We start from the raw sequence: 121,896 nt of genomic DNA on the forward strand, positions 1-121,896 counted from the left end.
ATTATATAAAACTTGGACAAATGACTCTTTGAAGTCCCATCTGGGATGGATTTACCAGACCAGGAAAATTGTTCAATTCCCAAGTATTTCAAATAAAAAGTACTCTTTAAATTTTGACAAAGTAATTTAAACAAAATGATTTTCTAGGAAAAAAGAAATAATGGAATAAACAAAAGGACAGAATTTCCTTTGCTTCCCTCAAAAATTAATGAAACAATGAGAATGAAAACAATGCATTTCTTTATAATCCACTTTTTGGCTATATACACCATTAATGGCTTGTCCTCCTTTCACATACTAAAATTGTGCTTAAAAATAATATGCATCAAATGGAATTTTTTTTCAAGTATGTGCAACACAGCCATAAAGAATAATATTATGGCATTTGCAAATAAATAGATGGAATTGGAGAATATCATGCTAAGTGAAATAAGCCAATCCCAAAAAAACCAAAGGCCAAATGTTTTCCCTGATAAGTGGAAAATGATATATAATGCAGGTGAGGGGTGGGGAGGGTGAGAGAACAATGAGAGGGGGAAGGGGCAGGAGTATGAAAGATGGTGGAATGAGACAGACATCATTACCCTATGTACATGTACGATTACACAAATGGTATGAATCTACATTGTGCACAACCATAGAAACGAAATGATGTACCCCATTTGTGTATAATGAATCAAAATGCAGTCTGTAAAAAAATAAAATAAATAAATAAGTTTTTTTAAAAAGTATGTGCAATATTCTGTACTGGAACATATGAGACCTCAAGAGCTCAGACTGCCTTTGTGGCAAAGAAAAAATAGCAACAGTAATTTAGTAGCCTTACTTCTCTTTCCCCCTTCACTTTCTTCCTTTTCCTCTTTGCCTTCTTCCTGTTTTTCAAACAATCTACCTAAACAAGGGATAAGCAGATAGTCAGAAACAAGGAGGATGATGAAGGAGGAGGGCCAGGTGTGTGCAAGCTTGGATTTTCTCATTACAATAAGGAAAATAATCAATTAGTTGAGATTGTTCATCAAATTAGGCTCTTAAAGAAAGGTGATGCACATAGAAAACATTACCCAATCAACAATATTGGAGTTAGGGATGGAGTATTTCTCATCTCAGGAGCCTGTGCTATTTAATGCTATTAGGCAAAAATGAACTAAATACAAAGTGACTACAGAAGCAGAGATGAAATATTACTTCTGCCCAAAATATGACACTAAGTAGTTCCTGCCATAGTGGGACCTTTTGTAATCTGTTTTTCTAGTGTAATGAAGTGAGAAAATTGAGTCTGCCAAAATTCCCTTCAGGGAAAGTACTGTATTTGTGCAGAAGAAATGCCTTGTCAAACTGCATGTGTTGGAAGCTGAGCAATTGAGAATGTCTGCATGTGGACAGAATGCCTGATATAGAGAAAAGATGAATTTCCTAGTAGCTGCTAAAGAGAGAAGAAGAAAAGAAAGGAGGATAACAAAAGCATACATTGTAATGTCTCACTGAGAACAATTTTTTAGAAAGACCCAAGGGGAAAAAAATCACAAAAGGCTTAAGGTTAGTGAGGAGAAAACAATGAACACAAAAATTCCATCTCCAAGATATCATGGGGTTGAGCGGAGACTGTATGAAAGGAAGGAGAATGATAAATGCCAGAAAAAGGTGTGGCAAATTTGGAGGACACTTGGCCCCCACAGACCATGGTATTAAGGTTTTGAGCCAAGTTTAGCAAATCTCTGAGGGACTGTCACCAGATAGAGTTCTAGGTGTTCCCCTAGAATGGAAAATGAGACCTCAGCACTGGCAGGTTCTTGGCTTACAGACAGAAAGGAATTTCAGGGTGCATCAGAAGAGGACAAATAAAGACTTACTCAGGAAAGCAGGGAGATTTATTTAAAAAAAAATAGAGCAGGAAGCACACACAAGGAATGCGGGGGAGTGTGTTTAGTTGGACATTAATTACTGGTGGAGAGTTCTTTTATAGGAAACTTCTAAATGGTAGCATGAAAGGCATGTGGGTGGCTTCAATTTAATGGCCTCAATTGTTTTGATTGTGGAGCATGGAACAGGTAGGTTACCGTGACCTGGTTCTTCTCAGAATCTCTTTAGGTTGACATTATCTAGTTAACAAATAATGCTTGGATTGTGCCTATATCATGGGTGTTTACCATTATCTTTCTCTCTAGGTTTTTAATCAGTCTAAAAATACACCATGTAAACTAATAGGGCATACAGGCATTAATTAACTGAACTTACAGTACTCTATGATTTATTGAGCCTTTTAAGAAAATAAATCTGGAGGTAAAGAAGAAGGTATTCAGTTATTAGATTTAAAACCATAGTCCTTCTTTCCTGCCCTGTTTGTCTCCTTTCTACCTGTCCTTATTTTTTTCTATCCTACCTCTGGACCTGTTGCCCAAATGATAGAGGTAACACGTTTTTTTGTTTTCATGTATAATTTTGTTTTTAAACTTCTCCAGTCTTGGGCTGGGGTTGTAGATCAGTGAAAGAGCACTTGCCTAGCATGTGTGAGGCACTGGGTTCCATCCTCAGCACCACCTATAAATAAATTAAATAAAGATCCATCGATGACTTAAAAAAATTTAAAAAAAAAAACTTATTCAGTTTTCTTTGAATTCAGGTGGCAAAGTTTGATCTCAGATGAAATCATTCTAAACCAGGTCACCCCCTCACTTGACTACCAAACTACTAGACCCCTGGTAAGGGAAGGGGAAGCCAACTCTAACATAGCTGATGTGTGAGTAGGCCCTTTGGGATTCAATGTCAATGTCATAGGAAAACTACAGACACTACAGTGACTACAGAAAGCAGGGTGGGGAGCAAGAGTCAAAAAAGGAATGATTTAAGAGAGAATATGGGCGCGGAGCAGGACCAGGCTCTGTTCAACGGGGACATGGAGTCGGAGGCTGGTGCTGCGACCTCTTCCACTGCGGATCTGGCCATCCCCGAGGAGGACTCCAACAACACAGGCAAAGAAAAATATAGACAAATGGGATCACATCAAACGAAGACTCTTGTGCACAGCAAAGGAAACAAGGAAAAGTAATGAGATGATCAGTAAAATGGGAGGAAATATTTACAAAATATTTATTCTATGAAAATTCACATCCAGAATATACATGGAACTCAATAAACTCAACAGAAAGAAATTCAGTGAAATGAACAAATGATCTGACTAGGCACTCCTTAAAAGAAGATAAAGTAATGGCCATGAAGTTTATGAAAAATCACTCGACATCACCACTCATCAAGGAATTGCAAATAAAAATCACAATGAGACAACATCTGACCCCAGTTGGAATGGGTATAATCAAAAAGACAAACCAAGCCCCCCAAAAAATGCTATCAAGGATGTGGAGAAAGTGGAAATTTTACATATTGTTTGTGGGAATGTAAATCAGTACAGTCATTATGGAAAACTGGAAGTTCCTCAAAAAACTAAAAACTAACATGCAATTCAGCTATTCTACTACTGAGTAGCCAATGGAAATGAAATCAATATATTAAAGAGATACCTACATGTTCACCTTTATTGCAGCACTATTCTCAGAAGCTAAGATTTGAGGTCAATTTAATTATTTTTTTGTTGGTGGTTGAATGGAAAAAGAAAATGTGGTATATACATATATATATATATTAATAAGATTATTCAGCCATTAAAAATAATAAAAACCTGTCATATGCAGCAACATGAACAGAAAGGAGGACAATATGTTAAGTGAAATACATCAGACACAGGAAGACAAATGTCACATGATTTTTGCTACATGGAAACTAAAAACATGAATTCAATAGATGTAAAGAATAGAATCACAGTCACTAGAGGTCAGAAAGAATTTGAAGGAGGTTTGGTATAGGGGGTTAGTCCTAATGTTCTACAGCACAGTAGGGGACTGACTGTACTTTCCAACAAGTTATCACATATTTATAAAGAGATTTTTAAAGGAAGAGTTGAAGTTTCCTAATACAAGTAATTGCTAAATATATAAGGAGATGAAAATGCTAAATTATCCTAGTTTGATCATTAGGTATTGTTTATAGGTGTTGAATTGCCACAATGTGTCTTATAAATGTATACAACTAATAATGTCAAAAAGAAATTTTCTTGAAAAAATCAATATAATCTCTTGAGACATTTTCTATGTAATATTTTAAATTAAAATATTCAGAATCATGAAAATGATAATTAATATTTACTTGTAGATATTCCTAAGTTCAAAACCTTTAATCATCCTAGAGTTGTTTTTGTTGTTGTTGTTTCCTCCTCTGAGGTGCCGGGGACTCGAACCATAGCCCCTGCACATGCTAGGTGAGCACTGTCCAATATGAGCTATTTCTTCAGCTCCCCTTCAATCATTTTAAATGCCCCACCTCATACCAGATTTAAAATTATACCAAGGAAATTCTGGAAGCTCCTTTGCAGTGACAAATAACATATTCCCTTTCATTATTTTATCTTTTTCTCTGTATATAAAGCATGAGGGTTTTTATCTTGTCTTTCATAGTAACAGGTACTTCATTGACTGGAATTATGAAAGTTTTTTTTTTTTCTAGAATGCTTTCCTTTCCATGAAATTCTAAAGAAATTCCTTATTTTATCTCATCTTATTTGACTGAAATTACTTACACTGTACAAGTGCTGACAGACTACTTCTCCTGAGAGAACACTGCAACCTCTCCTTTTATTTATTATTTTTCTTTTTTGGGAAAGTACTTAAGGAAAACATGGTTTCACTCTTGAAAAATTAATTGTTCTGAAATAACTAAACAAAGATTTAGCAAATAACTTTTGGAACAGTCATAAAATGTATACATGAATCCAGATTACTAGAAATATTTCATGCAGACACAGTTTGTAAGACAATTTTAATGCATTCTGTAAATAAATTCTGTAATGAAAAAATGTTGTGTGTTTTATCTGTGAAAAAGTAAGTACAGCCGCTATGTTAATAAACTTGTGCTATTTGAAGAACTTTCCAAACTTTGAGGTAAAGTCTAATTTCTTTTAATTCCAAAAAAAAAAAAAGAATGTTTCAGACAGCAAGCCAGGCATACCTAGTGCCATATGAATCTCCTAGAAGGCCAAAGTCCAAGAAACTCCTGATGAACTCACAGGATAGATGTTGATATATACCCAGACCTTTTCCTGCCATCTAAAAATGGCTTCTTTTTAATGAACTTGTTGGCCAAGCAGATATGAAGATCCCTGCTACAGAGATCACCAGTAATTAACGTCCAACTAAACTAAGTTTGTTCTGAAGCTGTTTTCATACTTTGAGTTCCTGTGCAACAAACTTGCACCTAACTTAAAATATAAACAAACTGTCATCTAGCAGAAAGTATCCTCATAACAAATATCAGAGTTTCACCCAATCACAAGTTGCCAATTGATCAGACCATGTCCATATAAAGCAAATGCCAGAGCTGTAACCAGTCAAAGAAGTATTTCTGTATGTCACCTCTCTTTCCTGTCTATAAATCCTGCCTGCCCAATATGCTAGGTCGAGCTACCTGAATTTCTCCCAGTTCAGGGGGCTACCCAATTCATGAATTGATATTTATCCAAATAAACTCTGCTAAATTAATGTATCTGTTTTTCTTTTGACACTGGTGACACATTAGAAGAGGGGGAAATAAAGAAGATTTGGAGTTGTAAGCAGAATGCACCATGGACCTAAAGAAAGAATGGTAGTTAATATAAAATGCACAGGGTCCAGTACTGGAAATTGTTACCGCCTCAAAGACACCAATGCAACTATTTTGGTATAAAAATTTTTCAAAAGGAAATTGCCTCAATTCATATGCCAATGTTTTGGTTATGCAAAAATTAGAGTTTGAAAGGGCTTCTGCCTGTGTGTTAAGATTCAAAGAACTTTTGCTATGATAGATGCAACACAAGGTGGGTAATACATTTTAGAAAACAGGACCAATTGAAGGACATTGCTCTAATAATAATTTGAGAAAAAAAAAACATAAAAAAATAGAGTTCAAAAGTCTCCCTCTACCATCCTGTCCCTCTATCCCAGAGTGAAAAACTTTTTATCACTTCAGATCTGAAAGAGATTGCAGAAATAACCTACTCCCTCCTCCTCTCCCTATCCACTTTGACCCTAATGGCTGATACCCACCTTTGTATCAAGGCTTTCCTAGTCCATAAATGTCTGAAATTCTACATGACATTCTGACATACAGATCATTTACCTAAGAAATTCCACAGCTTCCCAAATTTGATTCTTGTCCCTTGTGTTAGTTTTTCATCACTGGGACCAAAACACCTGACAAGAACAACTTACAAGAGGAAAAGATTATTTGAACTCAGTTTCAGAGATCAAGTCTATGGTTGACTGTCTCCATGGCCCTGGGCCCAAGATGAGGCAGAACATCATGGCAGAAAGGTGAGGAAAAGGAGCATTACTCCACTCATGGTGACCAGGAAGAAGGAGAGAAGGAAGAGACAGAGAGACGAGATATAATCTCCAAGGGCGGGGGCGATCCAAGATGGCGGCCTAGAGGGAGACTGCACCCCCAGTCGCTCCAGAACCCAGGAGTTAAGAAGGGGAGGCATTGAGAGACTCGGACTGAAGTGGAGCCACGGGTGAGTCTGCCCACTGGGTAAAGCTCGGCCCGGGTGGCAGGCCCAGATAGAGGTGGCTTATCGGAGCCGGGCAGGGCAGCTAGAGTCATCCACAGGCAGTCCTGCGCACTCCGGCGGTGGGCCCCGCCCACACAGCCAGCTTCTCCAGGTTCTCGGAACGGAAGTGGCCCGCTAGTGAGAGCCTTTCTGAACAGAGCAGGCTCCGAGTCCCGGAGCCGCTGCAGTGCAGTGTACTCCTGCAAAGAACCAGCGGAGAGCCTCGATCTGCAATTAGCCTCAGGGATAAGGGCAGGGCAGCCGGAGACCTCTTCAGGCGGCTCTGCCCACTCCGGCTGCGGGCTCTCTTCACGGGGCGATCCAAGATGGCGGCCTAGAGGGAGACTGCACCCCCGGTCGCTCCAGAACCCAGGAGCTAAGAGGGGGAGGCACAGAGAGACTCGGACTGAAATAGAGCCACGGGTGAGTCTGCCCACTGGGTAAAGCTCAGCCCGGGTGGCAGGCCCAGATAGAGGTGGCTTAGCAGAGCCGGGCAGGGCAGCTTGAGTCTTCCCAAGGTAGTCTTACACACTCCGGCAGTGGGCTCTTCCCACACGGCCAGCTGCACGGTGCAGGCCCACAGTGAGAGCATTTCCGCACAGAGCCAGTTCCAAAACGTGGAACCAGTAGGGGGCTAGGGGCAGTATTCTTCGAATGAGCTGCTTTATCAGATTCCTCCAAGACATCAGGCTACTGAAGGCTGGGAGGTGATACACTGGAAATCTACTGGGACACTATAAGCCAATAGTGGAAAACTGCAATATCTCAGGGTCCCACTGACAACTGACCATTATGAGAAAACAAGGGAAGAAAATGTCCCAAACAAACCTAGATACTACATCAATAAAACCCAATGACAGCACAGCAGAAGAAATGTCAGAAAGGGAGTTCAGAATGTACGTAATTAAAACGATCAGGGAAGCTAATGAGGAGATGAAAGAGCAAATGCAGGCACTGAAGGAGGAGATGAAAGAGCAAATGCAGGCATTAAATGATCACACCAATAAACAGTTAAAAGACCAAATACGGGAAGCAAGAGATCATTTCAATAAAGAGTTAGAGATACTGAAAAAAAACCAAACTGAAATCCTTGAAATGAAGGAAACAATAAACCAAGTTAAAAACTCCATAGAAAGCATAACCAATAGGGTAGAACACCTGGAAGACAGAACCTCAGACATTGAAGACAAAATATTTAACCTTGAAAACAAAGTTGAACAAACAGAGAAGATGGTAAGAAATCATGAACAGAATCTCCAAGAACTATGGGATATCATGAAAAGGCCAAATTTGAGAATTATTGGGATTGAGGAAGGCTTAGAGAAACAAACCAAAGGAATGAACAATCTATTCAATGAAATAATAACAGAAAATTTCCCAAATCTGAAGAATGAAATGGAAAACCAAGTACAAGAGGCTTATAGAACTCCAAACATACAAAATTACAACAGACCCACACCAAGGCACATTATTATGAAAATACCTAACATACAAAATAAAGACAGAATTTTAAAGGCCGCGAGAGAAAAGAATCAAATTACATTCAGGGGGAAACCAATAAGAATATCAGCAGATTTTTCAATCCAGACCCTAAAAGCTAGAAGGGCCTGGAACAACATATACCAAGCCCTGAAAGAAAATGGATGCCAACCAAGAATCTTATACCCAGCAAAACTTACCTTCAAATTTGACGATGAAATAAGATCCTTCCATGATAAACAAAAGCTAAAGGAATTTACAAAAAGAAAGCCAGCATTACAGAACATTCTCAGCAAAATATTCCATGAGGAAGAGATGAAAAACAACGATGCAAATCAGCAACAGGAGGCGCTAGCCTAAAGGAATAGCCAAATAAAGGAGAAACCAAATCATGTCAAAAACAAATATGAGTCAATTGACTGGGAATACAAATCATATCACAATAATAACCCTGAATGTTAATGGCCTGAATTCATCAATCAAAAGACACAGACTGGCAGATTGGATTAAAAAGAAAAATCCAACAATATGCTGCCTGCAAAAGACTCATCTCATAGAAAGAGACACCCATAGACTAAAGGTGAAAGGATGGGGAAAAACATACCATGCACATGGACACAGCAAAAAAGCTGGAGTATCCATCCTCATCTCAGATAATGTGGACTTCAAACCAAAACTAGTCAGAAGGGATAAAGAAGGACATTACATGCTGCTTAAGGGAAGCATAAATCAGCAAGACATAACAATCATAAATATCTATGCCCCGAACATTGGCTCATCCACGTACGTCAAACAAATCCTTCTCAATTCCAGAAATCAAATAGACCACAACACAATAATACTAGGCGATTTTAACACACCTCTCTCACCACTGGATAGATCGTCCAAACAAAAATTGAATAAAGAAACTATAGATCTCAACAACACAATCAGCAATTTAGACTTAACGGACATATATAGAATATACCATCCAACAAAGAATGAATACACTTTCTTCTCAGCAGCACATGGATCCTTCTCTAAAATAGACCATATTTTATGCCACAAAGCTACTGTTAGCAAATACAAGAAGATAGAGATACTACCTTGTACTCTATCAGATCATAATGGATGAAATTAGAAATAAATGACAGAATAAAAAACAGAAACTTCTCCAATACCTGGAGACTAAATAATACACTATTATATGATGAATGGATAACAGAAGACATCAGGAGGGAAATAAAAAAATTCTTAGAAGTAAACGAGAACAAAGACACATCATATCAAATCTCTGGACACTATGAAAGCAGTACTTAGAGGAAGATTTATTTCATGGGGTGCATTCAAAAAAAGAAGTAGAAATCAACAAATAAACGACTTAACACTACAGCTCAAAGCACTAGAAAAAGAAGAGCAGACCAATACCAAAAGTAGTAGAAGACAGGAAATAGTTAAAATCAGAGCCGAAATCAACGAAATCGAAACAAAAGAAACAATCGGAAAAATTAATAAAATAAATAGTTGGTTCTTTGAAAAAATAAATAAAATTGATAAACCCTTAGCCACACTAACAAAGAGAAAGAGGGAGAAAACTCAAATTACTAAAATTCGGAATGAACAAGGAAACATCACAACAGACACGAGTGAAATACAAAACATAATAAGAAGCTATTTCGAAAATCTATACTCCAACAAAACAGAAAACCTTGAAGACATCAACAAATTTCTAGAGACATATGAACTACCTAAACTGAACGAGGAGGACATACACAACTTAAATAAACCAATTTCAAGCAATGAAATAGAAGAGGTCATCAAAAGCCTACCAACAAAGAAAAGTCCAGGACCAGATGGGTTCTCAGCCGAGTTCTACAAAACCTTTAAAGAAGAGCTCATTCCAATACTCCTCAAACTATTCCATGAAATAGAAGAGGAGGGAACCCTACCAAACTCGTTCTATGAAGCCAATATCACCCTGATACCTAAACCAGACAGAGACACATCAAGGAAAGAAAATTTCAGACCAATATCCTTAATGAACATCGATGCAAAAATTCTCAACAAAATTTTAGCAAATCGCATACAAATATATATTAAAAAGATAGTGCACCACGATCAAGTGGGTTTTATCCCAGGGATGCAAGGTTGGTTCAACATTCGGAAATCAATAAATGTCATTCACCATATCAACAGACTTAAAGTTAAGAATCACATGATTATTTCAATAGATGCAGAAAAAGCATTTGATAAAATACAGCATCCCTTCATGCTCAAAACACTAGAAAAATTGGGGTAATGGGAACATTCCTAAACATTATAAAGGCCATCTACGCTAAGCCCATGGCTAATATCATTCTAAATGGTGAAAAACTGAAAGTGTTCCCCCTAAAAACTGGAACAAGGCAGGGATGCCCTCTTTCACCGCTTCTATTCAACATCGTCCTTGAGACTCTAGCCAGAGCAATCAGACAAACCAAGAAATTAAAGGGATACGAATAGGAAAAGAAGAACTCAAACTATCCCTGTTCGCTGATGACATGATTATATATTTAGAGGAACCTGGAAATTCCACCAGAAAACTTTTAGAACTCATAAGTGAATTCAGTAAAGTAGCAGGTTACAAGATCAATGCTCATAAATCCAATGCATTTTTATACATAAGTGATGAATCTTCAGAAAGAGAAATTAGGAAAACTACCCCATTCACAATAGCATCGAAAAAAATAAAATACTTGGGAATCAATCTCACAAAAGAGGTGAAAGACCTCTACAATGAGAACTACAGAACACTAAAGAAAGAAATTCAAGAAAACCTTAGAAGATGGAAAGATCTCCCATGTTCCTGGATAGGCAGAATTAATATCGTCAAAATGGCTATACTACCTAAAGTTCTATACAGATTCAATGCAATTCCAATTAAAATCCCAATGATGTACCTCGCAGAAATAGAGCAAGCAATTATGAAATTCATCTGGAAGAATAAAAAACCTAGAGTAGCTAAAGCAATCCTCAGTAGCAAGAGCGAAGCAGGGGGTATTGCAATACCAGATCTTCAACTCTACTACAAAGCAATAGTAACAAAAACGGCTGGTATTGGTACCAAAATAGACAGGTAGATCAATGGTACAGAATAGAGGACATGGACACAAACCCAAATAAATACAATTTTCTCATACTAGACAAAGGTTCCAACAATATGCAATGGAGAAAAGATAGCCTCTTCAACAAATGGTGCTGGGAAAACTGGAAAACTATATGCAATAGAATGAAACTAAACCCCTATCTCTCACCCTACACAAAACTCAACTCAAAATGGATCAAGGACCTCGGAATCAGACCAGAGACCCTGCATCTTATAGAAGAAAAAGTAGGTCCAAATCTTCAACTTGTTGGCTCAGGATCAGATTTCCTTAACAGGACTCCCATAGCACAAGAAATAAAAGCAAGAATAAACAACTGGGATAGATTCAAACTAAAAAGCTTTCTCTCAGCAAAGGAAACTATCAGAAATGTGAAGAGAGAGCCTACAGAGTGGGAGAATATCTTTGCCAACCATACCTCAGATAGAGCGCTAATTTCCAGAATCTATAAAGAACTCAAAAAACTCTACACGAAGAATACAAATAATCCAATCAACAAATGGGCTAAGGAAATGAACAGACACTTCACAGAAGAAGATGTACAAGTAATCACCAGATATATGAAAAAATGTTCAACATCCCTAGTAATAAGGGAAATGCAAATCAAAACTACCCTAAGATTTCATCTCACCCCAATTAGAATGGCGATTATCAAGAATACAAGCAACAATAGGTGTTGGCGAGGATGTGGTGAAAAAGGAACACTCATACATTGCTGGTGGGGTTGCAAATTAGTGCAACCACTCTGGAAAGCAGTGTGGAGATTCCTCAGAAAGCTTGGGATGGAAACACCATTTGACCCAGCTATCCCACTCCTTGGCCTATACCCAAAGGACTTAAAATCAGCATACTACAGAGATACAGCCACATCAATGTTCATTGCTGCTCAATTCACCATAGCCAGATTGTGGAACCAACCTAGATGCCCTTCAGTTGATGAATGGATAAAGAAACTGTGGCATATTTATACAATGGAATATTACTCCGCAATGAAGAATGATAAAATTATGGCATTTGTAGGCAAATGGTCGAAATTGGAGAATATCATGCTAAGTGAGATAAGCCAATCTCAAAAAACTAAAGGACGAATGATCTCGCTGATAAGCGGATGAGGACATATAATGGGGGGTGGGACGGGCTAGCATTAGGTTTAGGGTTAGGTTTAGAGTTAGGCTAAGGAGAGCAGTAAGAATGAAGGAAAGAAGGACTGTGTAGAGGGAAAAGAGGGGTGGGAGGGGTGGGAGGGGTGGGAGGGGTGGGGGGGAGGGGAAAAATATAATAAACATCATTACCCTATGTAAATGTAAAAAAAAAAAAAAAAAAAAAAAAAAAAAATCTCCAAGGGCACACTCCCATGACTCACCTGCCTACAGTTACCACCCAATTAGTTCGTCCAAACTAAGATGAACTGATTAGGTTATAGCTTTCACAATCCAATAATTTCACCTCTGAATATTCCTTCATTAACATAGGATTGGGGGCACCTTATATTCAATCCATAATATCTCTCTATATATATTCCACAAACTTTGCCCTACTTCTGGTCTTTGCTCTGGCCACTTTTGACCCCCAGGACATTGCATACTTTGCACAGCTCTCTGAAAGAAGCACTTTTATTGCCTTAGGTGAGAACTCTGCACCCTTGCTCCCAGATCCAAGATGTAAAAAGGAGAGCACCTAGATATTCACCCAGATGTTTTATGCTGTCAGAGACCTAAATGGAAACATTTAAATAAACACAAGCAATATGCAAGGTATACTGGGTCTTTCTGCAATATTCCAACACCTGAAAGGATAAAAATGAAGAGGTATACCTAAAGCAAGAATATTACATATAAAGATTCTAGAGTAGTCCCAATTTGTGTGTGACCAATTTATTTACTTGAATTCTAATCTCTTCTAATTTTTTTTTTCCATAAAGCAATTTAAGGATCATTTCCAAAGGATCCTCTTTACTGCAGGCCATTTGGAGGGGGAAAAGTGGAAGCTACCTTCATAAGTAGATTACAAAATTGTATACTCAAATCTACTATAAGCAGTGCTCTGAAAATTTCCTGATCGGTCTGGCAGTTTCATTATGTAGAGGAAGTGAGTAGGGGAATTGCCACTCTGTGGCAAATCCTGACCAGTAGAGAGGAATTTGTTGGTGAAGTGGAAATGGCAATTATGTTACAAGTATCTTGGGAAATTCCTGCCAGTTAGAACTGGATAAGCACAAGGCACGTACTTTGTGACCACAAAGTGTGAAGAAACAGAACTGGTGAAGTATGCAATTGCTGTCTCCAAGTACTTGAAGAGCATCCATGTGGAAGAAAGTTTTGATTATTTTACTTATTCCTAAAAAAGTAAAATCAGGTCTGATGAATTAGAATTTCGGGGTAATAGATTTCAGTCATTGAAAGAAATAACTTCCAAAACTATTCAATACAATTCAAGAATTTGGCAACTATAAGGCAAATTTGGGGGTATAAATGAAAAGTAGTTGTACAAGGAAGTTGAAGATGTCCCAGGGAAAGTTACAGTAGCAAAAGGCTTTAAGTTGAAGGAACTCTAAGAGATATTTCACAACACTGAAAGCATAAAGGATACGTGTTCTCATCTAATCCAAACTTGGAAAAGAGAATGAGAATCAGACAAGACATAGAAAAGAGGCCATCTCCATACCCTGAATAAGACGATGAGAAATAGGCAAGCACTGTTCAAACTACTGAAGATAGGTTTATTTTAAAAATAAAGCACTTGAATTATCAATGAGTTCAATATTTCAAATTATACTATACTAAGTAATTATTAATTTCACTACTTTTCATAACTAAAATAATTGTTAATGTTTTGACAAAGAGTGCAGAATAATTGCAATATTTTTCTTTGATTACTAAGATTGTTTTACATGGTTTTAAAATTGCCCATTTCCGTGGTCACAGAGCAAGAACTGCCTCCATGAGAAAAGTCCTTATCAGTCAATAAGATTTTTTTTTTTACTACTACTGGATTTGAAATCATTTTAAGTGCAGTAAGTTTATTAATAAACAAAGAAAAGAATTAAGTGTTAGGGGAAAATGGGTTTAATATGTATGAGTACTTATTTAGAGATAATCCCATGGTTTTAAAAAAACAAAAAAGGATACAACTGCTTCAGAATCTAGAAAACTGTTCCCAGAAGGAAGGGAAAGGAAACTTTTCCTTAGATGTTACATCAGAGCCAATAATAAGGATGCATATTAAGCAACAAGCAGATCTTAATCAAGAATAAAAGTCATCTGCTTCAAAGTAAAATCTGTCACAGCCTCATCATCTAAAATGAAGTTTCCAAATTTAAGAATACACCAATGCACACAGAGATGTGACTCATTTTCACTCTCAAAACCAGCAACATTCTGTTTGTATTGCTCCCTGAGGTCACTGCCAATTTTTCCACTGCTGTTCTGTGTCTTTATATTCTAGCCCACAAATGCTGCTGAAGGCATTAGGGCTGAACACCAAATTATGTGTCCAACAAACCAAGTCCACATGCCAAAAAAAGTTTATAAAAATAAATGACTGCAAAAAAAAAAAAAAAAAAATGACTGCTCTTTCTTGACTCCATCTTCATGGTAGAGGCAGCTCGGGCCGCGGCTCAGTCCACGCCCAAGAGCTACACACCCTCAAAGTAACCGGCCAGGAGAGGGTCGCCCAAGATTAAGGTTTTTGTAGCCCCACTGGAGGGTTTCGCCCCAGAAGATCAAGTCGTGCTCTTGGTAGGCACACCGCTGGAGGATGAGGCTACTCTAGGCCAGTGTGGTGTGGAGGCCGTGACCACTTTGGCAGTAGCCGGCCGCATGCTTGGAGGTAAAGTCCATGGTTCTTTGGCTCGTGCTGGAAAAGTGAGAGGTCAAACTCCCAAGGTAGCCTAACAGGAGAAGGAGAAGAAGACAGGCCGGGCCAAGAGGTGGATATAGTACAACCAGCGCTTTGTCAATGTGTGCCCACCCTTGGCAAGAAGAAAGGCCCCAATGCCAACTCTTAAGTCCTATGTAATCTTTGTTTTCTCTAATAAAGCCACTTCATCCAGACAAAAAATAAAATAAAAATAAAAAAATATAAATGACTACATCATAGCTTCCCCCAACCACCACCTGAACTTAAATGGATCAAAATAAATACTTCTTTTGAGCAAAAGAACAAGGAAACAGGAAAAACAATGAGAATGTTAAATTAGGCTTCATGTATATCACAGAATATTTCTTCTGAAACTTGTTTCATATTGTTACCCTAAAAAAATCTGAATATGGACTAGTTTTAAGGTAATTAGAAAACTCTTATATTTAGGTATTGAAACCATACTTATATATGGTTCTTGCTATATGCCCATTACTATTCTAAGTACTTTATGAATATTAACTCAGGGAACCATATCATCAAGTCTTTCAGGTATTCTTATTTATTCCATTTTATAGATGAGTAAACTAAGGCCCAGAACAGTTAAGTAACTTGCCCCAGATCTTACAGTTAGTAATAGTAAAGCTGAAATTTGAACACAGGCAGACTGGCTACTGAGTGTGCTCTGTTGTCTATGCCATGACATGTTGTCCATTTTTCCCCTCAGCAGTGTAATTTGCCATTCTTTTACTTTTCTTTTCAGATCCCTCCCACTGATTTCTGTGTTCTGCTGACACTTGGAAAGCACTATCCTCTTTACCCACTTGCGAGAACTTGTTCCTGAGTCCTTGTGTATGATTTTCATTTGATTTAATGGTCTGTGAATTGCCAGTGAGATCACATTCTGTATAGAGCAGAGATGTGCCCAAGTTTCTGGAAGAGATAGAGTGCTATTTCTATAGAGTGACAACCTTTCATGGAATAATTATGCTCACCCACTTCTGGGTTCCTATATACCAAGTACTGAACTAAGCACTCTTGCATGCCGTTTCTCCTATCCACCGCACAATCTTAAGATGTACAAGTAATTCCTATTTTTAAAAAAACTAAGAGATTTAGTAACTCATTCAAACTGGCACAGCCAGTAGACTATGGAGCCTGGACTCAAAGCCAGGTTTATCTGACTTCAAAGATCATTCTCTTGTCCACAGTTCAATGCCATTCTGTATCATTTCCCAAGATGATTTATTTCCTTACAAGAATGTTAAAAGGCAAGAGTCTGGGAAACTGCAGAAGCAATGTGCAGCCTCTGAAAAATGGTTAATCACATGAATACCCAGTGCCTTAACTTTTATATGAGCAGGTCATTAAAAGGTAGCCAGCTAGAATATATACTATGTTATAAACAGATTATAATGCAAACATCCCCTGTGAGATATAAGTTGTTATTGATATTTCTTGGCTACTACAGACCATTTCTCAGGGAAAGAAACATATTTAGACACTTTACAAACACGTCACATCATTCTCCCTCAAAATGCTTAGCCTATTACATTTTCCAAATTGTTACATTTTGGTGGGAATGTGAAGAAAAGAGAACTCTAATACACTGTTAGTGGGAATGTAAATTAGTACAGCCATTATGGAAAACAGTATGGAAGTTTCTCAAAAAATCAAAACTAGAACTACCATATGATCCAGCAATTCTACTACTGGGTATATATCCAAAGGAAATGAAATCAGTATGTCAGAGAGACATCTACACTCCCATGTTCATTGCAGCGCTATTCACAATAGCCAAGCTATGGAATCAACCCAAGTGTCCATCAGAAGATGACTGGATGAAGAAAACGTGGTATATACACACAATGGAATATGATTGGACCTTAAAAGAGAATGAAATCCTGCCATCCCTGACAGCTTGGATGAACACGAACACTGTTAAATGAAATCATCCAGGCACAAAAAGACAGATACCACATGATCTCACTCATATGTAGAATCTAAAAAAGTTGTTCTCATAAAAGTAGAGAACAGAATGGTAGTTACCAGAGGCTGGGATAGGTTGGAGAAGGGTGGGAGAAAGGATGGGGAAGGGAAGGTGGGGGAAATGTTGATCAAAGGAAAGATAATAGTGGTTTGATAGGAGAAGGAGATTGCAAAAGGTCTATTGCACAGCAAGCTAACAATAGTTAATGATAATATATTGTGCTCTTGAGCAATGTGAAGAGTATATGTGTTCTCACCACAAAAAAGATAAGTTGGGGAAAAGCTTTTGTTAATTAGCTAGACTCAACAACTCCATACTGTATATATACTTGAGAAAAAGAACAAGTACATGCTGTACCACTGAGCTACACCCTCTTCCAGGATAAAAAACACACAGTAGGGAAAGGGGTGTAGCTCAGAGGTACAGCATGAGCTTGGCATGCCCCCTGGGTTCAATTTCCAGCATACAATGATATTTGTCAATTTTTTCAAATTTAAAAATTTTTAAACTTTAAAACAATAATTACACTTTGCAGATCCCAGATAACTTTCAGAATGTTTAAGAGTTCCAGTCATGGTTTCCAACATGATGCATTTCTCAATACTCTCTTTTCCTCTATTTCTCATTACCCATGAATGAAGAGAACACTTCAAAAAATATGCCACATACCCTCTTGAACATCATTTCCTTAAAAAAAAGAAAGTTGAAAGAAAGCAAAAAGAAAACAGTATATATTAAATTTATTTTAGATTCAATACCTGATTTTTTTGACAGATTAACTCTGAAGACACGGAGGTCATTGTACATGCTTAGTTGTAACTTGGCTATTTTATAATAAGTGATTGAAATAGTGACTCTATTTTAATCTCTTTCTTTTTGAAAGGAAATAGACTCATAGATTTAATTTTTTTAATTCTTTCTTTCTTTCTTTCTTATTTATTTTTTAGGAGTCCAGTGGTTCTCAAGCAGCTAACAAAGTTTCCTGGTTGGGGAGGGGAATAGGGTTGCCCATTTCATTTTATTCCCTCCTCAGCAGTTACCAATGGGTACTAACAAGGAATATTAACTTTTGAAAAGTAAAAGCTCTATTCATATTAGAAAAGCCTTTCTGGGTATGCTCTTTCTGTATGAACTTTACCTGTTGTTATGGTTTGGACGGAGTGTCCCCCAAAGGCCCCCATGTTAGTTCATGGCACTATTGGGAGGTGGTGAACCTTTAAGAGTGGGCCTAATGGGAGGAAGTTAGGTCACTGGTTTGTGCCCTTGAAGGGTCCCAGTCCCTTTCACTCTTTGTCTTCTTGCCTCCCAGCTGCCATGAAATGAATAGGTTCCCCACCATGCTTCCCACCATGATATACCATGATATGGTTGCTTAGCCCAAGCAACCATAGACTAAGACCTCTGAAAATGTGAGTCAAAATAAACTTCTTTGTTTTATGTTGATTTTTTTCAAATGTGTTGGCACAGAGATGGAAAGCTGAACAATGTACCTATTCCATTGGGAATTTATCAAAATGTTTTTTTTCAATATGAAGGAAGAAAGAGAGAAAGAGAGACAGAGAGAGGAAGAGAAGGAAGGAAGGAAGGAAGGAAGGAAGGAAGGAAGGAAGGAAGGAAGGAAGGAAGGAAGAGAGGAAGGGGAAAAGAGGAAGGGAGGGAGAAAAGGAGAGAAAACCAGAAAGAAGCCTGCTTTAACATGGGACATCATACTACAAAATTAACCATACATCAAGTATCTATTAACTTATTCTTCGCTCTCAAAATTCACAAATTTTTCCCAGCAAGAACCCTCTGCATTTGCCAACCCTTCCTTATAGGTGCCATATTTTAAATTTTTTTTAATATGCCAAAAAATTATTTTTTAGTAGTGAACAATTTCCTTTATTTTGTAGGTGTTGGACACAGGGGTGCAAGAGCTGCCTACAGAGTTTTCCTTTCAAAACCCTGCTCTGAGGGTAGAGAAAGCCGTAAGATTTGTGCAGAATTTGAAAAAGAAGCATTAAACTGGACTGCACTAAGATGGTTATGGTCAGTATTGGATGAGGTAGCACCAGAGCATCTTTGTATGCAGAAGCACTGAGAAGACTAGTAGTTAATTCACAGACAATAAGAAAATCTCCCTCAACAATTATACAAAAAATTCCCTTCTCAATACATTTCCTCCAGTCTTCACCAACCCAAGGTGTCTAAATTAGGGTTTTTTTAGGGTCTAAAGCTTGAGGAAAAGATTGAAGAATTTTTCTTCGCATCACTAAAAACACCTGCAGTGCAGTATCTTCTCTCTCCACCAATTCCTACAGTTTGATGTCTATCTACATTCATAAAATAAAGAGAGCAGCCCAGTTTCAGACCAGTAGCAAAGAGAAAGTGCCTTTTGCCCTCCTCACCACAGCCACCAACTGTCTTCATACATCACTCCCTAAATATACAACTTTACTGGGAGTTACAGCTAATGCGAATGCAAGTGTTTAATGAGTGGAAGAATTAAACAGAAACAAAAACAAAAGAGCCATCTCAAACTGCAAATTAAGGGATCAGCAAAACCCCTGCTGGTTTAAAAATCCCATTCGACCTTGCCAAGACACTAATTAATATAATAAAAAACACAAAGATCTTTCTAAAATTAAATGAGCAGGCTGCCCACGGCTTGCTGCCCACTCTCTGAGCAAGCATCTGCTTAGAATGTAACCAATTGTCTTCTTGGGAGGTTAAAGGAAGGGAGGAAAAATTGCTTTGGCAGAGAGTCCAACAGTTAACTATGCCCCTTTTGAAAACAGAATTCTTATTCTGTTTTTAATGCCAAGCACATACCATGTCGAGTAAATTGGTCCCAGTACAAAACATGACAGAACTCCAGCAAATAGATGCAAGCGCTATTCTTAACACTAACAAAAACAGTACTATATATATATAGTACTGGCATATATATACATATATACATATACACAATTAATCTCATAGTGTTGAGCAGCTTTTGAACATTTTTTCCTTTTTAACTTGCACTAGCTTATTTCTATCTAGAACAGGATTTGTCACATACCAGGGACTCAATAACTCTAGTCAAAAATCACACACCTGCCAGGCATGGTGGTTCATGCTTGTAATCCCAGTGACTTAGGAGGCTGAGGTAAGAGGATGGCAAGTTCAAGATTAGCCTCAGCAATTTAGTGAGACCCTGTCTCAAAATAAAAAATTTAAAAAAATAGAAAGGACTGGGAACGTAGCTCAGCAGTAGAGTACCCCTAGGTTCAATCCCCAGTACCACTAAAAAACAAAATAAAATTTAAAAACCACACACCCATTGATGTTCCATAGGCACTGTTAATGTTCACAATTCAGTGTTAGAATTTGGTGCCTAAACTCAAAGGCCAAATATCTTGTTTTTCTTAATTCAGTCAATAATCGTTTTTTGCACCCATAACTGTTACGGGTACAAAAAACAATAATTTTTTAAAAAGCTTCCTTGAACTAAGAGAGGTGATTCATACCTGTAATCACAGCAGCTTAGGAGGCTGAGGTAGGAGAATCAAGAGTTCAAAGCCAGTCTCAGCAAAAACGAGGTGCTAAGCAACTCAGTGAGACTCTGTCTCTAAATAAAATATAAAATAGGGCTGAGGATATGGCTCAGTGGTAAAGTGCCCATGAGTTCAATTCTCAGTACCAAAAAAAAAAAAAAAAAAACTTCCTTGAGGTGCTTAAATTCTAATCTATAAGAAAAAATATGCAGACATGAAAAAATAACTAAATGTACAGAGAAATAAGAGCTAAATGACTGATTACAGTAAACTATGATTTTTATGGTGTTGTTATAGTCACCATATGTTGAAGCTATTTTTAGGTATAAAACATTTTTAACATTACTTTTAAGTAATTTTAGTTGATAAATAGTATTTGAACTTATTTATAGGATCCAATATTATAAGTTGATACTGTATGTGATGTATAATGATCAAATCAGAGAATTAGCATTTCCTTCTTAATATTAGCATTTCTAGGGGTTGGGAAAATTCAAATTCTTCTCCTCTACTTATTTTGACATATATATTCAATTGTTGTAGCCTATAGTTCCCCTTTTTCTATAGGCTATTAGAACTAATTTCCTGCCCAACCGTTTTTTGTTTGTTTGTTTGTTTGTTTGTTTGTTTGTTTGTTTTGCGGTACTGGTTTTGTGGTACTGGGGATAGAACTCAGGGCCTTGTGCTTGGAAGACAAGCACTCTACCAGCTGAGCTATCTCCCCAGCCCCCCCCCCCCCACAACTGTATTTTGATATTTGTTTGCTCTCTCTTTTTCCCACCTCCTTCCTGCTCCTTCTAGTTTGTGGTGTATTAAGAGGGTGGAAACTTAATCCCAGTATGGTGTTTAGAGGTGGTCCCTAATAAGAACAGCTTAGAGGAGGAAAAGTTCATTTTGGTTCATGGTTTCAGAGGTTTCAGTACATAGTCGGCTGACTCCATTATAGAAACATCATGGTGGAAGGGCATGGTGGAGAAAGACTGCTCATGGCAGCTGGGGAGGAGAAAGATGGGGCACCAGGGACATTGGACATGTCCCCAGTGGTCTACCTCCTCCATCCATGCCAATATGCCTAGAGTTACCACTCAAATTATTAATCTATCAAATGGATCAATCCACTGATAAGGTAACAGTCCTAATCATTGCCTAAAAGCTCCACCTCTGAACCTTGCTATATTGGAAATCATGCTTTCAACACATGAACTTTGGGGGCACATTCCAGATCCAACATAATATCCCACGATTGCATCCTAGTGACTTTATAAGAAGAGGGAGAGAGACCACACATAAACATGTACATTCCCTGTCTCTTGCCATGTGAATCTTCATATTTCCTCTGGGCTCTTGTAGCATGAAGGTCATTACCAGATAAGGCCTCTAAACTTTAACTTTCAGAGTCAAATTAAACCTCTTTTCTCTATAAAGTAGCCTGCATTGGGTATTTTATTATAGGAACAAAAAATGGAGTAATACAAAAATGTTTAGGAGATGTACCTTGGATACTAACATTCTGGAAATGCTAGATCATTTTGAGAATTTTATAAAAGGAAAATTGATTTAGAAGTTTGAAATCTGGATTATTAGGGAAACTTGCATTCTTTGTTGACTGAACATATATAGAAAATGAAAGACTACTCTAAGATAGGCAGAAAATTTTCACGAAAGGGAAGAGGTTTTAACTTTGCCTAGAGGAATCTAAAATTTCATGGTTCATTCCTTGCTCTCAAGAAGCTAATCATCTAACAAGGAGGAATAATTGACTCAATGGACATTTTATAGAGAATAAAGACACTTAGAATTTAATTTTTTTTCCTTTAAACTACTACAACTTGAATTTTCTCCACAGCTATAATTAGGTATATTTGTCTTCCAATAAGGTTCTTAATGATGGCTATGACTAAGTGAAATTGGAAATGAAGAACACAAGATTTAGGGTCAGGCCTAAGTACTAGAAGCAGCATCAACTCTGCTGGCTTTGACTCTTGCCTGACTACAATCCATTATCTACACAGTATTGAGAATGAGAATGAGGGTAGAAAAAATGAGAACATACTATTTTACTTTCCTAATGGTTTTCCATTGCACTTAAAACACAAATTACTTAAAACAGACTTAGAGAATTTGGTCCCTGGACACATATCTCAACACATCTCCAACTTCTCTCACAATCACTACATTCCAGCCAAATTGCCTTTTTCCTGTTTTTCAACACACCATTTCTTCACACCACCAGCCTTTAAGTGTACATTTCCTTCTGGCTCTAATATTTCCTCCAGGTGGTCATATGACAAAGTCTTTCATTAGTATATGGCAGAATATTTATAAGCATTTTCTAAATGAGTAAAAGAAGGTAGTAAATATTTAAGTTGGTCATATTAATCCAGCTGATACTTTTTGATCACACAATACATGCTAAGCACTGGTCACATAAAGGTGAACATAAGATAAGTTACAATCTTACTTCCCTGTCCTTCCAATAGAGAAAGGATTGTTGTCTTAGATGATTACAGAAATTTAGACAGTACTGGGGATAGAATCCGGGGGTGCTTTGCCCATGAGCTGCACCCCAGCTCTTTTTATTTCTTACTTTGAGACAGGATCTAAGTTGCTGAGGCTGACCTCCAACTTGCAATCCTCTTGCTTCATCCTCTCAAGTCGCTGGAATTACAGGTATGCACCAGTGTACCCTGCAGAGGCTTACAGAAATTTTAAAATACCCTACTTGAATGGAAACAGGATTGCTAAATCAAAAATTAAATTAATAAGGGAACAAATGAACAACAAAGCTTAAATTCAAAGATCCTTCCCCATTGTGAAAACTTAGTTCATCTTAGTTCAAGATGCAATTACTCAAGTGTTTGAGGGAATCTTTTCAAGGACACAAAGGGAAGTAGAGAGAATAGAATAATATAATAAACTCTTAGATATAAATAGTATTTTAACTTGCCATCCATCTTTAATAATTATCTCCTCCAAGGCAAACCAATTTTCTCCCTATGCCCCATAGATAATTTTGAAGAAAATCCCACCTGTATTTTAGTATATATTTCTTTAAACACACACACACACACACACATATACTACTATTATGCCTTAAAAACCCACAATACTATTATTATATGCTAAAAAAATTCTTAATATAGACATTCAATCCATGTTCAAATTATTCCAATTGCCTCATAGATTTTATATTTGCTTTGTTCAATTCAGAAGCCAGCCAGAATCTACACATTGCATTGGTTTATAGGTCTCTTGAATTTCTTTAAATCTATAGTTCTCTATTTTTGCTTTGCCGTCTGTTATTGAAGAAACTAGACATACAAAGACAGAATTAGATATGTAGCCAGGGATCAGATTTTGTAAGGCTTTAAAAGCCACTGTAAGGACTCTGAGCTTAAGTGCAGTGGAAAATCATTAGGAAAGTAAATCATTATGACCTCAATTTTTTTGAGCCTGTTCCCCTTCCGGCAGCTGTGTGGACACGCCAGTAAGAGTGGAAACAGGCTGAGTCATTACTGTCTCCAGCACGTAAGCACTGCCCTTAAGCTTGTGTCTCTCAGACATGACCTCAAGAGAAGATTTTTATTCTCAATATAATCAATAAACACATTGGAACCAGACACTGCCTGCTAAACAGCCCTCTTTGGGACAAGAAACGACCTTCTTCAGTATTCTAGATAATGAACATAAGTGAGCTTATAGCAGATTAATCTCAGCATGGCAGAGAGTGCTTGCTCTGAAGTGCTCCCCTCTGTGCAGAGACAAAGTGGAGCCTGGCCAGACTCGCCAGTATGAACTGAACCCCACTGTTGACAGCAGCTTGCAGCACAGGCCTCACTGAGTCTGCTTGACTTGGCAGCGTTAAAAGAAACAGTCCTTGTGAGGTATCAGAGCCAAGTTCCCCATCCTGATTTTTCCAGCTTCCACTTCAAAATAAAATGAATATTTCTAATTCTATTGAGCACTGCAAATAGTACCCAAAGATACTCTTTCAGAGAGAATTAATATCCAGGTTTGGGGGTTTGCATAAAAATGTAAGTGCTGGCAAAGGGTCTTTCTTTTTTCTTTTTTTTTTTTTTTTGATTTTTTTTTTATTATGAACAAATGGGATACAAGTTGTTTCTGTTTGTACATGGAGTCCAGGCATACCATTTGTGTAATCATAAATTTACATAGGGTAATGTTGTTTGATTCATTCTGTTATTTTTTTTCCTCCCCCCCCACCCCTCCCACCCCTCACCCCTCTTTTCCCTCTATACAGTCCTTCCTTCCTCCATTCTTGCCACCCTCTTTTCTTATTTTTTAAAAGTCTTTCTTAACTTGGGATAATTAATAATAAATTGTTTTACTCTCCTTTAAAAGATCGAACTTTCAAATATCCTTGTTATAGTTAGGTTTTTCATCGCTGTGACCAAAATACCCAACAAGAACAACTTAGAGAAGGAAAAGTTTATTTGGGACTCTTCATTTCAGGGGTCTCAGTCCACAGATGCCTGACACCATTGCTCTGGGTCCAAGGTGAGGCAGCACATCATAGGGGAAGGGCCCAGCAGAGGAAAGCAGCTCAACTCATGACAGGAAACTGAGGGGCAGAGAGAAGGGGCCACCAGGAAGATGTACTCTTCCAGAGTGTACCCCCAGTGACCCATCTCCTCCAACTATGTCTCCCTGTCACCTGTAGTTACCGCCCAGGCAGTCCTTCAAACTAGGATGGAGTGATTAGGTTACAGCTCTCATAACCCAATCATTTTACCTCTGAATATTCCTGCTTTGAGGAAACACCTTATAACAAAACCATAACAATTCTCTAGAGGCTAGAATAATTATGTCACCCTAAATTCTATTTTGAAAGTTAATTCCTGCCTACCTCTAGTCTTGGTCACAGAGTCATAATAGCAAACCAAATAAGGTACTGGTAGAATGGAATTTCGAGTCAGAGTATTTGGGTTTGAATCCAACTCTACCACTCTCTTACTTTGGTAAACTTAGACAAGTGGCTTAATCTTTCTGAGTTCAGTTTTCTTCCTCTAAAAAGTGGGAACAGTAATAGGACCTGATCCCAGGTTTAGAATGAGGACAAAATGAATGAAATCTGTAAAAGATTTTGAATACAACTTGGTACACAGTGCTACAAAACATTACATATTGTTACTAGCTACCTCCAAAGATTTAAAATGTTGGTAAAGCTAGAATCTCTTTATTTTTTGTTTTGTTTTGATGGAACACAAACTGTTTTTTGTTTGTTTGTTTGTTTGTTTGTTTGTTGTTTTGTTTTGTTTTGGTGCTGGGGATTGAACCCAGGGCCTTGTGCTTGCAAGGCAAGCACTCTACCAACTGAGCTATCTCCCCAGTCCCTGTTTTGATTTGATTCATTTGATTTTGAATATATTCATGAAATTGTGCAACCATCCCTGCTGTCTTAGTCCAGATTATATTCATCCACAAAAAGAACTTATTCACATCAGCACTCATGCCCTATTCTTCTCTCTCTTCAATCCTTCGCAACCACTAATCTACATCACAGTCTCTATGGATTTGCCTATTCTGGGCATTATAGTACATATAAATGGAATACGTAGCATTTGTATATGACTTATTTTACTAAGCATAATGTTTTCAAGGTCCATCTATATTGTAGCATGTAATGGTACTTCATTCATTTTCATCACTGAATATTAGAGATGTACTCAGTGCATAACAGGGTTGCTTCCCAATAAACCCATTATAAGTTGAAAATATCCTAAATTTGAAATTCATTCAATATACCTAGCCAACCAAACATCATAGTTTAGTATCACCATATACTCTATTTATTTATTTATTTATTTGTGTGTGTGTGTGTATGTGTGTGTGTGTGTATGTGTGTGTGTGTATGTGTGGTGCTGGGGATCGAACCCAGGGCCTTGTGCTTGCCAGGCAAGCAATCTACCAACTGAGCTATCTCCCCAGCCCCTCACCATATACTTTAAAGTGTCTGTTGCTTCCCCTCCTGATGGGTGACTCACTGGGAACTGCAAGTTGCTGCTGATAACCAGCATTGTGACAGAGTATCAGACTGCCTATGACTAGCTCAGGAAAAGATTAAAATTAAAACTACACTTCTACTAAATGTGTATCATTTTATATCTTTGCAATGTTCAAAAAGCAGAAGTTGAAATATCATAATTTCAGGACCATCTGTATTCCATTGTATAGACATACCACGTTTTGTTTATCCGTTCATTAGTTGATGAATATATGAGTTATTTCTGCTTTGGTACTATTATGAATAATGTTATTATGAATATTCACATACAAGTTTTATCTAGATATAGGTTTTTTTCATGACCCGCCTGATGCCTAGCAGTGAATCAGATTATAAATATTAAAGGTAGGAGAAACTTAAGAAATAAAGACAAAGACATGGAAATAAGTAAAAAGCAGGGCCCAGTGGAATGATCCAGCTCTGATGGAGACTGGATCTAAGAAAGAGAACAAAAACCCGCATGTTTATTTTATAGGCATGAGCATTAAAGGGTTTCAGTGAAGAAAACTTCTTGAGGTAAACAGGAGGAAGTTAAGAAAAAGAACATGATTGGGGCTTAGCAGGTTATATCCATCTCTTCTACCTTCTGGTAGCTAGGATTTGAGATCAGGGCTTTTGAACTAGGGAATTCCATGACAAGTACGGAACTTTCCTATCAACCAGAGTCATGCTGCAAAGGGTGTACCCCTGGTACCCTGGCACTGCAGGGTTCCCAAAAGCAGGTCTCCCGTCCAGGTTTCACACAGTTCAAAGCAATGATTTATTAACTGCTCATGACAGGTTTTCAACTCTCTTGGGCAAATATCTAGGGGTGAAATTGCAGGATCATGTGGTAAATTTAAGTATTTGAGGAACTGTCAAACTGTTTTCCAAAGTGACTGCACCATTTTATACTTCTACTAACAAGGTATAATGGTTTCAACTTCTCACATTCTTGTCAATACACATTATTGCTTGTCTTTTACATTATAACCATCCCAGTGGGCATAAAGTGATATTTCAATGAAGTTTGCATTAGCATTTTACTAATGAGTAATAATGTTAAGCATATTTTCATGTGCTTATTGGTCATTTATATATCTTCTTTGGAGAAATGTCAATTCAATTCCTTTGCCATTGCTTATCTTTTCATTGTGGGATGTAAATGTTCTGCATACATTCTGAATACAATTCCCGAATCAAATAAATGATTCACAATATTTTCTCCAATTCTTTTAAGTTATCTTTTCACTTTCTTGATGGTGTCCTTTTGAAGCACAAAAGTTTTTTTTTATTTTTGAGGAAGTATAATATTTCTATCTTGTCTTTTGTTGCTAGTAGTTTGGGTATCATATCTAGAAACCATTGCCTAATTCAAAGTCATAAAAATTTAGGCCCAGACTTTCTTCTAACAAGTGTTATAGCTTTGTCTTTGATCCATTTTGAGTCAATTGTTGTATATGATTTGAGGTATGGGTCAAAATATATTCTGTTGCATGTGAATAGCCAGTATGTCTATTCTTCTACCAGGACCATACTGCCTTGATTACTATAGTTTTATGGTAAGTTTCAAAATTGAAAATGCAAATTGTCTACTTGGTTCTTTTTAAGATTGTCTTAGCTATTCTGTGTGCCCTCCACAAAATGGAATTGCTTTCCTGATTTTATTTTTGTTTTTTTTTCATTGCTTTATACATTATAAGCCCATCAAAGCAGTTTAATAATTATCACTTTAAATCTCAAAGAATCTATCCTCAATCTGCTGATATTTTTCATCCTTTTCAAATTTGCTGCTGAGTTTAATAAAGTTTTTGTCTTAGTTATTATATTTTTCAACTTGAGATTGTCTCCTTTTTGCTGTAATTTATCTCTTTATTGATATTTTCTATTTGGTGAGACAATATATATAAAAGTATTTTTCTACTGCTGTTGCCATTTATTTGTTTATGAACTGTCCAGGACTGATTCTATAAAATCTGTATTGTTTGTCATATTTGGTTACTAAACTTTATGCTTGGTTATGTTGGTCAACAACTAATAATTGAAAACAGATTTTTTTTTGTAAATGCCTTGAATGAATAAGTCTCCTAGCCTTTGCCAGGGGACTTGGAGTGCATTGAGGCATGTCTTCAATGACCCAGCAGGCAGTTTAGAACTCTGACTTAGACTCCACTTTCTCCTTGTGCAGAGATTCAAGGTCAGCCAGAGGTGAGAGAACATAGCCTTCTCAGGTGTTTCCTGGTCTTTGTGCATACTTATGCCTCGCCTTCTGATTCCTGGGAATATGTGGGAGTTTTAGAAGCCCCCAGTAGACATCACACACTGCTGCTTCTCCTTGTAAGTTTTGGGGTCAGCTTCTTCTGTGTCCCAGCTGTTAGGATGGCCTCAGGCAGCTGTGGTACTCTCACTCTCTTGTTTTCCCAACTATTGCTCTAGGGAAAAGGCTGTTCTTAGTGAGGAAGCCCTGCATCACATCAAATAAAGACAGTCTTGCAATTCAATTCCTAGGAAACTGACAAACAGGTCAAATGATGATAATCCTCTTGGGATAGAGCTCTTGGGGAGCTCCAAATCTATTTTGCCCATCTCCAGAGATTGACCAACTGCTGGTTTTCAATGTCATCTATCACAAGATGTGGAGAGAAATCAGAATATGGCAAGTTCAAATGTCACAAAGTTTACTCTTATTAACAATATTCAGGCATTTTTTTCTTGAATAAATACTATTCAGATTGTTACAAGCCTTTGATTAATTTCTAGTTCTGGAAATACTGATTTTGATCATGTCTCATTGATCTCACTGTCTTTATGGATGAGCAGGCTTCTATGGAAGAAGTCTTCACCAATTGGAAATGACTTATGATCTTTTTGCAGGAGTAGTTATTGGGGTTTGAACCCAGGGACACTTTGCCACTGAGCTATAGCCCCAGATCTTTTTATTTTTTATTTTGAGATAGGGTCTCACTACATTGCTTAGGAACTCACTAATTTGCTGAGGCTGGCCTCAAACTTGTTATCCTCCTGCCTCAGGCTCCCCAGTCACCAGGATTACAGGCCTGTGCCACCATGACTAACTCATTTTTTCATCAGTAATTATTGAACATCTGTCAAGTACAAGAGAAAAAGTTGCACAAGTTTACAAACTTATTGCCAATATATACATTGGCTGTTGGCAAGGAAAAAGGAAAAAAAGATGTGAAGCTGTAATGAATATCTTTGTAAACTGCGATGTTTTGATTACTGGAATCTGAGAAATTTCTAGAAGCATTTTTAAAAAGATTAACCCTTTAAAAACAAGAAAGAGCTTTTCTTTTTTGTTAGTCATGGTTCATATCTGTGTGTTTTGCATATGACTTCCCGCTTATGGGCTATTTCAGACTATGAGAGGAAATAATGGGGAAAAACAATGGATATGATTTTTTTCCAATAAATCACCTTTTACTCAATTATATCAGAAAGACCTTAGAAAATTTTAAACAATTTAGCTTTAGAGCACCCTGGAAAGATAGAGGATGTTGTTGTCTAGGGTACAGAATGTACAGTATGTTTCACAGATGATTTTGTTTCAGCTTATTTATTGCCAGCAGAAAAGCAAGGAGTAAACAGAAAGCTAAATCATCCTGTAATGAGCACCTTATGAACTGGAATAACTGAAACTACTGAAGAGTCCAATAACTAGACAAATATAGATATCTGATTTTAAAGGGCAATAAATACAAAAGCGCTTCCCAAAGTACCAAGCAGTATTCAAAAGACAGAGCTGCCATTGTTTTTCTGGTGATTTCTTTTTGGATTCTGTCACTTTGATGAGAAACTGAAGTAAATAAGTTGGGGATATGACTGGGGATATTGCCCTGTGGCTAGGCATGTACTTAAGAGGCACGAGGCCCTGGGGTCAATCCCTAGCACCAAAAACAAACAAAAAACTGGCACAAATCTGTCTTGGTTTGATTATGTAACAATTCCTTAAACCAGCATTAATTGAAATAAAACTGTGAAGGAGAAGATGGAATCATTTTATTTTATTTAATTGTAGCACTGTGGACCAAGCCCAGTGCATACATAGCAGTAAACACTCCACCACTGAGCTGCATCCCTAGTTACTGGGACCTGCCTTTTGTTGTTGTTGTGATTTTTTGTTTGTTTGTTTGTTTGTTTTCTCCTATGGAATTAGAAGACAGGTTCCTGGGTACAGTTCTTAGAGGAAGATATACCTTTTCCTTCTTCAAGTTAATTGGAGAAGGTTTTCTCAAAATGCTGTTGGGTAGAGCAAATGACTATGATTCACTTATATGAAATATCACATAGAAAATTATTAGAACTTTCACAAAGCGTAAAAAATTCCATCTGAGGGGCTGGCAGTGTAACTCAATGGTAGAGCACTTGCCTCACATTCATGAGCCCTGCGTTTGATCCCCAGCACCACATCAATACATACAAATATACATACAAACATACATAGAAACATACATACATACATACATACATAGAAACAGGAAGGCAAAATGAATCTGAGGGCTGATGATTGAGTACTATCACTGGACCTGGTTGGACTTTCTTTCTTTCTCTTTCTTTTTTCTTTGCAAAAATTACTAAGAATAATAACAGTAATTTTTTAAGAAGATTTTTGTAAACAGTGTTTCTCAAATACATTTTACCTTGCAGAAGCCACATGGGCAATTCTAGTCCAAAGTTCTCACAAATTTATCATCGAGGTATATTATTAGTGTTGCTGAGACACCTGCTGCCTCTTGCTTGTGTCTTGGGTTATTTGAAGGAGAGTAAAAACAAGAGTCTTGCAGGGCACTGTGGTGCAGACCTATAATCCCAGTAGCTTGGGAGGCTGAGCATCCTGAGTTCAAAGTCAACCTCAGCAGCTCAGCAGGGCCCTAAGCAACTCAGCAACATCTTGTTTTTAAATAAAATACAAAAAAGGGCTGGGGATGTGACCCAGTGGTTAAGTGCCGGGGTTCAATTTCTGTTACCAAAAAAAAAAGAGTCTGGGTGAAGATACCCAAGGTTAAACCTTGAACATGTCCACCTCATCACCTTGTCTCTTACCTGTCATGAAGAAGAGAGGATGTAACAAACTTTTCATTTTGTTAGAAGTGAACATGTTCTTTGATTCTGGTGGTTTAATAGATACCTGAGTTTAGAAAGAGATAGTAGGAGGTAAGGAAACTTTACTCCTACCAAGTCTATTCTGCACCTATGATATTTTCTGTTCCCTACACAAGCAGCAGAGACTCTACTAAAGGTCTCCTTCCCAAGCTCCCCTCCATTTCCCACTGAATATCTTAAAAAGAGTCTAAACTATATTAATTAATCAATCAAATATCACTAAGAAACTACTTTCAGATTTTTAAAGATTATCCATAACCTCTTTTGGGGACTCTATCTATTTTAAGTGATGACACTTAAAATACATTTCATGTATTTAATTTAAAAAAAGAAAAACTTCTTATTGAGCACCTGCTATGAGCCAGTGTTTGCTCAACAATAATGATGGCAGTGAATGCAGCATCTCAAAGATCCCTGGCTAGGCGGCAGTGATCAAGAGAACCATGAGTAAAGGGTATGTGATTTCTACAGACCTAATAGAGGCCAAGCTCTTCTCAAAGAAAATGTGTGTTGCAAACAAAGTACAACTTGAATAGGGCTTTCTGTGCTCTAGTGAGACATACAGAGCCACAACCTTTGACAGTCGGGAAAAACTGAGTTCCAAACAAGCATCACACAGGTAAGCACTCTACCACTGAGCTACCTCCCCAGCCCTAGAACATTTTTAATACCATGATTTAATAGAGACGAGAATTTTTATATTAGAATATGTTGAAATTCAAATATTTTTCTTGAAACAATATTTACATGTCATCAATTATCTCGGCTAATCACAGTTCACCAGGATTTAGTGATAAAATATGGGCAAAGGGCATAATTATATGATTCCATTGAGCCAGTATGTATAGGGTCAGCCCAAAATTCTTTTAGACCTGAACACTGACAGCTTCATGATTCTTCTTATTATGTTCCTTTCCAGATCAAAATTATATTAAATATCACTGCAAGATATATAGAAGTCTAATACATTTCTGATTTTTCCAGTGATAGCTTTATTCTGTGTTGTCCATTTTGGTAGTTACTAGTCACATGTGACATCTAAATTAAAATTGAATAAAATTAACAGTTCAGTTTCCCAAAGTAGCACTAGTGTTAGTTCAAAAACTCAAAAATCATGCATGACCTTATTTAAAAGATCAGAAAAAGACAATTTTGGTCATCACATAAAGTCTTTAATACAGTGCTGACTTTAACTCTGTATAACAATATATAACATTTTCAAAAACCAGTCTCTTTCTTTTTTCCTGCTCTATGACATGCTGGTTGAACTATTCACAATTGCCAAGATATGGAAACAACCTAAATGTCCATCTACCAACAAATGAATAAAGAAAATGAGGTACATATACACCATGGAATGTTATTCACCTATTAAAAAAAAGAATGAAATCCTGTCATTTGGGACAACGTGGATGGAATAGGAGATCATGATGTTAAGTGAAATAAGACAGGCATAGAAGGACAAGCACTTCATGATTTCACTAACAAGGGGAATCTAAAATGGTCGATGGGTGTGGTACTATACCTGTAGTCCCAGCTCCCAGGGAGGCTGAAGTGGGAGAATCACTTGAACATAGGAGTTTAAGACCAACCTGGACAACACAGCAAGACCCTACAGAAGAAGTGCTGAAGGACGGAGGGGATAGATATGCTTAACCTGACTTAAACAATTACTCAGAGTATACATACATCAAAACATCACATGGCCCCGGGCAAAGTGGCACAGGCTTATCATCCAGTGATCAGTAGCTGAGGCAGAAAGATTTCAAGTTTGAAGCCAGCCTAGGCAACTTAGTGAGACCTTATAAGATAAAATATACTGGGGATGTGACTCGGAATATCCCTGGGTTCAATCCCTAGTACCCCACACACGCAAAAAGTAAACCACGTGGTACCCCATTATTATGTACAACAGTATTTACACTTTTATGTATAAATTTTTTAAAATGCCAAGGAATCCAGAGCTAAATACATAGAATATACGATGTAATACTTAGCATACAAGGACACATCTCACAGATGTGTTTTTCTGAAGGGGGAGAGAAAACAGAACTCATTATCATATCAGCATTAAATATGTATTATTATATTTAAGGTACCAACTATAAACTTTCAGGTCTAACATTATTTTCAAAAGTAAGATAATTACAAATATATAACTTATAATGTCACTCCATTAATATCTCCCTGTAAAACAATCAATATTTTCTATATACCCATGCTGATATACTAATCTTGGTCTAATGATTTGTTTATTTAACCATACGTTTAATGTATGTTGTTAGTTAGGTCTTCCAATGAAATGAAGTAAAACTAAGCTAACTTTCTGTTCTCTTAATTATATTTTTGAGAAACACACTTTCAGAAGATATTTTCTACTGATAAGAGTTTAAAAATAACTTTAATAAATGTGTACTAGTAAGTACCTCATCCTTCAGGACCCAGTTTAACTTTTCTTTGAATTCTTTCCTGATCATCCAGCAAATAACTCCTCGAAAACTTCCATACAAAATATTTTATAGAATTTTCATGTTTTTTGTTGTCATTTGTGCTTCTATAAGATCTTCCCAGTTAACTTTTTTTAAATATATTTTTTAGATGTTGATGGACCTTGATTTTTTTGCATTGATTTTTTAAAATAAATATTTATGCTATTATTTGCATGACCAGAAATAACTTATTAAACAAAGACAGTGTAAACATTATCATAAAAACATGGCACATTTTTAAAAAAAATTTTTTATTCATTGTTGATGAGCCTTTATTTATTTATTTATTTGTATGTGGTGCTGAGAATCAAACCCAGTGCCTCACACATGCTAGGCAAGCGCTCCACCACTGAGCCACAAACCCAGGACCCCCAGTGAACTTTTGACTGTGACTAGTGGCAGGAGGAAGAGCGTGTTTAATTCATCACTGTGTGACCAGGGTCTGACACAGGGTCTGGGACTCAAGACTGCTCATCTGGGAACATGGCTATCTGCTAGTTCTGGGATTTTAGTTACAAGAAGGATATGGTGGGCTGGGGACACAGCTCAGTTGGTAAAGTGCTTGCCTTGCAAACACAGGGCCCTGGGTTCGATCTGGATATAAAAATGTAGCACTTTGAAAGTTTATTTCACTTCTGTTGTCTTCTCATTGACATTCCCATTATGGAAGAGCTTGGGATTGTTACTGTCCTCTTTAACATTAGGTGCAGAAGATAAATTATTTTCCAAAAATGACACACAAAGAATAAAACTCTGGGGTTGTATTTAAGTTTTCAGTTATCAGTTTTTGGGGTTGGGGGAATTATGGGACTGAACTCAGGAGAGCTTTACCACTGAGATACATCCCCAGCCCTTTTATATTTTCATATTCATTTATTTCATTATATTTTATATTTTCATTTGAGATAGGTCTCCCTAAATTGCGGAAGTTCTCACTAATTTTCTAAGGCTGGCCTCTCCCTTGTGATCCTCCTGTCTCAGCCTCTCAAGTCACTGGGTAGGCTGAGATCTGTTATGAATCTTTTAAAATAATGTTCTGCCCTTCTCCCATGCTACCCTTCTTATGGTATTCATTAAGGATCAAATTCATGCTTTTTCCTAGTATAAGGCAAATGTTCCTAAAGTAAAAAGAAAAGTGACAAAACTTACATAAAACCCTAGAGTTTACATACTCTTACATAAACCCCTAAAACTATCGTTTTAAATTTTCCCTTTAACCTACTGTCAAAGCTCACCTTTAGAGAAAGCCGTTTACTTCTACTCCTACCACCTTGGAGGCATAGCACATCCTTCGGTATGTTCCAGTATGTTCCAGCAGAGGGAGCTCCAAGCGTCTTACTACTAATCCTATGGTGGTGCCTTCACTTCCGTCCCACCTATTCCAAAGACAAGGTTTTGGCCTAATTCTTCTGGTGCCAAGAATTAAATGGTCCTTCCTAAAGTACAAGAAGTAAAATCAAGAATCAATAAGTGGGATGGTATCAAACTAAAAAGCTTCTTCACAGCAAAGGAAACAATCAAGAACGTGAACAGAGAGCTTACAAAATGGGAGAAAATCTTTACCACCAGCACTTCAGATAGAGCATTAATCTCCAGGGTATACAAAGAACTCAAAAAATTTAACACCAAAAAAACCCAAATAACCCAATCAGTAAGTAGGCTAAGGAACTGAACAGGCACTGCACACAAGAAGAAATACAAATGGTAAACAAATACATCAAAAAATGATCAACATCTCTAGCAACTAAAGAAATGCAAATTAAAATTACACTGAGATTCCATCTCACCTCAGTCAGAGTGGCAATTACCAAGAATACAAGCAATAATAAATGTTGGTGAGGATGTGGGAAAAATGTTCACTTATACAATGCTGGTGGGACTGCAAATTGGTGCAACCACTCTGGAAAGCAGAGTGGAGATTCCTTAGAAAATTTGGAATGGAACCACCATTTGACCCAATTATTCCATTCCTCAGTTTAGACGCCAAAGACATAAAATCAGCATACTACAATGATGCAACCACTCGATGTTTATAGCAGCTCAATTCACTATAGCTAAGCTAAGAACCATCCTAGGTGCCCTTTAACAGATGAATGGATAAAGAAAATGTGGTATATATACACAATGGAATATTATTCGGCCAGAAAGAAGAATGAAATTGTGGCATTTGCTGGTAAATGGATGGAACTGGAGAATATCATGCTAAGTGAAATAAGCCAGTCCCCCAAAACCAAAGGCCGAATGTTCTCTCTGATATGTGGATGTAACCCACAACAAGGGAGGGGAAGATTAGAAGTTCATTGGACTAGACAAAGGGGAATGAAGGGAAAGGAAGAGCAATGGGAATAGGAAAGACAGTAGAATGAATTGGACATATCTTTCCTATCTGCATATATAAATACACAACCAATGTAACTCCACATCATATACAACCACAATAATGGGATCCTAAATGGAACAAGTTATACTTATTCTATGTATTTATAATATTTCAAAATATATTCTACTGTCATGTAAACATTTTTTAAAAAGCAAATATATTTTATAAATAATTAAATGGTTCCATTTTCTCCTGGAAGTACATTAGAAGCTGATGGACTTTAAACAACCTTGAGGCCAGAGTCTCTGCATTATGTCACCTCTCTCTCAGTGGTCAGTTTAAATAACCAATATGAAATATAGAGTATAATTCCTTTTTTTCCCCTTTTTTTATCCTGGAAATTGAACCCAGATCCTTTTTCACTCTACCAGTGAGTTACACTCCCAGTCCTAGAACTTAATTTTCAATGCTTGATTTGCTGAAGAGACCATGAAAGGTGAAGACTAAATGATAATGATATCCCCTATCCAAAATGTTTAGTTATCAGGTTCATCCCAAATGATAGCACAAAGATATTTTTATACTCCTTCATCCGGCTGTTTAAAATATCTCTGCAGTATACACCCCATATGCTAGTTTCTTTTTAGATATGTAAATCTTTCATTGCTAAAATTCCAATGCTGATTGTGGCAAATTGCTGACTTCTCTTGGTTTTTTAAAACAAGATCTAAACAAAGATAATATTTTGTGGAACACTTCTAAGAGATGTGATTATCTTGAAGTTAATATTTGTTAAAGTATTTACTTCAAATCAGGTGCAGGGGTACCTGCCTATAATCCCAGATATTTGGGAGGCTGAAGCAGGAGGATCACAAGTTGAAGGCCAACCTCAGCAACTTGTGAAACACCCAGCAACTTAGGGAGACCCTGTTGCAAAAAAACTAAAACTACTGGGGACATAGCTTAGTGGTAAAGTTCCTCCTGTTCCCTAATACTGAATTTTAAAAATATATTGACTTCAAATAATAAATCATAAAATGAAAAAAAAGGATGGGCTGGCACAGTGATAGGACACTTATGCAAAGCCCTGCATTCAAACCCTGGCACTGCAAAAAAAAAAAAAAACAAGAAACACAAAAAAAGGAGATCAAAAAATATTTATTGAATCTCTCCTATAGACTGGCTATTATGCAAGCATAAATGGTAACATTTTAGATAGACTGAAGATTTAGGTATAAAATATAAAACGAAAACATTTAGAAGAAAATGTCCCAGGAAGTGGGTGGTGCTTTGTTGTTATTGTTGTTGTTGTTGTTCGGTTGGTTTTTTGTTTTTTGAGACAGAGTCTTACTATTACATCGCCTAGGCTGGACTCAAACTTCTGGGCTTCATTGATCCTCCCAGCGTTGGGACTACAGGTTTGTGCCACCACATCTTCAGGATAAAGAAGGTATAAAAATCTCAACCCACAAAGTAAAGTTTGATCAGTTTGATTGTATTTTAATCAAAGATACTTTTAGAAAGTAAGATTATCAAAACGTATTGTTAAAAAATAAGAAGATAAGCCATAAACTAGAAGAAGCTATTTAATACTGACATAATAAGTAAAGGGTTACACTGAAATACAATTTAGAACACTAAGATTTTACCAAACTGCCCCCCAAAGAAAAATCAGGCCAATGTAGTGGTGCAGAACTATAATCTCAGCGACTGGGGAGGCTAAAGTCGAAGAATCACAAGGTTGAGGCCAGTCTGGGCAACTTAGCAAGAATGTCTCAAAATAAAAAATAAAAAGGGCTGGGCATGTAACTCAGTTGTAGATCCCTGGGTTCAATTCCCAGTACATCAAACAAAACAAAACAGCAAAAGTCCAATAGAATAATGAACCCTAAAATCGAAGATTTTGTAGAAAAGGAAATCTGAATTGGTAATAAATACATTAAGCATATCAAAGATCATTCATAACTTGATAAATGCAAATTAAAACCACTAGATACTATTTTATATCTATCAAATTGGCATAAATTAAGAAATGTGGCAAAACCAAATGTTGACCAGAATGTAGAACAACTGCAATCTTCATAGACTTTTCTTTAAAGTATGAATTGACATAACTATATTGGAAGATAATGTGGCATTATTCAGTAACATCAAAGACGTGCTGTGAAACCAGCACTTCTAGAGAATGTACTCTTATGCATGTTTACAATAATAAAAATCTGGAAATAACCCAAATATCTATAGACAGATAAATGAGTAAGTAATTTAGAAAATTATATATGTATATGTATATATATACATATATATACAAAAGGATACACAAAAAGGTCATTGCTGGGAAGTTGTTTTTGTTTGGTTTTGTGATGTCAGCTTACACAGACTGGCCTTGAACTCCCAGGTTCAAGGGATTCTCTTGCCTCAGCCTCCCTAGTAGCTGGGACAACAGTCACAAGCAGGCTGTGCCTGGCATGATAGTTGTTTTAGAATAGTGACATTATTTTTATTTGCTAATTTTTCAACAATAAGCACGTTACTTCTATAATGAGATAAAATATCACTAACATTTACTTTCAGGTCTTAATAATATGTGATTTTCCCCAGATGTATCCAAAGTATTAAAATGAACTCCCTTTGAAATCAAGGGAGTTTTTCTGCATCCTGTGTTTCCTCATACTGAGAGTAGAGGCTGAAGACCTGCCAACCCCTGCCCTGCCCCAGAGGCACCTGAGAAACTGAAACTCACATGTTTCTAAATAACACAGCACAGCTAAATCTACATATGTGTAAGTTCTGCCTTTTCTCCCACTCTGCCTTCTTTTCTCTTATAAAAGTTACCCAAGACACTGAGCCCCATGAAGATAGAAATTGGAGACAGAAAGATCTCTATCTTCCTCAAAACTGGTTTTGAACAAACCCATTTTTTCTGTCAATCTACCTCCAGAGTTTTTAGTGGAGTGAGTGAGAAAGTCAGTCCCTCTGGGCACTATGTTTAGGTAAAAGGCAAGCCAAGAAAGGGAAAAATATTGGGAGATGAGAGCTGTTATCCAGCATGGCATGTCCTTGTACATTCTTGCCACCAGGGGGTTGACTATAACTGGTGTTGTCACATTATTATTCATACCACCATTCCAGAAGTGGTAATTGGAGATAGAAGGCTTGTGCACAGCAAACACCTAGCTCAGGCTGGGTTACCCCAGAAGCAAACCCACAGGAAGGATCTAAGTAGGATATTTCATTTGGAAAGTGACCTTAAGAGGCACTGGTAGGGGAGAGGAGAAGTGGAGAGAGACAATAATGAGTACGTGCACATACGGGTGACTCTGAGGGCACTGGGCTCAATCCCCTGGGGAACTCAGGAAATAAGGTAGACTCCCCTCCCCAAGTAGGTAAGGTTGCTGCAATTTTTTTTTTTCTTTTGGTCTTCAACTCCCTTTAGTCCCTGATTGAAAGTTGCTTTGAAGGGGAGATACAAAAAACTTCTAAGCACTTCTAGCCTTCTAGTCTTGTTCTAGCCAAGCAGATGGAAAAAACCCTCAGGCACAATGGCAGCGGCTCACTGACTGAGGCCTACCTGCCTGCTTTACCACCCTAACCCCAGGACACCAATACTGGCACAACTGTGTGAAACTCCCAACACCTAGGCCTCTTGTTCTTTCTAATACTGAGTTAAGTGATATTTTTATAGAACTGTGAAGGTCTAAACCTCTTCTAGAGCAGATGGGAATGGGGATAAAATAAAAAGAGGAGAGTTAAGATTAGAATCCAATTCTGCTGGTTCATGCTTAATACTGGTAGGTGGTGTAGAAATAGAAAAGAAATGGAACTCTTAAATTGTCATCCTCAGTGCTCAAATATAATGGGATACTTTGTTCAACCAAATCTCTCCAGATCAAGGAATCTCTGAAATAAAAGTGTTTATTGAGTCATTACAGATACTACCAGAAAGAAAGTACAGGTCCTGGGACAAGTGCACACAGTCCCCAGCAGCAAGAATTAGGTAGCAGTTGGAAAATGTCCACAGGAGCTTAAGAAGCCACATATTTATTTTAATTGATTTATTTTGTTTATTTTGTTAGTGGGGATTGAATCGGAGTGTTCTACTACTGAGTCACATTCCTAGTCCTTTTTATGTTTTATTTTGAGATAGGGTCTCACTAAGTTGCTGAGGCTGACCTTGAACATGTGATCTCCCTGACTCAGCTTCTGTTGCTAGAATTACAAACACAGACCACCATACTCAGCTAAGCCAAAGTATTTTGTAATGAAAATTTGGGGAAGGCAGGTATAAATTGTTTACATTGAACCTACATTGCTATAGATAAGAGGGGTGGCATTACACATAGAGGGGGAAGCTTTGGTATAAGAAGGGATGTATAAAGGGGAGCAGTTGCTGCCTCTGCTTTGGTTGGAGCTGTAAGCAGGATGCATGACACCTACAGGTTGTGATAGGATTTTAGTTGAGGTTTTAACATATATTCAAGAGCATAAAACAGTCCTTTTTTTTTTTTTTCTCCTATAACTTGTAACTTATTAACCTCCCCCTCTTCTCCTTTCCACTATTCCCTGGCCTTTTGCAATGAATACAGGACATACTGGAAAGATTCTCTTACCAATTTACATACACATGAAACACTGAAGTGGCAATACAGGGTACACAGTCTGTTTTCTGTATTCATGGCTTCTGCATCTGCAGATTCACCTGATCAAAAAATACGCAGAAAAAAACAAATCCCAGGAAGTTCCAAAAAGCAAAACTTGACTTTGCTGTATGCCAAGTGCCACACTGAATCGGCATGATTGAGGTAAGGCATAGGTGTTGCCTGCCGAAGCCTCCCACCATTCCACAAGTCCTCAGTCCCTTTCCTTGTTAGAGTACTGCCTGCCTCGCATCTCATTTGTGCACTGTGCAGTGAAGGCTATGTTGGGGGCATCTGTACTAAATAGGTACAGACTTTTTTCTTGTTATTATTCTCTAAATGATACAACAATGAAGCAATTATTTACTATAGCATTTAGCATATATTAGGCTTTAGAAGTAATGAGAAATGATTCAGGAGGATGTGCATAGGTTATATGCTGTTTTATAAAGGGACTTAAGCCATGGTGGATTTTGGTATTCAAGGGGGGTCCTGGAACCAATCCTCTGCAGATAATGAGGATGACTGTGTATGGTTAAGTGTCAGAGTGAGTGATAGAGATTAAAGTATTCGCTGGGGAGAGAGGCATTTCCATGCTTAAAAGTAGGTCATAAACTGAATCCTGGAACAGACCAGAGAATTATATGTCAGTTGGAAACAAAGGTGTTCTAGGTGATAAGCCCAGCATGAGCAAAAATTTAATAGCAGGTGTGCTACTTGTCTTTCCAGGTCCCTTTCCACCCTTCTCTACCTGTATTTGTGCCGGGAAAGCTGTCTTTATTCAGGAACGTGACAGATGTCCTTGTCCTCTGGTTTCTGGTGGCTGTGTGTGGAGATTGGAGTGTCCTTCCAGGAGGTCAAAGGGAAGGCGGAGAAGACCAGAGTATTTCTATCTTAACTTTCTTCTTGCAAAAGGATGACCACAAGTTAGCTGCTCTCCTTTATGAAGGCTTTTACCAGGAGGCCTCTCAGCTCTCTCTCCTCTGCAGGTTCTGGAAACTGCTCTCTTACTAGCCCTGGGCTTCAGAACTATTCCTTGTAGCTTTTCCTAGGATCTGTCTACATTTTACTGAACTCTGTTCAAATTGCCAGTGCATACCCTAAAGCTTCCTGCCAGCAGCCTGACTGAGGGAGTGGAAATGGATTCCATAAAAGAGTGAAATATCTGGCAGAACTTGAGGAAGGATCATGATGAGAAGTGGGTAAAATGGACACTTCTTTTTTAAAAAAAAAGTTATTGTATTTTTTTTACCTTTATTTATTTATTTATTTTTGTGTGGTGCTGAGGATCGAACCCAGTGCCTCACATATACCAGGCAAGTGCTCCACCACTGAGCTGCAACCACAACCCCCAGACACTTCTTTTTAAACTTTTTTCCTAAAGAAAGATGATATTTCAGACTGGAGGACAATATCCTGAGTAGAGTTTTAAAAGTTCTGACTGATGTGAGTTGAAGATATGACTCAGTGATAGAGCACTCGCCTAGAATAGCATACACGAGGCCCTGGGTTCCATCTCTATCACAGCAAAAAGTAAACAACCAAATAAATAAAAGTTCTGACTGGCAAGTCAATGATTTCTTGCTTGCCAGTGAGTGTGCAGGAAAGCTGATCACCTATCTTCTATCTTGAGCTCTCCTTGCCCTCATCTGTTTTCTACATGGCAGTTGAAAGAATAAAGGAGCAGTCTGTGTGTGGTACCCACACCAGGAAAGCATATATCCAATTACCCTCTGAGCTTCCGTAATTCAAGTCTCCATAATGATAAAGGTAGCAAAGTGGAGCCTTCCAAAGAGGCTAAACAGGCTACTTTTTTCTAATAGTTCAGTTTTACCTCTGAGGAAATAGCCTGAATGGTTTTCTTCTGGTTCTGTTTCCCTGAAAAATTCCTTTTTTCAATGTTGGCTTGTAAACTCCCAAAGGGGATCACTTAGGGAGAGGATTTGAACTCCTTTCTGTATTATTCACGCAAGAATTCGGGGGTGCATGACTTCTAGATTGTGGCTTCAGGGCCACTAGTGACCACTGAAGGGAAAATTACATCATCTGTAAAAGGACGTGACATGAGAGTGTCAAAGTATTGTCTTGATGTTTCTATGCAAAATGGTCAAGGTCTCATGAAGTAAATTCACATACCCTCTAGGATTACTCAATACTGGTTTATCACTCAATCAGTGATTTTCATTGGTTGACCTCTTCATAGTCCCCTAGTGACTTACCTTCTTTCTCTATGGATCCAGTAAAGGGCAGTCCTAAATTACTAATTAAAAAAGAAAGCCTGGAAGTCTAGCAGGTCACTTAAAAATTTGCTTTTTTTTTTTTTTTTTTGGGTGCTGGGGATCGAACCCAGGGCCTTGTGCTTGCAAGGCAAGCACTCTACCGACTGAGTTATCTCCCCAGCCCCCAAAATTTGGAAACAGTCATATTTTGTTTATCAGGTGCAAATATTATCATTTTTGCAAATGGAACTTCCAGCACCTCAAAGCCTTTAGTAAAATGGTTTTGTGGAAGGCGCCACTACTACTACAATGGACTCTGAAATTGACTACACAAAGTTAGAACCCATAGGTTAAGGGTATAGTCCTCAAGAAAACTGCTTTCACTGCACCAACCAGCAGCAAGTTCAGGGGGCCTCAGACCACCTGTGCTACTGACCAACTGGCTATATGCCCCCTCAGATTCAGTAATTTGTTAGAATGACTTACAAAATTCAAGAAAGCACTGGATTTATGATTAGTTTCATTATAAATGATACAAATCAGGACCAGCCAAATGAAGAGAGACATAGGGTAAGGTCCAAGAGGGTTCCAAATACACAGCTTCCATACCCTTTCCTCATGGAGTTAGGATGCATCACCTTCTTAGCCTACCAATGTGTTCCTTAACCAAGAAGCTCCACTGAGCTTCAGGGTACATAGGTTTTATTGGGGCTTCCTTAGGTATACATGACTGAATTATTGGCTGTGTGATTGAACTGAAACTCTAATCTATCCCTCTCAACAGAAGTCATGAGGTCAAGTTGATATCATGTGGCAGAGAGTCTAGAAAGCTGCATAATTTACCATAACTTACTACCCAAAAGATGCTCCATTACCTATGTTATTTCATATATACCTTTGTACAGTCATAAACCAGGGTTAGTCTGGCTATATAAAACAAAATTCCATAAACTCAATGACTTAAACTAAATAAGAGTTTATTTTTATTGCACAAAGGTAGGCAAACCAGGACTGAAATGATGGTTCAATGGTCCTTAGGAACTCACCTTCCTTCTATCATTCTTCCACCTTCCTATCCATGTCCTCCATCCTCAAATACCTTTATATTCCAAGATCGCTGCTAAAACTCAAGTCATCACTTTGAGAAAGAAAGAATAAGGATAAGAGGTATCCTCCACACTTAGTCGGACCAATTTCCCTTTAAGAGCATTGCTGAAGTCCAGTGCAACCCTTATATCGCAAGGTTAGAACTTGGGCTAACTGTAAGAGAGACAGAAAAGTAATCTTTCAGTTAGGTATGTAGTCATCCCTTCAAATATACTAGAGCATTTGTACTAAGGAAGAAGGCAGGAAGATGCTGTTAAGCAGATAGCAGTGTCTTCCATGTTGCATTTATTTTAATTAAAAAACTTTTCAGGGGCCGGGTTTGTAGCTCAGTGGTAAAGCACCTGCCTAGCACATATGAGGCACTGGGTTCAATCCTCAGAATCACATAAAAATAAATAAATAAATTAAATAAAGGCATTGCGTCCATCTACAACTAAAAAAAATTTAAAAAAACTTTTCAGAGATAAACTCCATCATGAAAATGTGAAGATGATATCTGAAAGATAATGTAATATAGTGCTATGTTTTAATTTAATGAAAGAAGTATTCATGACAATTATACATTCAGAATACATTTTGGAACTGAAACACAATTATATTTGTTTCACTTTGCCATTTCTGACCACACATATGGAATACAATTTTGCTTAGAAGTATGTAGTGTATATTTAAAAAATAGTTATGTGGAAAAGTTTCTCTAAATATATTTTCCTGGTAACTACAGACATAGTTGTTTTGTTTTGTTTTGCTTTGTAGTGTTGGTGATCAAAACTAGGGCACCGTGAATATTAGGCAGATATCCTACCACTGAGCTGTGTCCCCAGCCGAAGTCACAATTATTTTTGAGGGTGGTAGGGATAGAGGCAATTGTTCTTGTCTTTCCATTTCACATATTGCTTCAGAGAGAATTCTAGTTGCCCATATTGAAAACTCAACCATATCTACACAGGTTCATGAGAAAAGGAAAGTGATTTGACTTGGGGGCATGGTGGAGTAGCAAAAGTGAAATGCTAAAAATTAAAAAAGAAAAAGAAGTCCAAACCAACAACATATTAATAGCAAGTTTTAACTTACCAACATTAGGGATTTTCAAGAGCACAAGCGGAACTAGCTGTAGCCACACCAAGGATGCCTTGTTTTAATTCCACCCACAAACCCAAACTACTGAAAAATAAATAATCAAGTAGAAACAAGAACGGAGTGCCTGCTATGTGAATATATCTTCACACAATGTCCCTTAGCCCAAAGCAATACCCTCACAACTTTCATTTATATTTTTAACTTAAATTTTGCCTTATACAGATATTCTGGAGCTAGCAGTAAGAAGTAGCTATTATCCCTTCAGGAAGCAGAGTTGAATTGCTGAAACAGAGACTTTGTAGGCCTGTTACCCTAAAATATTTAACATCTGTCCCTTGACAAAATATACATGTTGAGCTCTTTACTGCACAAAGCAGTCATTTATTGCGCAAGTATTATTAAGCACCTACTATGTATCAACTACTGCGCTCCTATTTTCTATATGAGTTTTCAGACAAGTGGAAGAGACAGGTAAATAATTAATATGCTTGCTGATAAGTGTTACCTTAGGGTCTAAAATAAGTTGCAATGTGTGTAGATGGGAGGCACTAGCCCAGAATCGATGAGAGGGACTGCAGCACCAGAACTCTATCAGATCAAAACAGTATTTAAGTTGGTACTGGAAGGTATGTAGGAGTTACCCAGGCAAAGTGGTAGAAGGAACAACAATTATAAAGGCCCAGAGAGAAAAGAGGGAAATTCAAATATTTCAGAGATAAAAGTGATAAAAGGCCACCAAAGATTTAAAGATAACTTTGTCAGGTTGCATGAACAAAGGATGGAAGTACTGTCATTAATTTATTAAAATAGCGTAAGATGGGCCACTGCCAAGGCTAGAAAAGGTAGCCATCTAGTACACCTTGGGGCAGAGGACAGGAAGTAATTAAGAAAAACTGAAGTACAGTAAAGATTGGCTGTGGAGGAGGGTGATAAGAGAGAAGAGTGGGATGAAAAATCACTGTAAGTCAGTGATTTGACCTGCATAGGAATGCAGTGATCTTCTTGGTGTTGTTCAAGCTCTTCATGTTCATTTTTATAGACAAACATCCTTAGTAGTTCTTCCAGGATCTACCCTCTGCCTGCAAGCTTTGCCTCTATAACAAATGAAGATAAAATTGCCCTCTTGATTCATCTTTCCAAATCCCTTTGCAGGCAGCATCTGAGACTGTTTGGGAGGTTACAAAGCTTTTTATTCCAGGATTAAAGATAAAGACTTAAAGTGTAAAATGCAAACATTGAATGATTTAAAACATGCAATTTATTCTGGCTAAAGTACAGACAATGAGCCAACAGATATCATCAAATCCTTTCCAGTTTTAATTTATGGGACTTCGGGAAAGAATTTTCTAACATTCTTTCTTATTATAGGACAGTCTTATTTATCCTCAAATAAAGTTAGGGAGAAATGAACAAAAGCTCAGAAGATACTCGTTAGATTTAGAACAAGTGTGATAGTTTAGGTATATTTGATTTGTACAATATATTTAAGTAAGAACATTGCTATGAATGTATCACTTTTAGGGAAAGGATTTTTTCCCATTTGGTGTGAACATTTAATTTTCTGATTTTTTTCTACTCCATCAGAAAGTTCTAGATTGGATGTTATCTTGTGGATTCTCCATATCCTGACTCTCTAAGTATACATTCTCATCACTCATTGTCTATTTGGTCTCCTGCTTCCCTGCTCCATCTTAAGTCTCCGCAAGGGCAGGGCTTATTCAACTTTGCTGTTGTGTATTTTCCAGCTTCCAAAGCAGTGCCTGGCATGTAGTAGAGGCTCAACAAATACTCTTGAGCAAATAAGTAATAATATTGATATTGTGTATATATTTTTGATTTGTTAGTAACTACAAGTGTTTTTGTAGAGAATTAACAGAGATAAAAGGGCAGTTCTGCTCCATAAGTATATTTAAGGAGATACAAAAAAAAAGCAAAATCTCTATTAGAAGATGGTCTTATTAAATATATAATATGCTATCACATAAACAAATTTTTTCTTCAGTGCACATTTCCTCTTTTTCTAAGGGCATTTACAATAAATTGGCAAAATTCGCCCTGAAGAGGAATATCTGGAAACATTTGCTTCTACATGAAAAGAAAAAGAATTTTTCTAGAATTGAAATTTCAAATTCAAATCTTCCTTTCGGTTTTTTTTTTTTTTTTTTTTTTACATAAGCTGCATGTGTGTGTTTCTAGAAAAGTCAATACAAAGTTATGTGTTAACATCGATAAATGTCCTAGGATTAAATTTATCATGAAATAAATTTCTAGGATCGTGAAAACATGAGGCTGTTCTCTCCTTCTAAAAAAAATCTTTAGAATATCCTTCTAAAATTGTTTGCTCTCTTGATACCCCCTCCTACATTTCACTTTATTAAAAAACATTTCAGCATCGCTTTTTACTTTTAATGGTTTTAGCAGCGAGTGCTTAATTCAGGCAAGTGCTTCCTCAGGCTTATAAACGGGTTATTATTTACAAACACAGCTGTTTAGTATATCCTTTTAGAAAATGTGGTGAGAGTGAGATAGCAATAGAAGCAGTAAGTCTTTAAATTTTTTCCCCTTTTCTTTTTTAAAGGCATACACTTCGTGCAGGAGGGGATTAGAAATTAAATTTTCTCCCGCCCTGGAGGGGAAGCAGCGGATGACTTCAGCGGTACTGACGCAGTGACCTCTCCATAAACGAGTTTGGGGCACGCCCCCGGGGCCCCGGGTGCCCTGACCCGCAGGGTGTGCGCGCCGACCGCCCGCCCGCAGCGTGCGGGCCGCCGGGCACCCAGCCGCGGTAGCGCGGACGCGGGGGAGGACTCCGCGAGAGGTAACCGAAAACCACACTTCCCAGAGTGCCGTGCGCCGCCCTCGCGCGCCCCGCCCGCCGCGGCTCTGAGGGGCTGAGGCGAGAGGACGCCAGGCGCCGGCTGGGGCTCCGCGGGGCCGCGCAGGAGAAGCGCGCGTCCGCTGGGTGCTCGGACTGGACTAATGCACGCCGCCGGGGGCGGCCAGTAGGCGCCGGAGCTCCGGAGTCGGCTGTCGCGGCTGCAGCCTCGGCGGTACCGGGAAGACCAGAGCGGAGGAACTAGGACTGAGGTAACCGACGCGCGGCTTCCCTCGCGCCCTTCTTCCTTTGTGCGATGCCGTCCGCTCACGCCGACCCCTCCTTCAACCCAATCCCCAGTCGTCACGCAGCTCGAAACTCGAGCCCTCAAGCCGCAACCCAAACTCCACAGCTGAGAGGGTTCGGGGCCCGGACAGCGAGAACTCCCGCCCCTATTGCTTCCCTGCGCTGCTTCTGTCGCCCTCGTCGGCGGGAGGAACGGGATCCTGCTGTTCTCCTCGGGGAACCCCAGCTTCTGGCTCTGGCAGCCTCGCGGGGAGCTTCTTTCATTCCTTCGCAGAACAGAGGGCAGGCAGGTGCTTTGCGGGTCCAGGGTGGGTGCAGGCGCGGGGCTAGCGGCCTGTGGGGGCGGGCGCCGGGCCACGCCGCGCGAGGACGAGCAGCCCGCCGGGGTAGTCGTGCGTCCCGGGCTCGCCAGCCCCGGGGCTCAGTGCCTGCCCCGGGCGGGGGCATCGCTGCCTGTCCGCGACTCGCCTTCAGAGGGTGCCTGCTCGCTGCGCTGGGGGTATCTTCTGTGTCGCGGTGGTGCAGACCCTGTCGAAGAGTGCCTCCTGGTGTGACACCAGCAACTGCAGGCGCTTTCAAAGCCCGCAACCGCTCAGGGTTGTTTTACTCCCACGGATGACAGCTCTTTATCCCTCATTTCTGGGTTTATAATTTGCTTGCTGGTTTCTTCAGGGAGAGAAACCAGCAAGCAAATTTGTTTTGCACATAATTTTTATTTTCTAACCCGTGCCTCGTCATTACTGGACTTGCACAGTCCTAGCGTGTCAGGTTTGGAGAGCTTTTTATGCTGTTTCTTTTGTCAGGGTTTATATCAGATTTTTGTAGAAAACACTTCAGTATTTCTTTTAATCTTTTTAAACTGATTTCCTTTAGTTTTGGGCTCTTACCGCAAAATAATGTTACTTACAACTTTGGTAAACTACTTTGGGAAATGTTCTTCACACCAGGTGGATAAATATTTTATCTTTTGGATGCACTTTCCCCTCTTTGCATTGTCTTTGTCCTATATAAGTTGATAATTGCTTGATTCCTGTGTTCATCATCTCTGTTTTCTTCCTCCTTCTCCTTGGTATACTAGCTCTGCCCGAAGATGGGTACACTTGGATAAGCTGCTTTTACTGCTGGTGCCTGGAAAGTTGTTCGGAGTTAGTTTTGGAATTAGTGCTGTCTTTCCTCCTACTTTCTCCTGTCACCTTTAGTTTGTCAGTCAATCCAACTGACCTATTTAAAACTTGCAGTCACTTTTTACATTGCCTTTAAAAAACCAAATGATGTAAACTTAAATATAAAAAGAAATGTCTGAAGATACAGTATTCAACTCCATACACTTAGCATCATTTTTATTTTCGTGCAGGATGGACCCCAGAACCTGAGCATGAAAGGCAAGTGCTCTACTACTAACTACATCTCTAGTCCTCATTTTTACATTTAAAACTAATTCTTTTTAGCTTTTGATTAAATTACTGATACTGGTTTCTAAATATATATTTTGTAATAATTGCAAATTCCGTAATGGAAAACAGTTCACAGTCAGTAATTAAAAAAAAAAAAACTTTCAAGAAGAAAGTGGGTGACTAGGGATGTAGATCGGCCCTGGATTTGATTCCTAGCACTGACAAAAAAAGAGGGGTAGATACATTTTGACCGACCCCCTTTTAAAAAAATACACTTTATTTTTAGAGCAGTTATAAGTTCACAGCAAAGTTGAGCAGAAGGTATAATTTCCCATGTGTCTACTACTCCCCCAGAAACAACTTCCTCCATGGTCAAAATCTCTCACCAGTTGTAACATTTGTTACAATTGATGAACTTAGGCTGACATATTATCTCCTAAAGTTCATAGTTTACATTCTGGTTCACTCTGGGTGTTAGACTTTTGTGAGTTTTGACAAATGATTCCTTTGTTTTATGAAGAACTTTTGAGTGATGTAGAGAACCGAAATGAGTATTGTCATTTAAAAAAAGATTAAAGGAGGTTAAGGTTCAGTGGTAGAGCAAGCCCTGTGTTGAACCCCAGTACTGCAATTAAAAAAAAAAAAAAAGTAAAGGGAATATTTTGAATGTCTTAAAAATTAATTTCAAATAGCTTCCATGTTTTAAAAATTGCTTTTGGTTTCTTATTTCAAATCCTCAAAAGAATCATTTATTTTTGTATATTAAGTAGTAGCCTGGGGAGTGATATTGGCCAGATGCTGTTGTTATATGTTGTGTCCATGTATGAATATGTAACAACAAATCCCATCATTATGTGTAACTGTAATGCATCAATTAAAAATGTGGGGGAAAAGGTAGTAGGCAGGTATGTTAACGAGCATAACTATAATCCCAGCTACTGGAGAGGTTCAGACAGGAGGATCACAAGTTCAAGGCAAGTCAGGGCAATTTAGCGAGACCTTTCAAAATAAAATTTAAAAATAGGGTTGAGGATGTAACTCAGAGGTAGAGCATTTGCCTAGAGTGCATGAATTCCTGGGTTTGATCCTCATCACTGCAAAAAACAAACAAAAAACCCTAAGGGGTGAGGGAAAGGAAATGTTTTGTGGTATAACAAAAATGTAATTTTTCAGTGCTAAAGCTCATTTTCAGTGTTAAAACTCATATATGTGAAAGTTAGGTCAGATTCAATCCACTGTTCTTCCCTTATCCTTGTCCCTCCTCCTTTCCCTTTGATCCCTTCACTCTACCGATCTTCTATTTTGATGGACTCCTGACCCCCCCGCCTTTCTTTTCTTATTTTGGATTAACTTCTGGATTGTAATTAAGTAGTCCTCTCACATCAGAGAAAGCATTAGGTCTTTGACTTTCTGGGTCTGGCTTTTTTCACTTAGCATGATGGTCTTCAGTTCTATCCATTTACTGATAAATGCCATAATTTCATTCTTCTTTATGACTTAATCCTCCATTGTGTATATGTACCACATTTTCTTTATCTGTTCATTTGTTGACAGGCACCTAGGTTGGTTCCTTAGTTTGGCTATTGTGAGTTGTGTTGCTGTAAACATTATTATGGCTCTACCCCTATAGTATACTGATTTTAGGTCTTTTGGATAAATATTGAGGAGTGGGATAGCTGGGTCATGTGGTTTCATTCCTAGTTTTTTGAGGACTCTCCATACTAGCATAATAATCCTTTCTGGAAAAAATTGTTTTATGTTAACCAATGAAGCAAGAGGAAATTGAATATTTTAAATTTATTAACTTTTGTTTACTGATGTCAAGTTATGTCTACAATAAAATATGATCTATTAGATGTTTTTAAAAAAAGTATTTTCTCTGTTAGGAGGGGCTTTAGTTGAAGTATCAGGATTTAGTAAAGTACTGAACTCAGTTCTATAATACACAGTTCTGGATCAGAATCTCAGTTCTCCACTCATCAGCTGCCTAGCAAGTTGTTGTCTGAACATTCTTTTAATATCTGTAAAAGAGGGTTAAAATAATACATTATGCTTCTATCTCCCAGAATTGTCATAAATATTATTCATTATCATAATGTGGAAGTATTTTATACACCATACTCCACTATAATATTTATTGGTATCACTGGTTACATGCTGTATTTTAAAATGCTTCCAGTACAACTTATTATCTGGTAAATACTTCTGACTTTTTTTTTTTTGATTGGTTATAAAGAGTTTATATTGTTTGGGGATGAGATTTATTTGGTTCTTCATGGTAGAATTATGAAAAAAGATTGGAGAGGCCTTGGGAAATTTTTTACTGCCTCTCTGATTTTTAATCTGCATATGTGGATATTCCTGTAAGTGTTCTTCCAAGAGTCTGTGAAATCTGTGTATGTTTGTATTTTCTGAAGAGAAGACTAGGTTCAATAGATGTTCCAAAGGGGATCATGACCCTTCTCCCACCAAGGGTTCTAAGAACTACTAACTTGAGATATGAAGCAGGGTTTTTTGTTTTGTTTGTTTGTTTTTCACTAGAAACTTTGCAGTTTTAAAATTAGATTGGTGGGGAGAGAACAGACAATGTTTGAAGCACTGAGGTCCTGTTTCTATTCCAGAAGTAGAAGTTGATATTTATGATACAGTATCTTCATAAGAATAATAGTGCTGCATCTGTTACCTGGAGATGACACCAGTGATTTATGCATTATCAGTAGGCAGATAAAGTCTACTCTTCCCTTCCTCGCAGGGTTTGATGGGTAATAGAATGGTGATAGAGAAGAGCACTTAGTTACAATCCAGCATGTTTGACTATTATTTAAAATACTAAAAGATAATTTGGCTTATTCTAAGATTGGGTTCTTTTTTTTACCTCAATGAACACTAAATGCTAAAGGAAACCATTTAATCTCCCAAACTAGATTTTGATATTTGCATAATGTGTCTATTACATAATGTTGCTTATATATAAGATAGTGTAAAGTTATATTAAATCCTAATGGATGATCATTTTGACTTAGAAATTTATAATTTGCTTTTATAGATGAGATTCTAATTTGTGATTTCTAATTTATAGTGCTTAAAATTAACCTTATTTGCATTTTTGGAATTCAGAATTAGGATATAGTTCTAAGTTTGAATTCATTCTTAGAGTTTGCAAGTAAACTTACTGCCGCATTTTCTTTGTGTAGTGATTGGCTTCTGGTTTGTAATTCTTTACAATGGGAAGCCATCTTCTGTTTCTGGATTAGTTACCAGTAGCATTCACAAGATTTAGTATAAGTCCATCAAGTGATGGTATACAAACTTACTAGTGAACCTCTCTGTTGGAGTTAATATTGTATTTTTCCTTAAGTTCTTTTTTCCCTTTGATGTTGGTCAGTATTTTCTTTTGAAATACGAATGCTTTTCAAAGTTCAAGGTCTAAATTAGTACTTGGAAATTATTAGAATAAATTAGCAGAACTCTGGTTCTCTACACTTGCTTTTTATAAAAATAGTCCAAGAGGCTTATGTAGAACTTAGATCAATTAGGGATAAACGCTAGCTTCTGCAGAGTGCTTCTTAGCATATGAAAGATAAGTCACCATTGCATCTTTATTTTAATGTGGAGGATTGCTTAACTTAGTGCAAGAATGCAAGTTTTGAGTTAAATTAATTGGAAAAAAGGTAATTGTTTCAGCATTTGAATACCATCATTTTAGGATTAGTGATTTTTATGAGTATTCAACTCTTTTTTAAAAATATTTTTAGTTATAGATGGACACAATACTTTATTTTATTCATTTATTTTTTTATGTGGTGCTGAGAATCAAACCTGTTGCCTCACACATGCTAGGCAAGTGCTCACCACTGAGCCACAACCCCAGCCGGAGTATTCTGCTCTTGAACTTTAAAAAATTCAAAAACAGGGGCTGGGGATATGGCTCAGTTAGTAGAGTGCTTGCCTCTCAAGCACAAGGCCCTGGGTTTGATCCCCAGCACTGAAAAAAAAAAAAAAATTTAATATGGGGAGACTATTATTAATAATGCTGTTTTAGTTCTCATTTAGTCATTTATACATGGACACCCTCCATCCACAGTTGGAGTGAACACCATCTTTTGTCCTAGTGGTAAGACTTAGACTTTGTAGTCAGACATGCCTATGTTGAATCCTGGTCAATTACCATGTAATATCTATGAGACTTCGGGTAGTTTACTTACCTTCTCTGAGCCTCTTTATCCACAACTGTTAAAAGTAGGAAAAATACTTCTCTAGCTTGTCCCAGGATTGAAATGAATACAGGTAAAATATTTAAGTCATGATAGCAGTTATGTACCAATTTGTTAGTTTGTTTAAGCCTTTTAACAATCATATCAGATTGGGACTGTTATTTTTCTCATTTTTACAGATGAAGAAACAAAGTGAAACAATTTAATGAAAGGTTATATAACTTCAGCAAAGTCATATAAACAGTAAATAGACAATAAACACCCAATTAATGCTGGCTGTTGTCATTAAGGGGGGAAAAAAGGAAGATAGGATAATATAGTCAGTACCCATCTTTCACTGCAGAAGGTCCTGATAATTGCATCCTAATGTCAATCATATATATTTTATTTCTTTGTTGGAAAAAATGTTGATTGGAAGATTAGGTTTGTGACCAAGGATTCAGTATCACATAATTTATAAAAGTAATAATAACCATAATGCTTACTGTATACTATATATAGGGCTGAATACATTTATTACTTCATTTAACCTTCATAACAACCTGAAAAGAAAGCTGAGATTCAGAGTAATTTTAAGTGACTTGTGCAAGCCTATGCAACTAATAGGGACTCCCATATTGTCTGGCTCTAAAGTCTGGTGTAAACTACTAGTTTATGTGCCTGTGTTAGATATGGCTAACAGATTTCTTTAAACAACACATAACAACTTTTGTAATTTTAAATAGGAAAAAGTATGTTCATATTTTATAACTTGAAGGAAACAGTGACCAAAATCCCAGGCCAGTATACTGCTGCTTATGGGCTAAACCCAACTTACCTTTTTTATAAATAAAGTTTTATTGGAACAGAACCATGCTCTTTCATTTGTATATTGTGTGTGGTCACTTTCATACTATAATGACATTTGAGTAGTTGTAATAGAGGCTATATGGCTTACAAAGCCTAGAATATTTACTGTCTGGCTCTTTACCAAAAATGATTGCTGAGTCCTAGGCAACCCTGTTCTTTTATAAATTGAAGAATCTGAGGCCCAGAGAGACTTAGGTAACTTCCCAATTGTGTAGCTAGTAATATTAACTACTGACTTTGCTGTACCATCCTACCTCTAAAAAGAGTCCTATAAAATCCACAGATATACTATATGAGCCTTACACAGGGACTTCTTATAAAATCGTGTGATGTTTAAGAATATGTAACCTAGTTAAAATAAACGTGTTAGCCATAATAGTTGTAAACATTTAGTCATTTCTCTTTCATTCTGAGAATTTGAAGAGCTTAGGGAAGATACTTTGTATAACCCATGCCTTAAAGTTCTGTGGCCTACTTTGAACTTTTCTATAAATAAATAGCTTTTGGAGTTGTTCCATTACTTGATTCCTAAACAACAATTGTACTGTCTTGTGGTTGGAAAGCTAACACATAAACATATTTAGTTTTTTCTACTTACCATTACATTATTGGTGGATGTTTTAAAGCAGTGAGGTGATGTGATCACATTTAAATTTGAGAATGATAGGCAGCAATAAGAAGGATATTTTGATGAGAGAAGAGGCTGTAGTAATAGTTTTGAGATGTTAGAGACTGTGACTAAAGTGATGTGACTAGAGAAGCAAGGTCAATAATATGAGAAAAATATAGGAAGTAGAATATTGGAGACATGGTTATAGTTGGATAAAACAGAATGAGAACTTTGAATACCTTTGAGCTGAGATGATACATTCGTAATCTTATTGTCTGTTCACACTAGTTTAGATTCTCTCATAGTAGTCTGTCTCTCTGTTATGATCTTGATCACATTATTATTATCTGTGTCCCATCTAGATGATTCAAGTTCATTAATAGGGAAAATTATGTCATATGGTATTCATTTTTTGGACTTATTTTAGATATAGTTGTTAAAAATAGAATTATTTTTGTGTATACATCTTTTTCAGAAAAGAAAATATGAGATTAATTGGTTAAGGTATTCCTAAAATTTCTTCACAGAATCTTTTTTGAAGCAGTTGTTAATCCGAATCATTTGTTTTTCCATGTAGTATAATCATCTTGTCCATCTAGTATATCAATGATACAACTGTATAGTTTTTTCTTCTGTCTTTTATTTGTTTATTATTTTTTTATTTGTGGTACTGGGACCTGAATCCAGGAGTGCTTTACCAGTGACTACATCCCCAGAGTCCCCATTTTTTTAAATTCTTGAGGTGGAATCTTGCTAAGTTTCCCAGGCTGATGTTAAACTTGTGATCCTCCTGTTTCAGACTCCCCAGTCATTCCTAAGTGTGCTCTTTTATCTTCTGGGTGATTTTCTTTTATGCTACCAACACCGTTCTTCAAGTTTTGATGCAGATGCTTATTTACTTGATGTGTAATACACATCCTTTTTGAATATATGTTAGTGGCAAAGCATAATACAGCCTTATCTATCATGGATATCTACCTTTTCTTCAGTCCCATAAAGTATGCTTCTCAAACTCCTTGTGATTGAGAGACCACTTTGTGGACCAGTACTTTTGTAAAAGACATCAAAAAAGAAATGGAAAAAAAGGGACATGTAATACAAACCAATTTTTTATTATTCGGTTTAACAGAGATGGAAATACTCTTTCAAGTATAGCTTTGCTATTAACATTTCTTTTTGTGTGTGGGGAATGGTACTAGGGATTGAACCCAGGGCCTTCTATCTCTGAACCACATATCTTTTTATTTTATTTGGACTCAACGGTCTTGCTTAGTTGCTGAGGTTGGTCTCAAACTTGCCATCCTCCTGCCTCAGTCTCCCAAGTTGCTGGGATTACAGGTGTGTGACACTGCACCCAGCTATTTTTCTTAAAGATTCTGTTTTTTTACTTAGCTCATTGTAAACCTGTAAAAATTTATTTAGTCACTAAGTTTTAAACTTTATTTCTCAAATGACAGTTTATTAGAATTGATTTAAAGCCAGTGTAATCAGTAAACAGCAATAATAGGCATTTAGTGAGTAGAATTTTGCAGGCCAACCAGGCAATAGACAACCCTTTCAATAACCAGACTTTTAAGCCTTTGAAAGTCCAAGAATCTCCCTGAACTCCAGGTTTCTTCGTGAAGCCCTCTATAAGATCAGTAGTAGGCTTTACTTAGAGGGACTACCTGTCCAGCATAACTGTCCTATCAGGGAGTAGTAAATTCATCTTTGTGGGGTTTTTTTTGTTTGTTTCAGATACCCAGTGTGAAGTAGCCCATCCTTTGACATTTGGCAACACATTAATAATAGATTTTTTTTTTGCTAGATTTTCTTTCTTAAGTACAACCCTGTGATTTCTATGACATTCTCAAAAGTACCAACTAATATAAGCCCTTCCAAAAAAGTTCACACATGTAGTTCATCTAGTTAGGTAAGATTCATGTCCTTGTTTTTACTACATTTGACTGGATTTTCTGACAGTTATAACTATCATAAATCAAGTGGTCCAGTTCAAACAAGGAGATGATTACCATGAAACATCATTTGGATGCCTTCTTATTAAAACAATCCTACAAATAGAAACATCTTACAGAAGTATTCAGTGCAGTGAAAATGTTGTTTATAGACTCTGGAAATGACACTAGAATTTATCCAACAGACTTTGATAACAGAAGTATCAAATATATCCTATAATCCTAAGAAAAAACTTTTTTTAGGGGGATACGGGGGATTTAACTCAGGGGCACTCGGCCACTGAGCCACATCCCTAGTCCTATTTTGTATTTTATTTAGAGACAGGGTCTCACTGAGTTGCTTAGTGCCTCATTCTTGCAGAGGCTGACTTTAAACTCCTGATCCTCCTGTCTCACCCTCCCGAGCTGCTGGAATTACAGGTGTGTACCACTGCACCAAGCGAAAAAAAAATTTTTTTTAAAGTCATAGTAGCAAATTGTGAGAAATCATAAATAGCATGACCAAGTAACCATTGAATCTATAATCCACTTTGTTCAAGTAGTAGATTCTACCTTGATTACTGGCACAATATATTATCTTTTGTCCTATTTTGATTCAAAATTTAAAATGTTGAGCTGAAGAGCTCATGTTGAGCTCTTATTGGAGAACGCTTGCCTAACATGCGCAGGGGCTGTAGTTGAAGTCCCCGGCACCTCAGAGAAGGAAAACAAAATTTTAAATGTCTTCTCTAAACTTTTACAAATAAAATGGAATTAATGAGTATGTCCTACTCATTTTTTGACTTAAAAGTAAAGGAAATCTTAATGGTAATTACCTTAGAAATAAAATGAATCAAATATTGAAATAAATATCTTTGTTAAGATATTTATGTGTTTATGATTCAAGATTATATTTAGAATGTACAATGTTGGTTTAGTTATACTAATTTAAGCATATATTGTTTTGGGTAGTGGTAAAAAAGTAATCTCTAGAATTCATGATTAATCCATTCATTCCAAAAATCTTTTTAAGTAATTCCATTTGCTATGTGTTTGTTCAACATGCGAGCAATGGCAACTAAGTGGCTTATATAGTGTTATGGTGAAAGTTACTAGTAAATAGGTAATTTTTAAACCAGCATTTAAAATTTGACCAAAAATTCAATATACCATAATCCATTTTATGGTGAGTACAATAAAGATATGATCAGATTACTATGGGGCACAGAGGAAGTACACCAAATACAGTCAAGGAATAAGGGACATCTTTAAGAATTGAATCTTTAAAAATGAGTAAGAGACTGGGTGCCATGGTACATGCCTGTAATCCCAGAGACTCTGGAAGCTGAGAAAGGGGAATCTCAAGTTTGAGGGCAGCCTAAGCAACTTAGTGAGACCCTGACTCAAAACTTTAAAAAGCTGGGAATGTATCTCAGTGATAAAGCACCACTAGGTACAATCCCTAATAAACACACACACACACAGACACACACACACACGATGTATCTGTATACATATTTATCTTACATACATGTAAGAGCTGATAAGGAGAGGGCAGTGGTGAAATGGCATTTCAAAAAGAGAATTGAAATAGCAGAGATATATAAAATAGCATGAAGTATGTAGAGAGTTACGTGCAGTAAGGTTTTTCTCCATATAGCATGAGATGGGGTTTGCCATCTTGTTATTTCACAAATTCACACATACCCTCCATCAACTTTTAAATATAGCTTCAAAATTAATCAGATATTGATATAAAATACAGTCTTTTATGTTTTCTAAAATCATCTAACTGAATTGTGTGGACTAGAAACTGAAGTTATTTTAAAGAAGATTGACTCTAATAGCACTATTGCTATTGCCCCTTATAGTAAATATTGCAGCAGCAACTATATTATAGCACTGAATTTTTTAAGAGGTGCATTAAATCAATCAAAGTGCCATTTGGAGTTTCTATTTCTGCTTAGTACATTTCTGATTAATGTGTAGTGTTTTTTAAATAGTTATCTTTGCTGCAAGGTGGTTAGTTACAAGGATAGTATAATTTCTACATAATAGTATTATGTATCAATGTTCAATATTATATGCTAAGTGTTCAAAACACTAGAAAAAACAAGGATAGTAGGAACATTCCTCAACATTGTAAAGGCTATCCATGCTAAACCCAAGGCCAATATCATTCAAAATGGAGAAATATTGAAAGCATTCCCTATAAAAACTGGAACAAGACAGGGATGCCCTTTTTCACCCCTTGTATTCCACATAGTCCTTGAAACTAGAGCCAGAGCAATTAGACAGATGAAAGAAATTAAAGGGATATGAGTAGGAAAAGAACTCAAACTGTCAAGTTCGCCGATGACATGATTTTATATTTAGAGGATCCAAAAAATTCTACCAGAAAACTTCAAGAACTAAAAAATGAATTCAGCAAAGTAGCAGGATATAAAACCAACACTCATAAATCTAATGCATTTCTATTCATAAGTGATGAATCCTATGAAAGAGAAATTAGGAAAATGACCCAATTCATAATAGCCTTAAAAAAATACTTGGGAATCAATCTAACAAAAGAGGTGAAAGACCTCTACAATAAAAACTGCAGAACACTAAAGAAAGAAAGAAAACCTTAGAGGATGGAAAGATCTCTCATGTTCTTGGATAGGCAGAATCAATATTGTCAAAATGGTCATACTACCAAAAGCACTACACAGATTTGATGCAATTCCAATTAAAATCCCAATGGTATACCTCATAGAAATAGAGAAAGCAATCATGAAATTCATTTGGAAAAATAAGAGACCCAGAATAGCCAAAGCAATCCTTAGCAGGAAGAGTGAAGCAGGAGACCTCACTACCAGACCGTCAACTATACTGCAGAGCAGTAGTAACAAAAACGGCATGGTATTGGCACCAAATAGGCAGGCATACCAGTGATACAGAATAGAAGACACAAAGACAAACCCATATAAATACAGTTATGTCATACTAGACAAAAGTGCAAAACACATACAATGGAGAAAAGATAGCCTCTTCAACAAATGGTGCTGGAAAAACTGGAAACCTATATACAGCAAAATAAAATTAAATCCCTAGTTCTCACCCTGCACAAAACTCAACTCAAAATGGGGCAAGGACCTAGGAATTAGACCAGAGATCCTGCACCAAATAGAAGAAAAAGTAGGCCCAGATCTTCATCATGTCAGCTTAGGCCCACACTTCCTTAACAAGACTCCCAAAGCACATGAAATAAAAGCAAGAATCAACAAATGGGATGGATTCAAACTAAAAAGCTTTTACTCAGCAAAGGAAACAATCAGTAACGTCAAGAGAGGATACAGAGTGGGAGAAAATCTTTACCACACGCACTTCAAGGTAGAGCACGAATCTCCACAATTTATAAAGAACTCAAAAAACTTAACTTAAAAATACAAATTACCTAAGCAATAAATGAACTAAGGAACAGAGCAGACATTTCCCAGAAGATGTACAGTCGATCAACAGATATATGAAAAAATGTTCAACATCTCTAGTAATTAGAGAAATGCAAATCAAAACTACCCTAAGATTTCATCTCACCCCAATTAGAATGGCAATTATCAAGAAATACAAGCAACAGTAAATGTTGCCATGGATGTGGGGGAAAAGGTTAACTCATACATTGCTGTTGGGTTGTAAATTGGTGCAGCCACTCTGGAAAGCGGTATGGAGATTCCTTAGAAAACTAGATGGAACCAACTTTTGACCCAGCAATTCCACTCCTTGGCCTATGCCCAAAGGACTTAAAATCAGCATACTACAGTGATGCAGCCACATCAATATTTATAGCAGCTCAGTTGACAATAGCTAAATTGTGGAACCAACCTAGATGCCCTTCTACAGATGAATAGATAAAGGAGCTGTGGTCTGTATACACAATGGAATATTACTCAGCCATGTAGAAGAATAAAATTATGGCATTTGCAGGTAAATAGATGGAGTTGGAGAATATCAGGTTAAGCGAGATAAGCAAATCCCAAAAAACCAAAGGCCAAATATTTTCTCTGATAAGTGGATGCTGATACATAATGGGAGGGGGAGTATAGGGGATGGGTAAGGGAAGAATGGAGGAGTTTGGATTGTGCAGAGGGAAATGAGGGGATGGGAGGAGATGGGAAAGATGGTGGAATGAGACAGACATCATTATCCTGTGTACTTGTATGATTACATGAACAGTGTGATTCTCCATTGTGTACAACCAGAGAAATGAAAAGTTGTATTCCATTTGTGTACAATGAAAAAATAAATAAAATGATACTTGAAATATAAAAAATACATGCTAAAGTATAATATAGATATAAATACAAAGGAAGTTAGAAAAAAGAGACTAAAATAGACTGGTTTAACATCATAATATGTATAATTTTGCTGTCAGGCCTGTTTTCTATAATTCATTGTAAATTGTGTTTACATGCAAAAATACATTAGTTTTGTTATAGTCTTTGTACTGAACAAGTAAAATCTCTCTGCTTTTGCTTGAAGTTCTTTTTCTTCATGACTTTCTCTTTTGTTGATTGACACTGGCACTTATGGGAACAAAAACAAAAATGGTGTGGGGCGGTTCTCAGCTTCCTGTTTAATTATAGTAACATTTCAGAGTATGATAGAAATAAACTTATGAACCATCTCTTTTTTTTCTGATGGTTTTAATCTCTTAATTTTAGAATCAGAATCTCAGATTATAATGCTCAAATACTTGGTTGACCTAGGGTTTTTTTTTCTCTTCACTATTAATTTTTAATGTTGAAGAGAAAAAAAAAAAAAAAAACCCATTCCACAAAACTTATGTTAAGGCCTACCTTAGCAAGACCCTTTTTCAAAAAAAAAGGAAAAAAATACTGGGGGTGCAGCTTAGTGGTACTGTGTCCCTGGGTTCAATCCACAGTACCTATAGCATATGTATGTTTATATGTATATGTATATACATGCATGTGTATCTATGAATGAACACACACACACAGAGAGAGAAAACAAAACTTTTTTAAGAATTGTAGTCTTCTGGGGTCTGGAAGTGGGGGATGTGTAGCTCAGTGGTATATTGCAGTTTAGCATACCTGAAACCCTGTGCAATTCCTTGTCCTCTCCCCTCCAAACAAACAAACAAACAAACAAACAAAAAAAGACTGTAAACCAGTTTAAAATATATTAATCAAACAAGTCTAAAACACAAAAGGAAGAAAATTAGACTTAGACTTATAGAGGTTCACAGAAGGGAACACACAACTCCATTGGGAAGGTTAGAGAAGGAATCATAAAAGAAGCATTGTTTAAGCTGGATCTTGACATTATTCTCCCACAAGAAATAGCACCTGCACATATATTTGAGAAAAACTGAATAATGAAGTCTGTGATATATTAGAAAAAGAATGGGTTTAGTCAGCTGGATTGAGTTTCTAGCTCCTACCATTTTCTAAATGTATGACTTAAGTCACAAACGTTTAGGTCATCTATAATGTTATGATGCTTAAATGAGAGTATGTGTAAGATTTCTGGCAATGTGGCACATAGTGGTTTAATAAGCAATGTTAGCCAGACATAGTGACACACACCTGTATTCCCAGCTACTCAGAAAGCTGAGGCAGAAAGATGGCATATATAAGGCCAACCTGGGCAACTTTGTGAGATCCTGTATCAAAAAAAACAATTTTTTTTTTAAATGAATGAATGTAGCTCAGTGGGTGCTTGCCTAGCATGTGCAAGGATCTGGATCTGATTCCCAGCACTGCAACAAACAAACAAACAAAACAGTAGTCCTTCATCTACTTTCCTATTCCCCCTACTTATATTAAAAATTAATGGAAAAAAAATTAATGGAAGAAAAGACTAGAAATAGACTAGAGCCAGAGCAAGGAGGGCCTTGAATGTTAAGATAAACTATTTGAACCATATACGTTAAACTTGTATGGAACTGACAGAGCTAAACAAATCTAGCAGCATTGCCCTTGATAGATATTTACAGATGGAAAAGAGGGATGTGGGATACATGATCCAGATAAGATATGATATGGATCAGAACTATAGTAAAATAAGAGAAAGTAGAGATCAGAGAGGTAGGAAGAAAGAGATGAATAGGTTTTTCTAAGCAGAACCCAGAAGAATTGAAACTGACGCATGGTGGAAGTTGAGAGGAGTTAAACGTGGCTTGAGTTTTGAATTAGGGTAACTGATAAAATGGTAATACCATTTGAAAAAGTAAAGGAAACAGAAAGAATAGCTAGTTTTAGAGGGGAGAAGATAGGGACCTTTTTTTAAAGAAAAAAAAAAAGCAATATATATCTTTTGTTCTGTGATTCTGTTTCACTTGTGCAATACTCTGAACTGTAGTGTCGTGATTAATAGCACATAACCTTGAGCCTGCTACCTAGGTTTGAGGCCACTCTTTTTCACTGTGCCTCAGTTTCCTCACCTATTAAAAGAACAAAATAGAAGTGGCTGCCTCATAGAGTTGAGTGAAGACTAAATAATTTAATATCCATAAAGCGCTTAAAACAGATAGTGTTTTCCATCATCATTGTGATGATGGTGGTGATGATGATGGTGCTGTCTGCCTTTATATCTTATTTTGTGAGCTGATTTATTCCTTAGCCGTTAGAGTAACTTGTGATATATTGTCTTGTGTTCTTTGAATTTTCTAATGAATATGTTAGAATAATTTTTTTTTAATTTCCTTTGTATTTTTAAAATTTTTGGTGGTCCTGAGGCTTGAACCCTGATAGGGGGCTTTACCACTGAGCTATATCTCTATTCCTTCTTATTTTTTGTTTTGAAACAGGGTGTCACTAAGTGCCTGGACTTGCCTTGAACTTGCCAGCCTCCAGCTTCAGCCACCAGAATAACTGGGATTAAAGGCATGTGCCACTGTGCTCAACTGTTTTTTATTTTATCATAGAGTGAAATTGACATTTTTGGTATATAGTTCATTGAATTTTAATAATTATATAAATGTGTCTATTTGCTACCAAAATGGAATACCAAAGAGTTCATTAATCCCCAGAACTTTGTTGTGCTTTTTATATTTACACCTTTCCCTGTCCCTAATTTTTGGCAACTACTGATCTGTTTTCTAGCACTATGATTTTATCTTTTTGAGAATGTCATATAAATGAAATTATAAAGTGTGTAACCTTTTGAGACCATCTTCTTTCACTCATTATAATGTCCTTGAGATTCATCAAATTATATGTACCAAGTTCATTCCTTTTTATTATGGAGCAGTATTCCATTGTGTTTGTGTGCCATAGTTGGTCTATCCACTCACTTGTTGAAGGTCATTTGGGTTATGTTTTTGTCAGTTTTTTCGCTGCTGCGACTAAAAGACCCGACAAGAATAACTGTAGGAGGAAAAGTTTATTTGGGGGCTCACGGTTTCAGAAGTCTCAATCCATAGACAGCCAGCTTCATTCCTCAGGGCTCAAGGTGAGGCTGAACATCATGGCAGAAGAGTGTGACTGAGAGAAGCAGCTCACATGATGATCAGACAGCAGAAAGAGAGAGAGAGAGAGAGAGAGAGAGAGAGAGAGAGAGAGACACTCCACTCCAAATACAAATGTATACCCAAAGCCAAGTCCTCAATGCCTCACCTCCTCCAGCCACACCCTGCCTGCCTTTAGTTGCCACTCAGTTAATTCCATCAGGTGATTAATTCACTGATTGGGTTAAGGCTTTCATAACCCAATCATTTCTCCTCTGAATCTTCTTGCATTGACTCACACATGAGCTTCTGGGGGACACCGCACATCCAGATCATAACATTCTGCCCATGGCCCCCCAAAACTCACAGCCATCTACAATGCAAAATACACTTTGTCCATTTCCAAGAGTCCCCATAGTCTCAACAGTTACAAGATTGCCCAAAGGTTCAAATCCAAAGTCTCCTCTGAGACTCAGAGCAAACTTGCATTGTGAACACCTATAAAAATCAAAAGCAATTTACAAGTATCCAGTATATAAAGGTACAGAACATAAGAACAGGGGCATAGAAAGAAGGCATAGGACCAATGTAAGACTGACATCCAGCTGGGCAAAAAGTCCTCCAGCATCTGGGGCACAAGGCAGCATGATATTCTGTCCAGAGGGCTTGTGTAGATCCACCTCTATGGCCTTATTGGTTGCAGCCCAAGTGACCTTTCTGTTAGCTTGTCCTGCTCAGTTCCTGCAGCTCTCATAGGATGATGTCCCACGTTACTGACATTTCTAGATCTCAGGGGTCTCCACTGCAGCTTCGGCTTCCTCCTCAAATCTCCCTGTATCACCTTCTCAGGGGCTGCTTACAGAGACTCTGACCTTGCTACACTCTGCCTGGCTTCCCAGGCCTTCCTTTGAAATCTTGAGGGAAGCCTCTCTGACTACTAACTTCAGCAATCTTGCAGAACCAGCACTACATGGTTGACACCAAGGTATGCCACCATCTTAAGAAGTAGCCAAGCTTCTAGGGACCCTGGCTGCAGCAGCCTCTGAGTGTCTGGGTGGCTGAGCACCCTGAAAACACTTCCTAGGTCCCCTTGTGCAAGGATTCCCCACTAGTCTCTTCTCAAGAGAATTTTCACTTTTAGTTCCTTGAACCTAAAGATGGGTATGGTTTTGCCAGCTCCTGAGATGCCTTCAAACTATCTTTCTTATTGTCTCTGTGCAAAGTCTTTAGCACTTCTGTAGGGGTGGGTAATCTCTTTAACAATTGCAACTTCCTTAGCCCCAGTTTTCTTCCCACCTTTCATGTCCAAGTTTCGCAAATCTTTCTGCTCTGCTTTCTGCTCCTGAATATCACACAGCAAACTTGGCTAAAAGCCACCAGCAATATCAGTGCCACTGCCTGAATGCTGTGCTGCCTACATACTTCCTCCATCAGATTAAAAAGTCCATCACTCTTAAAATTAGCTTCATAGAAAGTATTAGAACAAGGACAAAATGCAGACAACTTTTCAGCCAGAACATAATGCGAATGGCCTTTAGTCCAATTACCATTAGTGTCCTTCTTTTCCTCTAAACCCTCTTGAGCCCTGTCTTCACTATCTGTGGTCCTATTGGCACTCTGATCTTCTGAGCTCCCACCAGAATTGGCCATTAAGCTCCGCTTACAATGATCTAAAGCATTTTTAGCTTGCATTGCTAAATACCTCAAAATTTCTCCAACCAATTCCAAAAAACTCCAAAAGCTTCTTAACCACATAGTCAGTGACCCCACTCCTGGTAACAATTTCTGTTTTAGTCAGTTTTTTCGCTGCTACGACTAAAAGATCCAAAAAGAACAACTGTAGGAGGAAAAATTGATTTGGGGGCTCAGGGTTTCAAAAGTCTTAGTCCATAGACAGCTGGCTCCATTCCTCAGGGCTAAGGCTTAAGCATCATGATGGAAGAGTATGGCTGAGAAGCAGTTCACATGATGATCAAGCAGCAGAGAGGTACAAGTATATACCCCAAAGCCACACCCCCCAGTGCCCCACCTCCTCCCTCCACACCTACCTGCCTTCAGTTACCACTCAGTCCCATCAGGTAATTAATTCACTGATTGGGTTAAGGCTCTCATAACCCAACCATTTCTCCTCTGAACCTTCTTGCATTGTGTCACACATGAGCTTTTGGGGGATACCTCACATGCAAATCATAACAGGTTATATGCAGGTTTTAGCAGTGTTGAGTAGAGCCACAATAAATTTTTATATACAAATTTTTGTGGAAACCTAAGTTTTCATTTAAAAGTAAATTACTGAGTCTGATTTTGGGTTATAATATATGTTTAACTCTTTAGGAAATAATAAATTATAAATTATTTCTTTTTTGAGTACTACATTCCCACCAGAAGTATATAAAAATTTTTGCATTCCCACCAGCAGTATATAAAAATTTCAGGGATTTCAGATTTTCACTAGCACTCGATATTGTTATTTTTTATTTTAGCCATTCTGATAGTTGTATAGTGGTAGTTCATGATTTTAATTTTCATTTCCCTGGTAGCAGTAATGTCGAATATCTTTTTGTATGCTTATTTGCCATCCTCACTGATGATGCCTTAAGTCTTTGCTATATATATATATGTATATATGTATATTTTGGACTGTTATGGGAGGAGATTGAACCCAGGATTTGTGCATACTAGACAAGTACTTTACCTCTGAACTGCATTCCAGCATGTGCCATTTTGCTCATATTTTAATTGGATTGTTCATCTTATTACATTTAAATTAGAAAGTTCTTTATATATTTGGAATACATATTTTTTGTCATATATGTATTTTGCAAACATTTACTCCTGGTCTGGAGCCTTTCTTAATGTGAAAAATTTTTATTTTTCTTTCTTTTCTTTTTCATTTTTGTTTTGTGCTAGTAGTAGTCTTGATGAATCCAGGGCTTCACAGCATTTCACAGGCAAATTCTGTATCACTGAGCTATACCCCTAACCGAGTGTTTTAAATTTTGATGGAGTTCATTTGAACATTTTTAAAAAAATGAATCTTATAACTCTTTTTTCTAAGAACTAGAACTTGGGGCAAGTATTTTTTGTGTTACTAGAGATTGAACTCAGGGCCTTGCACATGCTAGGAAAGCACTCTACCACTGAGCTACACCCCAACACAAAAATATATGTACTATATAAAATAGATCAAACTACATAAAACTGTAAGTATAGTATATATATTCATAGTATACATGTATATATAGCAGATAATCTCTGATCGATTTTTTAGTTAATTTTTATATTAGATATGAGCCTTAGGTCAAAATTCTTTTTTTAAAAATGGATGTTCAGTTGTTCTAATATCATTTATTGAAAGAATTCTTTACCCCGTTGAACTGCTTTGGACTTTGTCAAAAATCAGTTGACCATATTTTTTAGGTCTATTTCAGAACTCCCCCTTCTAGGTAATTGATGTCTTTCTATTTACCATTACCATCTTGTCTCTTTTTAAAATAAGCTTTTTATTTTAAAATAGTTTGCTTCCCCATGCTAGGAAAGTGTTCTACAACTAAGCTACGCCCCCAGCCCATATTTCGGAACAGTTTTAGAATTCCAGAGAAATTGTAAAGATAGCACAAAAAAATGCCATATATACCCCCCACCAACTGCTTTCTCCTAGTATTAACATCTTACATTAATATGGTATATTTATTCCAATTAATAAGCTAATACTGATGCATTTTTATTAACTAAAGGCCACATTTTACTTTGTTCTAGGATCCTGTTCAGGACACCACATTACATTTAGTTGTCATTTCTCTTTGGACTCCTCTTGACTCTCACAGTAATCAGATTTTCCCTTGTGTTTCATCAACTTTTCAGCTATTTTGAAAAGTGCCTTTTAATTGGGAATTGTCTGATGTTTTTCTCATGATTAGATTGCAGTTAGGGACTTTGTAGAGATCCCTACAGAGATAAAATGCCATTCTCATCATTTTATATTAAGGCTACATATTGTCAGTGTTGACTACTAATGTTGATGCTAATCTTAATCACTTGTCGGAGGTAATACTTGTCAAGTTTCTCCATTGTAAAGTTAGTCTTTTTTTGTCCCTTTCATACTGTACTCTTTAGAAGGATGTCACAGTATGCAACCGCATCTCAAGTGTGAAGTATCTACATAATTTACTTGGAATCCTGTTCTTCCTCCCTGTGGTGGTGGGGATTAAACCCAGGTCCTCATGCTTGTCAGGCCATTGTTCTACCACTGAGCTACACTTGAGATTCTTTTTCATGGGAAATTTGTCTGTTCTTTCCTACTTATTTACTCATTTCATTATATCAGTATGGCACAGACAAAATGATATTTCTCTTCTACCTTGGTTTATAACCTAATATTACTCTATTTATGTTGCTGAAGGCATGTATGTTGTGATTCCTCATACCTTATTCTGTTTTAAAATTGTTTTATTTATTTTTGTACTAGGGAATTGAACCAGGGCTACTTAACCCCTGAGCTATGTCCACAGCCCTTTTTATATTTTATTTTGAGACTTAGAGCCTCACGAAGTTGCTGAGGCTGACTTTGAACTCATGATCCTCTTGCCTCAGCCTCTCAAGTCGCTGGGATACAGCCATGTACCACACCCAGCTTAAAATTATTTTCTGTATTTTGATTACTTTCCATTATAAATTTTAGACTTAGCTTGTTTATATCTACCAAAATAAAGTTTTTGTGATTTTGATTGGAATTTTTTTAAATCAGAACATCAATTTTCAGAAGATCAGCATTTATTATGTTGTCTTCCAGGCTATGAACCTGTAGCTCTCCATTTACTTAGTTTTCTTTGGTTTGTTTTAAGAATACTTTTCAACATACAGATTCTCTACATGTCTTGTTAGATTTATACCTGAGTATTTCATTTTCTTCAACCACTGGAAATGGTGAATTTTTAAAATTTCAATTTTCAATTATGCAATATTATTATTTAGAAATATAAATTTTGTATGTTTACCTTGTATTTTGTGACCTTTCTAAATTTACTAGTTCTTAAGTGTTCTTTGGGAATGTTTTGCATAGGTAATCATGTCTACAAAAATGTACAGTTTTATTTCTTTTCAATGTGTGTCTTTTTTTTTCTTTTTTTGCTTTGTTGACTGGAGAGATCTTACACTCCTTATATGTTTTTTTCTTCTTCAATATGTTGTTATCAGTATGTTGTTATAGTGGTTTAGTTACGGTTTTTATGGGTTTAATATTTCTTTATTTCATTGTAGTTTTGATTTTCATTTCCCTGATGGCTAGTGATATTGAACATTTTTTATTTGTTGTCCATCTGTATTCTTCAGAGAAGTGTCTGCTCAGGTCATTTCCTATTTTTAATTTTATCACTTGGGTTTTTGTTGTTAAGCATTTTTTTAGTTCCTTATATATTATGGATATTAATATTAGCCCTCTCTGAGATGAATAGTTACCAAACATCTTCACCCACTTTATAGGTTTTCTCTTCACATTTCCTTTGCTGAGCAGAAACTTTTTAGTTTTATATACTCCCAGTTGTCAATTTCAATTTTTGCTCTTGTTTCCTGAACTTTTTGTGGTTTTATCCAGAAAACCATTGCCATGAACCATTGCCTCGAAGTGTTTCTAGTAGGCTTCAGAGTTCGAGTTCTCATAGTTAAGTCTTTGAATTGACTTTTTTTTTTTTTTTTGTAGTCCTGGGAATTGAATCCTTTGGTGCTATGCCATTGAGCTATATCCTCAACCCTTCATTATTATTATTATTTATTATTTTGAGACAGGGTCTTACTCAGTGGCCCAGGCACGCCTTGAACTTGTATTCCTCTTGCCTCAGCCTCCTGAGTAGCTGGGAATACAGGTGTGTACCATCTTGCCCAACTTGAGTTCATTTTTGTACAAGGTGAGCAATAGGGGTCACGTTTTCATCTTCTGCATGTGGAAAACCATTATTGAAGAGGCTGTCCTTGGATGTTTTTGTCACCTTTGTCAAGAATCAGTTGGCTATAGGTGTGTGTGTGTGTGTGTGTGTGTGTGTGTGTATGTGTGTGTGTGTGGTTGTGTATGTATTTGTGTAGGTTTGGTTTTGTTTTTTGGAATCTCTGTTCTGTTGGTCTCTGTGTCTAATTTTATGCCAATGTACTGTTTGGGTTATTATGGTTCTGTAGTATACCTTCTAATCAGGTATTGTGATTCCTTCAGCTTTGTTCTTTTTCTCGATTGTTTTGACTATTTAGGGTCGTTTTGCTTCCATATGAATTTTAGCATTATTTTTTCTAGTTCTATAAAGAATGCCATTGGTATTTTGATAGGCATTGCATAGAATATTAACAATATTAATTCTTCCAGTCCATGAACATAGAAGGTCTTTCCATCTTTTTGTGTCTTTTGTTTCATTAGTGTTTTGTGATTTTCATTGTAGGGGCCTTTTACTTCCTTGGTCAAGTTTATTTGTGTGTGTGTGTGTGTGTGTGTGTGTATCTCTATACACAGGCATGTGTATATGTATATATAATATTTTATATGTAACAATTTATATATATAATTTATAAAGTAAAATAATTTATATATAAATATATACATACTATATATACGCATGTATCCATATGAGTGTATACATATACATGTATCTATTATAAGTGTGATTTCTTTCATGATTTCTTTCTTAGCAAATTCATTTTAAAAAGCTACTGATTTTTTTTTTTCTTCTTTGCTGGGGATTTAAACCCAGGGCCTTGCACATGCTAGGCAAGCACTCCACCACTGAGCTGCATCCCCAGTCAAACCTACGATATTTTTTATGTTGATTTTGTATCCTGAACTCATTTGTTAATTCTAATAATCTTCTGGTGGAGTCTTCAGATTTTTCTGTATTATGGAATAATATCATCTGTAAACAGGGATAGTTTGACTTCTTCCCTTACTAATGGAATATCTTTTGTTTCTTTATTTTGCCTGATTTGCCTAAAACTTCTAGTACTATATTGAATAATAGTGGTGAGAGAGTGGACACACTTGTTCTCATCCTAATCTTAGAGGAAATGCTTTCAATTTTTCCCCATAAAGTATGATGTTGACTGTGGGTTTATCATATATAGCTGCCTTTTGTGTGTATATGTGTGTGTGTGTTAGAGAGAGAGAGAGAGAGAGAGAGAGAGAGAGAGAGAGGGAATGGGGATTTAACACAGGACCTCATAGATGCTTGTTAAACACTCTACCACTGATTTACATTCCTAGCCCACTGTACAATCCTTCCATACTTATTATTAGTTCAGGGGTTTTAGCATGAAGGTATGTTAAATTTTATCAAATGCTTTTTTGGCTTCTATAAAGGTGATCATCTGGTTTTTATTCTTCATTCTGTTGAAGTGATGTATTATGTTTATTTACTTGCATGTGTTGAACCATCCTTGCGTCCCTGGAATTATGGTTTGAATCTAGAATGTCTCTCAAAGGATCATATATTGAAGGCTTGGCTCCCAGCTGGGGGTGATTTTGGGAAGTGATAGAAACTTTAGTAGATGGAGCCTCATTGGAAGAAGTAGATCATTGAGGGTATGCCTTTGAAGGGTGTATTTTGTCCCTGGATCCTTTCTCTCTCTTTGCTTCCTGCTACCATGAAATGAACAGCCTTCTCTGCCACATACTTCTACCACGATATTCTTTGTCTCAGGTCCAAGGCAAGGAGCCAGTCAAACTCAGACTGAAACCTTTGAAACTGAGCCAAAATAAACTTTTCTCCTCTTAAGTTGATTTTCTTAGGTATTTTGTCAAAGTGATGGAAAGCTGACTAAATATCTAGAATAACACAAACTTGGTCCTGGTGAATGGTGTTTTTGATATGCTGTTAAATTCTATTTGCTGGTATTTTGTTGAGAGTTTTTCATCTGTGTTCCTTAGAAATATCGTTCTGTAGTTTTTTTCATTTTTTTTGTGTGTTTTGGTTATTTCCTTGTCTGATTTTGGTAATGGGGTAATACTGGCCCTTAAATAATGACTTTGGAAGTGTATTCTCTCTTTGAATTCTATGGAATAGTTTGAGAAAAATTAGCATTAGTTTTTCTTTATTGGCTTTGGTAAAATTCATCAGCAAAGCCATCTGGTCCTTTTGTTTGTTGGTGGAATTTTTTGTGTGTCTGATGCTGGGGCTTGAACCCAGTGTTTCACATACACATGAATGTCAGGCAAGCCAGCATTCTACCACTGAGCTACATTCCTAGTCCCCAGACTTAACAGTGTTTGTTTTGTATCAACACTAATGTCAGGGGTATATAAGTTGAACAGTCATTGTATCTTCTTTTTAAGTTGATCCCCTGGCCACTATGTAGTGACTCACCATTTGTATTGAAGTTTATTCTGTCAGATATCAGATATCAGTATCTGATATCAGTATTCCTGATTGCTTCAGGTGTCCATTTGCTTAGGATATACGTTTCTATTCTTTCAATCAGTGTCTTTACTAGAGATTTGTTTCTAATAGGAAGCATATTGTTGGTTGTTTTTTTTTAATCTATTTAGCCAGTCCGTATCTTTTTTTGTGTGTCTACATGGTATTAGGAATTGAACCCAAGTCCTTATACATGCTACACAAGCACTCTATCACTGAGCTATATCCCCAGCCCTCTGTTGATTTTGAAGCAAGAATGTGAACTTTTAAACACTTGTTATGGAAGTAGTTAGTAGCTATTAGAATATCTATAAATGCCTTCACCAGATAAAATTTTAGACCTAACAGATATTTCAGTTAGTTAGGGCCTTAGCTTTTCGTCACTGTGACTGAAGTACATGACATGAACAACTTAGAAGAGGAAGAGTTTATTTAGTACAGAGGTTCAACCTATGCTTGGCTGACTCTATTACTCTGGACTCAAGGTGAGGAACATCATGACAAAAAGGCATGGCAGAGGAAAGATGCTCTGCTATGGCAGCCAGAAAGCATAGGAGATAGAGAGGGAGTAGCCAGGGGAATAAGATATAATCCCTAAGAGCATGTCCCCAGTAATCTACCTCTCCAACTGTGACCACCTGCTTAGTTACCACCTAGTTTGTCCATTCAGATTACTAATCAGTCAAATTAATTAATCCACTGATTGCTTTACTGCTGCCATAAGCTGACTGTTTCATCTCTGAACATTCCTGCATTGTCACATGAACTTTTTGGGTGGCTACCTCATATCCAAACTATAGCTTTATTACTTCACTGTAACGAAATACCTGAAAGAATCAACTTATAAGGGGGAAACACATATTTTGACTCATGGTTTCAATCTGTGGTCACTTGTTCCTGTTGCTTTTGGACCTGTGGTGGAAGAGTGTAATGGAGGGAACCCCTCACCTCATGGTGGCCCAGAAGCAAAGAGGGAGAAAGGAAGGGACTGGGATCCTAATATCCATTTCAAGAGCATGCCCCCAGTAACCTAACTTCCTCCCAGTAGAATCCACCTTTGAAAGGTTTCTCCACTTCCGAATAGTACTATAGGCTGGTGACCAAGCCTTTAAGGGCCTTTAGGGGAATATTCAAGATCCAAACTGTAGCACTATCTGTATTTCTAACATCCTGTGGGCCAGATATCTTGGCATAGCTTAATTTGTTCCTATGCTTAGAATTTCACAAGGCTGCAGTGAAGTTTTAGGCTGCATTTCTCATTTGTATGCTCAACTATGGAAAAATCTTCTTTGACACTCATTCCAATCATTGGTAGAATTTATTTCTTCAAAGCTGAATGAATGAAGGCCTTAACTTTTTACTGAGTAGAGGCCTCCCTCAGGTCCTAGGGATTGCCTGCAGTTCCCTGCTATATGGCTCTCCGCATAGTAGTGTGCTTTTTAAGACCTGCTGGAGAGCCTCTCACTGCAGTCTACTCACACAGTTATTATATACTGTAGTATAATTGTTATGGTTTAGATGTGAGGTATCCCCCCAAAAGCTCATGTGACAATGCAAAAAAGCTCATGTGACAAGGCAGGAATGTTCAAAGGTGAAATGATTAGATCATGCAAGCTAAAACCTAATCAGTGGATTGAGCCACTTGATGGATTAATAATTTGAATGTATTACCGGGTGATGACTGTAAGCAGTTATCACTGTTATCACTGGAATAGCTGGAAGAAGTGGATCACTGAGGGTGTGCCCCTAGTAATTTTATTTTGTACCTGGTGCCTCTCTCTCTCTCTCTCTCTCTCTCTCTCTCTCTCTCTCTCTCTCTCTCTCTCTTTCTCTCTTTCCTGGCTGCCACAAACAGAGCCACTTTCCTCTGCCACACCCTTCTGTCCTGATGTTCTGCCTCATTTTGAGCCTATAGCAATGGAGTTGACTGACCAAGGACTGAACCTGTGAACCCAAAATAAACCTTTCTTCCTCTAAGTTGTTCTTGTCAGGTATCTCAGACACAGCAATGAAAAGGTGACTAACACAATAATTAAGAGCATGATATTCCATCACTTTTCCATATTCTGGTAATTAGAAGCAAGTCACAGGTTCTTTCTGCATGCAACAGGATTACATGAAGACATAACTTATTGGGGGTCTGCCACAAAAACTTTAAGAAGATATTAATAACTACAGTCTATAATTTAACATATACCATCTTGTTTCCTTCAAAAGCTGGAAACTATAAGATTAACATAAAGAAGCTGATACAACTAAAGTTTTGGTTAAGGTACTTATAATTTTCTGAAGTTGCATAATATCAAAACTTTCCACTCTAATAATATCAATATTTGTACCATGATTTATAGTATATAAGCACTTGTAAATCTATTATTGCATTTCAAGTAATTCTCAGGATAATCCTAGGAATGGATAGGTATCTGTGCTATAGATGAAAAAACTGCGATTAATAAAGCCTTCAAAAATGGTCACACAGCCCATAAGTGGTTGAGTAATTGCTTTTAATTCTTTGTTCCTGTCACCAAAGTGGAGTTATGACATAATACTGTTGATCTTGTGAATATTAATTAGACAGCACTGATGACAAGGTAAGTTTGATTTTACATGTGAATACTAATTTTACGTAGAAATAAAATGAGGTCTTTATATTATAATGCAGCAATTTTTAACACCCGGCCATTCAGTATCACTAATCTTCAAAATATTCCTGTAAGTGGTATTTCCATTTCACAGAAAAGATAACTGAGGTTTAAGCAGGTTTTCAGTTACCCAGGGTCATACAGTTGGTAAGTTGTAAAACCATGGTCTGACCTCAGAATCTATAGGATGAACCTAACTGAATCAAAACAGCCTTCTGGTTTTTTTCCTTGTATCCCTGAATAATTTCTTAACTTCAAATTTTTATTTCATGGCCTCTGAGTTTGAAGATGATGCTTTCCACCTCTCAAAGTCATGTGCTTTTTAATTTTCTTATTAAATTTTATTTCGTTTTGTTTTTTTGTGTACCAAGATCTGATGCCACTTAGCATAAAAGCTTCAAGGTTACTGTTTTAATAATGATTGATATGGTTATTTTATATATAGTTACTAATTTGAGGTTTTTTCCTTTTGGTTTGTCTTCATTTTGTTGTTTTTTTTTTTTTTTTCAATTTCAGCAAACCGTACAATGGCAATTGAGTAAATTTTGGAAAATGTTTGAAATTTAGTGGCTGCATCTACTGTATGTCTTACCTTTAAAAAAAGAAAGATAAATGGGATGCTTGAGAAGAGTATATTAAAAGAAGAGTATTGCAAATGGCTTCAGAATCTATGAATGGGAAACAAGTTAAGAATCACTTCACTAAGGGGAAAAGGCAGCAGCACCAGCAAATAAAGAATAGATCTTCAGTTAATGATTGTGATGAAGACTCCTTTATCTTTGAAGCAAATGAAGCTTGGAAAGATTTTCATGGTTCTCTTCTTCGATTTTATGAAAATGGAGAACTCTGTGATGTCACACTAAAGGTGAGACTGCCTTTGTTCCTTCTTACCTCAGTTTCTTCATTGCATTGTGGAAAATGAGGGTTTTTATAATTGCACAAGGCAAACTTTTGGTTCTACACTTATATGTTATGATTGGAATGATTTTAATCTCATGTTTAAATTGCAATATAAAGGCTATAAGGGAGGGTAAAGAAGAAAGTTAGCGTAAGATGAAATGATTATTTTAATTTGGCATTTATATTCATTAATTCTTAGTTATTACTTGCTGAGAGTTCTGAAACCCTAAAATAACAAATAGTTATTGGTGAAATTAGCATTCCCCAGATAAACTTTGTTTTTGTTTTTGTTTTTGTTTTTTTCTAGTGCTGGTGATTGAACTAAGGTACTCTACCACTGAGCTATATCCCCAGTTCCATTTTTTGGCGGAATCTGGGGGTACCAGGGATTGAACTCAGGGGCACTCAACCACTGAGCCACATCCTCAGCCCTATTTTGTATTTTATTTAGACCCAGGGTCTCACTGAGTTGCGCAGTGCCTCTCTGTTGCTGAGACTGGCTTTGAACTCTAGATCCTCCTGCCTCAGCTTCGTAAGCCGCTGGGATTACAGGTGTGCACCACCACTCCCAGCTACCAGATGAACTTTTAATTTATGAATTTGAAGATTTTGATTTTTTTTTACTTAATTAAAATTCAATTCTTGGTTGTTCACACTGTACTACACTGTATGTCCATATTCTAGTAATTGAACTTCTACTTCATTGTTAGCATCTGCTAAGTGAAATTTAACTCTTACTGATAATGAAATAGAGTTTATTTAGACTAAATGAAGTCTTGAGTGAAATTTTAAGTCTGTGTTCTATAGGATCATGTTGTTTGGCTAAACAGTCTTAATAAAATTAGAAAAGTGATAAAGCAATATCTTTGGATTGTTTCCTGTTACATGTCATAATTTTGTTTTGTTTTTTCCTTTCGGTGCTGGGATCTTACCCAGTGCCTCATAGATGCTAAGCAATTGCCATACTACAGAGTTATACCTTTATTCCCCTCTTCATTACACATTGAAAATACTTACTTATTCTTATCTCTGTCTGACATTAATTTTTGCTCAATGATTCATGTACATCCAAGCAGCATTTTCTATGTGAGATTTGCCACTTTCAGATCTTTTAGATTTTGCTTTCTGCTTCTGATCACACAAGTTATTAGAGCTCACAGTGTTATAGTAATTATTTGAGAGTATAATTTGAATTTTGACAGCAAAAATCCATAAACTGAGAATGCAGGCTTTGAGTTTCAGGCCCAGAATATCTAGAAATGTAATGTTACACTGTGTATATAACTAATCTGTAGTCTCTTTTCTTAGACTCTTAGTGCCCCTAAGTGTTTCTGGTTTCAAAGATAAAGAGAATAAAACCATTATGTAATCCTGCTAGTTCTATACAAAATTTAATTATGTATATATTTTAATAAAGAAGCATTTAAACTTTTTGATCCATATGGTACATTATGTTTATTCTCATGTCATTGTTCTGATTTTCAAATTTAGTGTGAAATTCAGTAACCTACACTGAGTTTGGCAAAAATAAAAGAATCATAAAATAGATTATTTGAATATAATCAGTTATTGGTTCAACATACTAGTGATTGCATGGAAAACATTTAAATAAAATATTATTGATTTTATAACTTTTTAAATTGGGTTTTAGAATAATCCTTCCAGGTGTGGGATTGAATGCAGTAGGACTGTACCATTGAGCTATATCCCCACCCCTTTTTATTATTTTGAGACAGAGTCTCACTAAGTTGCCAAGGCTGGTCCTGAACTTGCGATTCCCCTGCCTCAGCCTCTTGAATTATTGGAATTACAGATATGTACAACTGCACCCAGCTGGGTTTTAGAATAGTCTTACAAATTTCTGTACATATACTTTTTAAAGTGAAAAATAAGGATATAGATGTTTTAGGCATAACTGGGTAGTGTCAGCAATAGGCTAAAATGTATACTTCAGGAGAGTCTAGTGGAAGGCAAGTATACTATATTTGAAGCAGTGACAGAAGTCATATAGAAATGAGAAATGCTTCACTAGAGATTGACTATCATTTTTATTTCCACAGCTGCAAATTAGAATTATGATTAGATTTCCATGAGTAGTAAATGAATTAATGTGTATAGAGTATTTACAGCAGTGCTTGGTATACATTTAATATCAGTTATTATTATGATCATTTTTTATATGCTATTATCCCAAGAGTATCAAGTAATTCTGCTGTGGCTCAATCTGTTCCTATTCATTAGAAAGAAAGAATTACAGTTTAATTATTTAATAGATCTGATACTGAATATTTTTCTTAATTCTAATATAAATTATACTATATTTTCCTTGAGGGAATTTAGCTTGTAACTAACTGGATAAGAATAAGTACTCTGAAATTCAAAGTGCAGGGAAACAAAACAAAAAGGATGAAATTATTATCTCATAACAACTCCTGACCTGAAAGCAGGATGCCTTAATCCATTTGTGCTGCTATAACAAAATACTACAGGTTATGTAGTTTATGAAAAATAGAAATTTGTTTCTCACAACTCTGAAAACTGGGAGGTTCAAGATTAAGTCACTTGCAGGGTTAGTGTCTGGTGAGGGCTATTCTCTTTGCTTTTAAGATGGCATCTTGCTTCTGCACCTCTGGAGGGGATGAATGCTATGTCCTCACATAGTGGAAGGCAGAGGGTGGAAAGGACTTATGTTAGTTTCCTCTAGACCCTTATATGACACTGATCCATTCTTGATTGCAGAACTCTCTTTGATCTCATCACTTTCCCAAGGTCCCACCTCTTAATACTACCACAATGGGGATTATTAAGTTTTAATACATGAATTTTGGGGTACTTTCAGACCACAACACAGATACAATCTAATAAAATAGAAATGATAATGTAGAAAGTGGTCCTGTATTTAACATTTAAGCATTAACTGTTAAGAAGTCTTTAAAAATGTTGTTTTTAATGTTCTGTGTTAATTGATAATCACCTTTACTTTTGTCCATTCATTTAGTAAATAAGTATTTTGATTTTTTTCATTTTTCTCAAAAGGGTATATTTAAGTATTCCTAGGTTCTTATTTATTTGACACTCAAATGCTACCTAAATTGTTGTCTTTATTATGCAGGTTGGCTGTATTTAAATATTAATATTTCTAGATCCTTGTTTATTTGATTTCCAAAACACTATCTAAATTTGTTTCCATTATGTAGGTCCATCCCCACTCCATACTATGAATTGAACAAGGGGTGCTCTGCCACTGAGCTATATCCACAGCCTTTTTATTTTGGGTCAGGGTCTTGCCAGATTGCTGAGGCTGGCCTCCAACTTGTGATCCTCTTGCCTCAGCCTCCCAATTCTGAAGTATTATAGGCATGTACAATTTGCCATCATGCCAGGCCCATTATGTAGGCTTTAAAAACATAAGAAAATGAATGAAGTGTAAGGTTAGTCAAGATGGTAGTATAAGTTAGTTATAGAACTAGTTGTTATAGAAACTAGATGTTGTGATGTATTAATTCAGTACAAGTTAAGCCCTTATCTTGAGTCTGGTACCTCTGTTAACCCCTTCTAATTTAGGCCTTGGCAATAAAACACTTTTTGACCACTTAGTGGATTATTGAAAAAAGTAGCTATAGAGCAAAATTACAAGGGATTAAATTGAAAAATTAGAATACAGCTTATAATGGCATACAAAAGGTTTGGATATAGGTTTGTTTTTGTTGTTAGTATTTATATCTATTTCATATTGCCTGGCATGGTGGCACTTGCCTGTGATCCTAGGGACTCAGAATACTGAGGCAGGAGGATTGCAAGGTCGAGGCCAGCCTAATGCAATTTAGTGAGGTGAGACCCTGTCTCAAAAATGAAAAATAAAAAGGGTTGGAGATGTGGCTCAGTGGTAAAGTGCCCCTGGGTTAAATCTCTGGTACCAAAAACAAAAACAAAAGCTGTCATTTCAATGTAGTTCTTAAACTCTTGGCTTGAGTGACTGTTAAGTAGCATAGTATAAACATTTCAGTCTAATATGCCTTTGTTTTTGTTTTTTTTAATGATTTAAACATTTTAATGTGTTTGTGTATGATTTTAACTATCTTTGTTAGTGGCATTATAAAACTAATGCCTAGAAATGAAATAAATTATGTAAGAACAACTACAACACAAAAGAATAGTTCATACTGACCCATTTTTGATAAGTATATTGAATAGCTGAGAAATAAAATTTAAAAATGTTCTCATTCCACCATTATGAATCTACATCATGCACAACCATAGAAACAAAATGTATCCCATTTGTGTACAATGAATCAAAATGCAGTCTGTAGAAATAAAAGTTAAAAAATTAAAAAAACAAAAATAAAAAAATAAGTTGGAGGATAAAATAAATAAGTAAATAAATGTAAAATTCAAAATTGGAAAAAATGTTCACTTTCAACATATTGAATATATAAAACATGTTTTTATTGCTTTTCAAATTTTTATGGGTATTCCCAAACATTGCTGGCAAATGTGTAAATTAGTTCAGTGTTTCTGTCAGTATATTTGGTAGAATATGTCAATTTACAAAAAGCTTATTTTGGGGGTTCATAACTTTTGTTTTTCATATTTTATCTTAAGAAAATATTCTGATATTTCAAAAACCAATTTTTATTCTAGGATACTGTTTGTGTTTAAAATGTGAAAAAATTGAAAACTGTGGTTAAAATGGTTAGTTTTGTTCACATGACCAATGATTTTATATCCACTGGATAGAAAATCCTACACCAATAACTAGGAGTGTTACAAAAGGTATCAGGCACTTGGGAAAAGATTACACATTTCAGGAAAATCTCAGTTATGTTTCAAAAAGTATAGAAAAAGTTGAATATAAATACACCAGCAGATTGACAGTAGTTGAATTATGAATACATTTTTCCCTTGAGCTTTTCTGTGCTTTCTTTTTTTGTTTAATTTTGTTTTAGTTGTAGGTGGACACAATACCTCTATTTTTTAAACTGTTTATTCAAGTCTTAATTTTCTTTTTTATATATTTTATTTATATATATATTTTCTTTTTTATATATTTTTTATTATATTATATATATAATAAATTTTATTTATTAGTACTTTATAGTTATACATAGTAGTTGGGTTCATCCTAACAAAATCATACATGCACAGAATTTGATTTCATTTCACAATCCCTACTCTTTTCCTCCTCTTTTTTTTCTCCTGTCCTCTCTTCCCTCCCATGTTCTCTTTACTCTATTAGGCTCTTCTAGTTATTTACATTTGATTGGTTCTTTTACTTGTACATAATAGTGAAATTCCCTGTGGTATATCTATATTTGCACATAACATAATTTTTAAAGAATTCATTCCACATTGCATTTCCTTTTCCATCCCTCCACTCTGCCTCTTGATTTCCTTCTTCTGTAATCCTGATCTTCCCTTTATCTTTTTTTTTTCTTTTTTTATTGTAAACAAATGGGGTACAACTTGTTTCTCTGGTTGTGCATGAAGTAGAGGCATACCATTTGTGTAATCATACATTTACATAGGGTAATAATGTTTGACTCATTCTATTATTTTTCCTTCTCCCTTCCCCCCTTCTTTTTCCTCTCTATAGTCCATCCTTCCTCCATTCTTGCCTCCCTCCCACCCCCCCCATTTTGTATCATCATCCGCTTATTAGCGAGATCATTTGTCCTTTGGTTTTTTGGGATTGCTTATCTCACTTAGGATATTCTCCAACTTCATCCATTTACCTGCAAATGCCATAATTTTATTCTTTATGACTGAGTAATATTCCATTGTATATACATACCACAGTTTCTTTATCCATTCATCTATTGAAGGGCATCTAGGTTGTTTCCACAATCTGGCTATTGTGAATTGAGCAGCTATGAACATTTACAGCATCACTGTAGTATGCTGATTTTATTTATATTTTTAAAAAATTTTTTTAGTTGTAGATGGACACAATGTCTTTATTTATTTTTATGTGGTGCTGAGGATCGAACCCAGTGCCTCGCACGTGCTAGGCGATCGCTCTACCACTGAGCCACAATCCCAGCCCCTAGTATGCTGATTTTAAATCCTTTGGGTATAGGCCAAGGAGTAGGATAGCTGGGTCATATGGTGGTTTCATTCCAAGTTTTCTAAGGAATCTCCATACTGCTTTCCAGAGTGGCTGCAGCTAATTTGCAGCCCCAGCAATGTATGAGTGTACCTTTTTCCACATATCCTCGCCAACACCTATTGTTGCCTGTATTCTTGATAATCGCTGTTCTAATTGGGGTGAGATGGAATCTTAGGGCAGTTTTGCTTTGCATTTCTCTTAGTACTAGATATGTTGAACATTTTTTCATATATCTGTTGATTGCTTGTAGATCTTCTGTGAAGTGTCTGTTCACTTCCTTAGTTGATTGGGTTATTTGTAATCTTGGTGTAGAGTTTTTTGAGTTCTTTATAGATTCTGGAGATTAGTGCTCTATCTGAAGTATGTGTGGCAAAGATTTTCTCCCACTCTGTAGGCTCTCTCTTCACATTGCTGATAGTTTCCTTTGCTGAGAAAAAGCTTTTTAGTTTGAATCTATCCCAGTTATTTATTCTTGCTTTTATTTCTTGTGTTTTGGGAGTCCTGTTAAGGAAGTCTGATCCTAAGCCAACATGATGAAGATTTGGACCAACTATTTCTTCTATAAGGTGCAGGGTCTCTGGTCTGATTCCAAGGTCCTTGCTCCATTTTGAGTTGAGTTTTGTGCAGGGTGAGAGATAGGGATTTAGTTTCATTCTGCTGCATATGGATTACCTTTATTTTTTATGTGGTACAGAGGATTGGACCCACGGTCCTCATGCATGCTAGGTGAGTGTTCTACAACTGAACCACAACCCCAGCCCTTCTGTGCTTTCTTGATTTCACACATTAAAAATGTATTTTAGTCAGGAGGAGAAAAAACTTAAAAAAAAAAAAAAAATGACATTTACTGTAGGCCAATAGGCAGGTTCATTTTGTAAGCCAAATGTTAATGGAATTTTTAATGTTCTTTGTTAATTAATTAATGTTCGGTTATGTTCTTTTTAGTTCACTTTACAATTCAGATTATTTGAACAGAATTCTGCTTAATTTCTCATGTAGTTTTTCTGGGTTGGACCTAAAGGTGAATCAGCAGTAAAAACGAAGGAATGCTTGATTTTCCCTTTTCCCCACATCTCCTTGGTGAAACATGCTTTAATAATCTAAAGGCCTATGTTTCATCTATGAAAAATTACTCAGGGTTTTGATTAATTGCTTAAAAAATATGGAATCACTTTATTAGTGTTGATATTCTACATATTTTACTACTTAAATTTTAAGCTAGACTACCTTGAATTATTTATATTTTCCCTAATCTAAGAAAAAAGAATGTAAATTAGGAAATTACTATTATCAAGGACACATATATAATATTTTATGATTTAAAATCTTACAGTAATGTGTAGTATTTTATAGTTTATGTGTTCTTCATCTAGTTTTAAACATCAGGTTTGTATATTTTTTTGTCTTTAGATTTTGATTCATTTCCAAGTTCCTGATGAAATGTTTCTGGCATTTGATAATTATTATTATATACCAGAGAAAGAAAATGTAGATAGAAACTTCAGAGAATATAATGAAATTAAGTAAGAAAGAAGAATTGGTATATTAAAAACCCAGATTCTCAGATGCTCCTATTTCATATGTATAGCTCAGATTTTTTTAAGCTTAAATGGATATTTATTACAGAAGCATATATTGAAATGTACAGTGGAGGGGAATGCCACATTTTTGTTTATTTGAAACAAGAGATTAAAATAGAATTGTAAAGGGACAGAGTCTTACTAAAATTAGCATGAAAATAACTTGATGACCATAGATTTGTACAACTTGGACGGGAAGTCAGTGTTAAAATAATGGTTCTTTGGAAATGGTAGAACCTTATTTTGTAGTACTGTCATGTAATCAGGTATTGGCAAGTTAATTAATTAAGTATGTCATATTACAAATACTTGTCTAAGAATCTGAATCACAATGGAGGCATGTTCGGATAATTTTTAAAAGAATATTTTAGACTATTAAAATTTTTTAATATCAGATTTCAGATCCCATTTTGGGACTGAATTTAATTTGATAACATGCTAAGTTTTATGTAGTAGCCTATGTTACAACATGAGTCCCAAATCTAAATCCTGCCTGATGAGTTCTTTTTAAAAATTAACTACAGTTCATCAATCAAAAGACATAGACTGGCAGATTGGATAAAAAAGAAAGATCCAACAATATGTTGCCTACAAGAGACTCATCTCATAGAAAGAGATACCCATAGACTAAAGGTGAAAGGATGAGAAAAAACATACCATGCACATGGACTCAGCAAAAAAGCTGGGGTATCCATCCTCATTTCAGATAATGTGGACTTCAAGCCAAAGTTAGTCAGAAGGGATAAAGAAGGACATTTCATACTGCTTAAGGGAACCATAAATCAGCAAGACATAACAATCATAACTATCTATGCCCCAAACAGTGGCTCATCCATGTATGTCAAACAAATCCTTCTCAATGTCAGAAACCAAATAGACCATAATACAATAATACTAGGTGATTTTAACATGCCTCTCTCACCACTGGACAGATCTTCCAAACAAAAATTGAACAAAGGAACCATAGAACTCAATAACAATCAATAATTTAGACTTAACGGACATTTATAGAATATACCATCCAACGAAGAGTGAATACACTTTCTTCTCAGCAGCACATAGATCCTTCTCTAAAATAGACCATATATTATGCCACAAAACTAATGTTAGCAAATACAAGAAGATAGAGACACTACCTTGTATTCTATCAGATCACAATGGATTGAAATTAGAAATAAATGAAAGAGTAAAAAACAGAAATTACTCTAACACCTGGAGATTAAACAATATGCTATTATATGATGAATGGATAACAGAAGATATTAGGAAGGAAATTAAAAAATTCTTAGAGGTAAATGAGAACAAAGAAACATCATATCAAAATCTCTGGGACACTATGAAAGCAGTACTTAGAGAAAAATTTATTTCATGGAGCGCATTCAATAAAAGAAGTAAAACTCAACAAATAAACGACCTAACACTACAGCTCAAAGCCCTAGAAAAAGAAGAACAGACCAACACCAAAAGTAGTAGAAGACAGGAAATAAACTCAGAGCTGAAATCAATGAAATTGAAACAAAAGAAACAATACAAAAAATGGACAAAATAAATAGTTGGTTCTTTCGAAAAAATAAACAAAATTGATAAACCCTTGGCCACACTAACAAAGAGAAGACGAGAGAAAACCCAAATCACCAAAATTTGGAATGAACAAGGAAATATCACAACAGACACGATTGAAATACAAAACATAATTAGAAGCTATTTTGAAAATCTATACTCCAACAAAATAGAAAATTTCGAAGATATCAACAAGTTTCTAGAGACATATGAACGAGGAGGACATACACAATTTAAATAGACCAATTTCAAGTAATGAAATAGAAGAAGTCATCAAAAGCCTACCAACAAAGAAAAGTCCAGGACCTGATGGATTCTCAGCCGAGTTCTACAAAACCTTTAAAGAAGAGCTCATTCCAATACTTTTCAAAGTATTCCATGAAATAGAAGAGGAGGGAACTCTCCCAAACTCATTCTATGAAGCCAATATCACCCTGATACCTAAACTAGACAGAGACACATCGAGCAAAGAAAATTTTAGACCAATATCCTTAATGAACATCAACGCAAAAATTCTCAACAAAATTTTAGCGAATCGCATACAAAAACATATTAAAAAGATAGTGCACCATGATCAAGTGGGTATCATCCCAGGGATGCAAGGTTGGTTCAACATCAGGAAATCAAAAAATGTAATTCACCATATCAACAGACTTAAAGTCAAGAATCACATGATTATTTCAATAGATGCAGAAAAAGCATTTGATAAAATACAGCACCCCTTCATGCTCAAAACCCTAGAAAAAATAGGGATAGTGGGAACATTCCTTAACATTGTAAAGGCCATCTACACTAAGCCCATGGCTAATATCATTCTCAATGGTGAAAAACTGAAAGCATTCCCCCTAAAATCTGGAACAAGGCAGGGATGCCCTCTTTCACCACTCCTATTCAATATCGTCCTTGAAACTCTATCCAGAGCAATTAGACAGACCAAAGAAATTAAAGGGATACGAATAGGAAAAGAAGAACTCAAACTATCCCTATTTGCTGATGATGTGATTATATACTTATAAGAACCAGGAAATTCCACCAGAAAACTTTTAGAACTCATAAGTGAATTTAGTAAAGTAGCGGGATATAAGATCAATGCTCATAAATCTAATGCATTTTTATACATAAGTGATGAATCTTCAGAAAGAGAAGTTAGGAAAACTACCCCATTCACAGTAGCATCAAAAAAAATACTTGGGAATCAATCTCACAAAAGAGGTGAAAGACCTCTACAATGAAAACTACAGAACACTAAAGAAAGAAATTAAAGAAAAGCTTAGAAGATGGAAAGATCTCCCATGTTCCTGGATAGGCAGAATTAATATTAATATTGTCAAAATGGCCATACTACCAAAAGTGCTATACAGATTCAATGCAATTCCAATTAAAATCCCAATGACGTACCTTACAGAAATAGAACAAGCAATCATGAAATTCATCTGGAAGAATAAGAAACCCAGAATAGCTAAAGCAATCCTTCACAGGAAAAATCAAGCTGGGGGTATCGCAATACCAGAACTTCAACGCTACTACAAAGCAATAGTAACAAAAACGGCATGGTATTGGTACCAAAATAGACAGGTAGATCAGTGGTACAGAATAGAGGACATGGACACAAACCCAGATAAATACAATTTTCTCATACTAGACAAAGGGGCCAAAAATATGCAATGGAGAAAAGATAGCCTCTTCAACAAAGGGTGCTGGGAAAATTGGAAATCCATATGCAACAGAATGAAACTAAACCCATATCTCTCAGCGTGCCCGAAACTAAACTCAAAATGGATTAAGGACCTCGGAATCAGACCAGAGACCCTACATCTTATAGAAGAAAAAGTAGGTCCAGATCTTCAACATGTCGGCTTAGGACCAGACTTCCTCAACAGGACTCCCATAGCACAAGAAATAAAAGCAAGAATCAACAACTGGGATAGATTCAAACTAAAAAGCTTTCTCTCAGCAAAGGAAACTATCAGCAATGCGAAGAAAGAGCCTACAGAGTGGGAGAAAATCTTTGCCAATCAGACTTCAGATAGAGCACTAATCTCCAGAATCTATAAAGAACTCAAAAAACTCAACACCAAGATTACAAATAACCCAATCGACAAATGGTCTAAGGAAATGAACAGACACTTCACAGAAGAAGACCTACAAGCAATCAACAAACATATGGAAAAATGTTCAACATCTCTAGTAATAAGAGAAATGCAAATCAAAACCACCCTAAGATTCCATCTCACCCCAATTAGAATGGCGATTATCAAGAATACAAGCAACAACAGGTGTTGGCGAAGATATGGGGAGAAAGGTACACTCATACATTGCTGGTGGGGCTGCAAATTAGTGCAGCCACTCTGGAAAGCAGTATGGAGATTCCTTAGAAAACTTGGAATGGAACCACCATTTGACCCAGCTATCCCACTCCTTGGCCTATACCCAAAGGACTTACAATCAGCATACTACAGAGATATAGCCACATCAATGTTCATAGCTGCTCAATTCACCATAGCCAAATTGTGGAACCAACCTAGATACCTTCAGTTGATGAATGGATAAAGAAACTGTGGCATATTTATACAATGAAATATTACTCAGCCATAAAGAATGATAAAATTATGGCATTTGCAGGCAAATGGATGAAATCGGAGAATATCATGCTAAGTGAGATAAGCCAATCTCAAAAAACCAAAGGAAGAATGATCTCGCTGATAAGTGGATGATGACACATAATGGGGCGTGGGAGGGGTTAGTTTTAGGGTTAGAGTTAGGGTTAGGAAGGGGGGCAAAAATGGGGGAAGGAAGGACTGTATAGAGGGAAAAGAGGGGTGGGAGGGGTGGGGGGAAGGGAAAAAATAACAGAATGAATCAACCAACATTACCCTATGTAAATTTATGATTACACAAATGGTACACCTTTACTCCATGTACAAACAGAGAAACAACATGTATTCCATTTGTTAACAATTAAAAAAATGTAAAAAAAAAAATTAAATATAGTATAGCAGGCAGAAATGATCATCTTGTATTTGTTGAAATAAGTGATACTCATTCTGTTTTCATATTAGTGAAAAAAGACTGGGAGAGAAGCATGTATAAGCAAAACTGTCCATTACAATGCTCCTATAGCCTCTTCATTTAGTAGATCTTATTTTAATATTAACTGTCAAATAAGGAGACACAACCATAAGTTTATGATATAATAACCAGTCCAAAAAAGGAAAATTGTTCTAGTTATTACTTTTCTTCATTAATTATTTATTTTAATGTGCCAGGATAACTGGATAACTACTATATTAAAAAAAAAAAAAAAGGCTGGGATGTAACTCCGTGGTAGAGCACTTGCTTAGCATATGTGATACATTAGTTTTCATCCTAGCACTGCAAAAAAAGGAAAAATGTATCTGCCTGTTCAGTACCAAGAACTTCAGATGTAAAGATTCAAGTATAAAATATACAATAAAAGAAATAAATGTGTGAAGTAAATATGTAATACTAGTTCCTGTTTTGAGCATATCTAAGGAAATCATAAAATGATTGATTTGATTATATAAAAATGTATAGTGATTAAAATTTACAAGCAATCTATAGAAGAGAAAATTTGAAATATATTTGACAAATGCCTGATATTTTAAATGTATGAGTTCTTACAAATAAATAAGAAAAAATCCATAGAGTATAAATAGCCTAAAATTTATTAATGATTTTATCTTGTAAAATAAGTAACAATATTTTCAGTAATCAGATTAGCAACTATTTCTTAACAATTTAATACCTAAAATATAGCACAGATATTTTAAGTGGCTCAGAAATGGACAATTTGGCAGTGTATATCCACATTGTCCCTATCCTTTTCAGCAGTATTTCTGTTTGTAGGAGTTATCTATGAGAAATAAAGAGATTAAGAATAAATATTGAGTTTACAAGTGCAATGTCATGCTATTGGAAGCAATCTAATTTTAACAAGGTTGTAAGATTTAATATTTTATCTTTACTGCTTTTATATGAAATACATCACCTCAAAATAATTTAAATAGAAAATGAACTCAGTTGAGCACATAATAAATACTACTAAATGTTGCTTTATTTACTCTGTGGTTCAGTTTTCTGATTAATAAATTGTGGGCAATAATAGTACCTTCTTATATTGGTGTTGGGACAATCAAGTGAGTCAGTATATGAAAAGCACTTTAAAAATGCCTGGTATAAGTGACAAATGATTTTTTTTTGTTATTCTCATTAATTCACAAATTGTTCTTAAAAGATGAGATAATACTAAAAAATTATAGTTCATTGTAGATATATGTATAGCAAGATAAGTGGGTAATTTGGAAGGGGTAAATTACCTTACTTTAAGAAACTGTCCTCGATTGAAAGTAAGTGAGTAGAGAATTGCATTATTAACATAAATAATCCAAATTGTCTGGAGAGTTTGTTCCTGCTATCACACATGCTCTGTGCTGATCTGAAGCTAAATTTGATTAAACTCTTTTTTGTTTTGAACAGGTTGGCTCAAAGCTAATCTCTTGTCACAAGCTGGTATTGGCTTGTGTTATTCCCTATTTCAGAGCCATGTTTCTCTCTGAAATGGCTGAAGCCAAACAAACGCTGATTGAGATTAGAGATTTTGATGGTGATGCGATAGAAGACTTGGTAAAGTTTGTCTATTCTTCACGGCTCACTTTGACTGTTGACAATGTCCAGCCTCTCTTATATGCAGCCTGTATTCTGCAGGTGGAACTGGTGGCCAGAGCTTGTTGTGAATATATGAAATTACATTTTCATCCCTCCAATTGCCTGGCAGTAAGAGCCTTTGCTGAAAGTCACAATCGAATAGACTTAATGGACATGGCAGATCAATATGCCTGTGAACATTTCACTGAAGTCGTGGAGTGTGAAGATTTTGTAAGTGTGTCACCCCAGCACCTCCATAAGCTTTTGTCCTCTAGTGATTTAAATATTGAAAATGAAAAGCAGGTCTACAGTGCTGCCATCAAGTGGCTTCTTGCCAATCCTCAGCATCATTCCAAATGGTTGGATGAAACACTGGCACAGGTAGGGCTGAAATATGATTGTGTATGTAAATGAAGTGATATGGAAGCAAATCAACAGGTTTCATTTATTATGAAAAATGTACTTTATTTGAAGGACTACAAAAACCACTGATGTAATACAATGATGAAATAGCTTAAGCTCTCTTGCTTTCCAGTTCACTTCCTATACTGTTTTAGGCTGTCTGTCACATTTGAATGATTTACAAACCATTCAGGTTAAAACCTGAATATTTAAAATATTCCCTTAAGATTACAGTAATGAATATGTTTATGCTAATAGAAAATGATTCTGAGGAAACAACTCTGAAGTAAAATCATAACATTTTATAATGTAAAAATTTTAATGAATTATTTTGCTAATGAAAATATAGTTATTCCTAATGCATTTTGATTTACTCTGGAAACAACCATAAGATATCACTTTCCATTTTCTTCCCTCACCACAGCTTGACACTTTTTTTAACCTCAGAAATGTATCTTTTGTTATTGTTATTTTAAAAACTGTCAACAGGAATTACTCAGATAGGGATCTAATATATAGGCCCTTCAGGATCTGTGTCTTTTCCTTCATTTTCTCTCTCTCTTCCCTTCCCTATGCTTCCTATTCTTCCTCCCTCTTTTTTCCTTCCCTTCATCTCTCCCTTCATTTATTCCTAAGAACTAAAATGATGTTACTTAAAAGAGAAATAGTTGTATTTACTTATTTCAAAATTAAATGCTTTATTAAAATTTTGTGCCTGATAATAGTATGTGATAATTGTCAGTTTTTATTAAAAATTTCTCAATAGCATTATAAAAATTTTAACAAATATTAAGAAGAAAATTGCTTATAATTACCAGTGTTTATGTATTTATAGGAAGATGAAGTTAACCTTTCAAAGTGTGATTATAATTAGACTGATTTTTTTTTTTTAAAGCACTTAGGGCAATATTGGTTTGTTTTGTTTTATTTTTGTGGTTCTGGGGATTGAATCCAGGGCCTTGTACATGCTATGTAAACCCTCTACCACTGAGCACACCATCAACCCCTAGGTAAGTTTTAAAAAGAGAACATACTTTAGTGAAAGTGAAGAACAAGTTATTCTATTTTTATTAAATTTTATATTGTAACTATTCATGATTTTAGGTTCGTCTGCCATTATTACCAGTTGATTTTCTTATGGGTGTTGTGGCGAAAGAGCAGATCGTCAAGCAAAATCTAAAATGTAGAGATTTATTGGATGAAGCAAGAAACTACCACCTTCATTTGAGTAGCAGAGCAGTACCTGACTTTGAATACTCAGTTCGGACTACCCCAAGGAAGCATACTGCTGGTAATTGAGTTCCTTATTTTATCAGGTTTCCTGGAAGGATCCGTGATGTATTTGAGCATTGTTTATGTGTGTTCAAAATTAACTATAAGATAATTAGTGTCTAATTGCCATAAAGTAATAATTAGCAAATAAGTTAATATATATACATATATTCCTAATTCTTATAGTACATGATTTACTTTTGCCAATAAGCCATTTAAAAAAAAAAAAAGCCATAGAATGTCTTATACCTACTGAAGACTTAAGAAAATACCTCATTTTGAAGTCTTCCCTGATTGTTCTAGGCAGAATTTGCTCCTCTACTAGTCCTTTACAGCACTTTGAACTTGTTTTACTATGTTGCATTGTAATCTCTTTATTTGAGGTTTTAAGTTCTTCAAAGATGGGTATCTTATTTAAGTTTGTATCTTATCTTATGTATTTCAGTATTTGTTTTTGCATTTTATCAAGACAAAAGAAGGGCACTAAACATCCAATATTTGTTTAATGGGCCATATTAAAATCTAAAAGTCTTATATTTTAGGAGACATGTAACTTCACCTTTATTTGCCACAATTTTTGGACTTCAAATTTTCCCAAGAAAATAATTCATATTTCCTCATTTTTTTTTATATTTATAAAGAGGATCTTGTTTGGGGGATGAGAGAATATAAGTGAGGTCCACTGTGTTAGTCAGCTTTTAGTTACTATGACCAAATACCTAAAAATAACAACTTAAAAAGAGGAGATATTTATTTTGACTCATGATTTCAGGGGTTTCAGTCAGTGGTTGGCCAGCTCTATTGTTTGGGGTCTGAGGTGAGGCAGAACATAATGGCAGAAGACCATGGGGAAGAAAGCTACTCACCTTATTAAGTGGGGAAGCAGAGAGAAAGGTGGGGGGACAAGTTCCCAAAGGCCCTCCTGCAAGGACACAGTCCCTCCAACTAGGTTCCACTTCCTACTGTTTCCACCACCTCCCAGTAGTCTAGCTATGAACCCTCAATGTATTAATCCACGGATGAGGCCAGAGCTCTCATGATCCAGTCACTTCCCAAGATCCCCACCTCGGAACATTGCTGCACTAGGGACTAAGCCTTCAGTGCATGAGCTTTTGGGGGACATATTTCAAATCCAAGTTATAACATTAATGATTCAGGAAGGTCTCTGAATAGAGATTTCCTCTATATTTGCTGCTACCTAATATAGAATTATCAAATAGATCTTATGAGATGACCTAACAACAGCAAAAGGCAATTTTTTATTGATTATTTTATTGATTATGAATTTGTCTAGGTAGTATATGGAAAGGCTGAAAATCATATACCTGCCTGTGAAGTAGTTATTTTAAATAATTAGTTTAATATGAAAAGGATTATTATTTATTCTCCTTTTTAATATAGTAATGGAAAGAAGTAAAATTTTTTTAGATATAAAGTTTTAGTTGTGAATCCTATTTCATAAATTCAAATTTTATGAAATTTGATGAAATTCTTCAAAACTAATTTTTTTTCTTTGGAGGGAGGATGCTGCTAGGAATTTAACCCAGGGCCTCATGCATGCTAGGCAAGCACTGTTCAAATCTAGGTTTGAATTCAACATCATATGATTGCACAAACTTTGTGTAGTAGATTTTAGTGAAGAATTCAGTCTTCAGTATGAGATAGATGGTATTATTCCATTTTATGAATTAGAGTAAGGATTAGGTTAAAAGTATGCTATGACTACACAGAAAAATAGCAGATATTTTTACTTCTATTTTAGTTTTTTTCACCCTTTCATGCCATGTTCTAAAGTGACCTGTGTAGCTGAAATACTAGTTTCTACTTAAAGAAAATATAATCAAAGATTATAATTAAATTCTGGGTTTATAATCCCAGGAGTACCATTAAACATTTGTAATCTGGGGCAGACTTCTTAATCTTTCAAGGCTTCAGTTTTATTTATAAACAGTTTGACTACATGATCTTTAAAGTTTATTCTAACTTTAAATTTCTCCTACTTAAAATATTGCATTGGGGTTAGGGTATTGCTCAGTGTTTAAAGCACTTGCCTAGCATGTACAAAGCCTTGAGTTCAGTCTCCAGCAAAAAGAAAATGATTCTGTAAACTATTGCATCAATTGGAAAAGATAGCACAAGCTGTTCCAGTCATTCATTTATGTAATCATTCAGCAAACATTGACTGCCTATCATGTGGCAGACTGTGGCTTAGGCTTTAGAAATACAAACAAATAGAATATAAGCAGTTCATTTTGGGGAAAACCTGCAGTCTGGTCTAGAGAAATAAACTAATGAATAAACAAATTCAATAAAGTATTATAAGTGCTTTGATAAAATCCCAAAGTATAGTGAGACACACAAAGAATGGTTATTTTTACCTTGGAAGGGTCAGAAAAGGTTTTAAAGAGAAAGTAAATGTTAGTCCTAATTTTGAATAATAAGTAAAAGGTCTTCTGGGTGTCGGGATAAGGTGTTCAATTCATTTACGTTTACAGAATGCCTGGTCTATGCCTCACGCTGTGCTAGTCCTTGTTAGTACATAAATGCTTAATACAGGGCAGTGGTGCTGTAATCCCAATGACTCAGGATACTGAGGCAGGAGAATCACAAGTTCAAGGCCAGCCTCAGCAACTTAGTAAGAACCTAAAAAGGGTAGGGATATTGCTCAGTGGTAGAGCACCTCTGTGTTTAATCACCAGTACCACAGTGGGGAAAAATGCTTAATGCACTGCCCTAACTTAGCTTAGAGTCTAGTGACAGTTGTCAGCATAATAGATTTTTAAAATATTGTATGCTAAGTGAATGATAATATAAACATGTTACAGGAACATGAAGTATTAAAAAAAAAAAAAAAAGGAAGAGAAAGGACTGATCCTGAAGACCTTCATATTGTGCTAAGGTTTTACCCTGAAAGCCAGTCAATGCTTCTCAAAGAGTGAAGGAAGTAATCACCGAGGACCAGCAACATAGCAGTCACTTAGGAACTTGTTAAAAATATAAATTCTTGAATCTGCCCGAGGCTACTGAATCAGAAACTATGGGGGTCAAGCCTCAAAATCTTTTTTGTTAGATGATTCTGAATCATGCTAAAGTTGTGGGTTTTTATTTAATTGTAAAAGTATATAGCATAATTGTCATTTTAACCATTGTCAAGTGTCTAATTCAGTGGCATTTACTGAAGTTTTATGGAGATAATGGAAAGTTGTCAGAAGAGTCTTTGATTTAGATTATTCTCTGACAGTCTGAAAGCAAAATGGCTTTTAAGTGGTAAGAGAGGACAGAACTTTGCTGTTCTCTAATTGGTTAGTAGTTGATGAGGGCCTGAACTAAGTCAGTGACTGAAGGAATAGAGAGGGAGGAGTAGGACACTCCAGGCAAGAAAGGGGTTGTTTAGGTAGACAAAAAAGGGGAGAGACTTTTGCACATATTGGGTTTGAGGTTCCTGGAAATTGTGGTTTAGAAATGTGGATTGGGCTGAGCACAGAGGCACACACTGGTATCCCAGCAACTCGGGAGGCAGAGACAGGAGGAATCGTTAAGTTCAAAGCCAGCCTCAGCAATTTAGCAAGGCCTAAACAATTTAGTAAGACCCTATCTTAAATTTTTAAAAAATAATTTAAAGTGCTAGGGATGTGACTCAGTGGTAAAGCACTCCTGAGTTCAATCCCTAGTACCAAAAAAAAAAAAAAAAAAAAAGAAAGAAAAAGAAAAAATGAAATGTGAATTTGAAATTATTAGGATACAGTTGGAAATTAAAACAAAATGGTAGATTTTTCCTAGGTGAACAAAAAGTATGTGAGAAATGGGCCAAGATGGAACCTGGAAAATAGAAGGAAAGAAAAGTTGGGAGACAAAAGGAGACTTTGGTATTATAGATATCAAGAAAGCAAATAATTTCAAAAAATAGGGTGATTAGTGTATCAAATGTTGCCTTTGTGTCCATTATGAAGAAATTAATTTAGAAGTTGGTTGATTTTGTTATGACCTTAGCAAGAACAGTTTTACAAAGTGGGTGAGAGTATAAACCATACTATGATAGGATGTTAGCAAGCAGAGATATCTAATGTTCCTGTTCTTTCAGAAATTCAAATGAGGGGGGACAATTAGATTAGATTTCTAGTAACAGTACATTGAATATTATCCAAATAATACCATCTTTTTTACCATTACTCAAAATTTTGATTTTCTAAATATCTTCTCACAGTAATTTTTAAAAAGTTTAGAAGCTGTGATTTTAATCTCTATCTTGTGACTTTATCTGTAGGTGTGCTGTTTTGTGTAGGTGGTCGAGGTGGATCTGGTGACCCCTTTCGCAGTATTGAATGCTATTCTATCAACAAAAACAGTTGGTTCTTTGGACCAGAAATGAATAGCCGAAGGCGACATGTGGGTGTAATCTCTGTGGAAGGTGGGCCTACTATTGCCTAATGTCACATCACAGGATCACAGTGTTCTTTTTAAAAAAAATCTGTGATCTTTGAGAATTTCTTTCTTTTTGGCAGACATTTTAAATATATCAATAAAATACTTTGATAGTGATTGTTTACTTGCTTTATGTTCCAGATGCTCAGTGTAAACCTGTTGCACATAGTTGTATAATGTGGAGATTGAGTAGCTGGGAAAAGGGAGATGATGAATTAAAATAAACTATTCTGAGTTATAGTTGCAAAAACAAATTAAGGAAAAATTTTTTTGAAGTCATTATAAATGTATATCAACTTTTTTCTATATCTAATTACTATTACTGAAATTAGATTTTTTAACTCATTACTAAAAATTGCATGGATAAATGGTTACAAACTTTTAAAGGCAGTTTTCCCCCTGAGTTTGAGTATAAATGCTTTTGGGGGAAACATAAAAACATTTCTTAAAAATTTAAAATCACATGTGCCCCAAGCACCCAGAAATAATCAGTTAACGTTTTAGTATACAGTCTTTCCCATTTTCGTGTGTATGTTTCATTTAGGGAAAAAAAATGGTCATATTGTTTTGGCAGTTTTATACTTTCTTTATACAACATATTCACATATTCAGTATTTTTCCATTTTATTAAACATTATTTGAAAGCATAACAGTGATTGCATCTACTAAACCTATTGAATATTTAATAACTTCACAGAGAGTAGCTTATTTAGTGAAAGTGTGCATTGGTTTTTCATTTGACTACTAAAACATTGATCATAATGTTGATCTGAACAGCAGTTGTTGAATATTATGACATTCTAATTATGTTGTTGATATAAAAATATCTGTTTATTTGGAATCAAATGAAAATGCTTCTTTATTTGACAGGTAAAGTGTATGCAGTAGGTGGACATGATGGAAATGAACATTTAGGTAGCATGGAGATGTTTGATCCTCTAACTAATAAATGGATGATGAAGGCATCAATGAACACAAAGAGGTAGATCAGCATGGAAATTTCTTTTGAATTGATTGCAGAAAATAGTTTCCTAAAATTGAAAGGTTTATTCTAAATTTCTATTTTTACAGACGTTACCTTCTTAAATACGTTTTATTAAAGCATCCCAAGTGATCCTTATTATAACTTTTTATATTTTTCAAGAATGAACTCACATGTTAGCATACTATAATTGTGGTTTTCACTAATACTTGAGCATTGCTTTTTTAAAAAAACTTTTTTGTTAGAAATAATTTTAAATTTTTCAGAAAAGGTGCAAAAATAGTAGAGTTCCTGTGTGTCAATGTTTCTCAACTGAAGATGATTTTGCTCCTTCTATGCAACACTCAGCAGTGTCTGTAGACGGTTTGGGTTGTTAGTTTGAGAGTGGACAAGTTGACCTACTTGGGAATAGGTCAAGGATGCTGTTAACAATCCTATGATGCACAGGATAGTCCCCTATAGCAGATAATTTTCTATCTCCAAATGGCAGTAGTGCCAAGGTAGAGGATACACCTTGCTGTATTCCCTTCACCAAACTTTCCATAATGTTAACTAACATCTTACACAATCATAGTATAATTGAAATTAGCATTGATACAGTGCTATTAATTAATATATAGACTGTGTTCAGCTTTTGCCAACTTTGTTCACACATTTTTAAACTTCTAATTGACTTTTCTTGTCTCTTTTTTTTTTTTTTTTTTTTTTTTTTTGCGGTACTGGGGATCAAACTCAGGGCCTTGTGCTTGTGAGGCAAGCCCTCTACCAGCTGAGCTATCTCCCCAGCCCTCTTGTCTCATTTTTAAAACAAAGTTTTTTAGTTGTAGACTGACACAATACCTTTATATTATTTACTTTTATGTGATACTGAGGATCGAACCCAGTGCCTCACATGTGCCAGAAAAGCACTCTACAACTGAGCCACAACCCCAGCCCCTCTTGTCTCATTTGATTGGCTGATAATTTAACACAATATGAATAGAAACAGAGACCGTAGGTATTTTTGTCTTGTTCCTTTTTTTGCGGAAATATATCTAGTGTTTCTCTGTAAAATAAGATACTGACTTTAAAACTAAGGCATGTATATTTTGTCATGTTAATAAAATGTCCCCCAGTTTCTGGTTTCTTTACTGATTTTAACATGAGCATTAATATTTTAAATCCTCACCTAAAAAAATAGAAATATATTAAATTGTCTAAAGGGGAAAAGATTTTAGCTATATGATTTAGTACATCTAGCCTGTTCAACATTTGTATTAATGACTTGAATGTCAAATTTTTGATGTCCTGAAGTATGAGGATGACTAATAATGTGCCCAAATTGCAATTCAAAAAGATGAGTAGGCCAGGGTTTAGCACAGAGTGCTTGCCTAGCATACTCAAGATCCTAGGTTCATTTCCCAGCACCACAAAACAACAATAACAGCAACAACAAAAAGTAAGCTAAATATATTTGAGGCAAAACTAAAAAATATCAAAATTAGAGATGCATATTAAAACCTGCTTTAGGTGTTCAAATAAAAAAAATCAACACCAGTACAACATGGTAGGAAATTAGGTTGTGATTATATTTCGTTTAGAGAAAAGTACCTGAACCAATATGAAACACAGAACTTAAAAGGAAAAAAGTGAATATACGATAGTTGTCTATATTGAAAGAAGTGAAACTTTTAGATCAAGGAGATCAAGTGATATTGTTCTGTATGCTCGTCTCTCCATATCTAAACTGCATTTTTGAAGTAAGATATGTAACAAGAGTTGGGATATAAGAATAAAAAATTAGACTTTGTGTATATTTTTAAAAATTTACTTTGATCCAGAGAAAGAGGACTTAATGGAGTAACTGGAAATTTTAAGAGGTAAATATTGTTTTAGTAGGAAGGAATAACTATTTCTAATTCTGTGTAAGAGCAATGGTGTATAGACAGGTGCAGTGGTGCACACCAGTAATCCCAGCTACTCAGGAGGCTGAGACAGGAGGATCCCAAGTTTAAGGCCAGCTGCAGCAATTTAGTGAGTAAGTTGGATCCTGTAACTTGGATCCTGTCTCAAAATAAAAATTAAAAAGGATCAAAGATGTACTTCAGTGGTAAGTCTCTACTGATTTCAATTCCTCATATAAAAAAAAAAAGAGAGAGCAATAAAGTAATAAGTATACTGTAATTCCAGTATACTTGGACTGGTATCATAGATGTCAGAAAGATCACATAAATTTTGTAACAAATAGGAGATTAAATTTGATGACCTATTATTTTCCTTTTTCAAATTTAAAATTCACAGAATAGGGTGAAGATTTCAAAGCCCACGTAAAATAGTTACGTAACTAGATAGTAGAATATCAACTCAGTCTTTGTGATTTGGGTTTTTTTTTTTGTGGTACTGGGGATTGAGCCCAGATTGCTTCATGCATGCTAGGCAAGTATCTACACTGAGTTACATCCCCAGGTCCTTTAAAAGATTTTTTTATTTTGAGACAGTCTTGCTAAGTTGCTCAGACTGGCCCCAAACTTGGGATCCTCCTGCTTCAACTTCCCAAGTAGCTAGGATCACAGGAGTGGGCCACCACGTTAGTACCAACTGCAGTTTTGTTAAAAGAAACAAATAAAACTAACAAACCTTAATTTCTGACATCGTGGCTTATGTGGTTTGCATGCTTCAGTTTTTTTGTTATCAGAATGTAAATTTTAAAGACTAAGGAGACAACTCAGTGGTAGAGTGATTGCACAGGGCTCTGGGATCAATCCCTAGCACTGCAAAAAGAAAGGAAGAAGGGAAGGGGAAATTTTAAACTGAACTGGACATTCTGTACATTGCCATACAATTTAAGTCTTTTTAACTAGGGGTTTTTTTTTTTTTTTTCCATGTATTACGGTATGAAAGATTAGGAATTAGAAAAGTGTTCTGCTAAAAAGATTTTTAGTCTTTCCCTTATCATGAGAAAGACTCCTAGGAAGGAAAAGCTAATTCTAAAAATGCTATTACCTCCCAACATTTATAGTTGACATTTAATACTTTAATAGAGCTTGCTTTATGCTATGAAATAATTACAAATAGTTTAAATTTTAATGCATGGATTAAAGTGGGGGGAAAATTCCAGAGTACATTTTAATCCGTATAGTCTTGTCTCTTTAATCTTTTAAAATCCTAAGTATTTACAGTGGCAATCCAACTATATAAAAAAATAATAAAGCTACAATTATTTGATCATATCATTTGCTTATAATTTGTATTCACCCAAATTATCTTTTCAACATGCATTTAAACATGTTTTCATTTCTAAACTATCTGCCCACCACAACGCTTTTCTTCTTTTTACTAAAAGGGACACTGTTTGAAGGTGTGTCTTTATTGAAACCTGTCATCCTTACAAAGCATGTCTGAGTTGAATTCTTCATCCAACAATAAAATATGCCCACTGTAAGACATACCAAATGATGAATATACCTCTTCATTTTCTTCTACCAGCAATAAATAAGATAGCCAGAGTCCCTGCCTCTGTAAAGCTTATGTTTAAGAAAGAAAGATAAAATAAAGACATAATTTTAAGGACAGTAATATTAGCACAGGGCAAGTAAAGGATCCTTGAGAAATGGAGATCTTAATAAAGTCTCATTTAAGAGAACTTAACCAGGTCAAGTAACTATAGGTGAGGTAAGGGTGGTGCATGGAGAGAGAGCCTGGAGGTGAAAGAGTTGAGAGCATGAAATAAATCCAGTGTGGCTGAGAAAACAAAGGAAAGAGTAGCAGGAAATAGGTGGAAAAGAGCAGGCAGAGAATGAGGGCTTTTTAGGTTTGCCAGGAATACTTCATCTGGTAGGCTTTTGGATGGGAGTTGATATACATGTGTGTATGTTTATAATACAAATTTATATAAAATATATTTCATAGGCAAGTGATAGATCAGATTTCTGTTTTCAGAGATTATACCAAAATGGAGGAGGGATATGAAGATGACCAATGTAAAAAGAGTTATTACAAAAAGGGTTATTGTAATAGTTTAGTCAAGAAATAATAGTAGTTTGGAATAGAGTGTTAGAAATTGAAATAGAGAAAAAAGGATATATTTGAGAGAATAGTTCACAGGTATACAATCAACAAGACTTTATGATAATTAGATATGAGCAGTGGGAAGAACAGAGGAAAGAATAATTCTTCAGTTTCTGATTTAATCATTTATATAGATAGTGGTGCTGTTTTCTAACTGGATAAGCAAGTTGGTCAACCAGATAAAATTTGTATTTGTCTTGTCATGGACTTATGTTAGTTTTCTGTTGCTATATAACAAATTACTACAAAGTTAGTTTTAAACAACACCCATTTATTAGCTCATGGTTCAGAAGTTCTGCAGGTTTTTTTGGGTTTTCTACTTAGAATTTTATTGATAGAATTTGGTTTACAGGACTAAATTTCTTTTTTTTTAATTAATGAACACCAATATGTCACTTTATTATTTGAATTATTTTCCCATTTGTCACATACTTGCCAATGTTTACACAGTCAGGAAAATCAACCAGAATTGGAAGCAACTGACCACATCAGTTGATAATTCTGTACCCTCTTAACACACATCAGTTTTTACTTGGTAGGGATATCTTTAATTCAATCTCATGGCTAGTCTTAAAATTGGTGTCAAGATTGTTGCATCTTTATATAAAATCAACACTCATAAATCTAATGCATCTCTATTCATAAGTGATGAATCCTATGAAAGAGAAATTAGGAAAATGACCCCATTCACAATAGCCTCAAAAAAAATAAAACACTTGGGATTCCATCTAACAAAAGACGTGAAAGACCTTTACAATTAAAACTACAGAACTCTAAAGAAAGAAATTAAAGAAAACCTTAGAGGATGGAAAGATCTCTCATGTTCTTGGATAGGCAGAATCAATATTGTCAAAATGGTCATACTACCAAAAGCACTATACAGATTCAATGCAATTCCAATTAAATCCCAATGGTATACCTCATAGAAATAGAGAAAGCAATCATGAAATTCATTTGGAAAAATAAGAGACCCAGAATAGCCAAAGCAATCCTTAGCAGGAAGAGTGAAGCAGGAGACCTCACTACCAGACCGTCAACTATACTGCAGAGCAGTAGTAACAAAAACGGCATGGTATTGGCACCAAATAGGCAGGTATACCAGTGATACAGAATAGAAGACACAAAGACAAACCCATATAAATACAGTTATGTCATACTAGACAAAAGTGCAAAACACATACAATGGAGAAAAGATAGCCTCTTCAACAAATGGTGCTGGAAAAACTGGAAACCTATATACAGCAAAATAAAATTAAATCCCTAGCTCTCACCCTGCACAAAACTCAACTCAAAATGGGGCAAGGACCTAGGAATTAGACCAGAGATCCTGCACCAAATAGAAGAAAAAGTAGGCCCAGATCTTCATCATGTCAGCTTAGGCCCACACTTCCTTAACAAGACTCCCAAAGCACATGAAATAAAAGCAAGAATCAACAAATGGGATGGAGTCAAACTAAAAAACTTTTACTCAGCAAAGGAAACAATCAGTAACATCAAGAGAGGATACAGAGTGGGAGAAAATCTTTACCACACGCACTTCAAGGTAGAGCACGAATCTCCACAATTTATAAAGAACTCAAAAAACTTAACTTAAAAATACAAATTACCTAAGCAATAAATGAACTAAGGAACAGAGCAGACATTTCCCAGAAGATGTACAGTCGATCAACAGATATATGAAAAAATGTTCAACATCTCTAGTAATTAGAGAAATGCAAATCAAAACTACCCTAAGATTTCATCTCACCCCAATTAGAATGGCAATTATCAAGAAATACAAGCAACAGTAAATGTTGCCATGGATGTGGGGGAAAAGGTTAACTCATACATTGCTGTTGGGTTGTAAATTGGTGCAGCCACTCTGGAAAGCAGTATGGAGATTCCTTAGAAAACTAGAAACTGAACCAACTTTTGACCCAGCTATTCCACTCCTATGCCCAAAGGACTTAAAATCAGCATACTACAGTGATGCAGCCACATCAATATTTATAGCAGCTCAGTTGACAATAGCTAAATTGTGGAACCAACCTAGATGCCCTTCAGCAGATGAATGAATAAAGGTATTATGGTCTGTATACACAATGGAGTATTACTCAGCCATATAGAAGAATGAAATTATGGCATTTGCAGGTAAATGGATGGAGTTGGAGAATATCATGCTACGCGAGATAAGGGAATCCCAAAAAACCAAAGGCCAAATATTTTCTATGATAAGTGAATGCTGATACATAACGGAAGGGGGGCGCAGGGAGCCGTAAGGGAATGAGACAGACATCATTACCCTATGTACTTGTATGATTGCACAAATGGTAGTACTCTACATCATGTACGACCAGAGAAATAAAAAGTTATACTCCATTTGTATACAATGAATTGAAATGCATTCTGCTGTCATATATCACTAAATAGAAAAACAATAAAAAGGTCACATCTTTAAATATAGATAAAATTACCAGAAGTTTATAATTACATATATATGTATGTATACACATACACACACATACAGAAAAATACAAGGTTGTTTTTCCACAATATTTAATTTATTCACTACTGTAACTATATATGCAACTTTTGAAGAATCTCTTATTTTTACTGGCCATTAGTCAGGGTAGGGAGGTCATTCTTAGGTACTTGCCACATGTTCCCTCTGTTTTCAATAAAGCATCAGCATATTGAACTTACCTTGTTCTTTGAGGAACTCAAAATGGAGGAATCTCTCTGCTTTAAAAACCTTGTATAGTCAAAAGATTAGGACCACCCAGGCAATATCCCTTTTGCCATATAATGTAGCATAATCATGAGGTAACACCAGGAGCTGAATATCATGAGGGAGCATCTCAACATTCTACCTTCAGCAGGGAGATGGGTTTCATTTCAGATTAAAGTTAAGGTTGAAGAGTCATCAAGACAGATTTGAAGTTAAAAGTGGAAATATGTCTGAATTTATGTTTGATTTATCTAACATAAATCCATGGAAGGAATGAGATTGCTGAGGAGAAAGTATAGGGTGCTATGAGTTCTTAGGATCAAAACCTTAGGGAACTTTCTAACCTAATAATGTAAACATGCACATCTTCATACAGATATAAATATTTTGCAAGTCATAATTTTATACCCCAAAGGAAAGAAGTAGAAGAGACTAAAAATGAATGAGGTAACATTATCCTTAATAATTTTTCCCTAGGATACTCTTTTGTAAACACAGAGTTAGAATCTCTGGAGTAGCCACTTCGGTGCAGATTGAGAATTGCTGGTCTGAAAGTCTGAAATTAAATATGCTGTAAAATCTGAAACTTTTAAAGCAGCACTCAAAAGTCTTAAATTTGGGGTAATTTTATTTTGAATTTTCATAATAGGGGTGCTCAATCTGTAAAGTCTATGCAGATATTCCAAAATCTGATGCACTTCTGGTCTCAAACATTTCAGATGAGGGATGTTCAACCTGTAATAATACATAACACTAAAAAATGGGCCAGGGAGCCTTCTAAGTGCTTTACCTATATTAATTCATTAATAATAGCTGTGGCTCAATGAGGAAGTAAGGTAGTTGAGGTTTATGAAATTCTCTACTGCTGGGCATGTAGCTCAGTTAGAGTACATGCCTAGTAACTGCAATTACCCAGGTTCAGTCCCCAATCCTGCAAATAAATAACAATACTTTATTTCCAGTTTTAGTGACAGATAATAGTTTTAGAATATTTCATTTTTTATTGGTACAGTGTGTTAAGAAACTGAAGCTTGGCATGGTGGTGCAAGCCTATAAGACCAGCAAATAACATGGCTTTGGCAGGATGATCACAAGTTGTGGACCAGCCTCATCATCTTTGTGAGACCCTGTCTCAAAGTAAAATTTCTTAAAAAAGGAGTTTGGCATATACTTTAGTGATAGGATACTTGCATAGCATGTTCATCCCTGGATTCAATCTCCAGTGTTGCAAAAAGCAAATAACATTATTTTTATCATGATTATAATAAATTAGTTTTAAAAGGAGCTAAGTCTCTTTCCAAAATAAATAAATAAATAAATGCTCTTCAAAAATAGAGCATTGTGTTAGCCACAGTAGCACATGCCTGTAATCCCAGCGACTTGGGCGACTGAGGCAGGAATATCACAAGTTTGAGGTCAGTCTGGGAAATTTAGTGAAACCCTGTCTCAAAGTCAAAAAAGCTGGGGAATGTAGCTCAGTGGTAGAGTGCCCCTAGGTTCAGTCCCCAGTACTGCAAAAAATAAGTAGATAAAGCATTGTGATTTAAAGCTTTTAATATTAAAATAAATGAATATTAATTTGTGTGATGGTGTGATGAAACTCTATAATAAAATGAATTCTGCAATAACATGGATGCAGAAATGAGAATTTGTTTTTTGACCTCCACAGCAAACCATTCTCTCACATTAGCACCTCAGTTATACAACTGTATGTTTTACTAGTTGATTATTTTGAACTCTTTTATACTATTTTGTTGGGTTCATTATTTGATCCTAATTAAAGTAGCCTATGTAGGCTACACACCACACTCTTGGAGTTGCACAACTTGGAAATGTTGGAGCCATCTGTTCAGAAGCAGGACAAATCAAAATAATGGAAACAAACCATACTTTTGATAAATGACTTGCATTAGCACAGTTTCCTTGCTATTTTTTTCCTGGAAACAACCCAGATCCTAAGGTATGTTTTATTGTTTTTGCAGGCGAGGAATTGCCTTGGCTTCCTTAGGAGGACCGATTTATGCAATCGGAGGGTTAGATGATAATACTTGCTTCAATGACGTGGAAAGATATGACATAGAATCTGATCAGTGGAGTACAGTGGCACCAATGAATACTCCCCGTGGAGGAGTTGGCTCTGTGGCTCTAATAGTAAGTCAATATGGGCAACTTGCCCATTGAATTGCATTGAATCACATCCATAATCAAATAAAGCAAGGTCTGATATATTCATATCACCAGTGCATAGCTATTGATTATATACCATATTATTTTATGAAATACTTCTTTCTTGCACATTATGTTCTACTATTAGGACCATATATAAATCAATTCAAATCTAATGTCATATGTTGTATTTGTTTTTCTCCATTTAGAACCATGTTTATGCAGTAGGTGGCAATGATGGAGTGGCTTCTTTATCTAGTGTAGAGAGATATGATCCACATCTGGATAAGTGGATAGAAGTTAAAGAAATGGGTCAACGAAGAGCAGGCAATGGAGTTAGTGAGCTTCATGGTTGCTTATATGTTGTTGGTGAGTGGATTATATTTCTCTAAATGTGGCAGGATGTATATAACAACAAATATCACGAAATAGCACAGTAACAAAAATTATATTTAATCTTTAGTAGAATCAGTCCTGAGATGTGCTTTTGAATTCTTAAGGTTCACATTCATGCTTTTTTATTTAAATCTTCGTTTTTCACATTTAAAACTTCTTTTTCTAGGAACAGTAACACATCTAAACTAGGGGATTATATGTAAATGCAATATATACTTCTAAGACTTGTTTTTCTCTACTTCATTTCAAAGGAAATTGTTGAATCTTTTAAGCAAAGCAATAGATATTTCATATGAATAAAGACTGCAATTTTTGTTTTTGCTTTTTGACTTACTAAAACACTGAATTAGAAGGAATATGAGTGCAGTATTTTTTTAAACCCTACTATGCATTCAAGTAATCTGGAGATGTTATGCTGCAAAGGAGGAGTCTTAACAGGTTCTGTGTTTCTAACAGCTCCCAAGTGATAGTGATGCTGTTCCAAGTTAACTCAGTTCATTTTCAGTAGCAAGGCTTTAAATGATTATGAAATGGGAATAATAATGCCCATATTTCAGAATTATTTTGATTGTTAAAGGTAATATATTTTATTCTAAGAAGTAGAGGCAGTATATGTTAAGTATTTCAAACTATCTGGCACTTTGTAATTATCAACAAATGAGTAGCTGTGTTGTGATTAGTAATCCATTTCTTTACAGATTGTGATTAGTAATCCCTTCCTTTACATATGAGGAAATGAGTTCGGAGAGTTTATCACTAGCATATGGCACACTTGTGTACATTGTATTATGTAATTTATAGTGTTTTTTGTTTGTTTTTTGATTGGGTTTCACTGTGTTACCCAGGTTGGTCTCGAACTTACAATCTGTGCACCTCAGCCTCCCAAATTGGTGGAATTATAGGCACAGGCTGCTGAACCCAGAATAATTTATAGTTCTTAGTAAGAGAATGGAACTTTTTTAAAATACATTTTTAGTTGTAGACGGGTACAGTACCTCTATTTTATTTATTTATTTTTATGTGGTACCGAGGATCAAACCCAGTACCTCACATGTGTAAGACAAATGCTTTACCACTGAGCCACACAACTCGAGCTCTGAGAATGGGATATTCTTAATGTTTAAATATCTGCAAGTAGTAGTTATGCTGACTCTTACATTGCTCATGTGTGTTCATGAAGAAGGAAATAATACAAATTACTTTAGATCTCACCTGATTAGCACAGCAGCTTTGTGAGGAAGTCAGATTCAGAGACAATGAATAACTTAAATAAGTTATTCACATGGCTAAATAAGAGATGAAATTTGAACTTGGTGCTGTGTGAACCTGAAGTTCTTAACACTGTTGCTACCATTCTCAGCTCCCTGTTTCCGTAGACATTGATACATTACTTATCAACAGGATTATTATCATTGTTACTTACTGAATCTTCTGGGCCTTTATAGTTAGAATAGACATGGTAAACATAAGAATCACTCAAATTGAACATTAAAAAACTCTTCTTGGTCATTTATGTCCTATTTTAAAAAGGTACAACTGATGTGCATAAGAAAAATTTGAAGGTATGGGCATGTCTAACAACCAGATTGCATTCTGCTTTGTCTCTTCTTTTGCCTTACATTATTTTTACTTTCTTTTTTATGCATTGCTGGGGATCAAACCTAGGGCCTTGTGCATGTTAGGCATGTGCTCTACCACTGAGCTATATCTCCAGTCCTGCCTTGAATTCTTTATTATTATCAATTTATATACATAATCTAGAGAATCAGTGAAAGAAGGCTATGAAAAACCTAACTTAAAACTTATATGTTGGCATGAGCAATAATTTATTACTATTACAGTGAACAAATTTTATATTATAGGTGTGATGATACTATTATACTTTGATCAAAATCAGATCATGCTCATAAAATGAAAAATTTTATTTCAGTTGTTAATTTAATAAAACCCATTAGAGAAGTTCATTTCATTTTTTCTTTTTTCCTTTTTTAATGAAATTGTTTAAAAAAAGACTAATAATAATATCCACACTTTCTGTTCTCAAGAAAGTAGACTGATTCACCAAAGAGAGCTATTATTCATTTAGATTTAGAGGAAGCCTAAAAAAGAGAGAACACTGTTAAATAATAGTCTGTGTTTAACCCTCATCAATATATTAAATACATTGATAGAATGATCTAATATAAAAAAATAATAATACTATTATGCAGGCAATAATAGTATGAAGGGGAACACCTGGAAAACTTCACTTTATATCTGAGTGAACCTTATGACCTAGTGTAGTTTATTTCCTTCTCAAGCCTTCTTACTGTTTTAAAAATATAATAAACAAAGAAACAATCTCAGTCTTGCCTATTTCAAGAAAGCTAAGGACAAATTATATGAATGATTATTTTTTTCTTGATTTCCAAATTGTCTGCTTAAATAAGGGAACTCCAGTTTTTCCCACATTCAGATTTCTAATTCTAGTATTGAGGTGAAAATACCAACAAAATTATCCTATTCTAGTATTGAGGTGAAAATACCAACAAAATTATCTAAGTTGAATTGTAGAAAATGTTTAGCAATAGTTTTTGGTGGTAGATAGGTGTTAGGATGAATTTTTTTCTAAATTTCTTTAAACCATTCTATGTAGTTTTAAAAAATCAAGTTATAGAACTGAATTGAGATTTAGTAGTTAATTTCTATGAATTATAATGCTATTTTTAAATATTTTTCTGTAGGTGGTTTTGATGATAATTCTCCTCTGAGTTCAGTTGAGCGATATGACCCTCGAAGCAACAAGTGGGATTATGTGGCAGCACTTACTACTCCCCGGGGTGGAGTAGGAATTGCAACAGTAATGGGAAAAATCTTTGCAGTTGGTGGTCATAATGGCAATGCATACTTAAATACAGTAGAAGCATTTGATCCGGTGCTGAATAGGTAATTTACATTTTTTTCTCAATGGTATATTCCAGTAACAGATGACTCCAGAGTGTTAAAATAGTTTAGTCCTCCCTCCAAATATGGGAACTATTCCAAGTGGGTGCCTATAAACACAGATACTACCAAACTATATATATACTTTTTTCCTAAACAGACATGTTATGATGATGTTTATTTTATAAATTAGGCACAGAAATTAAAAACAATAACTAATAATAAAATCGAACAGTTTTAACAGCATACTGTAATAAAATTGCCAGCATCATTGTTCTTGTATTTTGGGACCATTATTAAGTAAAGGAAGGTTATTTGAATACAAGCACTCTGATACCACTACATTTAATCTGATTACTGAGGTGGTTACTAAGAGACTAATAGGTAGGTAATGTCTACAGAGGATGTGCTGAACAAAGGACTGATCCATGTCTCAGGCAGGACAGAGTGGGACCATGTAAGAGTCATCATATTACTCAGAACAATGTCCAATTTAAAACTTGTGAATTGTTTATTTCTGGAATTTTCATTTAATATTTTCAGACTGTGATGTCTACAGGTAACCATAGTGGAAAGTGAAACCTCACAAAAGGGGAGTCTTATTGTACTGCTAGGTGTAGTTAGTTGTTAATACAAAACTTTGAGACATCCTATCTCCCTCTGGAAGCTTGCTGTCTTTTAAAATTTTGTGTCTTTGGCATTTTGAATAATGTTTGTTTCAATATAACATTTTTTCTCCTCTGTCTTTTCAGGTGGGAACTTGTTGGATCTGTGTCTCACTGCAGAGCTGGAGCAGGTGTAGCTGTGTGTGCCTGTTTAACTAACCAGATTCGAAATGTGGGTCATGGATCCAATAATGTGGTTGACTGTATGTGATTTGAGTTCTCGCCACCAATAATTTAATCATAAATCTTGATAGGCAAGAAAGACAACTAAGATTTTGATAATGATCCCCTTTGAATTTTAACTATATCTAGAGTCTTATTTAAAGATTAACTGTTGTATTATGAATATGTACAACTTTTGGAATGATAGCTGAAGAATTATTAATCATAAAGTTAAATTTCATACTTTCTACTTTAGCAAATAGAGTAGGGAAGGAAGACAGTCTAACTTGAAACCAGATCTACTCTGGAAAATGTTTAAAGTAGTGCCAAAACCTTGAAATCTCTGTTAGGATGAATCAAAATGTAATTTGTTGAGTTTTACCTTTCCTTTTGCTTAAAGGTATTAACCTTAGGTAGTGTGAGTTTTTCTGTTCATCAGCACAATATGAGACTTGTTCCTCTTGAAGATCACTTCTACTTGGTGCTGATGAATTTATGCCTTGCTTTTTTTTTATAGGTGTTGATTTTTCAATTTCTTGAATATTTACAAAAGTAGAAAATGTTTTTGTCTTTTTGAGTACCACTTGGTTCTATTCTTAGAAGCTATCAGTGCTGTAAAAATCCCTTAATTTCAGTTTGATTACTAGGATGCCAAAAGACTTAGCTGTGTGAATTCCATCTGAAAGCTTATAGTTTTGTTTTGTTTTGTTTTGTTCTCCCACCTCATGCAAAAAGTGAACCACAGGAACTATTTGAGAAGATTTTAGATCTAATATTATTCTAGTGCCCAGTTGTGAGACCTTGAGGAGTGGTGTAGATTATATGACTTCTCAGTAAGGAATCTAAAAATATCTTTTAACTTTCTTCTTTGGTTTGATTTTGAATCCAAGATTTATTATCTTCCTATTTTGTTATTTGCAGCCTTCCTGGTTTTTCTAATTGTACAGATCTGAATTTATTTATTTTCAGAAAATAAATGCATCTTTTTTACAAAAATCGTTTAAAAATTGTAGTTGGCTGATTAGTACAAGTTCATCATTAACCAATAAAACATGTTGTTGATAAAAAAGAAGAATTTAAACTATTATTTTTCTCTTTATGCTTGATACCTCCAGTGTATTTATTGAAATTTAATTGAAACTATTTCTATAAATTAATTTGAAGCCCAGGATGTTGATAAACCTGATATAATAGCTCTTCATTGTTTTAACTAGCATTATAAAATGATCTGTTTATTATATGTACATATATTTTTTAAATATTTATTAAGGACATTAAAATATCCTGTTTTATATATGCAGTATAGTTTGTCACCTTTCTTCTAAGCCTTCTTAAATTTTGTCATTCCTTGGAATTTATTATGTTTCACTGCTGGTAGTTGTTTGATTTATAAGGAAGCTGGGACAGTGAGAGATATTTTCTCCATCCAGCCAGCCCTTATTAAATGGGATCCTGGACTTGTCAGTACAGTAGGACAGAATGCCATATTCCAAAAGTTAATAACTATTAAACATATCAAACCTTAAAAAAAAAAGAAAAGAAAAGAAAAAGAAAAAAGAAGGCTCAAGCTGAAGATAAGCATCTTTGAGGAAGCAAATTTAAAAGTTCTCATATTAGGTTATTTTTTTTTTCCTACTCTCAGCCTCTGGGCAAGTTCTTAAGTCACTGGCTGAATCTGAACTAGTGTTCTCTAGTATAACTCTGTATTTCAGTCAGTCCCCAAAGCATTTAGCACTTGTTGGACCAGCTACAGCTGAATAGATGTAAAGATTAAGTCTCAAAACCTGGCTTCAAGTATCTATTTTTCATGTCTGATGGAGTGTTTTGTATTATCCTGCTTGTCTAGCTATACTTACTGGTATGTATATTTATTTTCTGGGCTGAGGATCTTATTGTTTCCTATGATCATTTTTTAAAAAATTATTTTCCCTAACATCTCTGTTTTTATTATGCATATAGAGTTTGAGTATGTTACATCTCCATTTCTGATTTTTATTATACAGTGGTCATCTAACAAACTCAGCTGGTACTTTAGTCATCTATAAAATAGGATAGACTCCTAAGTAAAGAGAAATAAAGGGAATATGTGACTGTTAAAGCTGGAAGCATAGCCTTGAAGGACCTGGCAACAATAGGAAAAGATAAATAACAATCAATATGCAGTCTCTGTTGAACAAAAACACATTCTTTAAGATACGAAATGAGAATCAGGCTGAAGAAATGATGCAATTGAAAGATTATATTTATAGGAATGAAGAAATGAAACAAAGAAGATGACCACTGTAATATTGTGAGGCCTGTCACTCTAACCTCAGATGTTAACAGCACCTATCACAAAGTGATGTAAACTAGGGATAAATATTGAAATTATAAATGAGAAAAAAAACATTAAATTTTCTTTTTCTTTTTTTTTTTTTGAGATGGGGGTATGTTGTCCAGCTTGTCCTAAAACTTGCAGGCTCGAATGATCCTCCTGTTTTGGCCTCTAGAGTAGCTGAGACTACAGGTATATACCACACACAGCCTTATGTATTATTTCTTCAAGAAATATTTCTAAGTTCTTTTGTGTGATTCTTTCCTTTAGTCATCCTAGTTACTGGTTTACCCTATATTGCACTTTAAAACAAAAACAATTTGAAGCACTTTATAAACAAAATTATTTGACATTATTTTTTACTAATTCCATTATATTCTTTTTTTTTTTTTTTTTTTTTTTTTTGGGTGCTGGGGATCGAACCCAGGGCCTTGTGCTTGCAAGGCAAGCACTCTACCGACTGAGCTATCTCCCAGCCCCCCATTATATTCTTATACAACTAATTATTTGCAAAGTGTTTAAAAAAACTATGTACTCCCTCTAAAGAGTATTATTCATTCTCTTTATTCACAAATTTTACTAAACTTAATTTTGCTAAATGTCCAGATAAGAGATTGTTAAATTATATAAACTACTTTTATAAATAGTAAACTTGAGAATTTTCTCTGTTGCTTTTTTCCTATGACTTGTATGATAAAGAGAAAAGGCATTTAGAATTAAGAGAGAATGCATTTAGAATCAAATTCATGTTTTATCAGTTAAGAACGTTTTTATAATTTCTCATGTTAGACTTTACTAGACTTTGAAAAAATTATGTGTTTTCCCCCTTCATGCGAAATTAGAAGTAGCAGTAAACCCCTAGTATTTTCTTAAAACCATTTATAAGTTAGGGTTATAATACTTCAGTGTAGCAAAGTAATAATATGTGCTACCAAGTTCTGATATTAGAATCAAATCAGTGCAGTTTATTAATTCAAAATATATTACATATATATGTTAATAGGAACTTCTTTATATAAAGGTCTGTGTAGTTTTACTTCTCATTATTTGCTGTTATGGAATCCTATCAAAACTATGTAATTGTTTATTCTCCATCCCTCAAATACAAATTGATTTAGTAGGTTGGTTGTAATATTTTTCTCCTTATATAATGGGTTTTTGTTTAATTAAAAGTTTTTTGTGACCTTTATGGAAATTAAAGCTTAAAGGCAACTAATGTAAGTTGTTTCACTATTCTTAAGCATTGTCTCTTTAGTAATTTCAGACTTGTACGATAAAGAAATGCTACTCTATATTTGCATTAAGATGAATGTTTGTCCTTCCAAGTAGTAACCTCCTGAAGCTCGGACTTTTTAAGTAATGTTGCCATTGCTAAAAACTTCTCTGAAACTTGCCTTTGAAAATAGCCATTTGTAAGCCATGGAGAATTAGTCTCATCATAGACATTATGATTATTATCATTATAATTATTATCATAGACATTATTATTAATGTTGACCAGAATCTTAACTTGATCTTGATTGTGGACCTGTGTAATTTCTTCATTAGACAAGACTCAAAGTATTTATGACTATTTCCAAAGGTAAAATCTACCCTCAGTGAATTAAGATTTTCATCCACTGGCAAAATATTTTCAAAAGTGAACAGCCCAGGGGCTGGGGTTGTGGCTCAGTGGTAGAATGCTTGCCTAGCATGTGCGAGGCACTGAGGTTGATGCTCAGCACTGCATGTAAATAAATAAACAAAAATAAAGATCCATCTAAAACTAAAAAAAAAATTAAAAATTAAGTAAACAGCCCAGTGAAAGATTTTTGAAATCATCCTGAGCAATACACAGTAACATCAGTGAAAGGAGTGTGTAGTAACCTCTTTAAAGGGCAACCTTATTTGAATGTAAAAATTCTGGTTTAAAAATAAAATGTTTTAAGGTTTCACATGATACTAATCTACTGCAGAGCATAGAAACACAGAAGAATCATATTCCCAATAAAATATGTCCAGTTGTCCAGACGCTGGTAACATTTTCAACTTGACATGAGAAAATGATCATGACCTTGACACAGTATAAATATCTGTGCCATCTCATGTACAGTTCTATACACTCAGCTTCATTTTCCTCCAGTGTCTCTTTTTGGAGCTGTACTTGATTTTATTACCAGTTTTCATCTGAATCCATTGGGAGTGGGATACTTAAAACTTTGTTTTATTTTGGTGCCGGGAATTGAACCTAAGGTCTTGCATATGTTAATAGGCATGTGTGCTACCAAGAAGCTACATCTCACCCCCAAGAAGTTCTTAATTTCAGTAACAGTGGGGAGTTATGTGGGTTTTGTATTTTGTTTTGTTGTTTGTTTTTTGGTACCAGGAATTGAACCCAGGGGCACTTAACTCCTGAGCCATATTAAGTATCACTATTTAAAAATACCATTCACTCTTCTAACAACATTTTTTATCTTTATAATAATTCTGCATTTTAGAGTTGGAAAAAAAGAAACAGGTTCAGAGGCGTTAATTAGCTTATTCAAGATCCACAACTAATCGTGATTGACCAATATTCTTTTTGGCTAAAAAGCTCAGCTGTTTTACCAGTACCAGTTATGCTTCTGCTTTCACAAGGTAATGTACGTACATTTCACAGGTAATACACATATTTTTATAGCTTCTTCAGCAGTGTAAAAAATTTCTGGCCACTTATTTTTAATGTGGAATATTTGATACTTACATAAAACATATGTAACATGGAAGTTGTGAAGCATAATAATAAAACACGTATGGACCCTCCCCCACACTAATTAAGAACTAAAGTGTTCCTGTTATTAATCCTATTGTGTTCTTTCTTAATACCATCCTCCAGCCTACCTTTCTCCCTAGAAGTAACTACTATCTTGAATCTTTCATCTGTTTACCTTTTTTCTTTCCATTTTTTTTTTTGTTTTGGTTTGGTTTTTTATGGTATCAGGGATTGAACTTGGTCCCTCAACCACCGAGCCACATCCCCAATCCTATTTTGTATTTTATTTAGAGACAGGGTCTTACTGAGTTGTTTAGTGCCTCACCATTGCTGAGGCTGACTTTGAAACGCTTGATCCTCCTGCATCAACTTCCATAGCCACTGGGATTACAGGCATGCGCCACCATGCCCTGCTGCCTTTTTTCTTTTTACACATATGTCCTGAAGCCATATATTGTTTATTTTTTGTTCCTAAATTTTCATGTTGCATATAATTTTTCACTTTTTTGCTTTTACAAATAATGCTGAAATGAACATTCATATACAATTTCTTAATGTTCATGCCCACAAGTTTCTTCAGAATATGCACCTCAAGGCCAAATGTTTTTTGTACAGTATGTACCTGATCAACTTTATAAGTTTTAAAATACCACTTGTTTTTCAAAATGATGGTGCCAGTTTACAATATGGTTTTAATTCACTTGCCATTGTAAGACCTAATTCTTGCCAAGATAATAGGTGTAAGATTATACTTTACTGTGGCTTTATTTTGCATTTTCCTGATTAGTAAGTTGAACATGTTTTGATTCATGTTATTCCAATTTCTTTTGTGAAATAGCCCATGGTCTTTTTGATCCATTTTTTTCTTTTATTTACATAAGCGTTCTTTGTAATATTCAGGATATTAATCTTTTTGTCACTTTTTATTGTAGTTATACACATATTCTTCTGTTTATGGCTTATCTTTTCACTTTTTTGGTAAACAATATTTTTAAATGTGTTTCCCCTATGCCTTCAAAAATTTTCCCTGTCCCAAGGTCATAGTTGTTTACAGTTTTCTAAAAATCAACAGTGTCTAACAGGACCAGGGATGAAGATCAGTAGTAGAGCACCTGCCTAGCATGCATGAGGCCCTTTACTAGATCCCAGCACTGAAGGAAAAAAAGAAAAAGATAAGTCTCATTAGGTCTTTTTTTTTTTTTTTTTTAAACACTGTAACTACACACTTAATTCCAAACTCTTTTATCCATATCTACTAATGTTTATTTTTTTATTTTCTTTTAGTAATAACCTTGAGTCATTAGGTCTTTATTCTACCTGAAATCAATCTGTGTATGTGTGAAATGATAAAATATTTCATCTTTCACTATGTAGATAACTAGTGTTTCTCTGCATCATTTATTGACTAGTCCATCATTTCCTCAGAAACTTGAGCTGCATGGCAAATTTTCATGTGTCTATTTGGGAACTTCCTGTTCTATTCTGCTGGTCACTCTGTTTAACCAAAGATCAATTAGCACATTATTTAATTGTTATGACTTGATTATCTGTCTTGATACCTGGTAGAGCAAGTTGCTTCTTTTTTTCTTAAGGAGTGTTTTTGACCTTTTGGTTTTTTATTAAACATTAAAATCAGTTTTTTAGATTCTTTGGGGATAAATCACAAACAGCTCCAAGAGAGAGTTTTATTTTTTTCTTCCTTCCCTTTTTCTTTCTCGTCACATTTAACCTACACATTTAGGGAGTAGTAACAGTTCTACAATATTGAATATTCTTGTCTTTTTTTCCACTTAATTTTTTTATTTGTTCTTTTTAGATATACATGATAGTAGAGTATATTTTGACATCTTATACAAACACTGAGTATAACTTATTTTAATTAGGGTTAGAATATTCTAGTCTTTATCAGGGCAAGGAGGTTTGAGTTTGCTGAACTTTTTATTGTGCTAAATTTTATGAAATACTTTCTTCTGCTTCTTACAGTGATGTGTGTGATAAATTACATATAAAGATATTTGAATGTTGAGCTCTCTTCATTCTTGAGATAAACCCAACTCGAGTAATGATCAATTTTTGAAATATATTCCTGTATTTTGCTAATGGTTTACTTTGGACTTGCCTACTTGGGAAGTGAGATTGGGCTGTAATTTTTATTTCAAATAGTGTTCTTGTCTGTTTTCATAGTTTGGCTAGCCTCAGAATAAGTTATATAGTATTATCTCTTTTCCATTCCCCAAAGTATTTATTTAACATCAAACTAATTGGTTTCTTGATCATTTGATAGAACTTACCTGTAAAACCACCTGGACCTATAGCTTTGTTTATTTATTTTTATTCAAAAAAATTTTTTTAGTTGTAGATGGACACAATGCCTTTATTTTTGTTTTTTTATGTGCTGCTGAGTATCGAACCCAGTGACTCACATGTGCTAGACAAGTGCTCTGCCACTGAGCTACATCCCCAGCCCTACAGCTTTATTTTGAGGAAAAAATTATAGCTACTAATTTAATATTTTTTCAGTTTTAGACTTCATTTCCTTTTGAGTTAGTTTTGATAAACTTTTTTTTTTTTTTTCAAAATGCTATAGTTGTTTAATAGGGACTCTTTAACCTTTTAGTGCTAACCACACTGAAAACTACAACTGTTTTCAATATGAGGCTACTGATGACCATCAATTAAATATGGAATCAATCAGAAATCTCAGAAGTCTTGCCAAGGTTATGGCAGTTTTAGTAGTCTACACAGGAACAGGAGAAACCATAGGGTAAAGAGTGAGCACTGGAATTTTATTTAACTCTAGGTACCATGGGATTGACATTAGTAGGTAGGACTAATGAAGGAGCAGCCATACAGTTGAACAGTTTTTTTTGGTCATTATGCTTCACAAGCACAAAAAAAAGGGGGGGGGGAGAAAGGAAAAATGGAGCATGGAGCTACTTTTTTAATTATCCAATTTCATCTTCAAGATAGACAGATCCTGCTGCATTCTTTGTTTCTAATTTACCAGTACATTATTATGTAGTTTACTGCATGTGAGGAGCAAGTCATTATGTTGTACCAAGTTTACATCATCATAGGACTACAACATGCACATTCTACTTAATGTAGCTCAAGCAACAGGAATACAAGAGAACAGTTATGGGTGGAGACTTGTTTTGACAGTCATGTTCACACTAACTATGGGTTTAGAAATCTTATTAGGCAGATACCTACAGCAGTTCTTCAATTGATATTGGAACATTACACGCATGCACAAGTGATGTGGTAGAGAATGAAGTGGAAAAGGCAGCTGGATGGAGGACAAAGGGGAAATTGGATGGGATGGTGCTGCGTGTCAGGGAGAGGCAGTTCTCAGCTTTCCACGGTAAGTCTCTGCTCTGTGAGGGAGGCCTGCTGGGCAACACTTTTGTTCTCATGACTGTGAAGTTTGGATATGACATCTAGAAAGGCCAAATCCTGCACTTCCTTGTGTAGGGATTCAGATCCCATGAGAGCACAGATCAAGACCATTGAATTATATTTGATTTCAGGAGCACTTCTTTCATCTGCTAGCAGTCTGTGTAAAATCTGTACAAGCTTAGCACTTTCTAGATCTTTCTCAGCAGTGCCCAATTCTAAAGCTGCTATTAATGCCAAAGCAACAAGGGCTTCATTCTGCATTATTACATGTTCACTAGTTGCCATGGTAACTAGATGCTTGATGCCACCACTCTGTACAATGGCTTTAATTACATCTTTTGATTTACTGTGGCGTATGAGGGCAGAAAGCAGTCTGTTCGACTCTCCCATCACACCAGCATGATCTTTGGCTTCACACCATTCTACCAAACGTTCCACTAACTTAACATTCCTTCCCAGTTGTTCAGCAGCTTCTGCTTGTGCATCTATTAACATTCTTAAGGTTCCAAGAAGTTTGAACTGAACTGGGGGCATTTCTGATTTAAGGAATTTCAAAACTGTCTCTGTGACCCCAGCTGATAACATCTTTGCTTTATTTACAACTGGAATGGCCAGATTTCTGAGGGCACTTAGTGCTGCGTGCTGTACAGTTACATTTCCATCTTCTACATGTCTGTCCAGTAAATCCATAAGTTTTTCTACAATTCCATTGTCTACCATATGAATACAATTTCCATCATTTCTGGCAAAATTTGCAATTGCCAATGCTCCAGCAAGCTGTAGCTGGTGGTTATTTGAAGGAATCCAAGAAAGCACCCTTTGAAACACATTGCCTTTTCCTCCTTCAAACAGTTTCTGCATGGATTTATCTCCAAGAAGTAACAACACCATGAGATCAGAGGCAGTTTTGAGCTCAGCAATGTCGTCCTCCTTGTCACTATCCACCTTCTGCTGAACAATCTCTAGGAGGCACTCCACAAGGCCTGCTTCCACCAGCTGTAGTTTAATAGCATCATTTTCTGCCAATGGAGCAAGAACTTCAAAAATCATTTCTCTCTTATCATGTTCTATTTGTTTCTTGAAGAGTTTTACCAGCTCTTCAGCAATGTTGGTACTAGCAAACTGTTCTTTACTTGACTCAAGTTCTGCTAAATTACCAAAAGCAACAAGACACATTTCTGTAAGAGCTGCATTGTGGCAGTGGATACCCAGTAATTTCACTAAGGTAGGGATAACACCCATATTGATAAGCTGAGCTTGAAGGGAATGGCTATCGTAACATATGTTTCCTAGAGCCCTGCCAGTTTGCAGCAGCACTTCCTGGTCTTTGCTATTTAGCAGCTGTACCAGTGGTGAAATCAATCCAGCATCCACACACGGAATTCGCATAAATTCATTTTTGGCTACTTCTGCTATGATGTTAGCTACTTTGGCTGGGCAGGAAGACTGTGGAGTCAAAAGACTTTCGAACACTTGAAGTATTCCACTTCCTTGCATTTTTTCACTTGTTTCCATATTATTTTGAGCCAGAGCTTGAAGCAGACAATCCAAGCATCCTTCTAAACTATCTTCAGTTCTGTCAACAGCAGTTATCTTCAGTTTCTTTAACGTATCACTGAGATTATCCATGTTCCTTCCAGAGGGTGAGGACAGGTAGGGCGAGGCGAAGGTCTCTGGTGCGGACCGCACGGTAGTGTCCTCCCTCTACCTCCGTGTCTCCCGCAGCCAGGGAGGGACCCGCGGTGGGGCGGCCGCCAGGGAGGAGCAGCTGCTGCTGCTGCAGGCAGCGCGGCCGCGGCGGGGACCAACTTTTTATTTTAAAAGAACTATTTGTGGATCTCAAGTTTTATATGTAACATTTTCATAGATTTTTCTAAAATATTCCTTGATCCAAGTTTTTCCTTGATCCATGAATTTAGAAGTATATTTTTAAATTGCCATTTTTAAACTTTTAAAATTACTTTTAATTAAAAGTTATAATATGTGTGGTTTTATGTCATGGAATTTTATTGAGACTTGTTTTATGACCTATTATGTAAACTTGGTAATTTTTTTTTCATTTTTATTGGTGCATTATTGTTGTACATACTGATGGGATTTGTTGTTACATATGCATATGTGCACACAATGTAATTTGGCCAGTATCACTCCCCAGCATTTCTCCTTCCCAGCCTCCCACCTCTTGGTCCCTTTCTTCTACTGATCTCCTTTTGATTCTTAGGAGACCTGCCCCACTTTTGTTTTCCTTTTTCCTCTCTAGCTTCTGCAGGTGAAAGAAAACATATGACCTTTAACCATCTGGGTTTGACTTATTTTGCTCATTTTAAT

The 121,896-nt window shown here is 35.9% G+C and overlaps 2 protein-coding genes and 1 pseudogene across 5 annotated transcripts; 2 read left to right on the forward strand and 1 right to left on the reverse strand.

The window, feature by feature from the left end:
* Positions 1–2,854: 2,854 nt before the first annotated feature.
* Positions 2,855–15,238, forward strand: LOC124994228 (FAU ubiquitin-like and ribosomal protein S30; annotated as a pseudogene).
* Positions 15,239–48,382: 33,144 nt separating this feature from the next.
* On the forward strand, positions 48,383–113,483 carry Klhl8 (kelch like family member 8). Of its 4 annotated transcripts, none has more exons than XM_047567323.1 (10): positions 48,383–48,659; positions 76,687–77,035; positions 90,814–91,362; positions 92,488–92,674; positions 96,938–97,063; positions 97,948–98,059; positions 106,796–106,964; positions 107,189–107,348; positions 110,099–110,300; positions 111,050–113,483. In XM_047567323.1, exons 2-10 carry the CDS (start codon positions 76,826–76,828, stop codon positions 111,171–111,173), a joined length of 1,839 nt encoding a protein of 612 aa, XP_047423279.1. In that variant the 5' UTR covers positions 48,383–48,659; positions 76,687–76,825; the 3' UTR covers positions 111,174–113,483. The 4 variants fall into 4 exon arrangements, with proteins under 4 accessions (XP_047423279.1, XP_047423280.1, XP_047423277.1 ...); XM_047567324.1 differs by having other exon boundaries at positions 48,388–48,659; positions 90,814–91,212; positions 96,920–97,063; XM_047567321.1 differs by having other exon boundaries at positions 48,392–48,659; positions 96,920–97,063.
* Positions 113,484–119,100: 5,617 nt separating this feature from the next.
* LOC124994621 (rap1 GTPase-GDP dissociation stimulator 1-like) lies at positions 119,101–121,329 on the reverse strand. Its single transcript, XM_047566747.1, has one exon. The coding sequence runs from the start codon at positions 121,195–121,197 to the stop codon at positions 119,521–119,523; it is 1,677 nt and encodes a 558-aa protein (XP_047422703.1). The 5' UTR covers positions 121,198–121,329; the 3' UTR covers positions 119,101–119,520.
* Between the last annotated feature and the right edge of the window lie 567 nt (positions 121,330–121,896).

Source organism: Sciurus carolinensis, chromosome 10, assembly GCF_902686445.1.
Source record: "Sciurus carolinensis chromosome 10, mSciCar1.2, whole genome shotgun sequence".
Taxonomy (NCBI): Eukaryota; Metazoa; Chordata; class Mammalia; order Rodentia; family Sciuridae; genus Sciurus; species Sciurus carolinensis.

Coding starts and splice junctions, on each gene's coding strand:
- Klhl8 (XM_047567321.1), top strand. CDS start 76,826: ATGGCTTCAGAATCTATGAATGGGAAACAAGTTAAGAATCACTTCACT. Junction 92,675..96,919: donor CCCAAGGAAGCATACTGCTG/GTAATTGAGTTC, acceptor CTTTATCTGTAG/GTGTGCTGTTTTGTGTAGGT. Junction 110,301..111,049: donor TTTGATCCGGTGCTGAATAG/GTAATTTACATT, acceptor CTGTCTTTTCAG/GTGGGAACTTGTTGGATCTG.
- LOC124994621 (XM_047566747.1), bottom strand. CDS start 121,197: ATGGATAATCTCAGTGATACGTTAAAGAAACTGAAGATAACTGCTGTT.